The 144,179-nt window shown below is 44.6% G+C and overlaps 2 protein-coding genes across 2 annotated transcripts; one reads left to right on the plus strand and one right to left on the minus strand.

The window, feature by feature from the left end:
* Positions 1-30,550: 30,550 nt before the first annotated feature.
* On the minus strand, positions 30,551-84,121 carry C2H9orf85 (chromosome 2 C9orf85 homolog). Its single transcript, XM_040417081.1, has 4 exons — positions 83,929-84,121; positions 63,373-63,479; positions 46,270-46,383; positions 30,551-31,288 (listed from the first exon to the last, which is right to left on the minus strand). The coding sequence occupies exons 1-4, from the start codon at positions 84,028-84,030 to the stop codon at positions 31,114-31,116; spliced, it is 498 nt and encodes a 165-aa protein (XP_040273015.1). The 5' UTR covers positions 84,031-84,121; the 3' UTR covers positions 30,551-31,113.
* A 293-nt stretch (positions 84,122-84,414) lies between these two features.
* ABHD17B (abhydrolase domain containing 17B, depalmitoylase) lies at positions 84,415-111,013 on the plus strand. The gene is made up of 4 exons (XM_040417080.1): positions 84,415-84,683; positions 97,106-97,580; positions 107,202-107,381; positions 110,390-111,013. The coding sequence occupies exons 2-4, from the start codon at positions 97,114-97,116 to the stop codon at positions 110,607-110,609; spliced, it is 867 nt and encodes a 288-aa protein (XP_040273014.1). The 5' UTR covers positions 84,415-84,683; positions 97,106-97,113; the 3' UTR covers positions 110,610-111,013.
* Positions 111,014-144,179: the final 33,166 nt, after the last annotated feature.

Raw genomic sequence — 144,179 nt, forward strand, 5'->3', positions numbered from 1 at the left:
AAAGTAAGCAATTTTAAGGATATCTCCGGTAAGGGCTCAAAGGGATTGTCTGTTAAGGCAGATAGTACCAGGTTTAAATCCCAAGGGGGGACAGTGGGCCTAACCATGGGTTGTTTTCTTCGGGCCCCTTTCACAAATCTTTTGAGGAGATCCACTTCTGCCAGTTTAATGTCCAGAAAGGTACTTAGGGCAGATATCTGGACTTTAATTGTGCTAACTCTAAGACCCTTTTGTAGACCTGATTGGAGAAACTCCAGAACCTTAGCGATCATAAAGGGGCCCCTGGTATCACCATCTGTAAATTTCAAAAATAACTGCCAGATTCTGTTATAGATCTTTGATGTCACATTTTTGCGGCTATAAAGAATCGTGGAAATTACTGCCTCGGAGAGGCCTTTCTCTCTTAATAATTTCCGTTCAGGTTCCACGCTGCTAGCTGAAGTCTGGTGCCCTGGGATGCCAAACTGGGCCCTGGTGAAGGAGATCCGGAACATCCGGTAGTAGATAAAAGTCCCCTGCTGACATCTTCAGTAGTAGTGGGAACCAAGATCTCCTGGGCCAATAAGGTGCGATCAGAAGCAACCTGTGGCTTCCCAGTAGCACTCTTTGTAGAACCTTGGGGATTAGCACAAATGGAGGAAAGGCATACAGGTTTTTGTCCGGCCATGGTTGGGAGAGGGCGTCGACTATGAATGGGTGATCCGTGTAGGATAGAGAACCAAACTTTTCTGTCTGTCTGTTTAGACGGGTTGCGAAGAGATCTACTTCTGGAAAGAACCACTTTTTCGATATCTGAAGAAAAATTTGCCGGTTCAGGCACCACTCGCCCTCCTTCAAGACATCTCTGCTGAGGAAATCCGCGACCTCGTTGTTCTCTCCACTTATATGAACTGCTGAGACTGATAGTACATTTCTTTCGGCCCACTGGAATATTTCTTTTACAACTTTTGCTAGGGCTGAACTCTTTGTGCCCCCTTGTATGTTCAAGTATGCTACAGTTGTGGTATTGTCTGATAATACTTTTATCTCCTTTCCCCTGAGTTTTGGGTGAAGGGCTTTTAATGCTTCCCAAACTGCAGTTAATTCCCTTAGGTTGGAAGAAGCTAAGCTTAGGTGTTTCTGCCATGTACCTTGCACTATGGACCGATCTGAAAAGGCTCCCCAGTGGCTTCTGCTGGCGTCTGTAGTTATTGTCACAACGTCTGTTTGCTGCCAAGGAACGCCCCTGCTTAAATTTTTTCTGACCAGCCACCAGCTTAAGGAGTCCTTTACATATTGAGGAATTTTCACTTTCATCTCTAGTGAGTCTACCCTCTTGTTCCATGCTCTGAGCATAAATGACTGGAGGGTCCGAGAGTGAGCTTGGGCCCACTTTACTGCTGGGATAGTTGAGGACATCAGACCCAAGATCTTCATTATCAATCGGATTGTCACCTTGTATTTGCTGCGGAACAGGGTTAATTCCTGACTGATCTTCTGGATCTTTTCTTGTGGAAGAAAAGTCTTCATGAGTTCCGAGTCCAACATCATCCCTAAAAATACTTTTTTTCTTTTCTGGACGGAGATCTGACTTCTCTGCATTTATTAACCATCCCAGATTCTGCTTTACCAATTCTATGTGTTCCAGAAGTAGATGTTCTGATTCTGCGGCAATAAGGAAGTCGTCTAAATAAGGGACAACTAATATTCCCTTCAGATGTAGGACCGCTACCGCATCTGCCATAATATTGGAGAAGACCCTTGGTGCTGACGTAAGGCCAAATGGGAGGACCTGGAACTGGAAGTGATGTACTACCGTCTCTGACCGAACTTCAAATCTGAGATATTTTTGGTGATCTCTGCAAATTGGAATGTGGTAATATGCATCAGTGAGATCCAGAGTTGCTAAAAAGAGGTTTCTTTTTAACAGGCTGATTGTGGATTTTATACTCTCCATCTTGAAACGCTTGTAAAGCAGATGATGGTTCAGCCCTTTTAGATTTATAATGGCTCTGTAAGAGTCGTTCGGCTTTTTTACAAGGAATATAGGGGAATAATATCCTGTTCCTTCTTCCCCCGGGGGAACTGGAACTATGGCCTTTTTTTGTAATAGGACCTTCACCTGGTCTAGGATCAAAGATTGGACCGATCTGGTCTTTTCGGCAATCCGAAAAACATCCTGGGGTCGAGAGGAAAATTCTAGCTTTAGGCCTGAAGAAATTACGTCCAGTACCCACAGAGAGCTGGAAATATTTCTCCAAGCCTGGATGAAATCTTTTAACCTTCCTCCTACCTTGCCTCTGGCGTCATTGTTTAGATGATTTTTGGGAAGAATCTGAGGGGTTGAATAAAAACCCTTTTCCTCTTCCCCTCCCCAAACGCCATCGGGAAGAGAAATCTCTTTTTTTCTGATCCTGTCTGCCTCTTGATGCCGCAGGAAAGTTTCGTTTTTGACGAAAATTTCTCGGGTCTGAGGGAAAACCCTTCTTTTTATCCGTGGCCTTTTCTAAAATGTCATCCAGGACTGATCCAAACAATCTATCTCCTTCACAGGGGATGCCGCACAACTTATTTTTAGATGCAGTGTCCCCTGCCCAAGACCTCAGCCACACTGCTCTTCTGGTGGCATTTGAGAGGGCCGCTGATCTTGCTGCCAGTTTAACCGTATCTACTGAGGCATCTGCTAAAAACTATGTCGTCTGCTTAAGCATTGGTAAGGAGGCCACAATATCTTCTCTGGGGGTCCCTGCCACTAGGTGTTTCTCTAACTGGCTTATCCAGATTAACATGGATCTGGCCGTGTAAGTGGAAGCTACACTAGGCCTTAGGGTGGACATAGAAGCTTCCCATGATTTTTTCAGTAACACCTCCCCTTTTATGTCCATAGGGTCTTTCAGCAGACCTAAATCCTCAAAAGGTAGCGCTGATTTTTTATTTTTTTTTGCAACTGGGGCATCTACCTTTGGACACTTATCCCAAAAGGCTATATCTTCCTCCGCAAAAGGGTATTTCCTTTTTAAAACTCTAGAAACCACAGATCTTTTTTCTAGGTCGACCCATTCCTTATTAATTAACTCTGTTATATTGGAGTGAAGGGGAAAAACTCTTTTCCTTTTTTCTCCTATGCCTTTGAACATAAGGTCCTGCACCGTCTTCGGTTGTTTGGATTCTTCTAAGTTTAGGGTAGCTCTAATGGTTTTTAATAATGCGTCGCTGTCCTCTATGGAACAAAGCGGCCTTCCAGACTCCTCCTCTGAGGAATCCGACTCAGACCCGGAGGGGAGTTCACCTTCATCTAATTCATATTCCTGGCCGTCAGTCTCTAAGGAAGCAGACAACTCGGTCATGGAAGTAGAAGGTCTCTGAGACGTGGAAGCTAATTTTTGATCCACTGCACTGCTCACTTCCTCCTTTATAATGTGTCTGATGTTATCCAACAGGGAAGGCGACTGCTCAGAAACAATCTTTTCAAAACACCTTGAACAGAGCGGTTTTTTATATCCAGACGGCAAACCCTTCTTACAGATGGAACATTTTTTGACTCGCTGGGAAGATTCCGCTGATTTCTGAGCCTCCCTGACCTAGGAGATACATAAGGGTGCTTGCTCTTTCAGAAAAGGGGCCGTCCGAATATAATAAGTTAGACCCTCACCCTGGTGCAATAAAAGATTGTTTCTGACCAAAAAGGGGTGCACAGATAAGAAAAGAGAGCAATCGTTTTTAACCTCCCAAGGAGGATGTCTTACCGGGCTGCCAATCTTTGCTGGGTCTGCAGGCCTGCGAATCGTGTCCTCTCCTGGTGCCGACATAGCTGGCTCGTCTGCTGCACCGAGGACGCCAAGCAATCTCCACGCTCGTGTCTAGGGGAAATCGCGTCACAGACTCCGCCTGTATGTGATTCAACGCTCACGTGACTTCGCCGCCCGGGGCCGCCCCCACTGGAGGACTTATGCCTAAAAGTCAGGAAGGGCCGTACTGCGCCCCGCGGCCCTGCTCCCTGCCCAGAGTTCCTCTTGCTTTCTTACAAAGAAAACGACGTTCTCCCAAAGGAGAATCTCCATGTACTCCCAGAGGGACGGGAAACAACTGGAGCAGGCAAGGGGAGGGGACTATTTAAAGATCTCCATGTTGTTTCCTGTCCTAGGGGAGGCGGGGTATCCTCCTGTTACGTGCCGCTGGGGGGGCGTTTGGAAAAAACGACACGGTCGTGTGTATGAGGCCTAATACACCATAAAATAACTTTTTTTTGTGTCACCATATTCTTAACCTAAACTTTTTTATTTTTCTGTCAAGGCAGCTGTATGATGGCTTGTTTATTGGTGGACGTGGTGTAGTTTTTATTGGTACCATTTTGGGGTACATATGGCTTACTGATCGCTTATTTTTTTTGGAGGTGACCAAAAACAGTAATTCTGTTACTGTTAATTACATTTTTTTCTATGGTGTTCACTGTGGGGTAAGTAATGTGATTCTTCTATAAATTAGGTCTTTGTGGATGGGGTGATTCTATTTGCTATTGACCACAGCTTCTAAGTGGTTAAATTGCTTGTATCAGCGCAAGCTCCAATATAAAGCATTGTAGCCGGCCCCCATTGTGAATGGTGTGGGCTCATCTCCTGAGCCTACATCATCCCCATGTAGTACATGTATGGTGCAGTGTGTTAAATACGAGTGCCCGAGTAAGGTACATGTATGTGACAATGCATTGTTTGAGAGAACTGACTTGCTTCTGCCTTGTATCCTATCATAACATGTGCAACGGGCGCCTCTCCCCAGGGCCCTTTTAGAGTACTAATACTTGTTTAGTGACGCCAGTTGCAATGAAGCAACAAGGGCACAGGGCCCCTTTCAGTAATACTGTGGATGGTACCCAGGTGTAGGAATGCCAGAGTGGTGTAGGGTGGCCTAAATGTCCCTTAATTTTGGTGCATGTGTGTCACGGTGCTCCTACCTGGATATGCTGGACCCCAGGCGTTGGCCCCAAAGCAATGAAAGGGGGGTTGTTGATGAAGGGGATGATGAAATAGATTGAGTCCAGACCTTGTGATGAAGTTCAATAACAGCTTTACTTTACATAAAGGTTTCTCCGACAGTTTCAGGCTTTGTCTTGGTTCCCAGCAGGCTTTAGCATTAACTCTGGCAGGCAAACTCAACTTTGCTACATCAGTTGCTCTCTGGCTATACTGTGCTGACAGGCTGACTGAATAACTTTGCTTTAGTTGTCTGCTGCAACTTCTCTCTTTGTAGTCTGACTCTAGCTTAATCCAGGGAACTTTTTCTCCTGGCTTCAGAGGCTCCAAGCTGTGGTCTCCACATCAAGGAGAGGTGAAGGTGCTCTGGCTGGCTTGCTGGGCATGGACACATCCAACGGCGACGTGCCCAGCCCTTGCTTCCTTCCCATAGCAGGGGGTAAGAATGGAAAGAGGGAGAGGGAGAGTTAGAATGGAAAGAAGGGCTCCATTCTCTCTAAGTGTAGCTCTGCCATGCTTGCTGCCACCTTCTGGTGAACCAGGTAAATTACATGAATAATAACAGTTACCAACATTAGAAATGCACAGTGTTTAGGACCTGAAATAAATATACATGATGACACGAGGTTAACTAATAAAGACAGTAGCGGGGTGCAGTAGTGGTAATGCCGCTCTAGGGCGTTACACATGCTACAGGCCTAGAAACTGTATCATAGAAAAAATCTCTGTACTGAAACAATTTGTTCTCATCTTTGCTCCAGACCACTGATGATGAGGCTATTAAACAGGCCCTAGGAGTAGCGGCATGCCAGTGCTCATCACATCAGAAATCACTATTTTTTTTTCTAACTTCAAAGCCACATTTGGATAAGACAAGTGGCACTGAGGAAAAACAAATTAAGAATAAGGCCCCTTTCACACGAACGATACAGATTGTGTCTGGATCTGTTCAGGAAAAAACTGATGGTTTTGCACACAAATTCAATCAGTTATGTCTGCGCTTGCATTCAGTGTTTCAGTTTTTTTTTTCACATGGGTGCAATCAGTTTTGATGCGTTTTTCACGCTCGTGAAAGAAAAAAAACATCTCCTAGCAACCATCGGTGAAAAACGCTTTGCATCTGGATTACACCCGGATGCAATGCGTTTTTCACAGAAGCCCAATTCATTTGTATGGAACCAGGGCTGCGTGAAAAACGCAGAATATAGAACATGCTGCGATTTTCATGTAAACGCAGAGATCAGGGGCGGACACAGACAGCAGAGGGCCCCTGCGCAAAGAATGTAACTGGGCCCCCCACCCAAACCACACTTAGGGTCCATTCACACGTCCGTAAGGGTCTTGCGGATTCGCAAATTGCGGATCCGCAAAACATGGACACCTGCAATGTGCGATCCACAATTTGCGGACCGCACATCACAGACACTATAATGGAAAATGCCTTTTCTGGTCCACAATTGCGGACAATAGGACATGTTCTATTTTTTTCAGGAACGGAATTGCGGATCCCCAAATAACTAATCCTGAAAAAACAGATGCGGATCAAGAAAATGCGGATTCGCATCCGTTCCAGCCCCATTGAAAGTGAATGGGTCTGCAAATTGTGGAACGAATGCGGACCCAAATTACGGACGTGTGAATGAACCCTTACAGATATAAACATATATGTGCAAATAAAAAACATCTTGTTAAAAATTTGGTTTTATTGTATGCAAACACAGGCATTACCATTACACCTAGAGCAGTTTTACAGGGCCAGGTGTGATGACATTTTCACTGCCCGGCACTGTCAAAGTAGACAGGGAACAGAGAATGCAGAGCCTCTAGGAGTAATGGTAACGCCCCCGTTGCTCCTAGAGGCTCATTTGTATATATTAAAACATCATTTTTCTCAGTAATGTGGGCACACATGAACATGAGACCAACACAGATGCCTTCAGCTGCCAAGTGCACATGTAACAGGTCAGCCAGTGTCATAGGTACAAATCTGCTGCAGATGCCCTTTAACCCCTTAAGGACGCAGGGCGTACCGGTACGCCCTATTTCCCGAGTCCTTAAGGACCAAGGCCATCCTCACCACCACTTTTTTTTTTTTTGCGTGCGCTGACTGGCCGGCACTTTTTTGCGTCCGTCCAGTGTTAGCGCATCGCCCGCCCCACCACCCCACCGACCGCTGATCAGCAAGTTTTAACTTTTTTTTTTCCTAACACTTGCCCTTTTTTTTTTGCCTTTTTTAGTACGTGAACACCCGTTGCCCCCACACACACGCACATAGAATAAAGGTTTCCACACACGCACACCTACACGCACACACACCCATGGCCCGCCGGATGTTCTCGGCCGAGGAGGCATACGCCCAGATTGCCTCCGACTCTGAGAGCCCCAGTGAGGATGAGGATGACCCCACATTCCTTTTGTCATCCGCATCCTCCTCATCATCATCGGATGACGATGAGCCACCAAGGCGGCGGAGACGCCGCCAGGCGGAGCCAGGGGCCCCACATGCTAGGGATCCTGTGGCCCACACTAGTACGAGCCGCCCTGGGGTTCGTACTGGTTTCCCGGCCCACCAAATAAGTCCACCGGAGCCCCCTGCCGATGAACTTAGCTGGTGTCCCCCAGTGGACTTTGAGCCTGAGATTCCGGATTTTGCTGGCAATCCTGGAATCCAGATTCCCACAGTGGGGTTTACTGAAATAGACTATTTTAGTTTTTTTTTCAGTAACCCACTGGTGAATTTGATGGTGGAGCAGACGAATCTGTACGCCCAACAGTTCGTCGCTCAAAACCCAGGCTCAGTTTTGGCTAGACCCGGTGGCTGGACGCCGGTCAGTGCAGCCGAGATGAGGACATTTTGGGGCCTCGTGCTGCATATGGGTCTAGTCCAAAAACCCAGTGTCAGGCAATACTGGAGTGGGGACGTCCTATACCAGACCCCACTGTACAGTATGGTCATGACACGTACACGGTTTGAGGCCATCCGGAAATGTCTGCATTATTCCGATAATGCAGCATGTCCACCCCGAGGTGATCCTGCCTATGACCGGCTGTATAAGATACGGCCGGTCATCGATCACTTTGGGGCCAAATTCATGGAGGCCTACGTACCTGGAAGGGAGGTCGCGGTTGATGAGTCTCTCGTTGCGTTCAAGGGGAGACTCAGTTTCCGCCAATACATTCCCACAAAGCGGGCGAGGTATGGCGTGAAGCTATACAAAATTTGTGAGAGTGCCTCAGGGTACACTTACAAATTTCGTGTGTACGAGGGGCGAGATTCCCGTATTCAACCCCCAGAATGTCCCCCCACTCTGGGTGTTAGCGGGAAACTCGTGTGGGACCTTATGTACCCACTGCTGGATAATGGTTACCACTTGTACGTGGATAACTTTTATACCAGCATTCCCTTGTTCAGGTCCCTTGCCGCCAGATCCACGTTCGCTTGTGGGACCGTGCGGAAAAATCAACGCGGCCTCCCTGCCTACCCCCTCCAGGTACCTATCCCCAGGGGTGAGACCCGTGCCCTTACCAGTGGAAACCTGTTGCTGGTCAGGTATAAGGACAAGAGGGATGTCCTTATGCTGTCCACAATCCACGGGAACGGCACCACCCCTGTCCCTGTGCGAGGTACCGCGGCAACGGTCCTCAAGCCCGATTGTATCGTCGACTACAATCGGTATATGGGAGGAGTTGATCTCTCTGATCAAGTCCTCACGCCATATAACGCCATGCGCAAAACCCGGGCATGGTACAAAAAAGTTGCGGTCTACTTGGTACAGGTTGCCATGTACAACTCTTTTGTACTATCCCGAAGCGCTGGCAGCACAGGGACATTCCTCCAGTTCTATGAGGCAGTCCTCAAAGACCTGATCTTTTCGGACCGGGAAAGAGCAGGCCGGAGTACCTCGGGAATTGGAGGCGCCCGGATCGTCCCTGGCCAACACTTTCCAGGTGTGGTCCCCCATACTGGAAAGAAGGGACGAACCCAAAAAAAGTGCAGAGTGTGTCGCAGGAGGGGGATACGGAAGGACACCACTACTCAATGTGACACTTGCCCCGATCATCCGGGCCTCTGCATTATCAATTGCTTCAGGGAGTATCACACTTCCATGGAGTACTAAATTTTTATAATCCTCAACAGTCCACTAGAGAACATAAAACACTATGGCTCTCAGACTTTGGAGACACGGAAACAATTTTTCTTTCCCCAAAAAATATTAGTTTTAGAGCAGGCATCCTCAAACTGCGGCCCTCCAGATGTTGTAAAACTATAACTCCCAGCATGCCCAGACAACCTACAGCCATCAGCAGGGCATGGTGGGAATTGTAGTTTTACAATATCTGGAGGGCCGCAGTTTTAGGATGCCTGCTTAGTGTCTCCAAAGTCTGAGAGCCATACATATTGGGCATCGTCGCGTGCGTAAAAGTCGTCGCTATAAAAATAACTTTTGACCAAACGCCTCGGATGAACGGTGTTAAAAATATAAAATAAAAACTGTGCCAAAACACCAATTTTTGGGCAAAATTTCAATTTGAATCCATTTTGCCGGTAATAAAGCAAGGGTTAACAGCCAAACAAAACTAAATATTTATTGCCCCGATTCTGTAGTTTGCAGAAACACCCCATATGTGGTCGTAAATGGTTATATAGCCGCACGGCAGGGCATAGAACGAAGGGAACTCCATATGGTTTCTGGAAGGCAGATTTTGATGGACAGTTTTTTTTTTGACACCATGTCCCATTAGAAGCCCCCCCTGATGTAGCCTAGACTAGAAACTCCAAAAAAGTGACCCCATCTAAGAAACTACACCCCTCAAGGTATTCAAAAGTTACTTTACAAACTATGTTAACCCTTTAGGTGTTCCACAAAACCAAATAGTGAATGTAGAAACAATTTTAGAATTACATTTTTTTGTTACATTGCCTCAAAAAAGAGTAATATAGAGCAACCAAAAATCAAATTTACCCCAAAAATAGTCCCAAAACAACAACCACCTTATCCCGTAGTTTCCTAGATGGGGTCACTTTTATGGAGTTTCTACTCTAGGGGTGCATCAGGGGGCTTGAAAGGGTACATGGTGTCAATAAACCAGTCCAGCAAAATCTGCCTTCCAAAAATGACGTTCCCCTTCTTCTATGTCCTGCCGTTTAGCCAAATAGTAGTTTACGACCACATATGGGGTGTTTTTGCAAACTACAGAATCAGGGCAACCCATTTTGAGTGTTGTTTGGCAGTTAACCCTTGTTTTACTCCTGGAAAAAATTGATTATATTGGAAAATTTTCCAAAAAATATAAATTTCAAAATTGTTTCTCCATCTGCCATTAACTCTTGTGGAACACCTAAAGGGTTAACAAAGTTTGTAAACCCAGTTTTGAATACCTTGAGGGGTGTACTTTCTTAGATGGAGTCACTTTTTTGAAATTTCTATTCTAGGGGTGCAACAGGGGGCTTCAAATGGGACATGGTATAAACAAAACCAGTCCTGCCAAATCTGCCTTCCAAAACCCATATGGTGTTCCCCTCCTTCTATGTGCTACCGTTCGGCCAAACAGTAGTTTACAACCACATATGGGGTGTTTATGAAAACTACAGAATCAGGGCAACCCATTTTGAGTGTTGTTTGGCAGTTAACCCTTGTTTTACTCCTGGAAAAAATTGATTATATTGGAAAATTTTCCAAAAAATATAAATTTCAAAATTGTTTCTCCATCTGCCATTAACTCTTGTGGAACACCTAAAGGGTTAACAAAGTTTGTAAACCCAGTTTTGAATACCTTGAGGGGTGTACTTTCTTAGATGGAGTCACTTTTTTGAAATTTCTATTCTAGGGGTGCAACAGGGGGCTTCAAATGGGACATGGTATAAACAAAACCAGTCCTACCAAATCTGCCTTCCAAAACCCATATGGTGTTCCCCTCCTTCTATGTGCTACCGTTCGGCCAAACAGTAGTTTACGACCACATATGGGGTGTTTTTGCAAACTACAGAATCAGGGCAACCCATTTTGAGTGTTGTTTGGCAGTTAACCCTTGTTTTACTCCTGGAAAAAATTGATTATATTGGAAAATTTTCCAAAAAATATAAATTTCAAAATTGTTTCTCCATCTGCCATTAACTCTTGTGGAACACCTAAAGGGTTAACAAAGTTTGTAAACCCAGTTTTGAATACCTTGAGGGGTGTACTTTCTTAGATGGAGTCACTTTTTTGAAATTTCTATTCTAGGGGTGCAACAGGGGGCTTCAAATGGGACATGGTATAAACAAAACCAGTCCTACCAAATCTGCCTTCCAAAACCCATATGGTGTTCCCCTCCTTCTATGTGCTACCGTTCGGCCAAACAGTAGTTTACGACCACATATGGGGTGTTTTTGCAAACTACAGAATCAGGGCAACCCATTTTGAGTGTTGTTTGGCAGTTAACCCTTGTTTTACTCCTGGAAAAAATTGATTATATTGGAAAATTTTCCAAAAAATATAAATTTCAAAATTGTTTCTCCATCTGCCATTAACTCTTGTGGAACACCTAAAGGGTTAACAAAGTTTGTAAACCCAGTTTTGAATACCTTGAGGGGTGTACTTTCTTAGATGGAGTCACTTTTTTGAAATTTCTATTCTAGGGGTGCAACAGGGGGCTTCAAATGGGACATGGTATAAACAAAACCAGTCCTACCAAATCTGCCTTCCAAAACCCATATGGTGTTCCCCTCCTTCTATGTGCTACCGTTCGGCCAAACAGTAGTTTACGACCACATATGGGGTGTTTTTGCAAACTACAGAATCAGGGCAAGCCATTTTGAGTGTTGTTTGGCAGTTAACCCTTGTTTTACTCCTGGAAAAAATTGATTATATTGGAAAATTTTCCAAAAAATAGAAATTTCAAAATTGTTTCTCCATCTGCCATTAACTCTTGTGGAACACCTAAAGGGTTAACAAAGTTTGTAAACCCAGTTTTGAATACCTTGAGGGGTGTACTTTCTTAGATGGAGTCACTTTTTTGAAATTTCTATTCTAGGGGTGCAACAGGGGGCTTCAAATGGGACATGGTATAAACAAAACCAGTCCTGCCAAATCTGCCTTCCAAAACCCATATGGTGTTCCCCTCCTTCTATGTGCTACCGTTCGGCCAAACAGTAGTTTACGACCACATATGGGGTGTTTTTGCAAACTACAGAATCAGGGCAACCCATTTTGAGTGTTGTTTGGCAGTTAACCCTTGTTTTACTCCTGGAAAAAATTGATTATATTGGAAAATTTTCCAAAAAATATAAATTTCAAAATTGTTTCTCCATCTGCCATTAACTCTTGTGGAACACCTAAAGGGTTAACAAAGTTTGAAAAAACAGTTTTGAATACCTTGAGGGGTGTAGTTTCTAGAATGGGGTGGGAGGTTTCTATTATCTAAGCCTCACAATATGACTTCAAACCTGAACTGGTCCATAAAAAGTGGGATTTTGAAGATTTCTGAAAATTTCAAAATTTGCTTCTAAACTTCTAAGCCTTGTAACATCCCCAAAAAATAAAATATCATTCCCAAAACAATTCAAGCATGAAGTAGACATATGGGGAATGTAAAGTCATCACAATTTTTGGGGGTATTACTATGTATTACAGAGGTAGAGAAACAGAAAATTTGAAATTTGCTAATTTTTCAAAATTTACGGTAAAAATTGTATTTTTTTATGCAAAAAAATTAACTTTTTTGACCCAATTTTAGCAGTGTCATGAAGTACAATATGTGACGAAAAAACAATCTCAGAACGGCCTGGGTAAGTCAAAGTGTTTTAAAGTTATGAGCACTTAAAGTGACACTGGTCAGATTTGCAAAAAATGGCCTGGTCCTTAAGGTGAAAATGAGCCCGGTCCTTAAGGGGTTAAAAGGGTTGTCTGGGTTCAGAGCTGAACCTGGACATATCCCCTTTTTCCCCCCACTCAGCCCCTCTGACATACGCTCTATTAGCACCTGTGTCACTGCAGAATTAAAACTTCACTTTTATTTATTTATTCAAATAAAATAATATGGAGGTGATGAACGTAAATATTAAAACTCTCAGTAGTGGTACAGATGGTTAATAATTATCTAAAGATGCTGCTGTTTTTGTCTATCCTCTGCAATATAGCGTGGTAACATTTTCACTTGCTGCCGCATCGGTGGCTGCGTGTCTCCACCTGCGCTGCTGCTGCAACAAGGTTGATACTGTCTTTAGTCTATTGCTCCCCTATACATAGTCTTAAATATATAACTTCTCACTGTACCTCTAACTGTGCTAAAAAATGGCGTGCTCAAACTCTGCCCCCAACATGTTTTGACGGAAACCATGCGTCTTCAGGGGATCAGAAATAAATGTAGTACGACCTCTGTCAGTGACAGTGTGTCACCTCACACACCGCCTCCCCGAATACTCCGCTCACTTCTGTTCCACCATTCAGCTTAACACTTAGCGCCACATACCTCTTACATCCAGCGATGTTTCCTCTAATGCAGACATTCATTTCCTCATCTTCTCCATTCAGCCAAGACCGCCATAACCACATCTTTCAGCCACGTCTTGTCTCTGCAGAGTTTGCAACACAGACATCTTAGATTCCTCACTTTCCATCACCTCCTCCTCGGTGCTCTGAAATGTTTATCCAGCTACTACTCCAAAAACTGTGCCCACTGTGCTGCTCAATGCTCACATACACTATACTGCAGAAATAGTAGTGCCATACAGATAACCTCCTCCATAGTATTAGTCCTACCAGATTGCTGTCAATAGTAATAGTGGTCCTCAAAGTCCCACCAATAGTAATTCCGTCCCAAGAGTAGCCTTATTAGTAATAGAGCCCCCTACAGTAGTAGTAATGCCCGCCACCACTGCGCACAGTATTTATAATGTTCCCTGCAGTGCCCTCTGTAATTATAATGCCTCCTGCCGTACCCCCTGGAGTTATTGTCTTCTCTGTAGTGCCCCCATAAATTATAATGCCTGTCGTCTTCATCCAGTCTTCTATACTATGCAGCCCCATGTAAATAACATCACTACTCTCCCTCCAGTCTTCTATACCATGCACTCCCATGTAAATAACAACCATCCTCTCCCTCCAGTTTTCTATAACATACAGTCCCATGTAAATAACTTAAATCCCCTCCTCCAGCCCCCTCCAACACATAGTCCCATGTAAATAACATCACTACACACTTTCCAGTCTTCTATAATATTCAGTCCCATGTAAATAACACCAGTCATCTCCCTCCAATCTTCAATAACATACAGTCCCATGTAAAAAACATCTCTTTCTTAGGCCCCTTTCACACGGGCGAGTTTTCCGCGCGGGTGCAATGCGTGAGGTGAACGCATTGCACCCGCACTGAATCCGGACCCATTCATTTCTATGGGGCTGTGCACACGAGTGGTGATTTTCACACATCACTTGTGCGTTGCGTGAAAATCGCAGCATGCTCTATTTTGTGCGTTGCAAGCAAGCAAGTGCGGATTCGGTGCGATTTTCACGCACGGTTGCTAGGAGACGATCGGGATGGGGACCCGATCATTATTATTTTCCCTTATAACATGGTTATAAGGTAAAATAATAGCATTCTTAATACAGAATGCTTAGTACAATAGGGCTGGAGAGGTTAAAAAAAAAATTATAATAATAATTTAACTCTCCTTAATCCACTTGTTCGCGCAGCCCGGCTTCTCTTCTTTCTTCATCTTTGCTGTGCAGTAGGAAAAGGACCTGTGGTGACATCACTGCGCTCATCACATGGTCTGTCACATGATCCATCACCATGGTAATGGATCATGTAATGGACCATGTGATGAGCGCAGTGACGTCACCACAGGTCCTTTTCCTCACAGAGGAAGACAGAAGAGAAGCCGGGCTGCGCGAACAAGTGGATTAAGGTGAGTTAAATTATTTTTTATTTATTTTTTAACCCCTCCAGCCCTATTGTACTAAGCATTCTGTATTAAGAATGCTATTATTTTCCCTTATAACCATGTTATAAGGGAAAATAATAAAATCTACACAACACCGATCCCAAACCCGAACTTCTGTGAAGAAGTCCGGGTTTGGGTCTGGGTACCAAACATGCCGATTTTTCTCACACGTGTGCAAAACGCATTGCAATGTTTTGCACTCGCGCGGAAAAATCGTGCATGTTCCCGCAACGCCCGTGTGAAAGAGGCCTTACAGTCTTCTACAACATACTGCAAGAAAATTTAGACTAGCACATCCATATTCACAGGTGTACATCCATAAAGCTAGCATGCAGATAGCAAACAATAACATATGGCAGCACGCCATTACACATGCAAACAATAGAACTAAGGATTAGGGATTATTCTGGATTAAAGTAGTACTATACCTACTATACATAAAAAAAATTGAAACTCTTTGTTTTTGTTTGCTGTCTGCATACTAGCTTTATAGATGTGCACCTGTGACTATGGATGTGCTAGTCTAAATTTTCTCGCAGTATGTTTGGAGGATAGCTCCCCCCTTTAGATTGAGAACTCCCTGCCCATCTGCCCAGGGTTTCTAAGCAGAGTATAAATATAGCTGGACATTGTAGGCTTAGGTCAAGCCCAGGAGAGGCAGTTCTGTTAGTGTTAGGTACCTATCTGCAGAAGCCACCTTGACGCCTGGTAGATGGGCCAGACAAACGTTTGATCAAAAATGTGCGCAAAGAGCTTCCATTTTTCATGTATAGTAGGTATAGTACCACTTTAATCCAGAATAATCCCTAATCCTTAGTTCTGTTTGCATGTGTAATTGTGTGCTGCCATACGCTTTTGTTTGCAGTCGTCTATAACATACAGTCCCATGTAAAAAAACATCTTTCTTACAGTCTTCTATAACATACAGTCCCATGTAAATAACATATATCTTTCTTACAGTCTTCTATAACATACAGTCCCATGTAAATATCACATCTCTTTCTTACAGTCTTCTATAACACAGTCCCATGTAAATAACACCCCCCTCCTCTCAGCCGTTCTAACATACATAACATATTTCCCTCCCACTAAGCAGGGAGGAGGCATAAAAGGGGAGAACCACATCTCCCAGCATTTCTCTGGCACTTACATTCATCCCATGGCATCACAGGTCTCCACTGCAGAGCGCTGCCTCATCCTGCACCTCATGACAGGTCCTACCACCACTTCCACTGTTGAAAAGATCACATGACTATAATGTCATTGCAGGTCCTTCCGCTATGGAGTTTAGGCACAATAGGCTCCCCCCCTCTCCAATGGCCAGCCGAGCCCGCCAAGGTGACCAGATTACCCTGTTGCCAGAGGAAGGGAGTGAAGAAAATAATAAAATAAAAACAAAACAAAACACCTTTTCTAGCACTGGGAAGGGGCCCCTCCCTTTCTGGGCCCCAGGCGGTATGTCCGCCCCTGGCAGAGATGATACGTGAAAAACAACGCTCATGTACACAGAACCATGGAAATGAATGGGTCAGGATTCAGTGCGTGTGCAATGCCTTCAATTCACGCATTGCACTCGTATGGAAAACTCGCTTGTGTTAAAAGGGGCCTACAGTGTCATCTTCAAGCGGATCCGTCCCCATTGACTTACATTGTAAGTCTGGACGGATCCGCTCGCCTCCGCACGGCCAGGCGGACACCCGAACACTGCAAGCAGCGGACACCTGAACGCTGCAAGCAGCGTTCAGGTGTCCGCTCACTGAGCGGAGTGGAGGCTGAGCGCTGGCAGACTGATGCATTCTCAGTGGATCCGCCTCCATTGAGAATGCATTAGGGCTGGACAGCTGCGTTCAGGACCGCTCATGAGCCTCTTCAATCGGAGCTCACGAGCGGAGCTCCGAACGCAGGTGGGAAAGTAGCCTGAGTCGGCTCTCAAGTGAACCGAAGGTCAGGAGGGACTCGCTCCTGGCAAACACAGCTCTGCTGCAGTGAATGCCGTGGAGCAGACTGTGATGTAGTGGCTATAGTTATTGCAGGGACTCAGATAATTGTCTGAGAGTTTATTAGTTAAAAGAATGGTGTCACTGAGTCCCTACCAGGCTTCCTGCTCTGCTACACTGCTGCATGCACCCTGTACACACACAGCTCTGCTACATGCTATACTAGCTCTGCTACATGCTACACACAGCTCTGCTACATGCTATACTAGCTCTGCTACATGCTCCCCCCCCCCCCATGGGGGTTCTACAAAAGAGCTATTGTGGGGCAAAATTCATATTCGTGTTTTAAAATGAATGCTTTCGCCTTTTATAAACAAGTAAATAAGGACACAATGCTGTGGGGCTGGTGTGCAACTTTTTCCAGGGCTGGTTTTTATCCCCAGTCCGGCCCTGTCCGCATAGGCCGCCTCGCTGAGGTTGCCTGGCGGCCGCCCCGCAACCCTTTAGTAGGACCGAACCGTGCCGACTGTCAGATGATGACAGGGCCGGCGCGCAAGGAGAAATCTCCCGGGCCGGCCCTTTACAGAACTCACCATGACAGCGACAGCTGACAGATCAGGTCAGGTGACAGGACAGCTGTGCACGCCGCGCTGCGTCGTCACGTCAGACTCCTCCCCTGGGGCCTAGGCCATGCCGTAAAGTGAAAGACCGTGACGGCTGCTGCGCGCGGGAAGTTCAAAATTCTTCCTGCGTGGAGTCAGGGGTGCTGCCAGCGGTGAGTCGCGTTCAGCAGCCTTCCGTGTCCTGCCCAGAAAACAACTCATAGGCGGTAAGTAAATCAGCATTGGCTCACCTCACCTATTATACTGTATAATTTATACATGTCATTCAGGAGCATGGAAAAGCTAAGTGAGAAATAGTCACCTAGCTCTTCAATGCTCCTGAGTGGTATATCTGCTTATAATAGATCAGCTATTATAAACAGATATGCCTATAGGCAGATTTGCCATTCAGGAGCATAGCATGGAAAGGTAAGGTGAGAAATTGTCACCTAGCTTTTCCATGCTCCTGAATGGCAGATCTGCATATAATAGCTTGGCTATTATAAACATGTATGCATATAAGCAGATATGCCATTCAGGAGTATGGAAAAGCTAGGTGACTATTTCTTGCCTACCTATCTTTTCCAAGCTCCTTAATGGCATATCTGCTTATAATAGATTAGCTTTTATAAACACATATGCCATTCAGGAGCATGGAAAAGCTAGACGTGAATAGCTTTTTCATGCTCCTGAATGACATATCCAGCAGCACTAGTTAACTCCTGGGGGGTGGCTATACATAATACAGCCATCTATATAGATGGCTGTATATTTAAACTGTGGCCAGAGATGTACACTTAGGCTAAGTTCACAAAGCAGATTTTTCACACGCAAACCCGTGCGTAAATCTGCTTCAAAATTACGCATGAACTTTAGTCCAATAGACTTGAATGGGATTACGCAGACCCGTTCACACTTCAAACTTTATGCATGCGTATTTTCACATGTGTAATTTTGCGTAAATTCACACTTTATTTGTGCTATAAAAAGTTGCTCTGCGTTGCGTTTTCATTTTCTATAAAAAGGCCCATTAAAATCTTCTGCACCAGGCCCATGATGCTCTTAATCCGGCCCTGCCTCCACCTCCTCGTCCGAACTTTGGGTCAGAGAGCCACTGCTTTCTACAGGTTCATATTCTGACCCGCTAGATTCGTCAGATGAGGGTTCCCATTCCTCATCCGACTGGGTCAGAATCCTGTAGGCCTCTTCAGAAGAATACCCCCTGTTTGACATTTTGGACTACTAAATTTAGGGGTATTCCCTGAGACTACCCAAGAAAAAAAGCAAGCCTGTCTTACAAAGGGGAGGCTAGCGAAGTACCGGAGGCCGCTGCGGTTGATAAAAAATATCAAAACTGATTTTTTTTATCGCCGCAGCGCTTGTAAAGTGAATGTGCAGTGATCAAAAAAAATAAATTTTTTGTCACTGCGGTGGGGCGGGCGTGGGTGACCGATCAGGCCTGATCGGGCAAACACTGCGTTTTGGGTGGAGGGCGAACTAAAGTGACACTAATACTATTATAGATCTGACCGTGATCAGTTTTGATCACTTACAGATACTATAAAAGTACAAATGCTGATTAGCGATACGCTAATCAGCGAATCAGTGACTGCGGTGCGGTGGGCTGGGCGCTAACTGATCGCTAACTACCTAACCAAGGGGCCTAAACTATCCTAAAACCTAATAGCCAATACTAGTGGGGAAAAAAAGGGACAGTTTACACTGATCACTTTTTGTCTTTCACTAAGTGATTGACAGGGGCGATCAAAGGGGCGATCAAAGGGTTAATTGGGGTGCAGGTGGGTGATCTGGGGCTAAAGTGTGGTGTTGGTGCTACTCACTGTGAAGTCTGCTCCTCTGCTGGATCCAACCGACGAAAAGGACCAGCAGAGGAGCAGAGAAGCCATATAACAGATCATATTTACTAATATGATCTGTTATATGGCTTGTGATTCGTTTTTTTGAAAATCGCCAGCCTGCCAGCCAATGATCGTTGCTGGCAGGCTGGTGACGAACTTCTTCTTTAACTTTTGCCGGCCCGCGATGCGCATGCGCGGGCCGGCTTTGAGTGAAATCTCGCGTCTCGCGAGATGATGCGTATATGCGTGACTCTGCGCAGCGCTGCCGCCTCCGGAACGCGATCCTGCGTTAGGCGGTCCGGAGGCGGTTAAAGGGGTTATCCCATGAAAAATATTCTACAATTTTCAAACCAGCTCCTGGGTCTGAATACTTTTGTAATTGCAAGTAATTAAACATTTTGTATAGCCACTGAGTTATCCATCCAATATAATGTATGTGTAAAGCGCCACCTGCTGTTTGTTCTTTTTCTTAGTCCTGAAGAAGGCTGCACATGCTCAGTTCCATCCTTCAACTGCCTCTTGAGCTGTGATAGGGAGACCATGGACACGCCCTCTTAGCTGCAGCAGAAAAGGCACTCCCCTTGAGCTGTCAGCCTGATATAAATCTAGCAGAACAATGAATGGGGAGATCTTTGGATCCATGTGAGGTACAGAGCTGGTTAGAAAGAACTTGTCGTGTACTATATGTTGTCTGATTTTCATCTTTTACATTATTCATGGGTTAACCCCTTAAGGACTCAGCCCTATTTCACCTTAAGGACTTGGCCATTTTTTGCAAAGCTGACCAGTGTCACTTTAAGTGCTGATAACTTTAAAAAGCTTTGACTTATCCAGGCCATTCTGAGATAGTTTTTTTGTCACATATTGTACTTCATGACACTGGTAAAATGAAGTCAAAAAAATTCATTTTTATTTATAAAAAAAATACCAAATTTACAAAAAAAATTAAAAAAATTGCAAATTTCCAAGTTTTAATTTCTCTACTTTTATAATACATAGTAATACCTCCAAAAATAGTTATTACTTTACATTCCCCATATGTCTACTTCATGTTTGGATCATTTTGGGAATGATATTTTATTTTTTGGGGCTGTTACAAGACTTAGAAGTTTAGAAGCAAATCTTGAAATTTTTCAGAAATTTTCAAAAACCCAATTTTTAGGGACCAGTTCAGGTCTGAAGTCACTTTGCGAGGCTTACATAATAGAAACCACCCAAAAACCACTCATAACTGATTTTACAAATGTCGTTAACCCTTTAGGTGTTCCACAAGAATTAATGGAAAATAGAGATACAATTTCAAAATTTCACTTTTTTGGCAGATTTTCAATTTTAATATTTTTTTTTCCCAGTTACAAAGCAAGGGTTAACAGCCAAACCAAACTCAATATTTATGGCCCTGATTCTGTAGTTTACAGAAACACCCCATATGTGGTCGTAAACTGCTGTACGGGCACACGGAAGGGCGCAGAAGGAAAGGAATGCCATACGGTTTTTGGAAGGCAGGTTGTGCTGGACTGTTTTTTTTTTACACCATGTCCCATTTGAAGCCCCCCTGATGCACTCCTAGAGTAGAAACTCCATAAAAGTGACCCATCTAAGAAACTACACCCCTAAAAGGTATTCAAAACAGATTTTACAAACGTCGTTAACCCTTTAGGTGTTCCACAAGAGTTATTGGTAAATGGAGATGAAATTTCAGAATTTAAATTTTTGGGCAAATTTTCCATTTTAATCAATTTTTCCCAGTAACAAAGCAAGGGTTAACAGCCAAACCAAACTCAATATTTATGGCCCTGATTCTGTAGTTTACAGAAACACCCCATATGTGGTCGTAAACCGCTGTACGGGCACACGGCAGGGCGCAGAAGGAAAGGAATGCCATACGGTTTTTGGAAGGCAGATTTTGCTGGACTGTTTTTTTTGACACCATGTCCCATTTGAAGCCCCCCTGATGCACCTCTAGAGTAGAAAATCCAAAAAAGTGATCCCATTTTAGAAACTACAGGGTAGGGTGGCAGTTTTGTTGGTACTAGTTTAGGGTACATATGATTTTTGGTTGCTCTATATTACACTTTTTGTGAGGCAAGGTAACAAGAAATAGCTGTTTTGGCACCGTTTTTATTTTTTGTTATTTACAACATTTATCTGACAGGTTAGATCATGTGATATTTTTATAGACCAGGTTGTCACGGATGCGGCGATACCTAATATGTATACTTTTTATTTATTTATGTAAGTTTTACACAATGATTTCTTTTTTGAAACAAAAAAAATCATGTTTTAGTGTTCCCATAGTCTGAGAGCCATCATTTTTTCAGTTTTTGGGCGATTACCTTGGGTAGAGTATGCTTTTTTCGGGATGAGATGACGGTTTTATTGGCACAATTTTGGGGTTCGTGTGACTTTTTGATCGCTTGCTATTACACTTTTTGTGATGTAAGGTGACAAAAAATTGCTTTTTTTATACCGTTTTATTTTTTTTACTGTATTCACCTGAAGGGTTAGGTCATGTGATATTTTTTATAGAGAAAGTTATTACGGACGCTGCGATACCTAATATGTATACTTTTTTTTATTTATGTAAGTTTTACACAATAATATCATTTTTGAAACAAAAAAAATCACGTTTTAGTGTCTCCATAGTCTGAGAGCCATAGTTTTTTCAGTTTTTAGGCGATTATCTTAGGTAGGGTCTCATCTTTTGCGGAATGAGATGACGGTTTGATTGGCACTATTTTGGGGTGCATATGACTTTTTGATCGCTTGCTATTACACTTTTTGTGATGTAAGGTGACAAAAAATGGTTTATTTAGCACAGTTTTTATTTTTTATGGTGTTTATCTGAGGGGTTAAGTCATGTGATATTTTTATAGAGCCGGTCGATACGGACGCGGCGATACCTAATATGTATACTTTTTTTCATTTATGTAAGTTTTACACAATAATATCATTTTTGAAACAAAAAAATGATGTTTTAGTGTCTCCATATTCTGAGCCATATTTTTTTTATTTTTTGGGCGATTGTCTCAGGTAGGGGCTAATTTTTTGCGGGATGAGGTGACGGTTAGATTGGTACTATTTTGGTGGGCAAACGCCTTTTTGATCGCTTGCTGTTTTTTTTTTTGTGATGTAAGGTGACAAAAAAATGGTTTATTTAGCACAGTTTTTATTTTTTACGGTGTTCATCTGAGGGGTTAGGTCATGTGATATGTTTATAGAGCCGGTCGATACGGACACGGAGATACCTAGTATGTATACTTTTCCCCCCCCCCCTATTTTTTTAACGTTATTCGGGGAAAATGACGTTTTTGTTTATTTTTACTTGAAACTTTAAATTTTTGGGGGTGGAAAACTTTATTTTTTCAACTTTTTTTTAACTTTATTTTTTGTCCCACTTTGGGACTTCAACTTTTGGGGGTCTAATCCCTTTTACAATGCATTCCAATACTTCTGTATTGGAATGCATTGGCTGTATGAGTAATAGTGTGTGTATTACTCATACAGCTTCTGGCCTGTGAGATCCAGGGGGCTGGATCTCACAGGTTCGTCACCGGAAGGCAGCGCCGTGCCTTCCTTAGACATCGCGCTGCCTTCCATGCCATCGGGTACCCCCTACAGCCGCATGGGGACCCGATGTCACCCCCGCCAGCCGGATAAGGTAAAAGCCGCAGGTCTGAATTGACCTGCGGTTTGCGGCGATCGCCGACACGGAGATCCCCTTCCCCGGCGTTGTAACAGGATGCCCGCTGAATGATTTCAGCAGACATCCTGTTGCGATTACACCCCGCAATCGCGATTTAAAGTTAGGACGTACCGGTACGCCCTGAGTCCTTAAAGAGGACCTTTCACCGATTCTTACCCTATGAACTAACTATACAGATATGTAGAGCGGCGCCCGGGGATCTCACTGCACTTACTATTATCCCCGGGCGCTGCTCCGTTCTCCTGATATGCCCTCCGGTATCTCCGCTCACTAAGTTATAGTAGGCGGAGATACCAGTCCCTAAGTTATGGTAGGCGGAGTCTGCCCTAGCGCTGGCCAATCGCAGCGCAGAGCTCACAGCCTGGGAGGTTATTTTCTCCCAGGCTGTGAGCTCTGCAATGCGATTGGCCAGCGCTAGGGCAGACTCCGCCTACCATAACTTAGGGAACGGAGATACCGGAGGACATAGCAGGAGAACGGAGCGGCGCCCGGGGATAATAGTAAGTGCAGTGAGATCCCCGGGCGCCGCTCCACATGTATGTATACTTAGTTCATAGGGTAAGAATCGGTGAAAGGTCCTCTTTAAGGACTCTGGAAACAGGGCGTAAGTCCTTAAGCAGATATATTTGCAGACATATTCTTTCCCTATCTCACAATCCCCTCTCTAAAATCTAATTGGCTATGACAGCGCGTTATAAATGGATCCGATTTGTGTTATTTTTTTGTTCCATTTTCAGTTATTCAGCATCTTCATCACGCCGCGCACAATTTTTACTCCTTTCATGCACAAACAGCAATTCAGGATATGATTAATAGAAATCCTATTCTTTGGCTCATCTAGACAGAAAAGCGCTGGTAATTTGTTTTTGCACTGAGAATCTTTTGTACATCAGAATACATGCAAGACTGCTAATTATATCCCCAGCCTTCAGCCCTGAAGAAACATGCCAAAATGAGACATTTCAAGGATTTAGGGGATTAATTGGTCTTTCATTAACTGCAGTGTATTCGAAAGGAATACACATATGCTGCATGGAGAGGTGGAAGACTAATGCAACAGTGAAATGGAAATGGCCCAGCTGGCTTCCTGTTTCAAGGGCTACTGTACACAGGTAGATCCTGGGTTCACATGAGGACAACATTCAGGCACTGACGTTACCAGCTTCTATATACATCCTGAAAGATCATTGTGTGCATTTCCAGGTCTTCGATGACTGAAGATCTTCCTGTACAAATGGAAAGGATCCAAATGCAATTCATCTGATTAACTAAGCATATACACTGGAAGGAAGTGTTATAATTCACCCATTTTACATCACCTTTGTGTGACAGATTTTCTTGGCATGACCCAAAAGTGACACTTACGTTAGCAGTTTATAGTCAGATTGAGTAATAATGTGGTGGTGTATAAGAAAACGGATAATGATATGAACAATGTGATAATATAGTTGAAACTAGAAGTTTACATACAATATATAAAAAGAAACATACATGTTTTTCTCAATATCCAACATCAAATCAGAAAAAACTTTCCTGTTTTTAGTCAATTAGGATTACCATAATTATTATTACCGTATTTTTCACCCTTTAAGACGCACCTAGGTTTTTGAGGAGGAAAAGAAGAAAAATTTATATTTTTTTAACCAAAATATGTGCTTTTGAACTAATGGTGGTCTGTGGCTGACACTATTATGGGGGCATCTGTGGATGGCACTGTTATGGGGGCATCTGTGGATGGCACGACCCTGCTATGGGGGGGATATGACACATATATAGCATCTTATCTAACGTGTCATCCACAGATCCCCCATAATAGTGTCCCTGTGTAGTGAATGGGGGCCGGCGTCTGGTTTTGTAATGGCAGCAGGGCCCGGTGCAGTCACTGTATTCTACTACACCGGGCCCCACTCACTGAGGTATAATCATATCTAACCTGTAGGTATTGTTAAACGATTCAAATCATCTAAAATCCAGCGCATGTACTACTTACTACTAACTTCGTAGCAGCCAGGAGGCCGGGCAGGCGGCAGAGCAACTCACTACATCACGCACCTGCGCCGCCTGCTTCATTCATAAAGTGGACGGAGCAGGCGCGTGACGTAGTAAGTTACACTGCCGCCCGTCCGGCCTCCTGGCTGCTACAAAGTTAGTAGTAAGTACCACAATTGCTGGATTTCAGATGATTTGAATAGTTTAACAATACCTACAGGTCAGATATGATTATACTACTGTGAGCGGGGCCCGGTGTAGTAGAATACAGTGACTGCACCGGGCCCCGCTACCATTACAGAACCAGATGCCGGCCCCCGGCCCCTCCTCCCTCTTAGCCGATAAACCCGACGGCCGCAGCATTCGCCCCATAAGACACACTGCTATTTTTCCCCTACTTTGTTTTGGGCGAAAAATACAGTATTTGCCAAATGCCAGAATAATGAGACAGAGAATGCTTTAAGGCATTTTTATTACTTTGCAATGTCAAAAGTTAACATACACTAAGATTACTATGCCTTTAAACAATACTGGACTTTCCATGTTATAAACCTAACAGAAGCTTCCAGACTGGCACTACTTTGCATATGCTGCTGTCAATGCTTGGATCTCTAATCCCACATACTCCTTAGGGCTCATGCACACGACCGTATGTATTTTGCGGTCTGTAAAAAATGGATCTGCAAAAAATACGGATGACATCTGTGTGCATTCTGTATTTTGCGGAACGGAACAGTACTATCCTTGTCCGTGGGACAATAATAGGATGTTATTTTTTGCGGACATACGGAAACGGAATGCACGCGAAGTAACTTCCGTTTTTTGCAGACCCATTGAAGTGAATTGTTCCGCATACGGTCCGCAAAAAAAAAAAAAAAAATGGGACACGGAAAAAAAATACGTTCGTGTGCATGAGGCCTTAGTGGTGCTCTGTGTCTTTAAAGAATCCACAAATATTGAGCCATTCTGTCCGAAAGCATTAACTGTTTTTCTAACTGTGTGACTGACACTTTCACTTTGTGCTGGTCATAAACCTTATCTCTAAACTACTAAGAGGTCAAACACTTATTTAAGCCACATTGTATCAGTAAGATAAGAACTGAGTTATGAGTGCAGAGATAAAGAGCCCATCAGCTCCCCACTGACGGAAAAGAGAGAAAATCCAGAGGCTACTACTAGAACATCTCAGCTCTGTACAGAAAAAAAGAACTCCATATTTTTAATGAGGACCAATTGAAAAAATGATATTTTACCTCCAAATGAGTACAATACAATAATAAATAAAATAATTGCCCCTAAAGGTGTACATAGCCTTTAAGCATTCATTTTAGCCATTTCTGTCCGAGATCTGTTATTTTAGGCGGAAAAAAGTAATAAACAAAGTATTGAGATCTGCCTTCCTGAGACCATCCTTTTATTCCTCTAGTTAAAGGGTGCATTCACACGACTATGTATTTTGCAGTCTGCAAAAAGGGGACCCACAAAAAATATGGAGGACGTCTGTATTGCATCCGTTTTTTTGCAGACCATTGTATCAATGCCCATTCTTGTACACAAAACAGACATTAATAGGACATGTTCTTCTTTGTGGACTGCGGAACAGACATACGGGTGCAGAGAAAACACGGTGTCTTGTCTGTTGTTTTTTTTGTGGACCCATAAAAATGAATGGGTCCGTGTGCAATCCACAAGAAATGGATCGGATGCGGACCAAATATATGGTCGCGTGAATGGGGCCTAACACCGGGGAAGCTAAATTTTCCATGTCATCCCATTACCACCTTAGAAATCACGTACAGGAACTCAGATGTTTGGATGTTCTGGTACTAAGGGAGCAATTTAGGTGTATGCAAAGGAATTAAACGTGATGTAAAGAGAAATAAGGCTTATATTGCAAAGAAGCTACTTTATCTAAGAAAGATGGATACAAAGTTTACAAACCCTTGAATAACAAACATCCATCCAGAATTTCCATCTACAGAGTATTAAAGCTCGGTACAATGAAACCAAAGCACTAAAAACATCGTTGTAGAGACCACGGAAAAAGACATTGTAACTGCTAATATCCTGAATGATGAAAGACATGTCACAATAATAAAAGAGGGACCATTCAAAAACAGAGCTGTTTTCCTGTTTGCTGCGTTGGTTAACGTCATGTGTGCACAATGTACAGTCCTGGTAGACATCACAGGATGATAATGGTACTCCATGTCACTAAGTCACCATCTCTGAATCTTTCAGCAAACAGCCTGGGCATAGGCTATCAGGGAACCTCACGGTCGCAGACAGCTCCGTGAGGTCATCTCCTTCCTTTTAATATTTTCATTTGCTGTACAATTTCCTTTTCTCCTTGTGGTACAAGACCTAATCAGCAACTATTGTATATCACGGCCTTCTGTTAGACGTAGTTTCACAGATACTGTTCTCATGGCAGAAGCCAAGTGTTATCGCTCTCCACCCTATGCACAATGAAACAGTGGCTGGCTCTTGACATGTCACTTCCCCGCTATTGGACTGCATGCGCGTGCAGATACAAGTCAATTCACACAAACATTTGTAGAGACTACAATTATGCCTATATTTGGCGTATTTGTGGCGCACATTGAGACGCAAAGGTCCTGCAATCTGAGACTTCCCCCCTCCCCCCTCGGTCACGCCAGATCTAAAAAAAAAAAAGTGGGCGTGGTGTGGACCATTTTCTGTTTTAGGCGTAGAAAATGGTCAAAATGTAAGACAGTTAGGAAACGGTGTTACATTTAGAAGCGGTGGCCCTGTGCTGGTGCCTCTTTATAACTTCGGCGGATCCACCGCCAGCACAGGGCCTTATTAAGACCTAAAAAGTCGGTCTTAATAAATAAAATGTGCCCCACTATGTATATACTGTATGACCACACAATCCATTTACTAGACCTTTCTTGTGTCTACCTAATGTCATGTCCACACGTTCACGATTCGGTCAGGATTTAGGATAAATTTTATTAAAGGATAACTGTCGTATTTTTTTTTTTTTTTTTGGAGTATTGGATTGTGGTGATTAATATCTCCTTGGTGGCCCTATTTCAACTTTTCACTGTGTATTCAATTACCCCTTAAGGGTCCATTCACACGTCCGTTTTTTCTTTCCTGATCTGTTCCGTTTTTTCAGGAACAGATCTGGACCAGATCTGGACCTATTCATTTTCAATGGGTCCTGGAAAAAATCAGACATTGAGCTGTCCGTTTTTTTCCAGGACCCATTGAAAATGAATGGGTCCAGATCTGTTCAGCAAAAAACGGAACAGATCAGGAAAGAAAAAACGGACGTGTGAATAGACCCTTATTCCACATTTTTGTTCCCTGTACTGCCTACTTTTACCTGCAAGTTCAGATTACTGACAGCCAGGGACTGTAAGTAAATGATTAATGCCAGGTCCTCCCCAGCAGCTGATAACAGTGCCTGGGCTGTGTGCACTTCTCCCTGTCCCTGCGCTTGGCAGATGCTCCCTCACTCAGCAGAGCTGGAGAATGCAGAGTTGGAGCAGCGCAGACCAGGGAAGGGAGATCTGCCGTCTGCTCAGTATATAAATGAGAGCAACATGTGGTAAGAGGACCCCTTTGTGCTGCAGGAGATTAACCCTTTAGGGGGGAGGGCTCTGGTTACTGACACTTTTGGGGGGCTATTGTTACTGGCTAGTGAGGGCAGGCGGGATTAGCCTCAGGGTGAGGGCAGTGGCGGCCATCTTAACTGAATAGTGAAATTGCAGTTTTATGCAGACTGGTTGCTAAGGGCTGAATCTTATTAAATATGGGGTAAGTCAGTCTAATAGTAACTGATTCTGGAATATCATGTTATTAGTAACTACATATATGAAAATTGAAATTAGGGTCTAAGTGTGACAGTTATCCTTTAAAAGACAAAAAACCTCATGGCATGTTATTCTTCTCAGCATAAATAACTTATATTTAGAGATGAGCGAACTTCTGTTTTAAGTTTGGCGTCTAAAGTTCGGCTTCCGGAGGATCCCGACATGGATTCCGAATTCCGTTGTGGTCCGTGGTAGCGGAATCAATAATGGCCATTATTGATTCCGCTACCACGGACCACAACGGAATTCGGAATCCATATCGGGATCCTCCGCTAACCGGAAGCTGAACTTTAGACGCCGAACTTAAAACAGAAGTTCGCTCATCTCTACTTATATTCTATCAGTTTGTACAATTAGGGCAAAACCAAATATGTATAGGTTGTTTATGCTCAAATAGTTTTTAAAAATAAAGAAACAACAACAAAAAAAAAAAAGTGATAACTTTTTAAATCTTTTGTGAGATGAGCTGATGTTTTCATTGGTACCATTTTGATATAAAAGGGCTCGTGTGACATTTTTTGCAAGGATAGTCGATGGTGTCGCAATGTGACATGCTGCGATTGCAATGAGACAGTCCCAAAAAAAATAATCCATCCAACTTAAAGTGAGAAATTTTACTTTTGAGAGAAGCCTCTGTAACCACCTCACTGGGCAACTAGAGCCCTATTTGCAATATTTTATATGGGGAGCCATATCTCTGAAACTGGGGGGACCTAAGTGAATGTAATTACATGCCATTCAGTGGAGTGGGGAGATTTCAGGTAAGGGTTTGTTTGCCTTTTGCAAAAGTAGGACAACTATTCCTTTAATCACCAAAGACTTGACTTCCACTGTTTTTAGCGGTAAAGTTATCTGATCTTCTTGGAATATGCTGTATCATTACAAAGCGAAAGAAAGTCACCTTCGTGGTGTCATTGTTGATCTCGTTTGAAGACCTACTAAACTCCACCACAAGAGGTCACTGTACACCAATGTGAAACCATATTCAAACAGACTTGCTACACTCATAAGGCGCACCCTCAGTAGTCATGGAAATGATAAGACTGTGATACTTTTATCAGCACTTTCGTTGTTCATTGTTCTGTAAGCTAGAATGGTTGTCCCTGGCAATATCCTACCAGAACAACCCAAGTATCCCTCTTCAAGTGTTAATTAAAGCAGAAACAAAACAGCCATAACATTTAGGCTATGTTCCCAGTAACGTTATAAAATCTTGCAGGCTGTAATAGCAGAAGAACACCCTATCCAGCATAGCTAGATAATGTTGGATCCCCACTGACTACTATGGGATCCCATGGATACGGTCACAAATACTGCTGCATGCAGTCCGACCAACAGCCAGGATTTATGCCAGAACAGGCCGGCAGATTTCATAACGCTACTGTGAACAACCAATGTGGGTTGGCCAGCATGTCAGCCGCGTGTGGCAGCAGTGGCGTTTTAAACACAGCCTAAGGGCTGATGCAAATTTGCGTTTCGCAACACATAGGCATTGACTGTAGGGCCGCCGTATGCTGAAGCAGGACCCATCCACTTGAATGGGGTCTGCGATCTGCACTACTTTTTTGCGGTGCAGTGGCAGGGACAGAAAACCACAGAAGCACTCCGTAGTGCTTCCATGCCTCTGTTCCGCACCACACCTTCCGAATTGAGGACCCATACAAATGAACGGGTCCGCATCTGTGAGGTGCTGCACAAAACGGCCGGTGTCCATATCAGTTACTAAATCCTCATCCTGAAAAAGGCAGGTGTCAAGTTTTATTTTGTGGAAATCACAAAGAAACACATACAGCAAAACATTGTAGCTTTAAATGCAACTTTGTCATGGATAATGAGCTGGCCGGAACCCAATCTTAGACTTCACTAGCGCTGTGCGCTCCATTATACTCGCAGGTAACATCTATTCGCACTGTGTGGTCTCAGCCTTATTAGACGATTGCCTGCAGTAATAAATTGTTCGGTGTAATCTTGTGAACTTCACATCTTGGGATTAAATGATTTCAAGGCGTCAAATAATTTACTCAGGATGATCACTGCATACTAATTTTTTGCAGGTACAGGAACATATATTACTGGTACTACAGTGACGGTAGTAAATCAAATTGTAAAGGAATTCTCTAAAATATATGAATTGAGTTATTACAGGAAGAAGAATTATAAGCCCCACAGCCTATAGGACATAGAGTTTTCTCTCCTACATTCCACGTGGGCTGTAATGTTAGGAGTCTGAATTGGTAAAGGCCCCTCTCCTGCTGGCATAGAAGATACATGGTTCATTCATTAGAAGGATTTTCTGTAATGTTAGCTGCCGGTCACTGCAGTGTTTTTACACTGTGTCCTGCCCTCAGTAAGTTCACCATCATCACTATCATCTTCTCCAGACTCTAAATCTATACGGAATTCGTCTTCTGCATCACAGGCGCCATCATGATTTTCATTAGGTGCAGATGTGTCCGTCTGTTGGTCCTTTGCTGCTCTAGAATGGAAATAAAAAAAATACTTCAGTCAGTACATTGCATTGGAAAATTGTTATATTCAATAAACCTTAACTGCCATATAGTATGCTTTTACAACAGCTGTTTAGGGGAATTAATGGGAGACCAATCAAGTTGGTCTTTAATAGTGTTGGGCAAGCATGCTCGTCTGAACACCTTTTTCACTCTAGCATCGAGATGCTCGGCACATTGCGGTGTTCAGCCGCACACCGCGTGTGCTCGAGCGCAATGCTAGAGTCTCCTCCTCGCACGTTTGTTGGCTGCTACGCAGCCAATAAACGTGCGGGGCAGTAGTGCCACTCACTGTAATACCGTAGCCATGTTTGGCTGGCCGGAACGTGTCATCAGGTGCTATATAGACTTAGTCAGGGCGAGCTGCAGCAGAAGGGACAGATGTTTTATCTGGCTGCAAAATATATTAGAGCAAAGTGCACTAAATTGCATTCAATTATTTGGCTGCTGGTGACAGCAGCGCCATTACCTGCGCTACATGTCCTGTACAACATTTGCGCATCATAAATATCAGTAACATTCAGTTTAATTTATTTGCGCATACACTTACAAAATCTGCACTACTGTACCTATGACATACTTGCAATCATATATACCATTTAATATGCTCAAGGCGAGCAGAAAGGGCTGGGGAAGTGGCCGTGCTGCTGATGGTGCACGCAGAGGCTGTGCGCGGTGAAACTGTGCCTGCTGCCAGAGCACAAGAAACACACTCATCCACGATACCTAGCTTCATGTCCCAGTTTGCAGGGCGGCGCAGGACACCACTCTCGAAGTCACACCAGTGCGACCAGGTGGTCGGTTGGATTGCAGCAGATAATGCTTCTAGTCGGTTAAGCACCACCCTGTCTTCCACAAAGTCCAGTCTCAGTAGCCAAGAGTCTGCTCAACACAATCCTCACCCTGATCCTCCTTCCTCCCACCATGGAGAGTCTTGGCAAACAAGTGATCCCACACTCGGATATTCCGAGGAGCTCTTTTCATTGCCATTCCTTGATTTGGCCCTCTAACATCCTTAGTCGATTCGCATAAAACTTTGTTCCCTATTGTGACCTCCCCCGCTCACCATGTCTGCGATGCTGCATGCCCTAACCCTGCTGTTCTGTTGAGACTCCACCTGAAGCCTGGCAGGTAACAGCCATATTTTAATGGACCTCTCCTGCACACCAGCTGTACTGTGCATACCAAAAAAATGGACTAAGTGCAAAAAAAAAAAAAAAAAAAGGGGAGGGGTGTAAAGTGGTTGTCCCAAATGGCCATTTATTACATAACCACAGGTTAGATAAGCCTGGGGCTACATGGGGACTTTCGCCCCTTGCAGACGAGCGTTACTCCCGCAGCGAGTCTGCAATACAGCACCCGGCCTGACCTCCCAGCACTGACGGGAATCACATTGAATTCCATTGATTTATGATGCTATGTAACCAGTGGTGTATCTTGGTTTTGTGCTGCCCTAGGAGAGACTAAACTCGGGCACCCCCTAATATAAATTTGACCCACCCCTTCCTGTCACGGCCAAACCGCTTCCTCTGTAAACCCCACCCCTTCCTCTTTTGCATAACGATATTAAGAAATTTATCGCGATAACGATATACAGTACAGACCAAAAGTTTGGACACACCTTCTCATTCAAAGAGTTTTCTTTATTTTCATGACTATGAAAATTGTAGATTCAAACTGAAGGCATCAAAACTATGAATTAACACATGTAGAGTTATATACATAACAAACAAGTGTGAAACAACTGAAAATATGTCATATTCTAGGTTCTTCAAAGTAGCCACCTTTTGCTTTGATTACTGCTTTGCACACTCTTGGCATTCTCTTGATGAGCTTCAAGAGGTAGTCCCCTGAAATGTTTTTCACTTCACAGGTGTGCCCTATCAGGTTTAATAAGTGGGATTTCTTGCCTTATAAATGGGGTTGGGACCATAAGTTGCGTTGAGGAGAAGTCAGGTGGATACACAGCTGATAGTCCTACTGAATAGACTGTTAGAATTTGTATTATGGCAAGAAAAAAGCAGCTAAGTAAAGAAAAACGAGTGGCCATCATTACTTTAAGAAATGAAGGTCAGTCAGTCAGCCGAAAAATTGGGAAAACTTTGAAAGTAAGGGCTATTTGACCATGAAGGAGAGTGATGGGGTGCTGCGCCAGATGACCTGGCCTCCACAGTCACCGGACCTGAACCCAATCGAGATGGTTTGGGGTGAGCTGGACCACAGAGTGAAGGCAAAAGGGCCAACAAGTGCTAAGCATCTCTGGGAACTCCTTCAAGACTGTTGGAAGACCATTTCAGGGGACTACCTCTTGAAGCTCATCAAGAGAATGCCAAGAGTGTGCAAAGCAGTAATCAAAGCAAAAGGTGGCTACTTTGAAGAACCTAGAATATGACATTTTTTTACACTTGTTTGTTATGTATATAATTCCACATGTGTTAATTCATAGTTTTGATGCCTTCATAGTCATGAAAATAAAGAAAACTCTTTGAATGAGAAGGTGTGTCCAAACTTTTGGTCTGTACTGTATATCGCGATAAATACCCGTTAAGAAAAAAAACACAAGGAGACGTTATACTGTATGGGGCAGCCTCAAGGAGACGTTATACTGTATGGGGGCAGCCTCAACGAGACGATATACTGTATGGGGGCGGGGGCAGCCACAAGCAGACATTATACATACTGTATGGGGGCAGACATAAGGAGACGTTATACTGTATGGGGGGCGGGGGCCGCCACAAGGAGACACTAAACTGTATGGGGGCTGCCACAAGCAAATAGTGCACTCTGCACTGTGTCATAAATAAAAGGTGGTATGTGTGTCTGTATGGGGCAGCCTCAAGGAGAGGCCAGGGCCACCATAGACAGTCTGACATACCACCTTTATTTATGAGTCTCACTCTCACAGTGCACTATTTGCTTTTTAACTCTCGTCTCACTCACTACTGTTCCTCTGCCTGGACTGGACCTGGACATTCCTAGCAGGGCAGGCCAGGAGTCAGGCGAAGTGGCCAACTCTGTTCTGTGACTGTGTGAGGAGGGAGGTCTGTAGAGACTTTTCCCGTGGCTGCCGCTTGTGTTGTGAATATTCCGGCCCACTGCGCATGCGCGAAAAAATATGGCTCGGCAGAGGCGCAGTAGGAGCCAAAGGTAGCAGAAAATTCCGGCTTCGTGCATGCGCAGTGGGCCAAAATATTCTTCTACCTTCGGCGCGTTTACGCTACGGGGGAATCCTCTGCGCCTGCGCCGACAAACCCCCGGCAGAGCCAATCAGGAGCCGAGGTGAGAGACACACCTCCCACATCACTACCGGAAGTGACGTGGGTAGCAAAAAATTCCTGGTTGGTGAAAATTCCGGAACACCTGAGGTCGGGAGGAAGTCAGGAGGACTCGGGAGGAAGGTCACTCCTTCACTATGCGGCGCCGGCGATGCCGCTCGCATAGTGAAGGATCGGATTCGGATCGGCAAGCATCGGACAAAGGGGAAAAAAAGTTTGGCACATTTTACCATCACTAGGCAAACAAGGCATTTTGACGCCCCATTGGCAAGTGCCGCCCTAGGCAAATGCCTTGTGTGCCTCGTGATAGAAACGCCTCTGTATGTAACCATTACAGTTCTGGAATGTATTCGATAACACGGATAGCATTATGTCAGTGTTATCCAATACATTCCAGAACTGTAAGGGTTACATAGCATCATAAATCAATATAATGCTATGTGACCCCCGGCAGCGCTGTGGGTCAGGCCGAGAGCTGCGTTGCAGACTCGCTACGTGAGGAACGCTAGTCTGCAAGGGGCCTTTGGCTGTGACAAACATCACATGGCCAGAGATCACAGTGTAGCAATGCAGCATTGCCACTAGTGAGAGGGGTCATTTTGGGACCTGCACATTGTCATGACAGCCCTAATAATTCTCACAACTGTAGGGTTGCAATGCGACCCCAGTCACTGTCACGATTTGAAACCCTGCACTACATTACGATGATTGGTCGTGCTGGCAACAGTGAATTCCTTTCTTATTATTTAGCACACAAAGTGCACCTGTGACAGAATTGCGTAAAACCAGCTATGGAATCAGTTTCATCTGCTAGTGTAAGGAGACATAAAGCCCAGGGTTACTCGGCATTCTGTGTGTGGCTGAGCGCACTGCAGCTGTCCACCATTATTGCCCTCTCTTCTCCACCACTTACCCCTTACATAGGGGGGGGGGGGGGCACAGGGCACCCTCAGCACATGGCGCAGTGTACGCAGAAGAACGCTCACCTCCGTGCGCCGCATGACTAAAAAACTCGTTTACTTTAGCTGCCCCTTGTCTATGGAGCAGTCGGCAGTGAGCGCACTCCCCGTTTTCATAACTGAAAAGCAAGCCGCTGTGTTCAGAGCGGGAGAAGGGTGGTGTGAGAGGAGCAGCCAATGGTACGGCAGCACGCTGATACTGACAAATCAGCAGCCTCCTCACTAATAACAGAGCTCTGTACTGTACGCAGCTCTGTATCTGCTGGATGCAAGACCTTTCTTCCTAATGTTTTAGAGCAGTGGTGCCCAACCATTTTTCGTCTGAGGGCCGCACTAGACTTGGTATAAATTTCGCGGGCCGGAACCAGGTATCTTTGCCAGAAAGAAATGCAAACGCTATGAGGGGGCACATGTGAGCATTACTACTATGAGGAGGGCACATATCAGGGCATAACTACTGTGAGGAGGGCACATATCAGGGCATAACTACTGTGAGGAGGGCACAACTACTGTGAGGAGGGCACATATCAGGGCATAACTACTGTGAGGAGGGCACATATCAGGGCATAACTACTGTGAGGAGGGCACATATCAGGGCATAACTACTGTGAGGAGGGCACATATCAGGGCATAACTACTGTGAGGAGGGCACATATCAGGGCATAACTACTGTGAGGAGGGCACATATCAGGGCATAACTACTGTGAGGAGGGCACATAGCAGGGCATAACTACTGTGAGGAGGGCACATAGCAGGGCATAACTACTGTGAGGAGGGCACATATCAGGGCATAACTACTGTGAGGAGGGCACATATCAGGGCATAACTACTGTGAGGGGGCATGTGTGAGCATTACATCTGTGAAGAGGGCACATATCTTGGCATTATTAGTGTGAGGGGGCACATATCTGGGCATAACTACTGTGAGGTGGCATGTGTGAGCATTAAGTCTGTGAAGAGGGCACATATCTTGGCATTATTAGTGTGAGGGGGCACATATCTGGGCATAACTACTGTGAGGTGGCATGTGTGAGCATTAAGTCTGTGAAGAGGGCACATATCTTGGCATTATTACTGTCATGGGGCATGTATACATGTGTGTAATGTATCTAGTGCAGTATGTGATTATCACACACTGCACTACATACATTACACACATGTATACATCACATACTGCACTGTCACCTTCTTCTGCAGGTCTACCTTGATGTCTGGTCTTTAGGCTTCAGTCAGATCCTCCACCGCCATGCTTGCGCCGTGTGCCCGACACCACCAGGAGCTGGCCCTTCCTCCTTTCATCTCCCGCCGGCTTCTCCTAAAGCAGGGCGCTCTATCGCTTCAGTGCTCGCCCAATCTTAACAATCAGGGGGGTAGCTAGAAATGACTGGGCCCCATAGCAAAAAATAATTCTCCCACCCCTTCCAGAGCTCCCACCCAAACACCCCTCCAGGACCTCCCACCCGTCCCCCTAAGTGTCATCCACAGATCCCCTCCCTTCAGTGTCCTCCACAGATCCCCCCCCCCTTCAGTGTCCTCCACAGATCCCCCCCCCCCTTCAGTGTCCTCCACAGATCCCCCCCCCCCTTCAGTGTCTTCCACAGATCCCCCCCCCTCCCTTCAGTGTCCTCCACAGATCCCCCCCCTCCCTTCAGTGTCCTCCACAGATCCCCCCCCTTCAGTGTCCTCCACAGATCCCCCCCCCTTCAGTGTCCTCCACAGATCCCCCCCCCCCCCCGTGTCCTCCACAGATCCCCCCCCCCTTCAGTGTTCTCCACAGATATCCCCCCCCCCCCCACCCAGAGCCGCTTCCTAGCTAAATTTATTCACTGCACTTGCCTCTGTGAAATTGAAGAGAAGCGCCGTAATCTCGCACAGGCAGAGGCCAGAAAGACTGTGCATGCGCACTTCGATGCCTCTGCCAGTGCGCCACGGCGCTTCTCTTCAATTTCACAGAGGCAAGTGCAGTGAATAAATTAGCTAGGAGGCGGCGCTGGGCGGGGAGGTTGCAGGCACAGGCAGCATCGCTTTGCTGCCTGTGCCGTTCGCAGCGCGCCCTGCGCTGATAAAGTCCGGTCACTGCGCGGGCCGCATGACACGGCTTCGCGGGCCGCATTTGGCCCACGGGCCGTAGGTTGGGCATCACTGTTTTAGAGGGTCACTAGCAAGCCCTCGCCCCTAATGTTTTAGAGGGTCACTAGCAAGCCCTCGCCCCTAATGTTTTAGAGGGTCAGCTCAGCAGCAGACCCTAACCCCTAATGTTTTAGATGGTCAGCTCAGCAGAAGACCCTCACCCCTATTTTTTTTATATGGTTAGATCAGCAGCAGGCCCTTGCCCCTAATGTTTTAAATGGTCAGCTGAGCAGCAGGCCCTCACCCCTAATGTTTTAGAAGGTTAGATCAGCAGCAGACCCTCAGCCCTAATTTTTTTAGATGGTCAGATCAGCAGCAGACCCTCACCCCTATTTTTTTAGATGGTCAGATCAGCAGCAGGCCCTCACCCCCAATGTTTTAGAGGGTCACCAGCAGGCCCTTGCTCCTAATGTTTTTGAGGGTCACCAGCAGGTCATCAATCATAATTTTTCAAGGGTGTGTATGATGCCCTCCTTTATGTGTAATAAAGGGTGTATTGGAGTGCCGGTTCCTTGTAATTGTTGGCAGACCATTCACTTAGTGCATAGGCTTTATGAGTGTAGGAGTCCCACTACATGAACAATTGTACCACAATGTGAATGAGTTCCTTCTTTATGTTATATACAGGTTGTATCGGAGTGCCTCTACCTTGTAATATTTGGCAGCACTTGCTCTTTATATACAAGTAAATATACAGGAAAGAATGTTTCCTAACAATTTTTCCTATAAAATCGATTTAATCTTCGGTTTGGTGCGTATTATTGTCAGTCTGTAAAAGTGGCGTACTACTCGGACAACATAGTTCCCAGCAGCGACCTGGAAGTACAAGATGCCTCCAGACATCCTCCCCATGCTGTTCCCGAACCATTTCAGGGGTGTTTCCATCAATTTCTGACCTTTTCCTGTGAACCAGACACCCTCCCCTCTTCAGAGCAGGGGGTGCCTGGTTTAATGGTGGGGTTCTCCCATTGACTTCCATGGTGCTCAGTAGAGCATCCGAGCATCCCAAAGTTTTCTAAGCGGGCACCCAAGCACTTTGGTGCTCGATCAACACTAGTCTTCAATTAAGTTAACTCCTTAGATGCTGTAGTCAATAGCGACCAGGGCATTTAAGGTGTTTGCAGAGGAAGCGCAACTTGATCATGTGAGACTGATACTGGTTGCCCAGATTTAATAACCTGTCTGCGCTTAAAATCTGTCTAAAAAGTAGTACAAATTGGTGCAACTAGGGTTTCTACAATTGTTTAGCGACTTGTTTGAAAGGGGAATAGCTTATCAGGAAGAGTTTCACAAGAAAGATGGAGGAGCATAAGGTGCACTAGTTTGCGTCAAAATTTAATAAAGTTTCAGAGTAAAAAACTCTTAGCAATGTGCCATCACTTTATAAGATCAGAATACACCTTTAAGTGAATTTCTCTAAAACCAGCCGCTGCGTGTTTGAGCTAGGGAACATGGGCCCCAATTTGTGTAGCGCAATGTGCAAAAGAAAATTAGATGGGGGGGGGGGGGGGGGAGCAGAGCCTGATAGTGCTAGATGGCAGAGGTGTGAGAGCCAAGCTCTCTGTGCTGGACACGAGGAAAAAAAAAAGCTTTCTAATAGCTCTATTGCAAAATGGTCAAGACAAACTACAAAGAGGACAAGAGAACCTGCAGCTACCCCTAAAACTGGGTGCACACAAATCTCTCACCAAGATGGTGGCCAGGCAGGAAGATGCCCAGTCGGGTGATTTTGGAGATTAGTGCACATCCGACTGCATCTGTAACACCGACTCACTTGCCATTGCTAGGGGCTTCTTGAAAAAAAAAGCCCTGATGCCAACTGTCATGGAACTGAAGGAGATCAATCTTCCCATTGGAGACTTGGCTTAAGGTCCCTAAGCCGAAATCTCCAAAGATAAAGAAGGCATTTGCCAGGTCCTCTCACACCTAACCAGTTAAATTGGTATTTCTACGTTTCTATTTCAATACTCTGAACTCCGTTAACATTTGAAATTTGACAACATTCAGTGAAAATCACTTGTAAATGTTGCCCAAAAAATGCAGTCCCTCTACAATGTGGACTTGTCTGCTATTATTATGGAGGCTTTAGAGGTCAAACTGTTCACATGCTTGCTATTATATTTGAGTAAGGCCACGTTCACGTTACCGTTTACATTTCTGATCCATCAGAAGAAGAGGGGGGGGGGGGAAACAAAAAAAAAAAAACAGACCCTTAATTTTGAGCATCCGTTGTGCTCATTTTGCATCTGTTTTTGACAGTTCCGTCACAGATCCGTTATTTTAGACGGGAGAAAAAGTCTCGGATGCTTGCAATATTATACCTGGTGGTCCTTCCTGATCAGGACACACATTGCTACCCTTCCTCTCTCCTCCTCTAGAGGTTTTTATTTAATTTTTTTTTATTATTTATCAGTTACAAAAAAAATTAAAAAAAAATAAAAAAAAAGCATTGATGAACTAAATTATGGTTTAATACCCATTTACCATATTTTCCGCTCCATAAGATACCCTTTTTTTCACCCAAATGGCAGTGCATTTCCAGAGTGAATAAAAATTAGCGCTTTTATTACGGAAGCGCTCATTAGTATCCAAGAGGAGTGGTGATCGTAGGACTGATAGCGCTGACTTGTACTCAACATTCCCTGGTCTTCTTCCGGGCGCCGTGCATGACCTGTCTATACACAGTATCAGGACGTGGTGCACATAGGAGCACACTTTGAATTGATGCTGCATGACGTCAGGTCACGTGCAGCACGAGTCAGAAGAAGACCGGCTAATGTTGAGTACAAGAGAGACCACCATATCTGCAGAGTGTCAGATCCATCCAGGGAAGGAAAGGAAAGTTAATTTCTTGTTTTAGGTCTGATCTGAGATCTGATGAAACTTTGAGTCCGAAGGATCTTGGCGGTCCGATCTGAGGTCATATTTTCCTGCTCTAAATCCTAGGTGCATCATATGGTCAGATGCATCTTATGGAGCAAAAAACAGCACACCACACCACACACACACACACACATTTGCCTTGGGTGGTAAGGAATAAAAAATAAATAAAAAAATACATAAATGAATAAAAAAATAAAAAAAACACAGGGAAAAAGACTACTAACTTACTTAGTTCACTTAATTTATACCATTACACTTACTTTAACAGCTATGGGGACGAACCTCCCTATCATCGCGGGTGATGCTAGGAAGGCTCCCCCCATCGCTTCCAGCTATTGGCTGCTCCCTCCCATCTGCGGATGTTTTGATCCGCGCAGCGGGGAGATGCAGCGGCAGCCTTGCAGAGATCAGGAGTGACGCAGGTGCCGGGGAGCTGGGTAAGTATAACCTATATGAGGGGCCTGGCCATCAGGGGGGTCATTATAGGGGTTGGAAATTTAGCATTAAAGTGAATTGCCATTCATGTAATGCATTTATGGTCTGGGTGCAATAAAGTGCAAGCCAATCTTACAGAGTAGCTCTAGTCAACAGCTGCACCATGCACTAAATAGCAAATAAAATATAATTAATAAAACAGGCAGGGAGCTAAGGTCCACATTGAATGAAGATTTAGAAGCAGCAGCATCGCCCTTCCATTAGGGGGCGCTATTGAGAATTCCAAAGTATTAAGTGGGGGTCCTTATTCCAAAGACAGAGCCGGAACAAACCAGGAGGAGACTTTGTTCTTGGTTCAATAATGGAATAAAACACTTGAACAAAAAAAAAAGTTTCATTTCAGTCTGCCATTGTCCTCTTCACTGTAATGTTTGCACAATCCTATATGCGTGACTGCCAGAGAAATCACATTGTGCCGTACAGCCATGGATACAGGAGACGGGCCAAGTAAAGTCTTACAACACTGCACACAATGCTGGAAAGGTTTTACTTACATGTGAGAGCAAAGCTGTCCTGAACAAATGGAAATGATGCAATCTGAGTTGAATCTGACTTTGTTTCGCTTTTCTATGGATGTGTGGTTATGCTTTAACATGTACAGTCTTATTTTTGTGTGCATGATTGTTACTTTTAGCGCCTCACTGGACAAGAGGTGTGGCTTAAAATGCGACAATGTGAGCCAAAATTTGGGTGCTAAGTAAACTAACCAATAGGTGGTGTAAAGTTAAAGGGGTTCTGCACTTTGTTTTAACTGATGATCTATCAAGTGAACAGAGCTTAGCCCCGCCCACGCTAGTTGATACTAATCGTGACGTCACTGGGCCAGCGGTAAACAGTGAGAAGGCTGCAGCGCTACTGGAGCGCAGCTGCCTTCTCAAACAGCTGATCGGCGGGGGTCCCGGGTGTCGTACCCCCGCCGATCAGAAGCAGAGGATAGATCATCAGTTAAAACAAAGTGCAGAACCCCTTTAATGTAAGGTGTGTAACTTCTAGCACTAAATTTATCAGATGGTGTGAGCCACTGTAATAATTTTCACACAATTTCCAATCACCTTGGGCAAAAAATACCCAACTCCCTAAAACCTAAACCAACAATATTTCATCTATAGTTCTTTCATAAAATAACCGAGTGCCCTTTTATAAATGGACAATTATCAACTATAAATGCTCATATGAATGTTCATTCCCAATCACTGCCCTCCTGTTAGCAGCATTAGCATGCAGGAATGATTGGAGATGTATGGAGGTCTTTTTAGTATCAGTTGATCACTCACACATTTACATGGGCCAATTATCAGGAACGAGAGTTCGTTCATGATAACTGACCCATGTGAAAGGGCTTTAATCCAAAATCAACTAATACGCCAACTAATAAAATAAAAGCAGAGGTAAAATTAAAAGGTACAGACACAGGGGTGGATTTTGCCACACCTTTTACCCTATGTATTGCAAAGGAGGAAATCTGCAGCATGAATCGACATGCTGCAGATTGTTAAGGGCACGCGTACTGACAATGGTTGTGGAACCCAACTGTGTCAAGTGAACGGTTTGACGTTGGGCCAAACCCTAAGGCTGGGTTCACACAAGCGTGTCCGGATTAGTTCCGGATGCGTCCCGGTGTGTTGCGGCAAACCCGCGCGAGTAGGAATGCAATTGCAGTCAGTTTTGACTGCGATTGCGTTCCGATGTTCAGTTTTTATCGCGCGGGTGCAATGTGTTTTGCACGCGCGTGATAAAAAACCGACTGTGGTACCCAGACCCGAACTTCTTCACAGAAGTTCAGGTTTGGGATCGGTGTTCTGTAGATGTTATTATTTTCCCTTATAACATGGTTATAAAAGGGAAAATAATAGCATTCTGAAAACAGAATGCATAGTAAGTGATCAGTTGAGGGTTAAAAAAAATAAAAAAAATTAACTCACCTTCTCCGTTTGTTCGCGTAAGTCCCGGTCTCTTCTTTACTTCTCAAAAGATGAACTATGGGCTAAAGGACCTTTGGTGACGTCAGATCACATGCTCCAATCACATGGTCCATCACCGCGGTGATGGACCCTGTGATTGGAGCATGTGATCTGACGTCACCAAAGGTCCTTTAGCCCATAGTTCATCTTTTTAAAGAACTAAAGACCGGGAGAACTACGCGAACAAGAGGACAAGGTGAGTTAATTTTTTTTATTTTTTAACCCTCAATTGATCACCTACTAAGCATTCTGTATTCAGAATGCTATTATTTTCCCTTATAACCATGTTATAAGGGAAAATAATACAGTGTATAGACAGTCACCTAGCAACCGTGGGTGAAAATCGCACCGCATCCGCACTTGCTTGCGGATGCATGCGATTTTCACGCAACCCCATTCACTTCTATGGGGCCTGCGTTGCGTGAAAAACGCAGAATATAGAGCATGCTGCGATTTTCACGCAACGCATAAGTGATGCGTGAAAATCATCGCTCATCTGAACAGCCCCATTGAAATGAATGGGTCCAGATTCAGTGCGGGTGCAATGCGTTCACCTACCGCATTGCACCCGCGCGGAAATCTCGCCCGTGTGAACGCAGCCTAAGGGTGTTATTCTGGCATCTGCCTAATATTCACTCTTAAACCTTTGTATAGGGATGTGGACTTTGCTGCTGGTTAGCGACCAGACCACTACCTCCTGGGATGGTCTTTGAGAACACACTGGTGAAAACACTAAAAACACAGACATGGCACAAAACACTGAGCACTGGCAGAAGTACAGATCAGGAACCCATGCAGACAGACACAGGAACCCGGTCACACTCAGTAGGTGATGCAGGAACCCGGTCACACTCAGTAAGAGCAGCATACTAGCTAGCAGACAAAGAACGCACAAGAGTCAGACAGAGACTAACGCCTCTTTCACACGGGTGTCCCGGATTTGCTCCGGATGCGTTGTGTATGCATTGCGGGGAAAACCACGAGAGTAGGCACGCAATTGCCATCAGTTTTGACTGCGATTGCGTTCCGATGTTCATTTTTTTCCGTGCGGGTGCAATGCGTTTTGCACGTGCATGAAAAAAATAACTGAATGTGGTACCCAGACCCGAACCCGGACTTCTTCACTGCACCCGTGCGGAAAACTAGCCCGTGTGAAAGAGGCCTAAGGAAAATTTGGACACACACACACACACACACACACACACACACACACTACAGGAACAGACTTACCTAGCAGATACTGGACAACAGTGGTCAAGACATCTTGGCAGAAGGAAGAAGCTCACACTGACGCTACAGGACACAGTACAGACACAGCAGTAGGGGAATATGGACTGAGGCTGGCGCAAACAGACAGCAAGATAAGCCCCATACTGACTGTAGCAGAGCACATACAATCCATGACAAGGTCAAGCAAAGAGAGTACATAGAAAGAAAGACATGACTGCACAACTAGGGCAGGTCATAGCACCCAAGAGACATTCCCCAACTGACACACAACTCAGGACTATATTGCAGACTAAAAGATTAGTGAAACAGATACACACACAGCATGGGAATGATTAACCCTTGCAGTAGAAGACTGAGAAGGAGTACAAGTACATTCAAATTACAACAGGACCAGGAAACATGGAGCAGAGGCAAAATAAACCGCCATTGAACACAGCAGCACAAATTCAAGCACACGACTCTTGCACGGACAGTAAAATGGTCTGAAAATCCATTATAACAGTGTGACATAATAGTGTGACAAAACAGTGCAGATGGTCTGCACACAAAGCTGCAACATTCACACCACATGTAAACGCACCCTAACGCTCCATTCAGACGTCCGCACTTTGGGTCCGGATTCGTTCTGCAATTATGCGAAATGGGTGCAGACCCATTCATTTTCAATGGGGACAGAAAAAATGCGGCCAGCACACAGTGTGCTGTCCGCATCTGCATTTCAGGTCTGCGGCTCAGCAAAAAAATAGAATATGTCCTATTCTTGTCCGCATCTGCATTTCAGGTCTGCGGCTCCGCAAAAAAAATAGAATATGTCCTATTCTTGTCCGCAGCTGCGGACAGCACACAGTGTGCTGTCCGCATCTGCATTTCCGGTCCACGGCTCAGCAAAAAAAAAAAAAATAGAACATGTCCTATTCTTGTCCGCATCTGCATTTCAGGTCTGCGGCTCCGCAAAAAAATAGAATATGTCCTATTCTTGTCCGCATCTGCATTTCAGGTCTGCGGCTCCGCAAAAAAATAGAATATGTCCTATTCTTGTCCGCAGCTGCATTTCAGGTCTGCGGCTCCGCAAAAAAATAGAATATGTCCTATTCTTGTCCGCAGCTGCATTTCAGGTCTGCGGCTCCGCAAAAAAATAGAATATGTCCTATTCTTGTCCGCAGCTGCATTTCAGGTCTGCGGCTCCGCAAAAAAATAGAATATGTCCTATTCTTGTCCGCATCTGCATTTCAGGTCTGCGGCTCCGCAAAAAAATAGAATATGTCCTATTCTTGTCCGCAGCTGCATTTCAGGTCTGCGGCTCCGCAAAAAAATAGAATATGTCCTATTCTTGTCCGCAGCTGCGGACAGCACACAGTGTGCTGTCCGCATCTGCATTTCCGGTCCACGGCTCAGCAAAAAAAAAATAGAACATGTCCCGCAGCTGTGGACAAGAATAGGCATTTCTGTTGGGGTGCCGGCCCGGTGTCTTGCGGATCCGCAAAACACTGCGGACGTGTGAATGGACCCCTAGTGTTAAAATTGCAAACACACTCACATCCCCTATAGGTCATCAAGGTAATAAATTACTGCATCTTTGGACTGTTGTAGGTTTATGCTGTCTAAATAATAAACAGGTTTAGTGCATGTGCACCAATGTGTTAAAGAGCCTCACTCAGGATTAATGACCTTTAACCAGGTCCCGCTCTGTGATGTACTATTATGTCACACAGTGCTGGTTCTCAATAGTACATCAGGAGCTGTACCCATGCCATGGTTTGCGGGTGCTGGCTGTATTATACACCAGGCACCTGGCTCTCAATACTGGAATCAGAGATAACTGATCTTAGCAGTTTAAAACCCTCAAGTCAATACCAACCGCTGCATCTGCAAGAGGGAGCACTTGGCATGACAAGTTCTCTAGTTCTTTCTCCATAAATAAAGTATCAGACAGGAGGGCTAGTTATGTGAGGCCATATTCAGACAGAAGAACACCATGTGCACCAATAATTTCAATTACTTTCTATCCACTACTTACGGAGAGACAAGGTCTTGTTTTTGTCCACACTTGGGGCAAAGTTCGAGCTGTAGGGCACACGGCTTGCATATGATATGGTAAGCATCCTTCACCGTCTTCTGCAGGCACTTCACACTGAACAAACAAAAAACAGTGACTTAGTAATATATAACTCATTATCTCCTTCCCACCTTGTCCCATACTATTACATCGCTGAAAGCCGTCGGTTAAAGATGTTGTCCCATCTCATTCTTTTTTTTCCATGGCGGAGATGGGAATTACCTACAATAAGCTCCAACCCAGGGAGGATGAACTTATGGAAACATCTAAGTGTAGTACAACATAGCTTGCTGGGTTACATTGATTGCGTAGCTCCCATTCATTGCAATGGGAGTTATGGCACCCAAATGATCAGATGTTTCCGTAAGTACGATCACCCCTGGCCACCACTTACTGCGGGTATTCCCATCTAGGCCAAGATAGGTCACCCCCTTTAATGATACGACTAGGGCTGCAACGAGTACTGCAAAATGATACGAATAGGGCTGCAAATGCAAACATTTTTTGCATCGAGGATTTGTTTGGGACACGTGACCACAGAGCGGGAGTGAAGAGCTTGCTATTACTCTCGCTTCGTGGTCACCCGCTGGCCCGCTATACTCACCTTTCCAGCAGGGGGCCTCCGGACACTTCACAGCACATCCATGGTCCCGCGCTGCACTGACCTCCCAACGCGCTGTGTGATGTCAGGCCCAGAGCAGCTCAGAACGATGGAGTGTTGGTGGTGCCGCTGCTGGAAAGGTAAGTTGGTGACAGCGGGGGTGTGGGGGCGCGACAAAGGCCGGGCTCCTGGAGTGCACCGCTTCATAGCAACCAATGACGCTGTGCACTCCGGGTGTCAGGAGGGCAGGCTGCATGGACAGGCACAGCTCTGGGTGCTGGGACAGAAGCTCTGTGGTAGCTGCAGCTCCAGCTTGCAGGTGGCGTGTCCTCGAGATCCCAGGATAATACAAGAAAGGAAGTAAAGGTGCCCATAAATAGTGCCAGCCAGGGTGCTCACAATAAATAAATAAATAAATAAAATAAACTGATGCACTTGGGCTGATCGCACAGGGGGGAACGAAGGGTGTTGGGGACTGATGGCAAGGGGTCTTATGAGTTTTTATAAAAGGAAAACAGTATTAATTTTTTCTTATTAGAGTACTCGATTAATCGTAAAAAAAACAAAAAAAAACAAAACGATAGAATACTCAATTTCTAAAATAATCGTTTACTGCAGCCCTAGATACGACGCTGTTATGGTGCGCGCTGAGGAGCTGTGCCCATGCCATCACTTGCAGGTACCAGCTGGCTTCTAGCTCTCACTGCACTGGGGTTAGAGATAATCCAATGTTGGCAGTTTAACCCCTTAGGTGCCACAGTCTGGCAGGATGAACTCATCTTCTGAAAAATCCTACTTGGCAGACTGCAACTTCCCTTCCTCTTCCAAACCAGACATAACTGCCACCAGAAAAGGACACTTGATGATGTCGCTGTTAATGTACCTGAACACTTTTTAAATAGGTCGCTAATAGATTTGTTAACCTCCATCCTGACCAACTCTTTAACGTTACTTATAAGAGCCTCATCCTCCACCAATTTATCAATACAAGTCTGACAAGTGGTTTACTACATGAAGACGACAATTTCCTCTTGAAAACAGCACAGCATCTCTCTTTAGCTCAAGAGGACCTTTTAGACAATTCTTTAGAAACCTAGAAAAATCATAAGGCTCCATTAATAAGCACAAAGCACTGGAGTAAAAATCCCTCTTATCCCACCCAGGTACCGAAGTCTCAGCGGTGGCTTCAGTGGTCTCGGTATGTTGAACAGGCTTCAATATAGAAGCGGAAAAACGCAGGAGCAGCAGAGGTAGCTGGCTTCCTGGACCTCTGTGTCATCAGGCTACCTTAACACTCAGTTCACACCTGAGCGTTTTACAGCGCGTTCCTACTCCCACTTCTGGCCTACAGCAATGATAGCTTCTAGACTTACTGCCCTGAAACAAAGAGCGAACCGAACACAGAACTCATACACGCGGTCCACCAGGTATGACCTGCAGCGGCCTACAGGCGCCCTGTGACCAGCAGGACAAGTGAATATCCCACCACATGCCAGACCATAGAGGAGGTCTGAAGAAACAGGAAGAGGGAAAGCAAGCACCAGACTCTGGCAATGGCTTCTAAAGGAGACTTAAAGGCCAACACCTTTGGGGTCATTTTTTTATTATTGTATTGAACTAGTTTTGAGCTAAAATATTTTTTATTTTTTAGTTTGTGTTTATTAAAAACATTTTCAGACCCTTTTTCTGTACAGGTTTGAGGGTCTCCATTAGCAGGCTCTTTGTTTAATCTGTCCCGTCACGGAGCTCAGCTCAAAGCTCATGGGGAACTTATCTCTGATCTCCTGAGAGTTCATAAACACTCATTTAAGACACATTCTTATCAGTAAGATGAGAATTGAGCTATAATAAATGTTCATGAGCTACTATTATACTATAATACTGTACTATGAACAGTAAAAAGGTCCTTTATACGGGTCGAGAATCCAGCAGATAAATCGCTATTGAGTGTTCATAAAAACGCCCATTAGCGATTATCGAGAAGGGTACTTTCACACTCGTGTTTGGTGGGGATCTGTCATGGATCTTCAAAAATGCATCCGTTCAGATAATACAACTGCATGCATCCGTTCATATTATCTTTAACATAGCCAAGACGGATCAGTCTTGAACACCACTGAAAGTCAATAGGGGACGGATCAATTTTCTATTGTGCCAGATTGTGTCAGTGAAAACAGATCCGTCCCCATTGACTTACAATGTGTGTCAGGACGGATCTGTTTGGCTAAGTTTTGTCAAATGGACACCAAAACGCTGCAAGCAGCGTTTTGGTGTCCGCCTCCAAAGCAGAATGGAGCCAAACTGATGCATTCTGAGCGGATCCTTATCCATTCAGAATGCATTAAGGGCAAAACTGATCTGCTTTGGACCGCTTGTGAGATCCCTAAACGGATCTCACAAATGGAAACCAAAACGCCAGTGTGAAAGTAGCCTTAACTGATGAATGAGCGAAACACTATTTCAATGGGTAATAAATATATCATTTGTGCAGTCACAAAATGATAATTTGCCGACAGAAGATCGCGCTAAGTAAACAGCATCTGCTCCCAGCAAACAACTAGTCAGTATGTGAAGCGATGGCATTAGCGATTGTTCCTCCCCATACTGTGGAGGAGATCGCTGTATGTAAATGCAATGGTCTCCACCACCAGCGAGCAGGCTGTATCATCCCGTGTAAAGGGATCTTTAATAATCTGGAGATAAGAGTTATCAGATGATGGCCTGAAGTAAAAGTGAAATGCTCACAGCTAGGCTAAAACGTAAACCTTTAAGACAATAAACTGCTAATTTTTAATAAAGACCAATTGAAAAAATGATTTTTAGCCCAAAATCTGTAAAATTAAATCTTAAAAAATGCCCCCCAAAAAGGTGTTCATAGCCATTAAAGGGGATGTCCCACGAAAAAAAAAAAGTACAGTTTTCAAACCAGCTCCTGGATGTGAATACTTTTGTAATTGCATGTATAAAAAAATTTGTATCGGTACTGAGTTATTCAATAAAATGTATCTGTATAGTGCCACTTAATTTCCTATTTCTTTGACCGGCTCATTAATAAGGCCGCACATGCTCAGTTTCATCTTTCAACTGCCTCCTGAGCTGTGATAGGGAGAGCATGGACACGCCCCCTTACCTTCAGCAGAAAAGACACTCCCCTTGAGCTGTCAGCTTGACATAAATCTAGCAGAATAATGAATAGGGAGAGCTTTGGATCCATGTGAGGTACAGGGCTGGTTCTAGCTTTGTTAGAAAGGTATTGTCATGGGCTATATTATCTCTGATTTTAATTGTTTCTATTATTCATGGGATATCCCCTTTAAGCCACCTTAGGGTAACCCTTGAATTTCCTTGTTCCATATGGGCCCCGTTCCATTGATTCTAGTACTCTCCTGTCCTCCTAGGACAGGAAACTGAAATTTAAGAAATATATTGTGAAATATTATATCGTAGTGAAGTGTACTGTAAAGTCGTGGAAGGGGTGTATGTCCCACCCAGGTTCCTCAACTGGGTGAGGTAAGTAAAATCCAGAAAGATGGCGCTGGATTCAGCAAATGTAGTTGCTAGAGCTATTTTTCTTAAAGTTCAAGGGTTGGATTTTATTTGGACTGGGAAGGTAGGTTTGGTAGTAGGACCTCCCAGTCCACCCCCTTCCAGGGCACTCTTTCCTCTAGCCTGAGGGATCCCCAGTTGTAGTCCAGGTGGTATTGTTAGTGGGAAATAAAGCCCATCCCAGGCTGTCAGTCTGAGAGAAGCTATGCCTAGAGAAGCTAACCTGCAAAGTTGGAGCCTGGGTAATAACAGACGATGAGGCCGTGTGAAGTCAGATCTCTCTCCTATTGTGCACTGTAAAGGCGAGCTAGAAACGCTGTGCATTAGCCAGTGCCTAGACTGACAGGTATTTTTTTTGGTCGTTTTGTTATGCTGGTGCTGGAGTCTCGCCTTCCCCATTGACGATATAACTGGGGAAGGTTCACCTGTATATGCTGAAAAACCCTGTCATAAAGCAGTCTTTGGACTTTAACAGAAACTCACTGTGGTCTGTCATCACCGCCCTGCCTGAAAGTGATCCCTTACAAGATAAATATAACCAAGGACAACATCTGCATGGAGTTTGTATGTCCTCCCCGTGTTTGCGCGGGTAGGCTGTCTTCCTCCCACACTCCAAAGACATACAGACAAGGAACTTAGATTGCGAATGTCTGTAAAGCGCTGCGGAATATAGTAGCGCTATATAAGTAAGTGAGTATAATAAATAAATAAATAAATAAATAAAATGTATTCCACTGTTCTGTCTGGTCCTCAGGCAGGCCAGGTTTGCTGTCCTATGAAGGATATAAGGAGACATTATACTGTATGGGGGCTACAACTTGTAGCCCCCATACAGTATAATCTCTCCTTATAGCCTCCTAGCACAGTGCACACAGGGTGCAGGGTCAATGTATACAGGTATATGGGGTACAGCACAGTGTATACATGTATATCGGGTATAGCCTGTACTCCATATACCTGCATACACTGTGCTGTACGACATATACTTATATACACTGACTTGAACATGCAATTGTTGGATTAAATTTTACTATACACGGCAATACTTTAATATTGAGACATCTTCCTATTACGCCCTCTCCCTTTGACTGACCGCGGAGCAGAGCAGTAGTAATATTGTCCATGGCATCTGAGTGGGATATCTCTGATCACGGACCCTGCCAGCAAGTGTTAGCTGGGCAACACTGCAGTCACCCTATGGCTACGACACAGGCTCACCTCTGAAGCTGGCACCATATTTAACCTCCTGACATCCGCCATACATGTACGGCAGGCATTGCTAAGGGGTTAAACTCTATATTGACGAGACATGGGGGAGAGTCACCAAAAGAAAAGAGAAATAGTTGCAGAGTGCAATCAGGTTGCTGATACAAGTTGTGCTGGCCTCCTATAAGATCCCATAGAGATGACCTGAGAGAAGAAGTGCTACCAGCTGTATCTGTACCTAGCTCAGCCATCTTCAATTACATAGCTGCATCCCAATAAGCTTATTAAAGCGTATTCACATAGCGCCATTATAATAAGCATGAGCCACAGCTGGTAACAGCCATATCAGGCTTAGGAGATGAATTATAGGAAGAATCGTCATTGTCCCCCACTGGTAAATCTGTGTAAGATAGGGCTAAAGTAAAAATAGGAGATTCAGAAATAATTGCTCAGTATTAATCTTTAGAGGGCAATACTTTGATTCATAATCTCACAGTGCCAGATGACGGTCTAATTACAGAACACTGGCAAAAGTCAACATGAACATGACCATTGAAAATTAGAGATGGCACTAAAGCTCTAAACAGCATAAAAAAGAAGATATATACTTTTTTTTTTTTTTTTCTAAAAATGGGTTATCAGATTTATTTCTTTTTATTTTTTATTTCATGTCTCCCCCCTCTGGATTAGAGTAAACATTTTTTCATTGGTACTTGCTAAAAGTTGCTTACCAGGCCAGTGATGCACTCAGGATCCAACTATATGCTCCTGGCACTTTTGGGATCACAGGTCGTATGTTGTGAACGTGATCGTAGCCTGGTTACAACCCACAGTGCATGTGTGAAAAGGAATCTCTCAACACAGTGCTAGCGAGAGATTCATTATCACGCATGAGCAATGGGTTGTAAAAACTTTTTAAGACATCTCTGGGTGGTTACAGATGGTGAGTGCCTGTCGTTCCAATAGATTTCTTTATTTTTACTCAACTTTTTGACTGGGTGAGTCAAATACGACAAGAGCACCGTTTCTCTACCTATAGACAGGTGAGCCTCTATTATCACCATTTTAGTCATGTACAAAAGAGTTTACAGATGTAGAGAAAGGTAACCTAGAGAACATGGAATGTATGTCCAACTCAACAGTTTCTAAACCAAAAGATAAAGGTTAGAAAAATATTAACTTTCCTTACTGAACGTGTATGCTGTGTTAGGCTTACTCACCTGAAGTGGTATGAAGACATTAGACCCTGTCAGCACCATGACTCACGGTGACATCACAAACATACCTGTACGGAGACAACGCCCATGAGACGTACAGTCTACTTACACTTTACAGATTCTCTAGATACCGCACCAGCAGAAGCCTCCTCGCCTTCAGGGATATTGTTTTTATAAGGTGTGACTTTTACATTGTTGTGCGTTTCCAGCACTGCTGCTTTTACCACAAAGCAAATAATTGCTCGACATTGACATTGTCAACCTTAGAACAAGTTATCCATCCAGCACATGACCTTAAATAGGCAGCAAGGCCTCCTCTAAAGGCTGGAACAGACACATACCCAAGAAAAGAGCTCGCGTTTTGGCTTTCCGTTTGGGAGATCCGTTCAGGGCTCTCAGAAGCGGTCCAAAATGGATCAGTTTTGCCCTAATGCATTCTGAATGGAGAAGGATCCGCTCAGAATGCATCAGTTTGCCTCCGTTCCATTTTGGAGACGGACACCAAAACGATGCTTGTCCGTCTGATGAAACTGAGCCAAACGGATCCATCCTGGCACATCCCCATTGTAAGTCAATGGGGACGGATCCGTTTTCACCGACTCAATCTGGCAATATGACTTTCAATGGTGTTCAAGACGAATCCGTCCTGGTTATGTTAAAGATAATACAAACTGATCCGTTCTGAACGGATGCAGACTGTTGTATTATCTGAACGGATCCTTCCATGAATGACCCGCACAAAACGCGAGTATGAAAGTAGCCTTAAAAGGGTTTTTCAAGATTTTATAACTGATGACCTATCCTCTGGATAGGTCATCAGTATCTGGTCGGTAGGGTCCAACACCCAAGACCCCCGCTGATCAGCTGTTTGAGAAAAGGCACTGGCGCTATCGTGAGTGCTTCCGCCTTCTTGCAGCTTACCAAGCAGAGCGATGTACATTGTATAACGGCTGTACTTGGTATCAAGCTCAGCCCTATTGACTTAAATGCGATTGTGCTGCTCCTAGGCCACGTGACTGATGAATGTGTCGTCACTGGCCTAGGACAAGCTAAGTGAAGGCCTTAGCGCTACTGTGAATGCCTCGACCTTCTCTAACAGCTGATCGGCGGAGGTCCCAGGTGCCGAACCCCCACCAATCAGATACTGATGGCCTATTCTGAGGATAGTTCAGTTAGAAAGTCTCGGAAAGCCCCTTTAAGTATTGGACAGAGCTGATGGCACATGGACAGTGCATAGTATGTCAGATCAGTTAAGTTTACAATACATATTAGAAATAGAAAAGCATCACAAAAACATGAATTAACCTCCCACTGATCTATTCCATTTCCAACTGGTGCCCCGCTCTGGGGCAGGGTTTATTATTTTGTTCTGCTGCACAAAGGGCAGAGGCTGGCGCCCCAGCCAGAAACAGAACAGTGAAGAGAAGGGTGCATGGTTGAGTTCATGGGACACTGGGACAAGATTTCTTTATATATTTCTCAGTCGTAATTGTAAGAGGAGACAAAAGAAGCAAATGGAAAGAGGAAGTGCTGGCATATTGTTTGTGCATTTATTTACTGTGTTCCTTTAAACAGAAGTCAATCACATTTTTTCCATATGGAATATATGCTCACCCTACCATTTCACATATAGATGTAATCTATCTTGTACCGTATGGAGTTTCAGCATGTTTTACAATTCACAGCTGCATTCATAATTCTGCTGTCTTCAGAGCTGATATCACCCAGCATTCCTTGTTGACTTCTTCTGGTTATGTGCATCACCCAAGGAGTAGTTCAGAAAATAACAAGTAGAAATGTGGACTTATCTCTGGACTATAATACAGGCCGTAACCGCAGACCAATACTGATTAAGTAATGAATGCAATGTATTTACATAGTTAATAAAACATTGATACAGAGTACTGTAAGTAGTTTTATAAATTGGAGATAACGGATCCCCATCATTTAACCCCTTAGATTCCACAGTCAGTAGATGTTTATACACAGATTACATCCTGTCAGAGAACTGAAGTATACAGAAGTATTGCAGTGTATCATTACAAGAAGACTGCATTGTTAATGGTTGTGCAGTATGGTTATTGTATCCTAAAGTTTCCTAGAGAAGCTCATTCCCGATAATTGGCCTGTGTAAAAGGGGCCATTGACCACTCATGTCTTTTGGCCGGTAACTAAAAAAAAAATTGTTTCTGTGTAGCAGACTGGTCTATGCAAACAGGGATCTGCTGACCAGAAACAATGGTTTTCTATAGAGACAAGCATGTAAATTTATCTCTCATCCCTGCTGACAATCAGGTAATTATGGAGAATATTTGGTTCACTGCTGATAATTGCCTAAAACATTGGTCCGTGTAAGAAATAATGCTCCAGGATTGTTATATTATGGGGAATACAATCATTTACTTAAGGTGGAATTTACACATGCAAATATTTAGGGAGATTATTGGGAACTGGAACGAACGTTCCTGCGAATGCTCGTTCCTGTCTAAAGGTGCAGCCGATCACCTGATGAACGAGCATTCATCGGGTGAAACTGTCGTTAGTGCTTGCAAGTAAATGATTATTTCTGCTGCCCAGAAATCATGCAGCTGTACGAGGACAAGCGATCGCAATGCCGATCCCTTCGTCCTCAAACTGTGGAGGTGATCGCTGCATGTAAAGCGCTTCACCCCTACTGAACGAGCAGCCGACTGACAGGAAGGAACGCTTCCTTCCCAATAATTTGACTCAGCAGAGATCACATGCCTCTTCTTCACAGCAAAAATGTGATAACATGAATACAGAATCAACCTAATCAAATTAAGGCTACTTTCACACTGGCGTTTCTGGGTCCGCTTGTGAGATCCGTTTCAGGGATCTCACAAGAGGCCCAAAACGGATCAGTTTAGCCCCAATGCATTCTGAATGGATAAGGATCCGTTCAGAATGCATCAGTTTACCTCCGTTCAGCCTCCATTCCGCTCTGGAGGTGGACACCAAAATGCTGCTTGCAGTGTTTTGATGTTCGTCTGACGAAACTGAGCCAAACGGATCCGTCCTGACTTACAATGCAAGTCAATGGGGACGGATCCATTTTCACTGACACAATATGGTGCAATTGAAAACTGATCCGCCTCCCACTGACTTTCAGTGCAAGTCAAAACGGATCCGTTTGCATTATCATGAACAAAAAAAAAAAAATACAAAATAGTTTATTTATTTTTTGTTCAAGGTAATGCAAGCGGATTTGTTCTGAACAGATACAAGCGTTTGCATTATAGGTGCGGATCCGTCTGTGCAGATACCAGACGGATCCGCACCTAACGCAGGTGTGAAAGTAGCCTTACATGAAAAGTTGTTATTCTAAAAATCTTCATCTACTTGCATATTATAAGTTATACCAGCAAGAATTAGTCTTTATGTAGAAAACTATGATTTAAATCAAGCCTTACTGACTAGTGATTTAAATTAAATCCACCCTGGCTTTTATTGGGTCAAAAAAACGATTTGATACATATGCAAATGAACCTGAGAGGAGTCCTGTCCCTGACTCATCTCACATACAGGACTCATCTCAGGTTAATTTGCATATGTATCAAATCTATTTTTTTACACAATAAAAGCACACAGAGCTATGGGGACTGGGTATTGCGGATGTGCTAGCTGCGATCTAGCAACCCATGTCCTCAGCTCTATACCCAAAATCCAGGTGACAGCTTCACTTTAAAGTGCATCTGTCAGCAGATTTGTACCTATGACACTAGCTGACCTGTTACATGTGCTCTTGGCAGCTGAAGGCATCTGTGTTGGTCCCATGTTCATATGTTCTGTGATGTAAAAAAATGAGACAAAGATAAATCATTTCAGAACTTTTTCCACCTTTAATGTGACCTATAAACTGTACAACTCAATTGAAAAACTGAAATCTTTTAGTTAGAGGGAAGAAAAAAAAATATAAAAATAAAATAATATGGTTGCATAAGTGTGCACACCCTTAAACTAATACTTTGTTGAAGCACCTTTTGATTTTATTACAGCACTCAGTCTTTTTGGGTATGAGTCTATCAGCATGGGACATTTTGACTTGGCAAGATTTGCCCACTCTTCTTGGCAAAAAACACTCCAAATCTGTCAGACTGCGAGGGCATCTCCTGTGCACAGCCCTCTACAGATCACCCCACAGATTTTCAATCGGATTCAGGTCTGGGCTCTGGCTGGGACATTCCAAAACTTTAATCTTCTTCTTGTGAAGCCATTCCTTTGTTGATTTGGATGTATGCTTTGGGTCGTTGTCATGTGAAAGATGAAGTTCCTCTTCACGTTCAGCTTTCTAGCAGAAGCCTGAAGGTTTTGTGCCAATATTGAGTGGTATTTTGAACTGTTCATAATTCCCTCTAGCTTAACTAAGGCCCCAGTTCAGCTAAAGAAAAACAGCCCCTTGGCATGATGCTGCCACCACCATGCTTCACTGTGGGTATGGTGTTCTTTTGGTGATGTGCAGTGCTGTTTTTGCGCCAAACATATCTTTTGGAATTATGGCCAAAAAGTTCAACCTTGGCTTCATCAGACCATAACACCTTTTCCAACATGCTTTTGGGAGACTTCAGATGTGTTTTCGCAAAATGTAGCCTGGCTTGGATGTTTCTCTTCGTAAGAAAAGGCTTTCGTCTTGCCACTCTACGCCATAGCCCAGACATATGAAGAATACGGAAGATTGTTGTCACATGTACCACACAGCCAGTACTTGCCAGATATTCCTGCAGCTCCTTTAAAGGTTGCCGTAGGCCTCTTGGTAGTCTCCTAGACCAGTTTTCTTCTCGTCTTTTCATCAATTTTGGAGGGACGTCCAGTTCTTGGTAATGTCACTGTTGTGCCATATTTTCTCCACTTGATGATGACCGTCTTCACTGTGTTCCATGGTATATCTAATGCCTTGGAAATTCTTTTGTACCCTTCTCCTGACTGATACCTTTTAACAAGGAGATCCCTCTGATGCTTTGGAAGCTCTCTGTGGACCATGGCTTTTGCTGTGGGATGCGACTAAGAAAATTTCAGGAAAGACCAACTAGAGCAGCTGAACTTTATTTGGGGTTAATCAGAGGCACTTTAAATGATGGCAGGTGTATGCTGACTCCTATTTAACATTATTTTGAATGTGATTGCTTAATTCTGAACACAGCTACAGCCCCAGTTATAAGAGGGTGTGCACACTTATGCAACCACATTATTTTAGTTTTTTTGTTTTCTTCCCTCCACCTAAAAGATTTCAGTTTGTTTTTCAATTGAGTTGTACAGTTTATAGGTCACATTAAAAGGTGGAAAAAGTTCTGAAATTATTTATCTTTGTCATTTTAACAGGGGTGTGTAGACTTTTTATATTAAATATAATTTTTATAATGTGAGATATAGATGTTGGACCCCTTTTGCCTTCAGAACTGCCTTAATTCTACGTGGCATTGATTCAACAAGGTGCTGATAGCATTCTTTAGAAATGTTTGCCCATATTGATAGGATAGCATCTTGCAGTTGATGGAGATTTGAGGGATGCACATCCAGGGCACGAAGCTCCCGTTCCACCACATCCCAAAGATGCTCTATTGGGTTGAGATCTGGTGACTGTGGGGGCCATTTTAGTACAGTGAACTCATTGTCATGCTCAAGAAACTAATTTGAAATGATTCGAGCTTTGTGACATGGTGCATTATCCTGCTGGAAGTAGCCATCAGAGGATGGATACATGTTCTCATTCTGTTTACGCCAAATTCGGACTCTACCATTTGAATGTCTCAACAGAAATCAAGACTCATCAGACCAGGCAACATTTTTCCAGTCTTCAACAGTCCAATTTTGGTGAGCTTGTGCAAATTGTAGCCTCTTTTTCCTATTTGTAGTGGAGATGAGTGGTACCCGGTGGGGTCTTCTGCTGTTGTAGCCCATCCGCCTCAAGGTTGTGCATGTTGTGGCTTCACAAATGCTTTGCTGCATACCTCGGTTGTAACGAGTGGTTATTTCAGTCAACGTTGCTCTTCTATCAGCTTGAATCAGTCGGCCCATTCTCCTCTGACCTCTAGCATCCACAAGGCATTTTCGCCCACAGGACTGCCGCATACTGGATGTTTTTCCCTTTTCACACCATTCTTTGTAAACCCTAGAAATGGTTGTGAGTGAAAATCCCAGTAACTGAGCAGATTGTGAAATACTCAGACCGGCCCGTCTGGCGCCAACAACCATGCCACGCTCAAAATTGCTTAAATCACCTTTCTTTCCCATTCTGACATTCAGTTTGGAGTTCAGGAGATTGTCTTGACCAGGACCACCCCCCTAAATGCATTGAAGCAACTGCCATGTGATTGGTTGACTAGATAATTGCATTAATGAGAAATAGAACTGGTGTTCCTAATAATTCTTTTGGGGAGTGTATATACATACATACATACATACATACATACATACACACACACACACACACACAGTACAGACCAAAAGTTTGGACACACCTCATTCAAAGAGTTTTCTTTATTTTCATGACTATGAAAATTGTAGATTCACACTGAAGGCATCAAAACTATGAATTAACACATGTGGAATTATATACATAACAAACAAGTGTGAAACAACTGAAAATATGTCATATTCTAGGTTCTTCAAAGTAGCCACCTTTTGCTTTGATTACTGCTTTGCACACTCTTGGCATTCTCTTGATGAGCTTCAAGAGGTAGTCCCCTGAAATGGTTTTCACTTCACAGGTGTGCCCCGTCAGGTTTAATAAGTGGGATTTCTTGCCTTATAAATGGGGTTGGGACCATCAGTTGCGTTGAGGAGAAGTCAGGTGGATACACAGCTGATAGTCCTACTGAATAGACTGTTAGAATTTGTATTATGGCAAGAAAAAAGCGGCTAAGTAAAGAAAAACGAGTGGCCATCATTACTTTAAGAAATTAAGGTCAGTCAGTCGGCCGAAAAAATGGGAAAACTTTTAAAGTAAGGGCTATTTGACCATGAAGGAGAGTGATGGGGTGCTGCGCCAGATGACCTGGCCTCCACAGTCACCGGACCTGAACCCAATCGAGATGGTTTGGGGTGAGCTGGACCGCAGAGTGAAGGCAAAAGGGCCAACAAGTGCTAAGCATCTCTGGGAACTCATTCAAGACTGTTGGAAGACCATTTCAGGGGACTACCTCTTGAAGCTCATCAAGAGAATGCCAAGAGTGTGCAAAGCAGTAATCAAAGCAAAAGGTGGCTACTTTGAAGAACCTAGAATATGACATATTTTCAGTTGTTTCACACTTGTTTGTTATGTATATAATTCCACATGTGTTAATTCATAGTTTTGATGCCTTCATAGTCATAAAAATAAAGAAAACTCTTTGAATGAGAAGGTGTGTCCAAACTTTTGGTCTGTACTGTAATATATATATATATATATATATATATATTATATGATACATACAAATGGGCCTCTGAGGGCAAATGGGGCATTACCATTATACCTAGAGGCTCTGCTCTCTCTGCAACTGCTGTTCTCTCTGCACTTTGACAGGGCCAGACGTGATGATGTTTACAATGTCTGGCCCTGTCCATCAAAGTGGAGAGGGTGCGGCAGTTGCAGAGAGAGCAGAGCATCTAGGTGTAACAGCAACGCCCCCATTGCTCCTAGAGACTCATTTGCATACATTTAAAACATGATTTTTCTCAGCAATGTGGGCACATATGAACATGGGACCAACACAGATGCCTTCAGCTAGTTTTATAGGCACAAGTCTGCTGACAGATGCCCATTAATGTGTTAACAAGGGTAAAATCATTAACGGTCAATGACGAGGCCAGGCTTACACAATATGGCTGCAGTGCCGTCTTTGCTGTGCCGTTTTTTGCAATTACGGCAGATCCACAACATTTTGGAAAATATGGCCGCAACATGTAAACCCGACCCAATTCTATTTGCCAATCTGATGAGCTGTGAACTAGAACACTATGGTCATGAACATTTAGTGGAGCACCAAGCGTAATCTCCTGTGGTCTGAGCAAACTTAGTGTCAAACCATTTATCATTTAATCAAAAATCCCCATATCCACGACCAGCTTCAGAAAGATTATCCAAAGTCAGATGAAGATCTAAAAATTCCCCAACCACATCCCAATCTCAGATTCATGGTCTGTTGTACTAGACATTAATAGAGATAAAGCATGTCTTCTCCGTGAGCTTTGTGTCTGGAAAATCATTTCCTGTAACGTAACTCCCCCTGGATTGATCGTTCCAAGAAGCTGATCATATGACACACAGAATGTTATTAAAGTAACCTTGAAGGGAACTGTAAGAATTACGGCAGCCTGTGTGTACTAGAGACAAATCCTGCACGGACAGCCTATATCCATAGAGGGTGGTAGTACCAACTTCATAAGAGAATTAAAGGGGTTGTCCAGGATTCTGATGGCCTATCCTTAAGTCGAAGCCAAAGCTACACAACTGATCAGGGGGGAAGGAGGGGTTGTTGAACCCCCAGCTGATCTGATATTTATGGCCTATCCTAAGCATAAGCAATCAGTATCAAAATTCTGGCCAATCCTTTTAAAGGGGTTCTCTGGGACTGTATTGATGACTTATCTCCTTAGGATACAGGGATCCAACTCCAAGCCATCAGCTGTCTGCAGGAGCTCTGGTGTCGGAAACATACATAGTAGATGCAGTAACCGGCTTTGGCCACTACACAGTGGACTGCGCTGTGTGGTTCTGGTGCCCATTTTTAGCGCCAGAGCTCCTGCTAACAGACGATTGGCAGGGGATAAGTCATCAATACTTTAGTCCCAAAGAACACCTTTAAAAAAACCTGCATGGATATAGGCCCTCTCTGAGGGTGGCACAATAAAAGAATACCCAATACCACTGGGGAATAGACACAACTGAAGACTACAGAAGCCTCACATGCCCAACCTGCAAAGGTAAGCAGTTCAGCTGTTATTCTCGACGGTCAAATTACCTTTTGATTATGACTTTTTCTTGCGATTCCTTTACATTATACATAGGATGTGTGACAAAGCGCATGCAAAATGTGGAGTGGTTGTTCATAAAAACCATTCAGGCTCCAACTTTTAATTTCACAGGGAAAGTTAGATACTTAAAGAATAAGTCCAGTTCCATATGAGCTCCATGTGGGAGCAGAAGTTCCCGTACCGAAGCCTGCTCCTCTGAAGTGAACTCACAGCATCAGAAAGATTTATGAAGCTGAACTGTACTCACATAATGCCATGACTACAGTTCAGTAGATCCAGAGTGGGATGGGAATTCACAGCATCATTAATCGTTATGATGCTGTAAGTTCACTTTAGAGGAACAGTGTTCAGTCTGCCAAATACTGCTCCCACACGGAGTGTATTTCCCAGACTGAATATGCTCACCTGAAACTGGCGCAGGTCATTCAACTGGCTGCTTAGGAATGACCTGGTCAGTAAACAGAGGTTGGTGTGGCAATCAGCTGATCACCACAGGTCCAGATTCTCTAACACTCTGGCAGTGGCTTGTTCTAACACTAACTGTATCCAAAAAGGGAAAGTACGTATGAAAGGTCATCATAATGAAGCTGCCCATAAGACAGTGGTCTTCCATAAACATGCATGCTCAGCCCAGCCGGCATGTTTATGGAATATGGGAGAAAGAAACTATCCACCGGCCACGACTTATCTCCAGGGAAAACACAGAATTGTGCTTACTCAAATCCAACACGCCGATGGTTATTTTCTCTGACAACAACCACTGGGGAGCAGTGCTGATGCTTGAATACTTGTCAGATTACTGCCAAGGACTCATGTGACAAGTGTAGATGGGGTCTATATTTCCAAAGATTTACTGCTTTTTCTCTATAAAAGCAACCAGCGAGTAAGATGAATGCGCATTCCTGACAAATGTCAAGTAAAAGGTGCCACCGATCACACATCGAATGTACAAACACCCGTTTGTTGGGTGACCATATCTTTCATGCACTGCCTTCTCTTCAAAATTCCCTGCACCTCGTCTCCTTTGTAGAGGTAGCGCAGTGTAATTACAATATTCACTTGAATGGGACGAGAAGTTGTAATTGTCTCGCCTCTACAAAGAAGACAAGGCTCAGGTAAATTCGAAGAGAAAGCAGCGCTCGCACAAGTGCCGCTACCTCTTCAAACATAAACGCCTAATAAAATACACGCAAGTTTGTGGGTGTAACGTGAAATTTTTTGGGGAAAAGTTCAAGGGATATGAATACTTTTTCAAGGCACTGTAAATGGTAAAGCTATGCAGGTGTATTTCCCTTTTTAGGTTATGTTGTTAGTTAAGCCTTTCTTAATGATGGATCCCTTTCAAGAACAATTTATATACAATGCTAATGTACCAGCCACGCGCTCTATGGAAGAAGTCTCAGATTTCAGATAAAAGCTTTATTGTTTCCCCAACTCACTCAGATCTTCCCCAAAGGAATTAACAGGAAGCTTGCGGAGACTGTAAATTCCCTGGCTGTGGAGCAGCCGATCACTGCCACTTACCACTTCTTAGGCTGAGACAACGGCTTGTACTTGCTGAATTTTACCCGCCATTCCAGCACATCCTTGCAGCGCTGGCACACTCCATCATGTTGTTTGGAGTTTATCTTCTAAAAGGCAAGAACGAGAAAGTTAATAAAATATATGAAGAAAACCAAACACTTCTCTAAAAACACAGGACCTTTCAGCAGCAATCATATGTAATCAGGTGAAAGGCTGGCACAGGCGCTGTGTACTGACCCAGACACGCAAATATTAGACATAGTACGGCATGCAAGTGACAAATAATACAAAAGAAAGGGCAAGAGCCACCATTCGGTAAGGGAATGGGTCACTAGATAGTGATAGAAACTCTTAACGGTTTTCTGATTGCAGATTTTTTTAAATCTATTTCCTGAATATGATTATGGGGGCTGCCATCTTTCCTGAGCAGCTGTTAACAGAATTTACCATTAAAGGCTGTGGACACCTTTGGGGCATTTTTGCATGTTACTCATTTTGGATTAAAAAAAAAAAAATCATTCTTTTTCAATTGGTCTTTATCAAAAATGTTCAGCCATTTTTGGGCTACAGGGGTTTAAAATCAGTCTGTTTACAGAGAGTTTCACTTCTCAGTACCATCATTTGAAGGCTCATGTAAAGCCTTATTTCTGATCTCCTGACCTCAAACACTCATGATTGCTAAAGCCTTATTAAACTGATAAGAATATGGTTTAAATGAGTGTTTATAAGGCTTCACATGAGCCTTCAGATGACGGTACTGAGAAGCGATACTCTGCAAACAGACTGATTTTAAACCCCTATAGCCCAAAAATGTTTTTGATAAAGATAGTGTTCCTTTCCTGTGCTGGCATCAGCATCAGGGAATGAACTGCGCATGCGCTAGTTCGTGCATCGCTCTAGCTTTGTGACGTCGGGGAGCAAGAAGGAGATTCGGAGGATGCGGGGCAGTCCTGGGCTTCTTCACAGTGGGCATGGCTGGGCTCAGAGTCAGAGAACGCTGGACTCATCTCTCAAGCATGGAGGAGACAGGACTCATCTAAGATTAATTTACATATCTATAAAATCGTATTTTTGACACAATAAAAGCACAGAGAGCCATGGGGAATGTATATTGCAGACGTGCTAGCGGCAATCTAGCAGCCCATATCCTCCGTTCTATACCCAAAATCCAGGTCACAGGTTCCCTTTAAACAAAGTCATTTTCTGGTGTCGCATTCCCTTTAAAATAATTTTTCATCAGTTATTCACTCCCAGATCATCCTAAATAAATAAAATTTGTCATTTTCAATTCTGCTTCACTAGCAGTATAATAATGTTCTGCTACTAAAACCTAAGTACAAAAAAAAAAATCCAGTAAATACATCTGGTACTGAGTGGAATTGTGATTTTGTAGTCATCACAGCGACGTGGTGTTGCCCAGCCCTGTGTTACCGCATAAGAAATGGATGAAGATGCAACCATAAGAACCTTCTTGGCATGTGACTGGCAGAAAGGTCTTAATCTAAAGCATGATTATGGCATCCACATGCAGATGGAGACACACTTTAAGGCTGGGTTCACACCTGAGCATATTCGATAAGCGCTGTTTACAGCCGTTTTTCAGGCGTATTTTGGGGCGTTTTTGTATTTTGGAAACGCGCGTCGTACGTGCATTCTTGCTATTGACCACATAGGAACGCGCTGTGAAACGCTCAGGTGTGAACCTAGCCTAAAGGTGGCTCTTTTGAAGCAGGTATACTGTGTGGCATTACCTAGTTAAGGATGAATTAATATGGGCATTATACAGTGGTGTTTGAAAGTTTGCAAAAACTTCTGAATTTTCTATATTTCTGCATAAATTTGACCTAAAACTATACCAGATTTTCACAGAACTCCCAAAAGTAGGATAGCTAAATCAACCAAATTTGTCAAAAATATTACAATAGACTAAGGGTACTTTCACACTAGCGTTTCTCTTTTCCGGTATAGAGTTCCGTCCTAGGGGCTCAACACCGGAAAAAAACTGATCAGTTTTATCCTAATGCATTCTGAATGGAGAGCAATCCGTTCAGATGCATCAGTTCAGTCCCTCTTACGTTTTTTGGCCGGAGAAAATACCGCAGCATGCTGCAGTTTTCTCTCCGGCCAAAAATCCTGAACACTTGCCTGAATGCCGGATCCGGCATTAAATTTCCATTGAAATGTAGTAGTGCCGGATCCGGCATTAAAATTGCCGCATTGACGGATCAGTTCTTCCGGTCCGAGCTCGAGCAGACCTTTAAATCTGTGAAAAAATAAATACCGGATCCGTTTTTCCGACTGACAACCCCAAAGACGGATCCGGCATTGCAACGCATTTGTCAGACGGATCCGTCTCACAAATGCATCCGTTTGCGTCCAGATTGCCGGATACGGCAGGCAGTTTCGGCGACGGAACTGCCTGCCAGAATCCTCTGCCGCAAGTGTGAAAGTAGCCTTAGTCTCGTGTTTAAGTGGCAAAAGTATGTGAACCTTTGCTTTCAGTATCTCGTGTGACTGCCTTGTGCAGCAATAACTGCAACTAATCATTTCAGGTAATTGTTGATTAGGAAGGAAGTTTGGAAGTTTAACTCATTCCTCCATAGAAAATAGCTTCAACTCTGTTATGTTGGTAGGTTTCTTCCCGAGAACTGCTCGCTTCAGGTCCTTTCACATTTCTATTGGATTAAGGTCAGGACTTTGACTTGGTCATTCCAAAACTTTAACTTTATTCTTTAACCTATTTTTGGTAGAACGACTCGTATGCTTAGGGCCGTTGTCTTGCTGCATGAGCCACGTTCCATCCATGATGGCAAGCTGTCCTGACAGATGCAGCAAAACAGGTCCAAACCATGAGACTACCATGATCACAGATGGGATGAGGTTTCTTTATGCTGGAATACATTGTTTTCCCTTCTCCAAACATACTTCTCATTTAGGCCAGTTTCAGATGGACATATTCAGTCCGGGAAACAGTGTTTCTCTGATGTGAGCTCCCAGCATCATAATGATTTACAATGCTATGAATTCCCATCACCATGGATATACTGAACCGTAGTCACAGCATTATGTACGAGGTACAGTTCAGTAGACCAACGGTCAACAAGCAACAGCATAAATCAATATGATGCTGCAAGTTCAATTCAGAGAAGCAGTGCCAGTGCTCCAAAATAAAAAAAATCAATACCACGCAAAAAAAAAAAAAAAGCCGGGTGCATTTCGCATTTTATGAAACGTTCGGCCCATAATAGAACAGTCCTATCCTATTTTTTGGGGTGACAAGGTAACTAAAAAATGGCGAATCGCATGGTTTTTATTTATTTATTTCTGTTACGGCGCTCACCGCATAGGAGATATTTTTTTTATTATTTAATAGTTTGGACTTTTCGGACGCAGCGCTATGTAATAGGTTTATTTATTTATTGTTTATATATTTTATATGTAAAATTGGGAAAGGGGGGGGGGGTGTAAACTTAATACTTTAGGGTACTTTCACACTAGCGTTTTTCTTTTCCGGCACTGAGTTCCGTCACAGGGGCTCTATATCGGAAAATAACTAATCAGGTATATCCCCATGCATTCTGAATGGAGAGTAATCTGTTCAGGATGTCTTCAGTTCAATCATTTTGACTGATCAGACAAAAGATAAAACCGTAGCAGGCTATGGTTTTATCTCCGGCGAAAAAAACTGAAGACTTGCCTGAATGCCGGATCCGGCATTTTTCCCCATAGGAATTTATTAGTGCCAGATCCAGCATTCAAAATACCGGATCCGTTCTTCCGGTCTGCGCAAATGTGTAAAAAGATACAAGACGGATCCGTCTGTCCGCATGACAAGCGAAGAGATGGATTCGTTCTTGCAATGCAATTGTGAGATGGATCCGCATCCGGATGCGTCTCATAAATGCTTTGTCACATCCAGATCGGCGGATCCGTCAGGCAGTTCTGACGACTGAACTGCCCGCTGGATCACACTGCCGCAAGTGTGAAAGTAGCCTTAGTGTTTGTGTGTTTTTTTTTTTGTTTGTTTTTTTTTTTACTTACTATTAGCCCCCTTAGGGGCTGGAACCCTTGTCCTATTCACCCTTAGGCTTTCACATGGGTGAGATTTCTGCGCGGGTGCAATGCGTGAGGTGAACGCATTGCACCCGCACTGTATCCGGACCCATTCACTTCTATGGGGCTGAGCACATGAGCGGTGATTTTCAAGCATCACTTGTGCGTTGCGTGAAAATCGCAGCATGCTCTATGTTGTGCGTTTTTCACGCAACGCAGGCCCCATAGAAGATAATGGGGTGGGGCTGCGTGAAAAATCGCAAGCAAGTGCGGATGCGGTGCGATTTTCACGCATGGTTGCTAGGATGAAAGTCTATTCACTGTGTTATTTTCCCTTATATAACATGGTTATAAGGGAAAATAATAGCATTCTTTAATACAGAATGTTTAGTAGAAGGTCAATTGAGGGTTAAAAAATAAAATATAAATTAACTAACCTCCTCCAATTTATCCCGTAGCTGCCGGTCTCCTGTTCTTTCTTCAGGACCTGTCAAAGGACCTGTGGTGACATCACTGTGCTCATCACATGGTACATCACATGATCCATAACCATGGTAATGGACCATGTGATGAGCTCAGTGACATCACCACAGGTCCTTTGACAGGTCCTGAAGAAAGAACAGGAGACTGGCAGCTACGGGATCATTTGGAGGAGGTGAGTTAATTTTATTTATTTATTTTAACCCTTATTGGCACTGCGCCACCATTGTTTATTATACTGGGGTGTTGGGGGCACACTGTGCCACCAATGAAGATAACTGACCTGTTAATACAAATACAGGAAGCGGGTGCCGGAATCAAATAGCCGGCACCCGACCTCTATGACAGGGAGCTGCGATCCGCTGCATTTAACCCCTCAGGTACCGCACCTGAAGGGTTAACTGCAGCTGATCGCAGCTCCGTCATAGAGGTCAGGTGCCGGCAATTTGATTCCGGCACCCGCCTCCTGTATTTGTATTAACAGGTCAGTTATCTTCATTGGTGGCGCAGTGGCCACAGCCCCTCCCGTCCCTCTTCTTATTGGCGGCGGCAGCAGCAGCACAGGGGGGAGGTAGAGACTCTTTCACTGCGCTGCTGAGAAGAACATCGGCGGCGGGACAGAGATCTATCAGCTCCTGTGCCCCGCCGCTGTATTCAACTGCAGAGCTGCAGGTCTAGTCGCAATTGGCCACAAGACTAAAAAGTCTTGTCGCCATTTGTAAATTCTAAGTCGCATTGGCGACCATTTTGGTCACCATCTGGAGCCCTGAGTGGTCAGTCAGAGAAATATACGGTCACAGGTAATGGGGGGGGGGGGGGGGGGGAGAAATAACACACAGAAGGAATAGACTGGAGTCTAGGCCTCAAAGCTAAGGGAGAGGGACGGTGACCTCCTAGAAATCCCTAGACCTCTCCCTGACTCCTGCCAGTACGAGTAGACCCTCAAGGTGGAAATACTCGTACACCAGAGCCCTTGAGACCCTGGAAGGCCGTAGGAGTGGTGGCAGGGGATGAGACTACTGGTTCCTCCCCAGATGAAGGAACTAGCGTCTCCCTGAGGCCTAAAAAAACAACAAAACACAAGCGAACAAAATGCAAAACAAAATGCAATTAGCTTAAAGAAGAATGGAGGAGCAGGAGATCCAAAGGAACAACACACCAGCTCAACCAACTCCAGCAGGAAATATCAACCGCATGGTAAGCAGTGCGAGTCGGAACTAAAAATAGTGCCTCAGTAATGACCACAAGCTGCACCTGACAAGGTGTGGTCATTACAAAACAACAACACTGCAAAGGAGAAAATAGAGAGACTGTCAGATACCCTCACGTGCCGCCAGTCTCTCAGATCTTCTCACCTCTGTCATGGGAGGGACCGTGACTGTATTCCCCCCCCCCCCCCTTCTACGGCTGACCTCCAGATACCCAGGTCCGACTTTATCAGGATGCGCCCTGTGAAAGGCCTTCACAAGGCGACTGGCATTAACGTCGGTCGCAGGAACCCACATTCTTTCCTCTGGACCGCAACCTTTCCAGTGCACGAGATACTGAAGAGATCGACAGAGAATTCATGGAGTTAACTATCCTGGCAATCTGAAATTAAAGATTACCGTCCACCAAGACAGGAGCAGGAGGTAAGGAGAATAGTTCAGCAGGTTCGAAATATCTTTTTAGTAATGATTTGTGAAAAAAAAATTTTTTTAAGCCTGAGGAAGTTCAAGACGAAAAGCAACCAAATTTATAATGGCAGAGATTTTATATGGCTCAATAAACCTTGGCCCCAACTTCCAAGAAGGTACCTTCAACTTAATGCTTCTTGTGGACAGCCACAGAGTCACCCACTCTCAGGTCTGGACCACTCATACGTCTTGTCAGCTATACATTTCTACTTTTTGGCCATTTTATTTTTTCGCCAAATAGATGACAACGAAGAGGAAAATCTTTCCTCTTCTGGTATACCAGAAGTCTCAGTACCAGAAAATGTGCCAAACTGCGGATGGAACCCATATGCTCCGAAAAACGGCGACTTATCAATGGACTCCTGCCTATGGTTATTTATGGCAAACTCAACCAATGACAAAAATGAAGACCACTCCTCCATATCTCCATATTGCCCGAGACAAAACATCTCAAATAAGTCTCCAGATTCTGGTTAGTGCACTCTGTTTGTCCGTTCGACTGCGGATGAAAAGCCGAAGAGAAGGACAACTGCACCCCCAGGTGAGTACAGAACGCCTTACAGAATCTGGAAACAAACTGAGTCCCCCTATCAGACACCACTTTAGAGGGGATACCGTGTAGCTTCACGATGTTATCGACAAACACTTGTGCGAGAGTTTTAGCATTAGGTAGAGTTGATAATGCTATGAAGTGCGACATCTTGCTGAAGCGATCAACCACCACCAGTCACAGTTTTCCCTGAGGAATTAGGCAAATCTGTGATAAAGTCGGTCAAGACGGGATAGAAAAGGGAAGTAGAGATCCTGAAGGCGGCGTATGTGTCACCTTGGCACGCTCACAAGTCTCACAAGTTGACACATAGCCCTCAAAACATTTACGCAATCCTGGCCACTAGAATCTCCGGGAAATGAGATCAACCGTGAATCTGCTGCAAGGGTGTCCCGTGAGAACAGTACAGTCATGTTCTTGAAACAACCACCAGAGTCACAGTTTTCCCTGAGGAATTAGGCAAATCTGTGATAAAGTCCATGGACAAATAAGTCCACGGTCGGGACGGGATAGAAAAGGGAAGTAGAGAACCTGAAGGCTGAGTATGTCGACCGGGAATCTGCTGCCAGGGTGTCCCGTAAGAACAGTACAGTCATGTTCTTGAAACACCTTGTGCAGTAGTTCCGAAGGAACAAACAAACTTCCCTGGAGGACAAGAATCAGGTGTATCTCCCTGGGCCTCCAACACCTCTGCCTCAAGTTCAGGATAAAGAGCGGATACAACCACCCCATCAGCTAATATTGGACCAGGATCCTCCGAATCACCCCCACGCCCCCCAGGAAAGTTATGTGACAAAGCATCCGCTTTGACGTTCTTAACCTCAGGGCGATAGGTGGCAACGAAAATAAATCTGGTAAAAAACAATGACCATCTGGCCTGCCTTGGGTTCAGACGTTTAGCCGACTCCAGATAAGCCAGATTTTTGTGATCAGTAATTACCCTAATGGGATGAATTGCTCCTTCCAACCAATGACACCATTCCTCAAAAGCAAACTTAATGGCCAGCAACTCTCTATTACCTACATCATAATTTCCTTCAGCAGTAGAGAGTTTTTTTAGAGACAAAAGCACATGGGCGCTGTAACGGATCTCCTGGCACCCCGACCGGGTACCTCCATCGATGGATGCTCCTAGTGCTTCCCGAGGACTCCAAGCACTCCACTTGACACCGTAAGCACTGCAGACCCCACGAACCGCCAAAGCTTGGTTGAGGTCTCACCGTCTCCTACCCACCCTGGACCTACGACAAGGCTCCAGGCTCCAGTGGGTGAACCTCTCCTAAATCCAGAGAGCAGGAACAGCTCTTAGGCTGGGTTCACACGAGCGTGTCCGGATTAGTTCCGGATGCGTCCCGGTGTGTTGCGGCAAACCCGCGCGAGTAGGAATGCAATTGCAGTCAGTTTTGACTGCGATTGCGTTCCGTTGTTCAGTTTTTATCGTGCGTGTGCAATGTGTTTTGCACGCGCGTGATAAAAAACCGACTGTGGTACCCAGACCCGAACTTCTTCACAGAAGTTCAGGTTTGGGTTCGGTGTTGTGTAGATGTTATTATTTTCCCTTATAACATGGTTATAAGGGAAAATAATAGCATTCTGAAAACAGAATGCATAGTAAGTGATCAGTTGAGGGTTAAAAAAAATAAAAAAAATTAACTCACCTTCTCCGTTTGTTCGCGTAAGTCCCGGTCTCTTCTTTACTTCTCAAAAGATGAACTATGGGCTAAAGGACCTTTGATGACGTAAGATCACATGCTCCAATCACATGGTCCATCACCGCGGTGATGGACCATGTGATTGGAGCATGTGATCTTACGTCAAAGGTCCTTTAGCCCATAGTTCATCTTTTTAAAGAACTAAAGACCGGGAGAACTACGCGAACAAGAGGACAAGGTGAGTTAATTTTTTTTATTTTTTAACCCTCAATTGACCTTCTACTAAGCATTCTGTATTCAGAATGCTATTATTTTCCCTTATAACCATGTTATAAGGGAAAATAATACAGTGTATAGACAGTCACCTAGCAACCGTGCGTGAAAATCGCACCGCATCCGCACTTGCTTGCGGATGCATGCGATTTTCACGCAACCCCATTCACTTCTATGGGGCCTGCGTTGCGTGAAAAACGCAGAATATAGAGCATGCTGCGATTTTCACGCAACGCATAAGTGATGCGTGAAAATCATCGCTCATCTGAACAGCCCCATTGAAATGAATGGGTCCAGATTCAGTGCGGGTGCAATGCGTTCACCTACCGCATTGCACCCGCGCGGAAATCTCGCCCGTGTGAACGCAGCCTTACAAGAGCTAGGAGTTGTAGCCAGGGGAGTATACAGCGTATAGCAATCCCCATACACATGAATGTAAAACAGGAACTCTTTATTGAACACACAAGCATTGACTTATATACACATTTTCCAACAAGGGTACCACCCCCGTGGACCTGGTTGGGAACTGAGGACATGACATAGCAGCCAATCCTTTACAGTTTAAACACAAAGACTAACCCTATTCAACAAACACAATGGCATTGTCTGTGACGCAATTAACAAACACAACATGCAAACAGACATCTTCACCCCCTCCATAATGAATGAATAGGGACAGTGGAGACACATGTGATGGGATTATCTTCTGAGTGTATAATATGGTGATCTACTCATCTAGGAGTCGGCTGCTATTATAATCAACTATAAATTACACACATAAATCAGGGCTCATAGTTCCTTGTAACACCAAAAGGTCTTAGGGGGTCTCTAAAGTTCTCGGTCCATAGTCTGTAGGAAGGAGGCTGGCCCTCAGGCTTCTCCAGTAGCCCCAGTGACTGTTCAGTCCGTCACAGGTGCTATTTGCTAGGAGAAGAAACCTGCGACAAGACTGCTCCAACCCCTACCTCAGATGCATCGACTTCTACAATAAATGGCTGTGACACATCCGGTTGCACCAGTATAAGAGCAGAAGCAAAACACTCCTTCACCGCTGAAAAGGTATTTAATGTCTCATCACACCAGACTGAGAAATCTGCACCTTTCTTAGGCTACTTTCACACTAGCGTTCGGAGCAGATCCGTCTGATGTTTCATCAGACGGATCCGCTCCTATAATGCAGATGTTCGCATCCGTTCAGAACGGATCCGTCTGCATTAATACTTAGAAAATTTTCTAAGTCTGAAAGTAGCCTGAGCGGATCCGTTCAGACTTTACATTGAAAGTCAATGGGGGACAGATCCGCTTGAAGATTGAGCCATATGGTGTCATCTTCAAGCGGATCCATCCCCATTGTAAGTCTGGACGGATCCGCTCGCCTCCGCACGGCCAGGCGGACACCCGAACGCTGCAAGCAGCGTTCAGGTGTCCGCTCACTGAGCGGAGCGGAGGCTGAGCGCTGGCAGGCGGATGCATTCTCAGTGGATCCGCCTCCACTGAGAATGCATTGGGGCCGGACGGCTGCGTTCAGGACCGCTCGTGAGCCCCTTCAAACGGAGCTCACGAGCGGACACCTGAACGCAGGTGTGAAAGTAGCCTTAGTCATATCTGTTAACGGTTTAACAACAGTCGAGCAATTAAAAATACATTTATGGTAGTAGTTGGTGAACCCCAAAAATCGCATGAGCGCTTTCAGATTTTCGGGTCGATCCCAGAACAGACTTTTTCCGTATCCGTACGAAAACCTGTAGATGAGAGTAGGTAACCCAGAAATTGCACTTCCAGGACTGTAAATACACACTTCTCATCTTAGCATACAATTTATTCTCTCTTAGGATCTGTAAGACCTGTCTCACGTGACCCTGATGCTTCTCAATGTTGGGGGAATAAATTAAAATATCATCCAGATACAAACCTGCCCACCAGATGATGAAACATGTCATTGATGAAATGTTGAAAAACAGCAGTATTGGTCAACCCAAAAGGCATGACCAAATTCTCAAAATTACCTTCAGGGGTATTAAAGGCCGTCTTCCATTCGTCCCCCTCCTTGATCCTTACCAGATTATATGCCCCCCTCAAATCCAACTTAGAGAACACCTTGGCACCAACAATCTCATCACGGACAGTAATGCGATTAAGCTCACCTAAGTCCAAACATGGCCTAAGGGTTCCTTTTTTTTTTTTCTTTTACAAAGAAGAACCCTGCAGCCACTAGTGATTTGGATGGTCTAATATGACCTTTAGCCAAGCTCTTAGTGATGTATTCTCGCATGGCTACTCTTTCGGGTTCAGAAACATTATACAACCGAGACTTGGGCAATCTAGCTCCGGGAATAAGGTTGACGGGGCAATCATACTCCCGATGTGGAGGTAACTCCTGGTCTCCACTTTTAGAGAATACATCAGAAAGATCCGAAATAAAAAAAAAGGTACTATTTTAGTGGTTACAACAGAAAGCGACGTGCTAAGACAGTTGTCTATGCAAAAATCACTCCAATCAAGAATCTGTCTCGCTTGCCAATCGATGGTAGGGTTATGTTTGGATAACAAAAGGTAAACCTAGCACCAGAGGAGCAGACAGACCCTCCAGCACAAAACATGAAATGGATTCTTGATGAGAATCTCCCACCTTTAGGCAAATGTCCTGCACCACTTGTGACAAATATTTTTTGAGAGAGTGGAGCGGAATCAATCGCAAACACCGAAATATTTTTGTCCAATGCGTTTATTATCAAACCATGCATACGGACGAATTGGCCACATACTAGGTTAACCCCTGCCCCACTGTCAATAAATACTTCAAATCCCACAGTTTTGGAGTCTAGCGCCACCTTGGCAGGTAGTAGAAATCGGGTACTACTGGTAAATGACAAAAGTACATTCTCAGATTCCCCACCCACACTACCAAGAGCGAGAAGAGGACTATTCGTTTTCTCTCTTTTTCCGCTTGACGTTTACCACGAGGACATACGTTAACAAAATGTCCCGCTTCCCCACAGAAAAAGAAGAGTCTTTTCTTAACCCTAACGTTTTTATCACCAGGTCCAGGAGTGACTTCACCCAACTGCATTGGCTCATCATCAGATATGAGCTCAAGTGCCTCCCTACCCAAAGTGTTGGAAGAGGCCGCTTCCCCATATGATAGTGCGTCCCGAGTGAGAGGAACTTTAGATCTCTCCCTCAGGAGTCTATCAATACGTATAGCCAGAGACATGGCTGCCTCCAAGGACTGAATATTCGTGAAATGCCAAGGCATCCTTCAGGTTCTCGGATAACCCTTTACAGAATTGACTACGGAGGACTGGGTCATTACACTCAGTATCAGTTGCCCATCTCCTAAATTCAGAGCAACAGGACTCCGAGGAAACGCTCTCCGTGCCGTAAGCCACACAACTTAGTCTCGACCAAGGAGACCCAATCTGGGTAATTGTAGATAAGCCCCAGAGCTCTGAAAAATTCATCTACCGATCGGAGGGATTGGTCGGCAAGGAAAAAGCCCAAGAATGAGCGTCACCTTTCAGTAACAAAATAATAGTCCCCACTCTTTGATTCTCGTCCCGAGAAGAGTTAGGACGTAGTCTAAAATATAGTTTGCACGACTCCCTGAACCGAATAAAGTTGTCACTTCCCCCGGAAAACCTATCCGGGAGAGCAACCTTAGGTTCAGGGCATGCCTGGTTCCCGCTTCTGGAAGCTGCCGCCTGTGGTCTCTGAAACTGCGAGACGGCCGTGCGGAGGTCAGCCACCTCCAAAGACAGTCCCTGCATATGATTGACCAGTGCAGAAACAGTATCCATCACTGCACTGACACAAACAAAATGACGGTTTTAGGGCGGTTGATAATGTCACAGGTAATGGGGAGGGGATAATACCAGATAACACACAGAAGGAATAGACCGGAGTCTAGGACTCAAAGCTAAGGGAGAGGGATGGTGATCTCCTAGGATTCCCTAGACCTCTCCCGGACTCCTGCCAGTATGAGTAGACCCTGAAGGTGGAAATACTCGTGCACCAGAACCTAAGCCCTGGAAGGCCCTAGGAGTGGTGGCAGGGAATGAGACTACTGGTTCCTCCCCAGATGAAGGAACTAGCGTCTCCCTGAGGCCTAGAAAACAACAAACACAAGCGAACAACAAAATGCAATTAGCTTAAAGGGTTTCTGTCACCCCAATAAACCGTTTTTTTTTTTTTCTTTACTAATAATCCCTATAGTGCGATCTCATGATACATAAGCAAATTAATCATTTTGGTTCAGTAGAATTTGCTAAAAATCGATTTTTAAAATATGCTAATTACCTTGCTACCAGCAAGTAGGGCGGCTACTTGCTGGTAGCAGCCGCATCCTCCGATGGTAATGACGCCCCCTCTGCATGCTGATTGACAGGGCCAGGGAAGGGAATCGTTCTCTGCTGGCGCTGTTAGAATTTGAAATCTCGCGCCTGCGCCGTACCTGTCTTCAATCGGCGCAGGCGCACTGAGAGGCGGCCGCTCGCTCGACCGCTCCATCCTCAATGCGCCTGCGTCGATGACGTCATCAAGTACACCCGGAAGAGAAGACGCCGGCATCGCTGGAAGGAGGCGGAGAGTCTGGTGACGTCGCTGGATGCTCGAATCAGGTAAGTATGTACATAATAAGCATGCTGCCACAAAAACCACCAACGAAATGGGAATAAATAATTTTATAAAAATACCACCAACGATTATTGATAATAAATCTCTTCCGGGTGTACTTGATGACGTCATCGACGCAGGCGCATTGAGGATGGAGCGGTCGAGAGAGCGGCCGCCTCTCAGTGCGCCTGCGCCGATTGAAGACAGGTACGGCGCAGGCGCGAGATTTCAAATTCTAACAGCGCCAGCAGAGAACGATTCCCTTCCCTGGCCCTGTCAATCAGCATGCAGAGGGGGCGTCATTACCATCGGAGGATGCGGCTGCTACCAGCAAGTAGCCGCCCTACTTGCTGGTAGCAAGGTAATTAGCATATTTTAAAAATCGATTTTTAGCAAATTCTACTGAACCAAAATGATTAATTTGCTTATGTATCATGAGATCGCACTATAGGGATTATTAGTAAAGAAAAAAAAAAAAAACGGTTTAATGGGGTGACAGAAACCCTTTAAAGAAGAATGGAGGAGCAGGAGATCCAAAGGAACAACACACCAGCTCAACCAACTCCAGCAGGAAATATCAACCGCATGGTAAGCAGTGCGAGTTAGAACTAAAAATAGTGCCACAGTAATGACCACAAGCTGCACCTGAAAGGTGTGGTCATTACAAAACAACAACACTGCAAGGAGAAAATAGAGAGACTGTCAGATACCCTTACGGCACACCAGTCTCAGATCTTCTCACCTCTGTCATGGGAGGTAACAAATACTGCTCCTACATGGAGCGCATTACCCGGACTGAGTACTCTCACGTGAAACTGGCTTTAAAACAAATATTTTTAATTTGGTCTCATCTATCCATAAAGCGTTGTTACAATAGCTTTCTGGCTTGTCCAGACCTTTAGCAAACTGCAGATGGGCAGCAATGTCTTTTTGGACAGCAACGGCTTCCTCCTTGCAATCCTGCCATGCACACCCTTGTTGTTCAGTGTTCTTCTGATGGACTTGTGAACACTAACATTAGCTAATGTGAGAAAGGCCTTTATTTCTTTAGAGGTTACCTTGGGTTCCTTTGTGTTCTCGCTGACCTTTACACTCCTTGTTCTTGGTGTCATCTTCGTTAGTTGACCACTCTTGGGCGGCGTAATCATGGTCTTAAATTCGCTCCATTTGTACACAATCTGTCTGGTAGAGTCTAAACTCTTTTCCTGCTAATGAGCCCTTTGGTGCCACAAGGGTGTTGCCATTGCACTCAGAGGCTCCGCTTTTTTTCCCTGCTGGCTGCTCCCCCACCATTTTGACAGGGCCAGGCAGTGTAGATGTAATTGCGCGTGGCCCCGAAATCACACAGTAGTGTGTTCGGTGCACGCCCAGTACAGAATTCTGCCCGCCATTCTCAACAGCATTGGGCTTTGAGCAGGCACAAAGGTCAGATTATGTTTACATAAGAAATAATGGAGGACAGTTATCTTCCCCATAAACCAGAAAAATGGCATAAAATAGTCACAAATCCTGGGGTTTAAACGGCACTTTGGCAAAAATGTTTGCACAAGTGGTGTTTCTACGCCACCCTTGTAGAAAACGTTGGTCTTGATAAGTATTCAGTCCATGGTTTTGCTGTTTGTGCGCGGGTGCAATGCGTTTTGATGCGTTTTTCACGCGCATGATAAAAAACGAAAGGTTTACAAACAACATCTCTTAGCAACCATCAATGAAATACGCATTGCATCTGCACTTTCTTGCGGATGCAATGTGTTTTTCACTGAAGCCCCATTCACTTCTATGGGGCCAGGGCTGCGTGAAAAATGCAGAATATAGAACATGCTGCGTTTTTCACGCAACGCAGAAATGATGCATGAAAACAAACTCATGTACACAGACCCATTGAAATGAATGGGTCCAGATTCAGTGCGGGTGCAATGCGTTCACGTCACGCATTGCACCCGCGTGGAAAACTCGCTCATGTGAAAAGGGCCTAAGGGTGCCCGCAAACGGTCCGGATTATGCATGTTTTTTCAGTGTGGATTTCGTGCAGAAAAACTGCAGCGTAATACAGTACCAGCAAAGTGTATGCCATGTGGAATTTGAAACTGCAGCATGTTGATTGTTGTTGCTTTTTTCTTGTGTGGATTTCACCCCTTTTGAATGGAAGGGCGAGATCTGCTGCAACGCGGCATCCAATCTGCGATAAACAGTGCAGTTTTATGTGTGTACTTTCTTGTGATTTTGGTGCAGATTTCATGCACAAAATTCTGCCTTGTGTGTAGCCACCCTAAAGCTCTATCCACTTTTCCTGCAGACTTCCCTATTCGGGCCATCAAAAATATCGGAAAGCCCGATGGGACCCTGTAGCCCAAACGTAAGGACGCCTTATCTTCCATTTATATGAATGAAATGTGAAACAAATGTACGTTGGAATATTACAGGATTACTGCGCCATTCTCATAAATATATTTGTTGGCAGCAATAAGACATACATAGTGTATCTTGCCAGGGGAACCTGATGTACACGTCATTTTGGATCAGCAATCTGGTAGGGGAGGAAGATAAGTTCAGTAAGGACTCCGCGGATCCGCAAAAAAATGGAAGCCCCCCGTGTGCCTTCCGCAATTTGCGGAATGGAACAGGCGGACCATTGTAGACATGCCTATTCTTGTCCGCAAAACAGACAAGAATAGGACATGTTATATTTTTTTTGCGGGGCCACGGAACGGAGCAACGGATGCGGACAGCACATGGAGTGCTGTCCGCATCTTTTGCGGCCCCATTGAAGTGAATGGGTCCGCATCTGAGCTGCAAAAACTGCAACTCGGATGCGGACCAGAACAACGGTCGTGTGCATGAGGCCCAAGTGACAGAAAGCCATTACGCAGGCGTTGTCCCCATTGTCTTATTCACTGATACCATTATGTAAGGAGCGTTCAGCGGGATAGGAAGAGGGTGGACGGCGGATCAAAAGGGTCACACACAACTGTTACAATACTATGTAGCTAATATGTATCTTTTTAGAGAGTATTTACTCCACACAGGGTAATCTGTAGGGTGGGGCCTATCGTATTCCACAGATGCTCATTCAGACTGAGATCTGGGAAATCTCGAGGCCAAATCAAGAACATGAACTATTATGTAGCTCAAACCATTCCTGAACAAAATGTTACTGTATGGCAGGGTGCGTTAGGTTTCATTCACACAACAGCGCTAGGAAAAACATGGTCGGTGTGTCGGTCGCATCTTCTGCACTGACTGCGGCTCACCTGACCCAAACTGACTGCATCATAGTACTCTATGATACGGTCAGATACGCGATCTGATAGGACACCTCTGACACTGGCTTATCTCCTGGGAGAACAGAAGGATCAGGGGTTGAAGTTTGAAGCACCTGATCCTTGTTGGGAGACCCCTATACGTATTAGGGCTCTTTTACATGTGTGCCCCTTGGGAGAATCCCGCTCCTTGTAAGGGAGGGATCCTGCATTCTGGACTTACAGAAGCGCAGGGCATAATCATGATGTGCGATGGCTGTCCAAATACCGTGCCAAGAAGGACATGTCCCTTCTTGGCATGGTTGTGGCTTTAAAGGCTATTTACACCTTTGGGGGCAATTTTTGTATTATTGCATTGTACTCATTTTGAGCTAAAAATAATTTTTTAAACTGGGCTTTTTTAAAAATGTTGAGGCCTTTTCTCTATACAGCCTTGAGATCTTCTAGTAGCCTGATGTCTGTTTTCACTCTGTTCCATCAGGCAGCTGAGCTGACGGCTCCTTTTCTCTGATCTCCTAAACAATCATTATAGCTAAATTCTTATGTTACTGATAAGAACGTGGCTTAAATAAGTGTTTATGAGCTCTCAGTAGTTTAGAAATAAGGTTTATTAGATGACCGGCACAAAGTAAAAGTAGGATGTACACAACTAGACAAACAGTTAACCCTTTGTGACAGAACAGCTAAATATTTTGAATAAAGACTAACTGAATTAAATATTTTTTCACCCAAAAAGGGTCAAACGCAATCATAAAAATTTTTCCCCCTGAAGGTGTACATAGCCTTTAAATGTCCAGACCATGATCTACAGCACTGTCTCTCATTGTACACTATGGGAGACAGACACCATGGGGCCACCTGCAGATCAGAAGATTTCTGGAATCCTCTTCTGTCATATCGTATCACTGCTCAGACCGCCTGATATATACTGGGAATTTGGTAGTCCAAGTCACTTCTTGATACCCTTGGATTGGCCAGGACTGCTCATGTGAAGAGTGCTGGCCAATTCAAAGGCAGAAATGGACAACTACTAAGTGTCTTGGGTTACAGATGTACAGTGTGAGAAGAAGTGCAACCGAATGGATGGCAGCAGAGAAGCCCAGGATTTAGCAGGTCTGCAACAGGAGGGCACTTACTGCTGCATACTGGAGATGCTCTCACCCTCTCATGGAGCCATCACAATTCTGTCCTTGTCACGCAGATCCTCACACTTGCCAGTTTTTTCTCCTTGCAAAACGTCAACCTTGAGAACCAACTGTTTGGCTGCCTATAAACGCAATAGATTTTGCTGCAGGAACTTCTGCAACTGAAAATGAGTTCCATTCATCTGAATGGGGTTGTATAGATTTCTGCAAGTTTCATTCAGGTGACTACAACCGATTTTCAGGTGCAGATTATTCTGTTATTCTGGAAACAGACTACTTTTGGTACTTGCTGGGATGTTTAGGGTGTTAAAAGGGTTTTCTGAGGTTTTCATACTGATGACCTGCCCTCAGGATAGGTCATCAACAGCAGATCGGCAGGGGTCTGACTCCTGGCACCCCCATCAATATTTGATATAATTCTTATGGGATGGATTAGAATACTTTCCACTATATTCCGGACCTACAGTGAAAGTGCTGCAGGCGATATGTCAACTGTAATCTGGCATTAAATGGGTTAAAATGGGCAAATATCTAGGGCAGGGATGGGCAAACTGCAGCTCTTCAGCTGTTGTAAAACTACAAATCCCATCATGCCCTGCTGTAGGCAGACTGGGCATACTGGGAGTTGTAGTTTTACAACAGCTGGAGAGCCGCAGTTTGCCCATCCCTGATCTAGGGAGTTTTCCAGGCCTTGCCTTAGAAAAGGATATCAATATCAGATCAGTGGGGGTCCGGCGTCCCGCACCCCCACTGATCTGCTGCTTTCACTAGCTGCAGCACCGGAACTACATAGCTCCATACACGGCGGTGGCCAGGACTGGATATTGTAGCACTGCTTCCATTCAAGTGACGATCAGGATGAGGATAGGTCATCAATAGGTAGGCCCTGGAAAGCCTCTTCAGCTCTAATGGGCCCTTAACATAGGTCGAGAATCCACCAGATCATCGCTAACGCTCCTTAGTGATTATCTAGCGGAGTAAAAGTGCCGCCGATTGGGAGGACACAAAAATGGTTGCTTGCCGGCAGCAGATGGTGCTGTGTAAACAAGCTGGGAGAAATGCTGTCCGATTCCTAAACAAGGGATCTAACCATGTTGGCTGCAATGCTCCAAATCCTTAAATTTAGTCTAGGGTAAGAATGAGAAGATAGGACTGGTGTTGAGCGAACTTATGTTTTAAGTTCGGCGTCCAAAGTTTGGGTTATCTAAAAACTCCGTTATGGATTCCGCTACCACGGACCATAACTTATGGTCCGGAATTCTTAGATAACCCAAACTTTGGACGCCGAACTTAAAGGGAACCTGTCATCAACTTTATGCTGCCCCATACTAGAAGAGTCCTGGTTATTCATGGATTCCTGCCCACCTGCTGATGACTGACAGTCTTCTACCTAGTTTTCTCCCTTTCTCTCTAGGAGAGAACTGCCAATCATCAGCAGGTGGGCGAGGAGAGCAGGAGATTATGGATAACCATGACTCTTCTCAGGTAGATCTGACTCTTTTCCAGGCCTGGGCTGCAATGATTATGATGCTGATTCTCAGCAACCACTTACTTTTAGCTGATGTGTGACACACCGCTGAAATCAGCATTTCTGTCCCTACTTTATGCTGCCCTCAGTACGGTCAGCATAAAGTTGATGACAGGTTCCCTTTAAATACACAAGTTCACTCAACATTAAACATGATTCATTGCGGTATTCGAGTCTTCCTCTACCTCTCTGATGCCCAACCTGTGGCCCTCCAGCTGGTACCAAACTACGACTCCCAGCAGGCCTGGACAGCCTACAGCTATCAGCAGGGAGTTGTAGTTTTACAACAGCAGGTTGGGCATCCCTGCTCTATCTCTTCAAACTGCAAACAGCAGAAGACCCTCTATTAGCAAAGCCCTGTGTGTCACCCTTACAATCTACAAATGAGCCAATAGGATGTGAGGTGGTTGACCAACGAGTGATGTCCATATCCTCACAGCATGCATCTGGACACAATTAGGATACATGGTGCCCCCGCTGTAGCCACCTACCTTTAACATACCTCAACCCAGGCATGTCCAAGATTTAATTATACTTAAACAATCCTACTATATGACCGGCAAACAAGTCTGTATGAGGACATCGATGCCATCAGCGATCGCTCCTCCCCATACTGTATGTCATAACAGTGGTCTCCTCCACTAACGAGCAGACGATTGCCGGGAAGAAACGCTTCTCTTCTGACAATAGCCTGCTAAATTAAACACTCACCATGATGTAACTGTATGTCGTTAAGTATATGGAGAGGGCTCACATGCTCAGCTCGCTCAGTGCTAGCTGTGTAACACAACCGGCACCCGGCTGCAATAACCAGGATTGGAGATAACGCCAATCTCAGTCACTGAACCTCTCAGATGCTGCAGTCATTAGCGACCGCCGCATCTGAGCAGTTCGATGTCCTTTGATTGGAGTGAAATAGCAGAGCTATGACAGCCTGGGGCTAGGTGAAGTCTGTCAGAATACCATAGGCTCTTTTTTTACTGTCATTTTTAGTCCTGTTCGGGGATTTGTACATGTGATCTTCTGAGAGAAAGTATAAACAGGCTGTGTCCTGAAAGGGTTAAACCTGCCCCTAGCCACACAGAGAGGAGCTAGGCCCAGTGCATTCCCATAGAGATGAATGGAGCCACGGGAGGGAGGGCCCCGGTTCTGGTGATCAGTGGGGCCCCAGCACTTGGACCCCCCCACCGTTCTGTGGATAGGGGCTACGTGTAAAACCTGGGACAACCCATGTGAAATGTGCCCGATAGTGCTCCTGGGGCATGTTCTGGACGTCCTGTCAGTAGCCCCATGGCTGGCCACCACAGCTTCAGCCTAGCCTGTCTCACCTTGGTTTTTGTGCTGTTGTCATACTTGTCATTCTTAAAAACGGCGGCATTCCGGTGTTTCTGAGGCCGGGTGCGTTGCACGTTTCCCCTCTGAGAACTCATGCTGGAGAAGTTTGATCCACTGAAGCTTCCGTCCTCACAGTTCCCACGCTAAACCCAGCTTCAGGTCAGGCGCTTATTCGTGAGCACCACGCTATTGGACTAAGTACCTGCCCGTCAAGCTCACTACAGAGCCCGCCCCTCGATATACAAACTTAGTTTAGCGAAGAGTCACAGGAACGGCGTTACGTGATTGGATAGCACGGCAGAACGCTTAGCATTCCATTGGTCGAACTCTCATCACCCCGCCTTTGAATTCCTACTCTGACGTAGCGCATTGTCTCACGTTCTAATTGGCTGTGGCAGGCGCTAGTGCCCCTCCCACTAATAATAGCAGAAGAAGCAGCAGCGTCTGGGGACTCCTCCCCCCGGGTCACTCGGTGGTGAGTCCTGTGTGCTACACTGCGGCAGCGGCTGACTGTGCGGGATAACGGCGAGGAGGGGGTCGCTCCGGAACGGTTCGTGCCTTGTTGACCCGTGGTGCCGGCGGGACGCTTTGACGATTGGATGTCACCCACAACGCAGCTTTCAATGGTATGACGCATAGCGACGGACAAGAAGGGAGACAGCAGTGACGTCATTGAGTGTGAGCGGAGTGACGTCACGGAGCGTCCTACAGGCCCAGCAGTCCTGATCTTCTCAGCCGCAGTCAGCAGGTCAGTATGGTGGTGTGTGCTGGTGCTAGGCAGGAGCACGGTCATGTGACTGAGCTGTAAACTTTGTCCCCAGCATTTTTTTACTTCCCAGTGGCTCCCCCTGCAGGGCACTCTATTGCTCCCTGTTATCAGCCATCTCCACTGGCCTAGAGGATGTCAGCAGCTGGGTTCTGTCAGTGCTAATCAGGTGCCTGCCTATTGGCACTGTATGTGGAGTGGTGGAATATAGGGATATGGCTACGGTCCTGCCAGACACAATGGGAAGTACTGGACTGCCTTGTTTCCAGCCATCAGCCTGTGCTTGGATACCAGTAGTCCCGCTTTGCTCCTTTGTATTCACCCCTCCCCCTCCACTTCTAATCCTGGGAAGGCTCGGTAGAGACCGGTCTCACCAGAGTGGGCTTTGTCATGTAAAGTCTCATTCACTTCCTTGGCGTTGCGGTATAGACCCAGCACTTACACTGAGGAATGTCATAGGACGTGCCTGAAAATTGGGTTACGTCCATGTGACCGGTGGCATCTGGCCAACTGAGGTTTCTTCAGGTCGGGCCAACTTCTGCCCTACAAATTGCTGGCATCCTGTCATTACACAATAAGCCCCCCTCCCCCGTGCCAGCGCTGGAGTAGTGTGAGATTACATGAAACAATATATGGATTAGCACAGATTAAACTCCCTTGCTTTCTTCCCAGCGCCCTGCATTGGGATGAGGGGGCGGATGTGGTGTAGGTGGTAGGCACGTCTTGTAGGACGGTGTCTGGCATTCCTCGGGTCACGTGGCTGCTGAACATGTGAAGCCATCTACATAGGGCAGGCCTTCCGTTCTAATCATAGGGCATGAAGATCACTAATGACTTATTAAACACTTATAGCATGTGACCGCCCATATGTAGAAGAATGCTAATGATCCGTATGGCAGGGTTCCCTCCTCATAAAGGGGCGCAGTGGGTTGGGATCACCCCAGCCCCATTCTAATACTGGTTATGGTGGCACCGCAAATCTTTGGCATGACGTTCCATACAGTACAAATGTAGCATGCAGCTGGTGCCACTCCTTTCATTGTGGTGATGCCAGCCTAGGTCTCTAACTTCTCATCTATCAGATCTCTGACGTAAATGCTCCTGATGCCGGTATTTCCCCTCAGGACAACAGGTGCAGCCGTCCATATCTACAGCACCTCTACTTACCTGTCGTGTGAGAGAGATGGCTCCTCACTAGCGGTATAAACATGCAGCCTCTGCGGTAAGGGTGGGTACGTGTATCTGGAGGCCAGAAGAAAGGTGTTTGGTCTGTCAGGCTGGTGTACATCAAACTTTTTTCTATTCCATACAGGGGTGTGCAATGGGGAGCCTAAGGGCGGTGGGTGCCATTGTATGCTAATCAAGGGGTGTGCCTCGGATAAATGCGGTGTAAAGGTGCCAGATGAGACCATGTGACTCCAGAACATGCTGCTGGCGAATATCAGGTGCCATAAGTCTTACCTCATGGTACATACTGGTTGGGCTTCTTTACCGTCACTGTTCACAGCCTATTCCCGTCTCCGCAAGGGTTCACAATCTAAATCCCTTATTTCAAGGTAACCTAGAAGATTGATGGCAGATAAAGACCACCTGGTCTTCTGCCTTTTATAGTACTTATCTTGGAGTAGACATGTTTAAATTCACCTGCTGTAGATTTGCCAACCACATCTGCTGGAAGTTCCTTCCAAGGTAGCTTTTTTTTCTACAGGGATCAAAGCATCTAGTTTCCCCATGGGGGAGATAGAACCACATACACATTAGATAGTTGGCTCCTCACATAGCAATCGGAGGGTTCAGCTGACTTGTTTCGACTACCTGTGGGCTCTCTTACACTTTAGGCCCAGTTTCACAGGAAATCTAATTGGGATGAAGAAGGTACCAGCGATCTTACAAACCCCATGAAGATGGAGTTATGAATCCATGTACCAGAATACCTTTCTTTGTAAAGACTTGACTATTGTAGTGGTCTCCAGCTGTGTAGCCATCTCCAATATCTTCTGGCCTCGGACCTTCTGAGGAGCTGGTGGTTCATAGTGAGGATGGTAGACTACAGTAGTAGGGCTGGAGAAGTCCTAGGCAGAAATCTGTAGTTGGCCCCTAACTTTATTGATGTCTTGAATTTTCTTCTTGCAATGCCTCTTACAAAATACAATTTGTGGTGTAACTGGCTCCTTTAGTCTAGTATTCTGCCCATCTGTGGTATGCACTCATTCATTGCCTTACTTCCACATTCTTGAACTCCTGCCGTGGTGCATTCTGGTTTTAGTTCCCCCTTCCCCCCCCCACAGACAATAGTGTCTGATATAATTCAGTAGGGGAATACTGCGGAAACACTACATGGCTTCTATAAAAGTGGCACCAGGCTGATTTTGTCTTCTCGGGCTTTACCTCTACCTCTGGACATAAGAGGGGGCATGTATGGCTGATCAGCTGTTTGAAGAGAAGGGAGTGCTCTAGGGCTGCAGTAATCGAGTATTCTATAGATTTTATTTTTTACAAGTAATCTAATAAGAAAAACCTTCTTAAAATAACGTATTGCTTTATAAAAAAAATATTTTTATTTATTACATCTGATTTTCATCAGAACACAAATCATCAGATCAAATCAGACTATCACAGATCTCAGCCACAGATAAGCCCCCCCCCCCCCCCCCCCCCCCAAGTCAGTCAGCCTTGCCCGCCATCAGACACCCATGCCATCACGATCGCACCCTCCCTTGCTGCAGTGCAAACAGAGCCAGACATCCATGCCATCCACAGCCATGTCCCCCACTCCCCCAGTGCCATCAGATCAGCAGCCCCTCCGTGCCATGTCCCCCAGTGCCCCCATGATGGCATTGCCATCAGCCCCTCCATGCCATCCAAATTGCCATGATGTCTCCCCCACTCCCCTAGATCAGCCCCTCCATGCCAAATCACAGGTGCCCCAATTAACCCCTCTCCAAACCAATAACTTTATACATGCCGAATCACAGGTGCCCCCAATTGCAAGCACAGCCACCGCTGCTGGATTGCAGGCTGGTCATGTAACCCCTGGATATAAGCAACATATAGTGTGGTGGAAAAATACTCATCTGGACTCGGCTCATTGCACTGCCTGTGCAAGATTTGACCAGCGGCTACTAGATGTGAGCCTTGCACAGTCTGATCTGCGCTTTTACATAGGGCTGCTGGTACTTATTCTGCCTCCGTCAAGCCCCTGGTTGAAGTGCAGTCAGCTGAATGCGAGATTTCATTTAGTGGCTTGATGGCATCAGGAGGCAGAGAGATGGTGCTAGGAGGAGTAGGCTCGATGCAGGTGGCAGTGCCTTGGCCTCTTTTTAGCTAATTTTGCATATACATTTAGACTTTTTTTTTTTCAGGCACTTGGAATATCATAAAACTGACAAAGGTACGTTCGGGATACTGTGCATGTCAACGGCAGGGCACCATGAACCATTTAAGTTGTGAATTGCAGTGACAGGCCCCTTTAAATAGGGAAGCTGGGCATCATACCAATGAGGTCACTCGGTTCTCACATACCTGTGGTTGGCGTTCCAAGTTTCTGAATGGCTTGCACCATAGTAAATGGGGATTATTGTGTATCCAGCACATAAACACTTGACCATGGTATTCTGAGTGAGGGATTATTTCAGATTGGCTAATCTGCAGTGGAGCGTCCGGAGCATGGCTGATGCGTAACTGGGTCAGGGCTTGGATTTCATTTGCACCTGGTCCAGCAGACTCCGGTATGATGCAGAAGTCATTTTGAGGAGGTTGTTGGGAGTAGTAGCTAAGAAGTAACACTGGTCATGCTGCGTCCTGTATACCGGGCAGTGGTACTTGTCCTCATCCGATCCAGTGAGGCAGTAAATGGCTGCAGGAGCGTCACTGAGCCCCCGTCTTGGCATTTGAGAAGCCTAGCACAGTGCAGACTTGGCATTCATTGATCTGCCTGTAATGCACGCTGCGCTCCGGAGGGAGGGATCGCCTATACAAGAACACTGTACTTTTTATTTGCACAGGGTATTGTTCAGTGTTTGCCATTTTGTGACTTGGGTGCGCACCTACCCTGCAGTCGGCAGAGATTTATTAGTAGTTTACAGCCTTGAAGTCTTTGATCATGGCTTTGGACGCCTTTTGAAGCTTCTTAGCTAATGTCTTACCCTCACAAGCAAAAAAAAAAAGAGGTAGAGCCATAACCATGGTAAGGGTTGTCCAGCTCTCTGTACACCATTGAGGGCTTCTGCAATTTTTCTTGCAGTGTTTTTTTTTTTTTGACTATTCAACTTCAGGGATATGTGTGAATGAGGGCCAAGAGGACTGAAGTGATATTTTATAGCTCATGGCAATAGTTATGTTGATGGACCTTGAAGGGAACCTGTCATCAACTTTATGCTGATCTCACTGGGGGCAGCATAAATTAGTGACAGAAATGCTGATTTCAGAGGTGTGTCTCTCATGAGCTAAAAGTAAGTGGTTGCTGAGAATCATCATCATAACCATTACAGCACAGGCCTGGAAAAGAGTCAGATCTACCTGAGAAGAGTCATGGTTATTCCTAATCTCCTGCCCCTCTGCTGATGATTGGCAGTTCTCTCCTAGAGAGAAAGGGAGAAAACTAGGTAGAAGACTGTCAGTCATCAGCAGGAGATCATGAATAACCAGGACTCTTCTCAGGAGGCCGGGACTCTTTTCCAGGCCTAGTCTGCAATCATTGTGATGTTGGTTCTCGGCAACCACTTCTCTTCTTTATACTGCCGTTAGTATGGGCAGCATAACGTTAAAGACTGGTTCCCTTTAATCACTTGGGCATTTCCTTGTAAGCCTGTTGTATTGCAGCATATTACTTCCAATGTCCCACCAGGGATATAAGATCGGATTCTTGCATGAGGATGCTGTATATGGCAGAGGAGTGTGCACAGAGCCTGTATGGTGGAACACCAACTTTCTGCTAAGAGGAACGTCGGAGGTTGTGTGGACATGCCCTTGAAGCCTATACACATTAGACATAGTTCAATACTTGTGCAACATTTTCATTTGTTTAAGATATATTCCCATCTGGGATGCTGATCGCATATCACTAGGGTATGCCTTTAGTGTCACATAGGTGTGGGACCTGCTTCTGTCTCCAGAACGGGACCCCCAAAGTGAACAAAGCAGCCTCTGGGCAGCCTTCATCACTATTGCAGTTTCAGAAATGGCTAAATGCTGGCTCTATTTCTGCCAGCCCCATAGTAGTGAATTGAGAGGTGACTGCACAAGCTCGGGTGCCGTCCGTTCCCCTCTGTGACTTCCACAAATGGCTTGCTCAACTATTTCCAGTATTCCTATAACAATGCTTGGGGAGCATGCTGCGCATGCACGGAGTACTTGTTTCGCTTCAGGGGCACTATCTCTGCACAGGTGCAGGTCCCACCCCCGGGGCTTGCTCCTGACATAGATGGCATATGCCATCAGTGTCCCCTTAGTATTTGGTGCAGGCATAGTGAAGGAAGGATGCTCACTGGCTGCCGACTTCCTTACTGCGCCTGCGCTGAATACTGCACGGCGCAAGCGTGAGATTTACCATGCACTCGGGGCCGGCAGAAGGATGCGAACACTGCCTGGCCCTGTCAATCAAGACTTGGTGGGAGAACAGAGCCTCTAGGAGCAACTAGCCCCCCCCCCCCCCCCCCCCCCAATTTGCATATGATAATTTAGATTTCTGGCGTAACAGGGGCATAGATAAAAGTAGGAATAGGCTAATTAGGTTTAGCTGACATTAGCAATCGCTAATGTCAGCCAGTTTAATTTAGGTATTTCTGGTGACAAACACTTTAAATCTGACCTATACCTCATTAGCATAGCTGAACATAACCCACTGTTTGAAACTGGAGAGTCCCGTAAAAATCACAAAGTTGCATATTTTTGTAAGTAAAGTCGAAAGGTCCAAAAAAATAACTTGGAACTGTGACTGTTCCACTATTATGTAGTGGCATGCGTCAGGACCTTCCAACCACGATAAGCCAGGAAGTATTCCCGACATATACCTGAGGGTAGGCTCTAGCATGGTGTGAACAGGGCCTTGGATAATTTATTATATATGTTTGCTTCTTCCAAGACGTCAGAAGGTTCTGCAATCGCCAAAGTCCGGTCAGTCGATAAGCTGGTGACGGTGCCAGTAATTCCTGCTTGTTGTCATGTAAAACCAGACCCTATTGACTGAAAACATGACACGCCTGAAATATGTTTTCATACCCGGGTCTTTGTGGTGTTCGACTGCAGACAGTTGTTTTACGCCACTCTTCATAGCGTTAGCATGTCACGCCAGTTAACATTTCACTATAGAACTGGCTCTGTAAGAGTTAAAAATAGCATGGATTGCTATACACCCCCCAACCCCCGTAAGGCATCATGCACACGACCGTATCATTTCTGTGATCCACAGATCTCGGATCCACTGAACATGGATCCTGGCCATGTGCAGGTCCTCATCACTTTTTATTTTTCTTCTAACTCTAGAATTGTCTGATCCTTTCCCGCCAAATAGACAAGAATAGGACATGTTCTGGCTTTTTTTTTTTTTTTTTTTTTGTAAGGCCGCGTAACAGACACATGTGGACAGCACACAGTGTGCTGTCCGTATGTTTTGCGGCCACTTTGAAATGATTGGGTCCACATCTGATTGGACTGATCATATGGTTGTGTCCATGAAATGAAGGGCTCATGCACACGGCCGTTGATCAGCCGTTCCGTGCGCGGGCAACATTTGTACGGATTCCACAGATGGATCCAGACCCATTCAACTTGAATGGGTCCGTAATCTGTCCACACCAGACCTTCCGAGTTGCAGGCTGCAATATCGGCACAGCTGGGCAATGGCCATGTGCATGAGCCCTAAAAGGGATTTCCAGGCTGGGATATTGATCTATTTTCCCATCGCCCACCGTTTAGTGGCCATTTTGAGTTAATGCGGCTGTGCTCCCGTTCACTTGAATGGGTGTTTCCTTAGTCGGCCGCTCATCCACATTACACAGGGCGATGTGCTGCATAAACGGTATGATCGCCCAACAAATACGCGTTTGTTCTGTGATCAGGGGACCAAGCATCATTCCTCCTCAGCCGAACGTGCTAGCTATTCCAATAGAGCGGATAAGGGGCTGCCAGGCATTTTCTGGGATTGAGGTCTCCGTCACACAACCGTATTTTTGGTCTGCAGTTTTTGGCAGATTGCACGCAGACACATTCCTTTCTATGCTGTCTGTATTTTAGTGGCCCCACACCTAATTCATCTGTTTGCATCCGTGCGGTAACTTATAGAATATGACCTATTGTCTGTTCAATGGGGCCTGTGAAAAATGTGGAATGCACGTAACCGTATTTTGCAGAAGTATTGGACAGGAGTAATCCTTTTCATTTTTCCCCCACCAGCTGAGGATTTATCAAACCGCTTTAGTACATGTAGGTCTGCAACTATCTATTTTAGTAATTAAGTATTCTATTGATTAATCCAATGAGTAATCTGATTAAAAAACAAAGAACGTTTTACTTTTATAAAAACTCATCAGACCCCCCCCCCCCGTGCCAACAGTACTATGCCATCACCTCCCTATGCCATCAGTACCCTGTGCAATTACCCCCCCCCCCCCCCCCCCCCCCCATGCCTGCAGTCCGGCTGTGCCATCACCTCCCTATGCCATTAGTACTCTGTGCCATCACCCCCCCAGTGCGGGACGGCGGGTGACCACGGAGCATAATGGCAAGCGGTTCACTCGTGCTCTGTGGTCACATGACACAAACATTTTTTTTTTTTTTTGTCGCGTTACTCGATTTAATCGAGTAATAGTATCTAGACTAGGGCTGCAGCAGTCGTTGGATGTGTCCAGGGTGAGCTTGCATTCTGCTGCCGCCTCCATTAGACTTCAGATCTGTAGCTTTTCCCAAGGCTTCCCCCGAGCACCGGGAAGAATGCTGCCTTTAAGGCGTCTTTGTTAGCCAGCCAAGAGATTTTGTACTTTTACTTGTGTCCTGTGGTCTTTGGTCTGTGCAATGTATAAAATACAAATAATACCAGCCGAATCCTCCGTGGCCATGGTAACCGGTCGTCTGCTGAGTCAGGCCCACCCCTCATATTAACCATGGCTGAGAACAAAGCTGGATTCATAGGTTTCTTCCTTATTAATTCCCCATTGCTCAGAGGCCACACGGTAATGCCAAATAGAACATTCTGTAAATGTAAAACCAAGCGGTTATTTGCATTAGGTTGTAAACTTAACAAAGCATGGCCTACAGCGGATAAACCTAAAAAAGGGCTTCTTAAAGGGTGCCTCATCTATCTGCCTCGCACATCTCTGCTGGGCCCCCCCTAAGGGCTTATGCACACGACGGACAAGAATAGGACATGCCACATAATTTTTGCGGGGCAATGGATGCGGACAGGACAAAGTGAATGAACTGTTCCGTATACGGAATCAAAATACGGCCTGTATACGGAACACACAAAAAAAAGTGTGTGCATGAGCCCTAACCAATACCATGCACAGCCCATCTCCAGAAGGTCAAGGTTTTTATAACCCATTTAATGGCATGATCCATTATTTCTATTTATTTTCAAAGATACTACATTAAAGAATAAAAATGGCTTGCATTGTATGGTGGCCTCTGTTGTTTCAGATAGTTAAAGGGGTTGTCCGGGTTTTTTATAATGATGACCTCTCCTCAGGATAGGTCGCCGGGGGTATGACACCCGGCACTCCAGCCGATCAGCTGTAAGAGGAGAGTACGCACGTGCAGTCTGTCCGCTGCTGCGGTCCCAGGAAGGGAGATGGCAGTGCATGCGCAGTCTCCTCATACAGCTAATCGGTGGGGGTGCTGGGTGTCGGACCCCTGCCGATCTGATATTGATGACCTTTCCTAAGGATAGGTCCTCCAATATCAAAATCTTGGATATTATGTCTGACAAAGGAGCGATGGGCTAACCAGTAAGTTGAGAGGGTACGGCTGGGGTGACACGTGACTGATGAGCTGTGGGTGAGCATTTCTGAGTTCTCACCCACACACGGCATACAGAAATGGTGCAGCATTGTGGAGTTGAAAACTGCAGCGTGTCTATTTATACAGCAGATTTCAACCTTTCCAATGAGAGGGGGAAATGATGGCTTTTCCATGGTAAAAACCGCATGGAATACGGTTTTGTTCACAAAGGCAGCAAAATCCACAGTGGATTTTGTCACTTAACAGTTAATTTGGATGATGTTTTGAGGCAGATCGGCCAACCAGAAAAAGTCAGAAGTGCATTCAAAAGGAATCTGTAAGGCTACTTTCACACTAGTGTTGGCAGGGGACAGCCTGCCGGATCTGTACTAACACTAGCCCACCAGTGCCGGCCCCATTCACTTTAATGGGGACGGGTCGGAGATGTGAGGGTTCACTGGTCACCACTTGACTCCTGCAGATCACCATTGTGATTGCCTGCATTGGTCATATTTTAAGCCTGGTAAACAAAGATGGGTGGGCGATTATGGCCGAACTGTATTGTGGTCGGTACTATGTGGGAAAAATACGGTGAAGCCGAAGGCGAGCATCATTACGGCCTCTAGCAGGTTTTTCATGAAGAATAAGGACTGTGTCCAACAGGAAAACCATTGATTTTGTTATCTACCCGGTTATTCTTTATCCTTATTGCTGTAGCTTTTCCCATTATACGAGCACAAGGTTTCTAGCGGGAATAATAGAGCAATGACAAAGCATAAAGTCAGAAGAATAGATGCCATGGAATTATTACATGGGGGGATGCTAGTGGGTACTGAAGAAAGTCAGGTGAGCCTAGTTTTATTCTAGTCCATCAGATTAGCAGTGTGTGGTACGTGCCAAGAAAATCCAATTTCTGCTGGTATGAGCTAGTGAAGCCACCGCAACTTCATTCCTGATCGCATCATCTGCTGGCATATCCCCAAGTAAACAAGGGTGTGCTGCCAACAGTGATGAAATGACCGGCCTGCATGGGCGATTGTGAGCAGTGAACCATTATCCAAGTCTTCAATGGAAAGTCTAACCTGTAGTTTATATGTTGCTGATAGAGACGAGTGAATCAATTCGTAGAGAAAATCTGCAAAGTTTACAGCAGCAGTGCAGGGGATCAGATAAAAAAACCCTGATCCACACACTGCAGAAAGTGTCCGTACCGAAATCCACATTAAAGGGGTGACCTGTTCTTAATGTCATGTGTGCTCCATACTAGCATGTATGACTGGAGCTCCCCTCCACAGGTCTGTACCCTATGTATACAGCTGGATCCTGCAGCCAGGCCATGCCCACCTGTAGGCGCTGATGGCTGTGTGCTTTCACTGCAAAGTCACACGACCGTAGAGTGTACACATGCCCTAAGTTCCTTAAATTGGTGATTACAAGGTGAAAGCCCTCTCCGGTGACATGTGGAGGAAACTTTGTGGTCACAATCTCTTGAGGGTCTAACTTCCCTCAGGAAACGGCCTCCTCATGTTTCGGCTTCGACACTAGAATGGTATGAAAAGCAGTCTCCTTCTTTCATGTGAACAATGACTTAACTGCTGTCTACTTTCTACATGGGTTCACCTTGAGAACTTAAAATGGTTACATTGTGAGCAGGAGCCCCTCCGTTCCAGTCCCCCACCCCCTCCAATTGTGTGTGATATGCTCTAATGGGGATAAAATGTAGGCCATCCATTCATTATACAGCCTGGCGCCTCTTGGCTTTCCCTTTTCTACACTGCCTTAATTACTATAAATTGGTTTTATGGCTTTGGTATTGAGATTTATTTCCATGTTTATGAAGCGGACTTGCCGTGTGGCAGAGCTTCTTTTTTCTTTATATATTTTTTATATATATATTATTTTTTATATTATTTTTTTCTGATTTTCACCCATGCTACATTCATCTACATGGTGTTGTTTCTGAAGATGAATGTGGCGCTCGGGGACAAGATCCTGGCACATGGATCAGCCAGTATTTGTGTTTATTTCTAATTAAATGGTACATCTGGCCTACAGCATGAAGTGGGATCCTCATTAGTCCTGAGAAAGAGGTCCCAGTCCCCATAGGTTCAGCAATGGTCCCACTTGCCTTCTCTAGAGTCTCCTAGAGTTTCCCAGGATTACTGTGGGGTTTTTTTTTTTCTCAGAGATTTGGACTCCTGACCTGTTTTTATCATGGATCACTCTGGTTATTACATCCTGTATGCAGCACTTCCTGTTGCTGTATCCAACCGAACCCATGATGCACTTCTCCTTTCTCAGCCACAGCTCCAGCACCGCCCCTAACAGCCCACAGCTAGTTTATAGCTCCTCCCACAAAGCTAATATCACAGGAAATAACGGTCATGTGATCGCAGCCCAGAATGGAAAATAGGAGCAGTAAAAGTAATACATTACAAAATTTACAGCTACCTTCATAAATGATTACTTTTAAAGGATATAGATTCAAACTGGAGACCCCCTTTTAAATGTATATGTGGTGTCTGCTGCCAATCCTTTTTGTTTAAAAAATTATAAAAAAATCATGGCTGTATTACCAGATTTCACCTTCTACCGTGTGATAATTGACATGCTGTGCATTTAAAATCTGCACCGTATGTCTAGAAATGTGAAATGGTTCTGCAGCATTTTTATTCTGCTGCTGTGTCAGTACTCCAGCAATCAGCTGAAATGTGGTGGCAAACATGGGTGTTGCGCTAATCTGCAGCGCCACCATAGGTGAAGTTAAAGGGGTTGTGTCGCTTCAGTAAATGGCATTTATCATGTAGAGAAAACTAATACAAGCCACTTACTAATGTATTGTGATTGTCCATATTGTTTCCATTGCCGGCTGGATTAATTCTTCCATTACATTATACACTGCTTCTTTATGGGTCTTATGACCACAATTGCAGCACAGATACAAGGTGGTCGTGCTTGCACACTATAGTGTGCAAGCACAACCACCACTGATGGATTGTAGGGTGGTCTGTAACCATGGAAACAAGCGGTGTATATTGTGATGAAAGAATGAATCCAGCCAGCAAAGGAAGCAATATGGACAATCACCATACATTAGTAAGTGCCTTGTATTAACTTTATCTACATAATAAATGCCATTGCTGAAGTGGGACAACTCCTTTAAGCTTTACACCAGGGATGATGAACCTGCGGCCCTCAAGCTGTTGTAAAACTACAACTCCCACAATGCCCTGCTGTAGGCTGTCCAAGCATGCTGGGAGTTGTAGTTTTGCAACAGCTGGAAGGCCGCAGATTGAGCATCCCTGCTTTACACCGTTCCCATTCAAATCAGTAGGTTGCCTGTAATACAGGTCAGAGATGCTTGTTGCATCCTCTCTCCACTCTGGCCAAGAGATGGGGGGGGGGGGGGGTAAGACACTGGTCTAAATCGGTAATGTTGAAATAAAATGCATTCTCTTTATTTTCTTCAGAGATCAAGATGAATAATCTCTCGTTCAGTGAGCTGTGCTGCCTCTTCTGCTGCCCTCCATGTCCGGGGAAGATTGCCTCCAAGCTTGCCTTTTTACCCCCTGATCCAACGTACACCCTTATATGTGACGAGAGTGGGAGTCGCTGGACTCTTCATCTATCAGAACGAGCGGACTGGCAATATTCTGCAAGGGAGAAGGATGCCATAGAGTGCTTCATGACTAGAACCAGCCGGGGGAACCGCATTGCCTGCATGTTTGTCCGTTGCTCGCCCAGCGCCAAGTACACCCTACTGTTTTCTCATGGAAATGCTGTGGATCTTGGCCAGATGAGCAGCTTTTACATAGGACTGGGCTCTCGGATCAATTGTAACATATTTTCTTATGATTATTCTGGGTATGGGTCAAGCTCTGGGAAACCAACAGAGAAGAATTTATATGCTGACATTGATGCTGCTTGGATTGCTCTTAGAACGAGGTAAGTGCTCATGGGTAGGTTGTGTTAAAGATGCTTGACTTTTCTAGCTCAATGCTTGGCTCTAATCTAGTAATGGTAAGTTCAGTTTATGGTTAAACTAGTCGCAGTTGCTTGATCTAGTTGACTTTTTTTTTTGCGCAAAAATCATTTTTGCTATTGGTCTTTAAAAATGTTCAGCAGCTTTTGAAATAGAGGTTGAGTCCTGTCAGCTGACTGCTCATGTAGAGCTCTTTCTGATATGACCTCAAACACTCATTTAAGCCTGAATTGTATGAGCTTGATAAGAATTTAGCTATGAGAGTTTGAGTTCAGGCCATCCAAATAAAGAGCTCTACATGAGCCGTCAGCTGATGGGACTTGGAGTAAACAATTTAACATCTGTATCACAAAAGATGTTGCAAAAAAAATTTTGGGCCCAAAATGAGTAGAATGCAATAATAAAAAATAAATAAAAAAATTGCCCCCAAAGGTATTCATAGCCTTTCCTTGGGGTATCAGGTTTTTGTAAACTGTCTAAAGTAAAGAAAAATATTTGTTGCTCATGGAAGCCAGTGCACTATGAACAAGGAAAGCTGTTCTGTAATTGGTTGCTATGGGCAGCAGACACTCCTCTAGACTGTTCCATAAGGATACTGCTGTATTTTGTAGCTTGTGTCCTGCAGTAGAGCTGATACTTTATTACATGTGGTTACTTAGTAAGGCTGAAAAAAACACCCATATTGAGGCTACATGCACACGACGTGCCGTTTTTTTGCGGAAGCCGCCCATGTGCCTTCCACAATTTACGGAACAGGCGGCCCATTGTAGAAATGCCTATTCTTGTCCGCAAAACGGAGAAGAATAGGACATGTGTTTTTTTTTTTTTTTGCGGAATGGAGCAACGGATGCGGACAACACACAGAGTGCTGTCCGCATCTTTTGCGGCCCCATTGAAGTGAATGGGTCCGCATCCGAGCCGCCAAAATGGCGGCTCTGATGCGGACCCAAACAACGGCTGTGTGCATGAGGCCTAAGAGACATTTCATTCCTGACTCTTGTATTTCAGAGTAAATATCTGTATTTGGCGTTGCATCTTCGGAAATCTAGTACCCATAACCTGAAATATTTTTACATTCATTAGACATCCAGACCAGTCTTCAAAGGGTTTTTCTGAGATTTTGATACTGATGACTTATCCTCTGGATCAGTATCTGATCTGTGGGTGTCTGACACCCGGGACCCCGGCGATCAGCTTTTTGAGAACGCATCGGTGCTCCTGTGAGCGCCGCGGCCTTCCTCGTGCTCACTAAGCACAGCACTGTACATGGCATAGTGGCTGTGCTTGGTATCGCGCTAAGGCCTATTCACTTCAGTGGGGCTGTGGAGGTCATGTGACCGATGAGTCTGCCTATGGAAAGCAGCAAGAAGGCTGCAGCAGCGCTGTGAGGGTTCCTGGGTGTTGGACCCCAACTGATCAGAGACTGATGACCTATCCAGAGGATAGCTAATCAGTATTAAAGGGGTTGTCTCGCCTCCATAATCCACTTTATATCCATTCCTTGGCCGCCATTAAACATTTCTTCAATATACTTTCACTTTCAAAACCGGATGTAACTCCTGTAAATCTCATTTATACCACCAAATTGGATGCTCGTTTCTAGGGGTTAGGGCCACCACTATAACGTTAGGAGCGGTGGCCGCACAAGCGCACTTATCTACTCTGCGCCTGCAGAGGTGGCTGGTTTTTACTGGAGTGAGCGCACAAGCACTCGCGCATGCGCATTTACTCCCTGCCACCTTGCAGGGATCGTTATCACAGTTACAAGGCATGCTCTACAGCCCTGTAACTGATACAGTCCTGATCAAAAGTTTAAGACCACTTGAAAAATGGCAAAAAATCATATTTTGCATGGCTGGATCTTAACAAGGTTCCAAGTAGAGCTTCAACAGGCAACAAGAAGAAATGAGAGTGAGACAAAACATTTTTTTTTGAGCATTTAATTAATGAAAACAACGAATAAACTGAAACAGGCTGTTTTTCAGCTGATCAAAAGTTTAGGACCACACCTCCAAAAAAAAAACTAAACCCCACCAAAAAAGAAATCCAACTTCCAAACATGAACTCAGTAATGAGTAGCTCTGCCGTTATTGTTTATCACTTCCAAAATTCGTTTCAGCATGCTTGATGCAAGCGTTTCCATGAGGTGAGTGGGAACATTTCTCCAAGTGGTGAAGACGGCCGCACGAAGGCCATCTACTGTCTGGAACTGTTGTCCATTTTTGTAAACTTCCCTTGCCATCCATCCCCAAAGGTTCTCAATTGGATTTAGATCAGGGGAACATGCAGGATGGGCCAAAAGAGTGATGTTATTCTCCTGGAAGAAGTCCCTTGTCCTGCGGGCATTGTGTACTGTAGCGTTGTCCTGTTGAAAAACCCAGTCGTTACCACACATACGAGGGCCCTCAGTCATGAGGAATGCTCTCTGCAACATCTGGACATAGCCAGCGGCCGTTTGACGCCCCTGCACTTCCTGAAGCTCCATTGTTCAACTGAAGGAAAAAGCACCCAGACCATTATGGCGCCCCCTCCACTGTGGCGCGTAGAAAACATCTCAGGTGGGATCTGCTTGTCATGCCAGTAACGTTGAAAACCATCAGGACCATCAAGGTTAAATTTTTTTTTCTCAGAGAATAAAACTTTCTTCCACCTTTGAATGTCCCATGTTTGGTGCTCTCTTGCAAAGTCCAAACGAGCAGTTCTGTGGCGTTCAAGGAGACGAGGTCTTTGAAGACGTTTTTGAAGCCCTTCAGTCTAAGATGCCCTCTGATGGTTATGGGGCTGCAGTCAGCACCAGTAAGGGCCTTAATTTGGGGCGAGGATCATCCAGTGTCTTGACGGACAGCCAATTGGATCCTCCGGCTCAGTGCTGATGACCTTTTTTTGGGTCTTCCACTTGACTTTTTGGTTCCATAACCCTCAGGATCATTTAAGAAATTCCAAATGACTGTCTTACTGCGTCCCACCTCAGCAGCGATGGCGCGCTGTGAGAGACCCTGCTTATGCAGTTCAACAACCCGACCACGTTCAAAAAGGGAGTTTTTTTGCCTTTGCCATCACAACGTGTGACTACCTGACAGAAAATGACAATGAATCCACATCTTTCCACAGATTTGGCCTTTTAAAGGCATGTGGTCCTAAAATTTGGATCAGCTGAAAAACAGCCTGTTTCAGTTTAATAGTTATTTTCATTAAATTGAATGCTCAAAAAATGTTTTGTCTTACTCCCATTTCTTCGTTGCATGTTGAAGCTCTACTTGGAACCTTAAGATCTAGCCATGCTAAATATGATTTTTTGCCATTTTTCAAGTGGTCTTCAACTTTTGATCAGGACTGTATATAAAGATACAGACCCGATCAGTGGGGGAGGGGGCAGCGCATTATGATTTGAATAATGGAGGTGGATGGCAGAGAATTGTACAGACATGATCAGTGGGGGGGGAATAATGGAGGAGGATGGGAGCATTATCAGTAGGGGGGGGGGGGAGAGCATAATACGAATAGGAATAATGGGGGAGCATTATACAGACATGATCAGTGGGGGAGGGGCAGAGCATAATGGGGGAGCATTATCAGTAGGGGGGGGGGGCACAATAATAGGAATAATGGAGGGTGGGGAGAACATTATTCCTATCAGTATTCTGCACTCCGCCTACTGATGTTCTCCCGCCCTCCATTATGCCTATTGTGCTTCCCTGCTCCCCCATTATTCCTATTATGCTCTACCCATCCCCCACTGATCATGTCTGTATAATGCTCCCCCATCCTCCTCCATTATTCCTATTAGTATTATGCTCTCCCCCTACTGATAATGGAGGAGGGGGCTAATACATCTGAGAAGAAATGACATACCTAAAACTACATTGCAGGGAGGCAGTGACAGGCAAGATGGTTTGCAGCCATTACTGGGCAGAGTAAACTGTGCTGATGACAGGAGGGGGAACCTTACACAGAACAGATGGTGACAAGCAACTTACCATTGGATGTCACCATCTGCTCTGCCCTCCCAGAGGCTGACACAGCCTCAGCAGTGAGCACGCACAGACAAGGGGCGGGGTTACTTCCTCCCTGCCAGGCTTGCTGTGCTGTGTATCTCAGAGTTCAGCTCCGCCCCCAGCAAGCAGGGAAGAGAGGCCCTGAGAGCAGTGAGACAACCCCTTTAACTTCTTGGAAAACCCCTTTAAACATGTTTAACCTCCTCTGGCAGATGGTTCCGTAGTAAAGAATCCCCGTCTACATTTGTGGTGAAACTTCCCTTCAGATGTAGAGAAGTGCTTTAAAGGACCAAATCAGATTTTATTTTTGTGCCGCACAATATAAGAATCTGAGTGTATTTGTAGCTTGAACACATCACTGATGACCACAGACAACATGCAAAACTCTAGCCCGTCTCACTGACTGGCTGTGAGCAGACCGCATGGCGTGACTACATCCACTTTTTCAGAAAATGGTAATAGTCTAGTGTTTCGCAACTCCAGTCCTTCTGACCCCCCCCCTTCACAGCAGGTCCTATTTTCAGGATTTCCTTAGAATTGAGCAGGTGATATAATTTGTGTCAGTGTATCAGGACTTCCCACGGGTATTCATTCTGTAGGATCTTCTCAGATCAGGAACAGCAGCAGGTAGGTCCCGGGAACTGGAGTGGAGAAGAACTGATGTAGTCTTGGCTACTGTTTTGCATCCTGCATGCACCCTCTGCTGCTGGTCAGGACATCAGATTGTCTGGTGCAGTCACACATTTACATTTTAGGCTACTTTCACACACTCTTTTTGTGCGGATCTGTCATGGACTGATCCGTTCAGATAATACGTCAGTTCAGAACGGATCCGTTTTGTATTATCTTTAACATAGCCAAGGCGGATCTGTCTTGAACACTATTGAAAGTCAATGGAGGGCGGATCAGTTTTCTATTGCGTCATAGAAAACGGATCCGTCCAGAATGACTTGCATTGTGTGCCAGGGCGGATCCGTTTGGCTCAGTTTCGTCAGACGGCCACCAAAACACTGCCGGCAGCGTTTTGGTGTCCGCCTCAAACCGTAATGGAGACGGAACGGAGGCAAACTGATGCATTCTGAGCGGATCCTTTTCCATTCAGAATGCATTAGGACAAAACTGTTCCGTTTTAAACCGCTTCTGAGAGCCCTGAACGGATCTCGTAAACGGAAAGCCAAAACGCCAGTGTGAAAGTAGCCTTGGGCCATCGCACAGTGTATTAGCTGTAACATGTTTGATAAATGGAGCAATTAAGTCTAATAAAAATCTGGCATGGTTTAACTGCTCTCCACCCTCCACCGTAATACTACTTTGTGGACAGCAGCTAGTCTGCCAGGAGCTGTGCCTGCTGCTGTATTATACTCATGGCACCCTGTTCTTGCTGCCAGAATCGCAGAGAACTCTGATCCTGGTGGTTTAATTTCTTAGATGCTGCAGTAAATGCTGACTAAGGCATCTTGGGCTACTTTTACACTCGCGTTTTGGGCGGATCCGTCATGGGTCTGCAAAAAAACGGATCCGTTACAATAATACAACTATCTGCATCCGTCATGAACGGATCCGTTTGTATTATCTGTAACATAGCCAAGACGGATCCATCATGAACTCTATTAAAAGTCAATGGGAGACGGATCCGTTTTCTATTGTCTGTAAAAACGGATCTGTCCCCATTGACCTATAATTTTTTGGCTCAGTTTCGTCAAGCAGGCAGCGTTTTGGTGTCCACATCCAGAGCGGAATGGTGACTGAACGGAGGCAAACTGATGCATTCTGAGCGGATCCTTATCCATTCAGAATGCATTAGGGCAAAACTGATCCATTTTGGACCGCTTCTGAGAGCCCTGAACGGATCTCCCAAACGGAAAGCCAAAACTCTAGTGTGAAAGTAGCCTAAGTGGTGAAAAGGAAAGGGGCTCTCTCATCCCATTGGTCTCCCACACTACAACTGAGCTGTTGCCATGGCAGCCAGAGGCCTAACAATGGCCAGTGGACTGCAGAGTATGAATGCCTATTACCGTAAGCCCTGCCTTTGGAAGGTTAAAAACGCTGTGTAAGGTCTTGTGCATCTAAATTCATCATCCCTTATTACTCATAGCCATCATGCATATAAAGTGGCTATTAACATGACTTCTGGCTTCGTCTCCATTTCCCGGCTGTGCTTGATATGTCAGGTAACACATGTCTTGGCTTGGCCGTTTGAAATGAATAGAACAATAGGTAGGTGAGGCATTTCCGTTGGGATGGCAATCCAACCAGACGAGTCATATAGAAGTGGAATGGTTGGCAATCCTAAAACAATCACGGATAATGAGGTGGCTTCATCATGCTGCGCTCCCCATTGTTTTCTGCAGTAAATAATTTCTTACGGTCTTCCTTATGAGATCATGATTTCTAGAATCTAGGTCAGGTCACATACAAGAGTACCTTAGCGTCAACTCCACGACTATTGTTGGTGATTATTTCTTGGTGTAGATTCCCCCCCCCCCCCCATCTATAATAAATATTGAGTAAATTTAGAAAATGTCTTGCTCATAGGCAATCTAAAACTATCAAAACTAGGTCATGATATAATGTGGTCTATTAACTGATTGTTACATCAGTGGGAGATGGGGACATCCTTGGGTGCCTGGTGCTTAACTGCTTTGTCTCTGCTCCTTGACTAAAGGTCCTTTTTACATGGGCAGAAGATCGAGGCACTTCTTGGGGATGAGCATTTGTAGAAACTCTTACTATACTTGCCCCATGTAGATGTGCCACAGGTCGGCAGCCCCCTCTACTACACTTGTAGTGCTAGATTCTGGACATCCAGGACCTGTGGGTGCGGTGTATTTCAGTGGAGAAGCCTGAAGGACCTGTCTGGTCATCTGCCCCTTCAAATGCGGCCACAGTATGGCTGGGAGCTTTGTCCACACTGGACAGGATGATTGTCGCACGAGGGAGCATGGCATCTGTAACAAAGAGAATGGAGTAAAACTTCATGAAAGTACCGTATCTATTACATTGCATAGTGTTAAATGGAATCTGTCACCAGTTTTTTGCTACCCTATAACTGGTGAGAGACCCTGATGAAAGTGATGGGTTGAAATGACTGACTTGTTTTGCCAAAATCGGTACTGAGCAGCTCCACCATGGGCTCAATGCAGGAGTCCACCCAATCCAGTGCATGTGCTCGAGAGTCCTCATATTCATGAGCTGGCAGCATATCTCACCATAGCAAGTTCTTTGCCGTTTTTGCTGTAGATTTGACACAGCGCCTTATTTATAAAGTTGTGAACATGTAACGGTTAGCATGTTTCTACATGATTTAGCCAAGCCAAAATATTCTGGGGTTCTCTGCCTCCTGATCATGAGGCATCTGAGGTGGAACCAGAGCAGGCAGACCATGGTTGTTGTCAGATGATGATTTACATTCTACCCCCTTAACATGCTACCACATATCAGAGGCTGGGATGAGTCTACCAGAATCTTTTACAATGATATATATTTGTGGTATGGTAATTCTATGAAGGCCATCATTTACACAGCCAGTAAACCACAGGCAGCACATGCAAAGTATGCAAATCCATCCCGAGCAGCCGCAGAAGATGGAAACTGATGCGTGCAGATTGCAGGGTTTGGCAGGGCTAGTTAGTGAGTTCATGAGAAGGGTCTGGAAGTCCCTGTACTGGGAAAGTGTGTGTGCCAGTACTAAATGGATATCTGCTCCCGAGAACACTTGTGCAGGACCTTCAGATGAGCATTTATTACTGCAGCCTTATAACGGGAGAAGACCTGCTCCTCTTAGGCCTATTGCCTACAACTGTAGGTGTCCCGTTGCCGTATTGCGGACTGCATATGTGGATCCGCAATACACGGGCACCGTTCCGTGTGCATTCCGCATCACGGATGCGGACCCATTGACTTGAGTGGGTCCACAAATCCTGATGGGATGGGACATATTTTATCTTTTTGCGGAACGGGCGAATTGCGGACCCGTTAAAGTGAATAGGTCCGCGATCTGCTGCGGCTGCCCCACGGTCGGTGTTTGTGCATTGTGGCCCACAGCACGGCCACGGGACTCAGGAGGCCTTAAAGGAATGCATCCCAGAGATGGAGAAAGGATAAATCTTTACACCCCACACCCATGTTCTTCTAGCAGGAATAATATGGGTTAACGAAGATGCAGTAGTAATGACACTGATGGGGGTTAACGTGTTTTTTTTTTTTTTTTGGGGTAACTCCTTTTAAAGGGATTGTTCGTCCTACAGCGATATGTCATCACTACCATATTGGTGGTGGTCAGACTGTTTGCACCCCCAGACTGTTTCCTATGAACAGTTGTAATTACACTGCACCGCCACTACAGTGGAGACCGCATGCAGGTAAACATTGAAGAGGACACTGCTTGCATGAGTGCAGCAACCCCTTCAGATGGCTAATTGGCAGGGGGGCCAGGCGTTGTACCTCTGCCGATCTGATATTGATCGCCTATCCTGAGGAGTCTGTAGCTCGGACAACCCCTTTAAAGCTCTGTTCTCTTGAACAGAGCTTAGCACCGCCCAGGCAATTGATACTAGTCGTGACGTCACTGGGCCAGCGGTAAACAGTGAGAAGGCCTCGGCGCCGCTGCCTTCCCAAACAGATGATCGGGCACTTGCAGCTGTAGACGTCTGTGTTGGTCCCATGTTCATATGTGCCTGCATTACTGAGACAAATTGTTTAATATATGCAAATTAGTCTTTAGGGGCAATGGGGGAGTTACTGTTGCACCTAGAGGCTTTGCTCTCGGCAGCTGTGGCGTCCTCTCTGCTTTGACAGGACCAGGCAGTGTAAACTTGATCATACTTGGTCCTGGTGGAGGCGGTTGCAGAGAGAACAGAGCCTCTAGGTGTAATGGTAACGCCCTAGGTGCTAATTTGCTCCTATTAAAACATAATTTTCCTCAGTAATGTGGGCACATATGAACATGGGACCAACACAGATGCCTTCAGCTGCCAAGTGTACATGTAACCGGTCAGCCAGTGTCATAGGTACAAGTCTGCAGACCCTTTTTTATAATTATTTTTGCTGTAGTAAAATTTGGACTGGCTAAGAGGTTTAGTGGATTTTAATTTAATTTTCACCAGGTGGTGAATTAAAAAAATTAAATAAAAATCCACTGCCAATTACATGGTCCCCTTCAGTCTCTGTATAGTTCCATGCTGTGCCTACAGACCTCATGAGACCACAGAGGCTGCAGCGGTCATCTGGTTAGACAGCGTATACAGTGATCTATGGGGGCCATCAGATCTGCAGTGCTGGAGCAGTGGCACTAAACGGGTGGGAATTTACCTTGTACTTGTAAATCACCATGTTAATCTAGAAAAATCATATGTGGTATTTTAACTAGACCTCTGTGTAGGAAAAGATAATGAACGTGCCAGCTTTGTACAGAATAACAAGGGGGGGGGGGGGGTCGGTAATGGCACAAACACTGGCATATACTGTTTTTGGATTTTTTTATTTTTTATTCTAGTCTGGCTTTCTTCATAGCTTAGGAGTGTTCATGGTACTGAAAGCCACCACTGAAGTATGAATATTACTGACTTCTTCTTATTTTCTAATTCTAAGGTACGGCATACGTCCTGAACATGTCATTATCTATGGCCAGAGTATAGGAACTGTCCCATCCGTGGATCTTGCTGCTCGATATGAAAGTGCTGCTGTCATTCTTCACTCTCCATTGACCTCTGGGATGAGGGTAGCCTTTCCAGATACAAAGAAAACCTATTGTTTCGATGCATTCCCTAAGTAAGTCATTTAATTTTTTCTGGTAGTGAATATAAATTCCATTTGCATTTACCTTACTGATGGTTTCTGTGTGAGCAGTCATTACCAGAAAGAATGGTTGGTTTGTAGGTGCCGCAGGAAGTGGGAAGCGCCCAATAACGTTTTACACTGAACAGCACCCCAGGTTGCCAAGCTCTTGTTTTTTATTAGTATTTTTACTGAATATTGCAGAAACACCTTCAGGGCAGTTTTTTATGCATTTTACTAATTTTAGGCTAAAATACATTTCAGTTGGTCTTTATTAAAAATGGTAAGCTGTTCCTGAGATGCAGGGAGATGAGGGCTAAACATGAGCTGTCAGATGATGGGATTCAAAGAAAGCAGACTGTAACAGCTTGCAGATTGAATTAACTCTTGTATCTCAAACGTCTGAGCATGTTTAATAGACCAATTCTAAAAACTATTTTTTTAGCCCAATTTGAGTCAAATGCAATCATTAAAAAAATGTCCACAAAATATCTACATAGCCTTTAAGGGACTGTTCACATGTTGCAGGTCTGTTCCAGATTTTCCACAGTGGAATTGTGGGCTGACAATCCTGTTATGAATCCACATGTGGATTTTGTCATAGAATCACAGTGGAAATTCCACTGTGGAAAATAAACCCTGTCCTGCTCTACTCATTGGCCACTTTCACATGGTCCATATTTTCCAACAGTATTTATAAGCCAAAACCGCAATTGAATACTACAGAGGACTCCTATAGGAAGATTCATACCTGTTCTGTGTTTTTGGACCCACTCCTAGTTTTGGATACTGATAAACACTGACCTGTGGCCTTAAAGGGGCACTTTAGGTTTTGTTTAATTACACCCACGCTCACCTGCTTCCCAACACACTGTGGTTCCTGGGCAGTCTTCACTAAACACATGTACACAAGTAAATATATCTTAAAGGGCTTCTGTGACCCCCCCATTGTGCAATTTTCATTAGCCGACATTAGCTATTTGCCAATGTCAGCTGAGTGCAATCATACATGTCCTACCTTTTTGTCTGTGGCTTATTTCTTGTAAAAATCATACTTTTATCATATGCAAATTTCTTCACTACTAGAAAGTTGGGCGTGTACTTGCTGGTAGCTGCCGCATCTGCCGCTTCTAGACACGCCCCATCTCCCCTTGATAGACAGGGCCAGCGAGAGCTCTCCTCCTCCCGCTGGCCCCGTCTGCTGCTGAATTAACGCGCCTGCACCGTAACTATCCTCGATCGGTGCAGGCGTATTGAGTGAAGGACGCGCGCTTGCCAGCTCCTTCGTCAGTGCGCCTGCACCAATTAATCCACACTACACCCAGGAGAGATGACTGCCGATTATCGCTGATGCCGGCAGTCTTTTCTTCGGGTGTAGTGTGACGTAATCTGCGCAGGCGCACTGAGGAAGGAGCTGGCAAGAGCGTGTCCTTCACTCAATACGCCTGCGCCGATCGAGGAACGTTACGGCGCAGGCGGGGCCAGAGGGAGGAGGAGAGTGCTCGCTGGCCCTGTATCAAGAGGAGATGGGGCGTGTCTAGAAGCGGCAGATGCGGTGGCTTCCAGCAAGTACACGCCCAACTTGCTGGTAGTGAAGAAATTTGCATATGATAAAAGTATGATTTTTACAAGAAATAAGCCACAGACAAAAAGGTAGGACATGTATGATTGCACTCAGCTGACATTGGCAAATAGCTAATGTCGGCTAATGAAAATTGCACAATGGGGGGTGACAGAAGCCCTTTAAGTGTCCCAGGAGGTCACCCATGTCCCCTCCTTCTCCTCCAAACCGTCACTTGACTGGCTGTAAGACAACTGGCTAAAACATGATCCTCCATGCTGTGTTCTGCCTGCAGTAAGACCATATAATTGGTAAACTCCAGTCACCCACCCGGCCTAGATGGAAATGATCAGCAGGAGATTAGGGATATGTTCTCTGCAGGATTTCTACAGGACGTTGGCAGTCTTCAGCATCTTCTGCATGTTCCTAAAACAAATGTTTTGGGAAACTAGATTGGTTCTTTTACTTTTAGCATTCATTTCTAGCTTTAGTGTTCCTGTTAATGTTTTACATAGCAGTCATCCCATCCTTGTCCATTATCATACTTTTTTTTAGGGTGTGAGACCACTTGATGTTGGTCACTTTTCAAGGAGTCTCCACAGTGTAGATGTCTTGGATGGCATGTGACAGGGATTATCTCCAGCAAGCAACTTCATGAATAAGCGGATTATCCCAATTTTATATATATATTTTTTTTTTTTTTTTTCCTCAAAGCATAATCATATCTTGTATTTTTATTGCCAAGTTCTTGTATTTAAATGGCTTGTCCAGGAGTTAGACATTGATGTTCTAGCCTCAGGGATGCAACACCCCTCACCCCGCTGATCAACTGTTTTAGTTGTAGTGCCGGTGATAGAAGTCGGCGGTGGAACTACAAAGCTCCGTCAATTATGTAGTCGAAGGAGCAGTTAACTGCAGCTCTCCTGCCATTGAATGAGTGAGCATCTTGCTCCAAGGCCAGTAAAGGATTTGGCCGTATAGTAATTACCCCTCAGTACATGTCAGTGCAATTGTGCCCCTCCTCCAGGGGTAAAAATGTAGAACTGCCAGTTAGAAATGAGACGTATACCTGAGGTAACATTACATCTTCTTTTTATCAAGCCCCATTATCCACTGTGTCCTGCAGGAGAGTAGTCATCATTGTAACATTATGTGATGCCTTCTACGTATATCTTATACTGACTATGAAGTGGCTCAGGACAGCACTGCTGTTATGGGAGCTCAGGCTTCAATTGTGGCCTACTAGGGGGTAGCAGAGGATCTCTGTAATGGCACTATCCAGGTAAATAAAATGTTTGAAGAATGTGTATAGCTTTATGACTTTGGCCAGAAGATTCACTGAGTTTTTCCCTGGAGTGACCCTTTTAAGGTTTTGGTCATTCTGCATCTTGTCATGTTCATTTTGTGTTCCTAAACATCTAACTTTTTTTCTTTCTTGCAGTATTGACAAAATTTCCAAAATCACGTCCCCAGTACTGATAATCCATGGCACAGAAGATGAAGTCATTGACTTTTCACATGGCCTAGCCCTGTTTGAGCGTTGCCAAAGGCCGGTGGAACCACTATGGGTGGAAGGAGCTGGACACAATGATGTGGAACTTTATGGACAATACCTTGAGCGGTTAAAACAGTTTGTCACGCAGGAGATTGTAAATTTGTAAACTACTACTTTGTAAGAGCATTTTCTCCCTGCGGTAATGGAAGGTTTGCATAAAGTTTCATGAAGATGCTGTGCAACTCTCCCAGGCCACCAAAGGGTTTAACCGACCATGTTTCTTTTTTTTTTTTTTTCTTTTGCTGGACTGTGAGCCATAGAATATTTTTTTTGTTTTTTAACCTGATGGTCTGTTTGCAAATTATATTGGTTGCCTTAACAGATGTACAGGTAATGTGATCAAGAGGGTGTCCCTTGGCATTTTCTGCAATGTTATAACTCCCCCTGCTTCAGATCAGGTGCTCCCATTTCATAGAAGCCTTTTCTTTACCCCTATCCACAGGTTGGTGGTGGTTTTCTTACAGCAGTGGTCCCATTGACCATAGTGGATACAAGAATGGGCTAGTAGAAGAAAAGTCCTCTTGACATAATCATTGTGGTGACTAGCCCTGACTGGGCATTCCCCCTTAACGGCCGTGAAGAATGGGCCACTAGAAGAAAAGTCCTTTCGACATAATCATTGTGGTGAATAGCCCTGACTGGGCATTCCCCCTTAACGGCTGTAATGAAGGTTTTTATACCAGTATTAGAATATGTAATGTGCAGCCAAGCTTCTTTACCAGGCCATTTTACATGTACAAATTCATATTGCTGTCTTATCCACCTCACCCAAGAGTTCCTAGAAGAATCAGTTCATTTTAATAAAATGGCGCATCTGTATGTACTGTATCTGGACTGATCATTCATGCTTGAATTAACCTCTATCATGGTCAGATTGACATTTATTGGCCATTTATTCCTATCCTGTATGCTGATGAAATTCTGAGCATATCACGGCAGGTAACCTTCTCTTGCCTCTGGTTTCTGCTGGTCGGTTCAGCTCTGATGTACTTTTAAGAGGTCTCCGAAAGCTAGGAAGAACTTGTCTTGAGTCTTGACTACACAGGTCATTAAACACTTCATGCATGGAATTCTTTACCACTACTACAAAGCCTGGATTTACCTGAGGAGACAAGACAGTTTTATGGGGAGCATCCATGTACAATGGCTGCTTTTTAAACGTCCTGTACAGATTACGAAGTAACCCAGAGCATGTACTCTTCATTACATTGACTATACTGCTAGTTTTTCTACATGTCTTAATGAGATGTGGTCATATTTGAGATGGTCCCTTCAAGGATGGAATACTGCTGGATACAGTGGTGGAGTCCTAACAAAGGGGTATCGAATCTTCGTCTCCTCCTCTGTTGCTGAGCAACAGGCTCTTGAAATGTAGGCGAAGCTCACTTGGCCACCATCTCTCAACAAAGTCAGTGCTGGTTTTTAGACCTTCTCTTTGGACACACTGGGCTGGAATCCACAAACTCCAAAGTGGGCCTCTTTCCTTTTCATCAGTTACATTATATCTGCCATATATTTTTTTTTTTTTTTCATTAAAATAATTGGAAATGTGTTTTTTTTTGTGTGTGTAACAGTGATGTGATGACAAATGTCACAGCCTCTTCTGCTCCCACTGACAATTAGCCAGACGGTGCACTTGCTGGAATACGTTCAGGTAGATCATCCAAGCCCAAGGCAACATTTTGTAGGCTTTGCTGACAACTCTAACCAGATTTTGTAATGGCGATTGAATTATTTTGACAACTGGGGGTTCTTTAATATCCACTTAAGATGCAATGTTTTATTCTTTTATATCGACTGATTGATAAAAAAAAAATCTCCTTTTTTCCTCAAGTCCTTTCCTTCAGTTTTGAGTTTGCTTAAAGTGTCAAAGATAAATGCAACTACAGTACAATGTAATGATATCTAGTACAGTTTGTGAATGGATAATACACTGTGGATACATATAAAGGCCTTATTTAGTGTAGTAATTGTTGTGGCTGTCTGGGATTGTATACAGTTTAATCATGTATTATACAGAATTGCATTGGTTTAGATGTTACCCAGTAAAATCTATAACGACTGTTTCCCTTGTATTTCTAAGTGTTTCGGAGTATCCAGATGTGCCATCTGTTGTATCATGCAGATCAGGCATTTGAGTATGCTAAGGCTGCACTCACTTGGCTCTGTATGGATATCCCTGTTTCCGTGTTTTTTTTTTTTCTTTATTATTTTAATAAATCTGATAAGATTCCATGTGCAGTAAGATGAGGCTTTCCCAGAGTAAAGGTTTTCCTTGCGTTAAACTGGGGCAGCACACAGCTTTTTGACCCAAAGCCAAAAGTGGATTCAGCAGGAAGAAGTATAAATCCTTCCTATTTCCCTTCCAAGGCACTTCTGGCTATTACTAAGAAAAAAAACTGCCATGGCATATTAAGGCCTCATGCACACGGCCATTGTTTTGGTCTGCATCCGAACTGCAGTTTTAACGGCTCGGATGTGACCCATTAGCTTTAATGGGGCCGCAAAAGATGTGGACAGCACTCTGTGTGCTGTCAGCATCTGTTGCTCTATTCTGTGGTCCGCAATAAATTCTATATATCCTGTCCTATTGTCTGCGCTTTGCGGACAAGAATAGGCAGTTAAAGGAAAGGCTGTCCATGCCGCTCCACAAAATTGCGGAACGCACAAGGACGCCATCCATGTTTTGTGGACTGCAAAATACACAACTGTCGTGTGCATGAGGCCTAATCAGTATCATGTTTTTAAAGGGGTTGGCCAGCTTTTTTTTTTTGAGATAGAGATCCACACCAGTGGAGGGAAGAATACTTACCTGCTACCTTCTACTCTGTCTTGGCTGATCTGGGCCACAGCTGAGTCCCAGTCCCTGCATGTAAACATCTATCACAGACAGGGGTCCCGGTGATAAGCCCACCCCCCTCTGCATGTGTCCCAATGATGTGCTTGCTGCTTGGGGGGCACATCACTGTTGTGCCCACATTGAAAGCTTACAAGCAGAGACTGGAGAGCAGCAAGGCGGCCGAAACCAAGCAGCGGGGAGCAGGTAAGTATGAGTCCCTCCACAGGTATGGAAGGACTGGAGGGACAAAAATAAAGGGGGGGGGGGGGGTGTGTATCAAAACTGGGTTAAAGGAAAACCTACTTAGTTGCTCATAGCAAACCATCAGATTTCATTTTTCAGAGCTCCTTTGGAAAATGAAAGGTGGAAGCTGGTTGCTATGAGCAACTAAGCCAATTGTCCTTTACACTAGTTTTAATAAGTCTCCCACAAAGTGTTAAAGCTGGACAACTGGTCAAGGCTGTGAGAACACACATGGTATTGTGGATTCAGCAACAAGTACAATTTTGGTGTGTTTCCAATATCCCAATCTGAATCCAGCCTCAGGGTCTATCTTTTGTGAATATCTTACTGTGGTAATGGACACTTTATATTGGCTTTTTAGGCTAGCGTTTACTTCCTCGCCTTAGGCTATATTCCACAGATTTGATTTAGAAAATTCTGCAGTGAAATCATCCGTACATGAGAACTGGGCTGTTTCTACAGCAAACACGGATTACTGCAGTCTTGGTTCGATGAATAGTATATTTCCAGAAAGCTCTGCTCTGGATGTAGGCTTTGCATATGTGGTCCATTGTTCAGAAGAAGGCGGCAGGGTCCTTCAGCAAAGCAGTACAGTCCACCACTAACACTACATCCTAAACATGGTCACACTGGTGCTCCTTGGCACAGCAAGAGTAGAATTGGCAAGACAACCAGCTATAAAAGCATCACATTTTACCACCCGTAAGTGATTATATATGGGAAAGACATTGAAAACATTTAGGTGGTCATTTATTAAGACGGGTGTTTTAGACACTGGTCTTTATAAGCCCCTGTGTTAGCGGTGGATCCGCTGGAGTTGTGTAGAGGTGCCGGCCTCTACATAAATTAGGCTAATCCACGCTGGTCTGAATGTGAGACGGCTTCCTTGCTGGCCTAAGTTTAGACCATTTTGTATACCTAAAACAGGCGTAGAAAGTGATGAATAAGAGGGGCCTGCCAGCCTATCCTCTTCGCGGCCCACTTTTTAAACCTGGCCTAAATAGGGATAAGTCGCAGTGTGCCTAACCTTTTGCCCTGCAATGTGTGCCAGAAATATACCGAATATAGGCTTTATTTATGATCATAAATGACACCCTTAATTACTCACTACCAGTCGTATACTGTACCAGCCCATTAACCCAGTAGCACATAAGGCCATATTCCTATAAAAGTGGACTTACTGCCCACAGCAGCTGTAATTTTTGCAGTTATGTTTAATACTTTTCTTTTCACACTGTAAAGAAAGTTGAGATTTTAAGTGTTCCCTGTTAAAAAAAAAAAAAAGTGTAAGTAACCATCCTTTGGATGTGAAAAATGGTTAAGGAGTTGATTTAGAGTACAAGTTTAGGGTCCATTCACACGTCCGGAAGTTGCGGATCTGTAAAACACAGACACCGGCTATGTGCGTTCCACATTTGGCCTGCCCTGTGATAGAAATGCCTATTCTTGTCCATGGCAGAGGACAAGAATAGGACATGCAGTATATTTTTCAGAGGCCGTGGAACGAAACTATGGATGCGGGAACACACGGTGTGCTGTTCGCGTCTTTTGCGGCCCCATTGAAATTAATTGGTCCGCACCCGTTTATATGGATGTCTGAATGGACCCTAACACCAGGTTAGTGAAGAAATATGTGCCAGACTGTGCAGGAACACGCTCGTTCATTGGGCAATACAGATCTTTCAGCATGCTGTCTAATTACGATTGGCCGCTGGCAAACCATTGTACAGAACGGGGACTAGCAAAACATAACCATTGCTCCTCCCCATGTCGCAGAGGAGATGGCTGCATGTAATAGTAGCCGTCTCCTCCGCTAGGGAGCAGGTGATTGCCAGGAAGGAATGCTTCCCTCCTGACAATCGTCTGCCTGATCGGTGTGTCTAATACAGCCTTTAGGCCTCTTTTTCACACGGACGTGTCCGGATGCGTCCCGGTGCATTGCGGCAAACCCACGCGAGTAGGAACGCAATTGCAGTCAGTTTTGACTGCGATTGCGTTTCGATGTTCAGTTTTTATCGCGCGGGTGCAATGTGTTTTGCACGCGCGTGATAAAAAACCTACTGTGGCACCCAGTTTGGGTTAGTTGTAGTGTAGATTGTATTATTTCCCCTTATAACATGGTTATAAGGGGAAAATAATAGCATTCTGAATACAGAATGCATAGTACAATAGGGCTGGAGGGGTTAAAAAAAAATAACATGGTTATAAGGGAAAATAATAGCATTCTAGTAAAATAGGGCTGGAGGGGTTAAAAAAAATTATTTAACTCACCTTAATCCACTTGTTCACGCAGCCCACATCTCTTATGTCTTCATCTGTGAGCAATAGGACCTTTGGTGACGTCACTGCGTTCATCACATGATCCATCACCATGGTGATGGATCATGTGATGAGCGTAGTGACGTCATCAAAGGTCCTATTGCTCACAGATGAAGACAGAAGAGATGCTGGCTGCGCAAACAAGTGGATTAAGGTGAGTTAAATTTATTTTTTTATTTTTTTTAACCCCTCCAGCCCTATTTTACTAGAATGCTATTATTTTCCCTTTATAACCATGTTATAAGGGGAAATAATAATGATCGGGTCCCCATCCCGATCGTCACCTAGCAACCGTGCGTGAAAATCGCACCGCATCCGCACTTGCTTGCGGATGCTTGCGATTTTCACGCAACCCCATTCATTTCTATGGGGCCTGCGTTAAGTGAAAAACGCACAAAGAGGAGCATGCTGCGATTTTCATGCAACGCACAAGTGATGCGTGAAAATCACTGCTCGTGTGCACAGCCCCATACAAATGAAAGGGTCAGGATTCAGTGCGGGTGCAATGCGTTCAACTCGCGCATCGCATCCGCGCGGAATACTCGCCCGTGTGAAAGGGGCCTTACACAGAGAATGCTATCAATCTCTAAAACCTCCCCCGTGTACAGATATCAGTGACTGACCGCTATCTATGTATACACACTTACACAGAGAATGGTATCCAGCAGTGATTGTCCACATAGCTACTGAGCTCAGAAAGAACAGGTATTTAAATGTATAAATTCCAGGTTTTACTGAATCTGTTCTTACAAACCTATATATCACTCTGCTCAGCTTCTCCTCCTTTATAACATGCTGCCTTCAGATTGCCCTGCAATATGTGGTGATGGGTCCTCTTTAACCTGTTGGGGACACGACGTACCGGTACGTCATGATGCCCTGGTACTTTAGGACACATGACGCACCGGTACGTCATGTGTATTTACGATCAGCGGTGATCGGAACAGAGTGCCTGCTGAAATCATTCAGCAGGCATTCTGTGACAATGCCGAGGGGGTCATGTTACTTTCCTCGCACGGTGAACACCATAAAAAAAAATAAAAACTATGATGAAATTGAAATTTTGCCTACCTTCCCAAAAAAAGGTAATAAAAGTGATCAAAAAAGTTGTATGTACGCCAAAATGGTACCAATCAAATCGGCACCTCATCCCCCAAAAAACGAGCCCCTACATGAGACAATATCCCAAAAAGTAAATAAAATATGGCTCTCAGACTATGGAGACACTAAAACATGATTTATTTATTTTTTCTAAAATGCTGTTATTGTGTTAAAGTAAAATAAATAAAAAATAACTATGCATATTAGGTATCGCCGTGTCCGTAAGAACCTGCTCTATAAAAATATCACATGACCTAACCCCTCCGGTGAATACCATAAAAAATAAAAACTGTGTAAAAAAAAAAAGCCATTTTTTGTCACCTTACATCACAAAAAGTGTAATAGCAAGCGATCAAAAAGTCATACACACCCCAAAATAGTGCCAATCAAACCGTCATCTCATCCCGAAAAAAAATGAGCCCCTACACAAGACAGTCGCCAAAAAAATAAATCAAACTGGCTGCTAGGATGAAAGTCTATTCACTGTATTATTTTCCCTTATAACATGGTTATAAGGGAAAATAATAGAATTCTTTAATACAGAATGCTTAGTAAAAGGTCAATTCAGGGTTAAAAAATATAAATAATTCTCCTCCTCCAATTGATCGTGTAGCTGCCGGTCTCCTGTTCTTTCTTCAGGACCTGTGGTGATGTCACTGTGCTCATCACATGGTCCATCACTATGGTGATGGATCACCACAGGTCCTGAAGAAAGAGCTACGCGATTAATTGGAGGAGGTGAATTATTTATTTCTTTTTTAACCCTGAATTGACCTTTTACTAAGCATTCTGCATTAAAGAATTCTATTATTTTCCCTCATAACCATGTTTTAAGGGAAAATAATACAGTTAATAGACTTTCATCCTAGCAACCATGCGTGAAAATCGCATCCGCACTTGTGGATGCTTGCGATTTTCACGCAGCCCCATTCAGTTCTATGGCGGCCTGCGTTGCGTGAAAAACGCACAATATAGAGCATGCTGCGATTTTCACGCAACGCACAAGTGATGCATGAAAATCACAGCTCATGTGCACAGCCCCATTGATGGGGTCCGGATTCAGTGCGGGTGCAATGCATTCACCTCACGCATTGTACCCGCGCGGAAAACTCGCCCATGTGAAAGGGGCCTATCGTTCCCAAAAAATAAAATGGCATTCATAAAATGATCCAAAAATGAAGTAGACATATGAGGAATGTAAATAACTGGTAATAACTATTTTTGGAGGTATTACTATGTATTCTAGAAGTAGAGACGTTGACATTTGGAAATTAGCTAATTTTTAAAAAATTTTGGTAAATTTTTAATATTTTTATAAATAAATATTATCATTTTTTACTCCATTTTACTAGTGTCATGAAGTACAATATGTGCCAAAAAAAAAACTGTCTCAGAATGGCCTGGATAAGTAAAAGTGTTTTAAAGTTATTCACACATAAAGTGACACTGGTCAGATTTGCAAAAAATGGCCTGGTCCTTAACCACCTCCGGACCGCCGAACGCAGCGACGCGTCCTGGAGGTGGTTGATTGATTCCGAGTGGATGCGCCGGCGCGTCCTCTCGCGAGACGCGAGATTTCCTGTGAACGCGCGCACACAGGAACGGAAGGTAAGCGAGTGGATCTCCAGCCTGCCAGCGGCGATCGTTCGCTGGCAGGCTGGAGATGTGATTTTTTTTTAACCCCTAACAGGTATATTAGACGCTGTTTTGATAACGGCGTCTAATATACCTGGTCCTCTGGTGGTCCCCTTTGTTTGGATCGACCACCAGAGGACACAGGTAGCTCAGTAATATGTTGCACCACTACACTACACCCCCCCCCCCTGTCACTTATTAGCCCCTTATTCACCCTTGATCACCCCTGATCACCCCATATAGACTCCCTGATCACCCCCCTGTCATTGATCACGCCCCTGTAAAGCTCCATTCAGACGTCCGCATGATTTTTACGGATCTACTGATAGATGGATCGGATCCGCCAAACGCATACGGACGTCTGAATGGAGCCTTACAGGGGCGTGATCAATGACTGTGGTGATCACCCCATATAGACTCCCTGATCACCCCCCTGTCATTGATCACCCCCCTGTAAAGCTCCATTCAGACGTCCGCATGATTTTTACGGATCCACTGATAGATGGATCGGATCCGCAAAACACATACAGGCGTCTGAATGGAGCCTTACAGGGGGGTGATCACCCCATATAGACTCCCTGATCACCCCCCTGTCATTGATCACCCCCCTGTAAGGCTCCATTCAGACATTTTTTTGGCCCAAGTTATTTTTTTTCTTACAAAGTCTCATATTCCACTAACTTGTGTCAAAAAATAAAATCTCACATGAACTCACCATACCCCTCACGGAATCCAAATGCGTAAAAATTTTTTGACATTTATATTCCAGACTTCTCACGCTTTAGGGCCCCTAGAATGCCAGGGCAGTATAAATACCCCACATGTGACCCCATTTCGGAAAGAAGACACCCCCAGGTATTCCGTGAGGGGCATATTGAGTACATGAAAGATTGAAATTTTTGTCCCAAGTTAGCGGAAAGGGAGACTTTGTGAGAAAAAAAAAAAAATATCAATTTCTGCTAACTTGTGCCAAAAAAAAAAAAATTCTATGAACTCGCCATGCCCCTCATTGAATACCTTGGGGTGTCTTCTTTCCAAAATGGGGTCACATGTGGGGTATTTATACTGCCCTGGCATTCTAGGGACCCTAAAGCGTAAGAAGAAGTCTGGGATCCAAATGTCTAAAAATGCCCTCATAAAAGGAATGTGGGCCCCTTTGCGCATCTAGGCTGCAAAAAAGTGTCACACATCTGGTATCGCCGTACTCAGGAGAAGTTGGGCAATGTGTTTTGGGGTGTCATTTTACATATACCCATGCTGGGTGAGATAAATATCTTGGTCAAATGCCAACTTTGTATAAAAAAATGGGAAACGTTGTCTTTTGCCGAGATATTTCTCTCACCCAGCATGAGTATATGTAAAAAGACACCCAAAAACAGATTGCCCAACTTCTCCTGAATACGGTGATACCACATGTGTGACACTTTTTTGTAGCCTAGGTGGGCAAAGGGGCCCACATTCCAAAGAGCACCTTTCGGATTTCACCGGCCATTTTTTACAGAATTTGATTTCAAACTCCTTACCACACATTTGGGCCCCTAGAATGCCAGGGCAGTATAACTACCCCACAAGTTACCCCATTTTGGAAAGAAGACACCCAAAGGTATTCGCTGATGTGCATAGTGAGTTCATAGGACTTTTTATTTTTTGTCACAAGTTAGTGGAATATGAGACTTTGTAAGAAAAAAAAATAATAAAAAATCATCATTTTCTGCTACTTTGTGACCAAAAATTAAATGTTCTATGAACTCACTATGCCCATCAGCGAATACCTTAGGGTGTGTACTTTCTGAAATGGGGTCATTTGTGGGGTGTTTGTACTGTCTGGCCATTGTAGAACCTCAGGAAACATGACAGGTGCTCAGAAAGTCAGAGCTCCTTCAAAAAGCAGAAATTCACATTTTTGTACCATAGTTTGTAAACGCTATAACTTTTACCCAAACCATTTTTTTTTTTTTTACCCAAACATTTTTTTTTTATCAAAGACATGTAGAACAATAAATTTAGAGCAAAATTTATATATGGATGTCGTTTTTTTTGCAAAATTTTACAACTGAAAGTGAAAGTCATTTTTTTTGCAAAAAAAATCGTTAAATTTCGATTAATAACAAAAAAAGTTAAAATGTCAGCAGCAATGAAATACCACCAAATGAAAGCTCTATTAGTGAGAAGAAAAGGAGGTAAAATTCATTTGGGTGGTAAGTTGCATGACCGAGCAATAAACCGTGAAAGTAGTGTAGGTCAGAAGTGTAAAAAGTGGCCTGGTCTTTAAGGGTGTTTAAGCCATAGGGGCTGAGGTGGTTAAGGTGAAATATCGCCGTGTCCTTAAGGGGTTAAAGGCATGTCAGCCATAGGGCTGTTTCACACGAGCGAGTCCATTGCGGGAATCACGCTCCATGTGTGAGTGTGATCCTCCGCTCTGGACTTTCAGGAGCGCACGGCATTATCATGATTTATAATGCTATGTGCCTCTGCTTGACCTTATTTCTACAGAATCATACTGACAGCTTTATGTCACTAGGATTCTGTAGAAAAAAGGCCATGCAGAGACACATAGCATTATAAATCATGATAATGCCATGCGCTCCTGCAAGTCCAGAGCGGAGGATCACACTCGCACACGGAGCGTGATTCCCGCAATGGACTCGCTTGTGTGAAACAGCCCTTACTTGTGGAGGGAAAAATACTTACCTACTCCCTGCCCCTAGGTTTTGGCTTCTTCGGTCCAGCACCACCAGTCATTGGCTGCAACAGCATATCTGATCACCATGCAACTGAAAGGTTTACGAGCGGGAACTGAAGCAGGTCAGAGGGGCAGCGGGGGACCAACAGAGCCGGAACTCAGCAGTAGGTAAGTATGCTTCACTCCATAGGTCTGGAGAGGTGGTTCTCCTGAATCTACTGAAGCTAGTGGTATAATAGTGTGGGAAATGTTTATTTACATGCCATAAGGGGACTTGGTATTGTTAGGTATAATGCACTATGGCATGCTGTATTGGTATTAAAATATTTAACTCAAAGTAAAAAAAATTCCTTTCAATCTAGTCCATTATACAGCATGGATCTGCTCTGAATGTACATTAGGCCTCTTTCACACTTGCGTTGTTGGGATCCGGCATGCACTTCCGTTGCCGGAGGTGCCTGCCGGATCCGTAACAACGCAAGTGTACTGAAAGCATTTGAAGACGGAACCGTCTTCCAAATGCTTTCAGTGTTACTATGGCACCCAGGACGCTATTAAAGTCCTGGTTGCCATAGTAGGAGCGGGGAGCGGGGGAGCGGTATACTTACAGTCCGTGCGGCTCCCCGGGCGCTCCAGAATGACGTCAGAGCGCCCCATGCGCATGGATGACGTGATCCATGCGCTTGGGGCGCCCTGACGTCACTCTGGAGCGCCCGGGGAGCCGCACGGACGGTAAGTACACTGCTGCCCCGCTCCCCGCTACACTTACCATGGCTGTCAGGACTTTAGCGTCCCGGCAGCCATGGTAACCACTCTGAAAAAGCTAAATGTCGGGTCCGGCAATGCGCCGAAACGACATTTAGCTTAAGGCCGGGTCCGGATCAATGCCTTTCAATGGGCATTGATCCCGGATCCGGCCTTGCGGCAAGTCTTCAGGATTTTTGGCCGGAGCAAAAAGCGCAGCATGCTGCGGTATTTTCTCCGGCCAAAAAACGTTCCGTACCGGAACTGAAGACATCCTGATGCATCCTGAACGGATTTCTCTCCATTCAGAATGCATTAGGATAATCCTGATCAGGATTCTTCCGGCATAGAGTCCCGACGACGGAACTCTATGCCGGAAGACAATAACGCAGGTGTGAAAGAGCCCTTAGTCACATTTTCTGGCACATACACTGAACTTGATGTGGACATGGCCTTAAGTGGCATTGTACTTTGGGGAAAAGTTTGATGTCGGTGACATATCAAAAGGTTTTATTGGTGGGGATGCTAGGGCTGAGACCCCTGCTAATGACTAGAACAAGGAGAGAGAAGAGCTCAATGCTCTCAATCAACTTCTGGGCCAATTCCTGACTGATAGCAACCCATTCTTTCATAATCACTTCTTGGAGTTTGTCAGAATTAGTGGGTTTTTGTTTGTCCATCCGCCTCTTGAGGATTGACCACAAGTTCTCAATGGGATTAAGATCTGGGGAGTTTCCAGGCCATGGACCCAAAATGTCAACGTTTTGGTCCCCGAGCCACTTAGTTATCACTTTTGCCTTATGGCACGGTGCTCCATCGTGCTGGAAAATGCATTGTTCTTCACCAAACTGTTGTTGGATTGTTGGAAGAAGTTGCTGTTGGAGGGTGTTTTGGTACCATTCTTTATTCATGGCTGTGTTTTTGGGCTAAATTGTGAGTGAGCCTACTCCCTTGGATGAGAAGCAACCCCACACATGAATTGTCTCAGGATGCTTTACTGTTGGCATGACACAGGACTGATGGTAGCCCTCACCTTTTCTTCTCTGGACAATCCTTTTTCCAGATGCCCCAAACAATCGGAAAGAGGCTTCATCGGAGAATATGACTTTGCCCCAGTCCTCAGAAGTCCATTCACCATGCTTTCTGCAGAAGATCAATCTGTCCCTGATGTTTTTTTTTGGAGAGAAGTGTCTTCTTTGCTCCTCTTCTTGACACCAGGCCATCTTCCAAAAGTCCTCGCCTCACTGTGCGTGGAGATGCGCTCACACCTGCCTGCTGCCATTCCTGAGCAAGCTCTGCACTGGTGGCACTCCGATCCTGCAGCTGAATCCTCTTTAGGAGACGATCCTATCGCTTGCTGGACTTTCTTGGACACCCTGAAGCCTTCTTAACAAGAATTGAACCTCTTTCCTTGAAGTTCTTGATGATCCTATAAATTGTTGATTGAGGTGCAATCTTAGTAGCCACAATATCCTTGCCTGTGAAGCCATTTTTATGCAACGCAATGATGGCTGCACGCGTTTCTTTGCAGGTCACCATGGTTAACAATGGAAGAACAATGATTTCAAGCATCACCCTCCTTTTAACATGTCAAGTCTGCCATTTTAACCCAATCAGTCTGACATAATGATCTCCAGCCTTGTGCTCGTCAACATTCTCACCTGAGTTAACAAGACGATTACTGAAATGATCTCAGCAGGTCCTTTAATGACAGCAATGAAATGCAGTGGAAAGTTTTTTTTGGGATTAAGTTAATTTTCATGGCAAAGAAGGACTATGCAATTCATCTGATCACTCTTCATAACATTCTGGAGTATATGCAAATTACTATTATAAAAACTTAAGCAGCAACTTTTCCAATCTCCAATATTTATGTAATTCTCAAAACTTTTGGCCACGACTGTACATCTATCTAAGCTATATCACAGGTATATGTATCTAAGCTATATGACACTGTAAGGATTTGCTCTGGTAGGCAGGGTAAGGCTACTTTCACACCTGCGCTAGGTGCGGATCTGTCTGGTATCTGCACAGACAGATCTGCACCTATAAATGCAAACGATAGTATCCGTTCAGTGCGGATCCGTCTGCATAACAGCTTTTTCAGATCTGAGTTTTCACTATCGTGAAAACTCAGATCCGACAGTATATTCTAACACAGAGGCGTTTCCATGGTACTAAGAGCTGTGTACATAACTGCCCCCTGCTGTTAAAAGCATTGGTGGCCAGTGCGGCTTCTGTGGCTTCTTTTCACTCCCAGGAATGTTCTCAGTTCCCAATCACACAGAGACTGACAGCACTCCACTGTCAGAGAGGAAAAAACCACCCCAGCTGAGCTGCTGGTTGGGTTTTTAAACCCCAGCCCAAAACCTGGCCTGGACATGGGAAACAGCCACCCACCCTGCTCTTTGGCTGCTCCCAATAAGAACCGGCCCGGATCGGCTTTACAGCCACACTAAGTAAAACAGTGTCAGCGAGCACTAGCTGCCGCTGACACACAAAATTACTGGTTCCTATCTCACCGAGGCCAGGAACCTCGGTGACACGTACCTTCTGTCAATGACGGACCCTTGCGCTTTCCTAAGCTATATGACACCTACAGTCAGGTCCATCAATATTGGGACATCAACACAATATTAACATTTTTGGCTCAATACACCACCACAATGGATTTGAAATAAAACGAACAAGATGTGCTTTAACTGCAGACTGTCAGCTTTAATTTGAGGGTATTTACATCCAAATCAGGTGAACGGTGTAGAAATAACAACAGTTTGCCTATGTGCCTCCCACTTGTTAAGGGACCAAAAGTAATGGGACAGTTGGCTTCTCAGCTGTTCCATGACCAGGTGTGTGTTATTCCCTCATTATCCCAATTATAATGAGCAGATAAAAGGTCCAGAGTTCATTCCAAGTGTGCTATTTGCATTTGGAATCTGTTGCTGTCAACTCTCAAGATGAGATCCAAATTGCTGTCACTATCAGTGAAGCAAGCCAGCATTAGGCTGAAAAAACAAAACAAACCCATCAGAGAGATAGCAAAAACATTAGGTGTGGCCAAAACAACTGTTTGGAACATTCTTAAAAAGAAGGAACGCACCGGTGAGCTCAGCAACAACAAAAGACCCGGAAGACCACGGAAAACAACTGTGGTGGATGACCAAAGAATTCTTTCCCTGGTGAAGAAAACACCCTTCACAACAGTTGGCCAGATCAAGAACACTCTCCAGGAGGTAGGTGTATGTGTGTCAAAGTCAACAATCAAGAGAAGACTTCATCAGAATGAATACAGAGGGTTCTGCACAAGATGTAAACCATTGGTGAGCCTCAAAAACAGGAAGGCTAGATTAGAGTTTGCTAAACGACATCTAAAAAAGCCTTCACAGTTCTGGAACAACATCCTATGGACAGATGAGACCAAGATCAACTTGTACCAGAGTGATGGGAAGAGAAGAGTATGGAAAAGGAAAGGAACTGCTCATGATCCTAAGCATACCACCTCATCAGTGAAGCATGGTGGTGGTAGTGTCATGGCGTGGGCATGTATGGCTGCCAATGCAACTGGTTCTCTTGTATTTATTGATGATGTGACTGCTGACAAAAGCAGCAGGATGAATTCTAAAGTGTTTCGGGCAATATTATCTGATCATATTCAGCCAAATGTTTCAGAACTCATTGGACGGCGCTTCTCAGTGCAGATGGACAATGACCCAAAGCATACTGCAAAAGCAACTAAAGAGTTTTTTAAGGGAAAGAAGTGGAATGTTATGCAATGGCCAAGTCAATCACCTGACCTGAATCCGATTGAGCATGCATTTCACTTGCTGAAGACAAAACTGAAGGGAAAATGCCCCAAGAACAAGCAGGAACTGAAGACCGTTGCAGTAGAGGCCTGGCAGAGCATCACCAGGGATGAAACCCAGCGTCTGGTGATGTCTATGCGTTCCAGACTTCAGGCTGTAATTGATTGCAAAGGATTTGCAACCAAGTATTAAAAAGTGAAAGTTTGATTTATGATTATTATTTTGTCCCATTACTTTTGGTTCCTTAACAAGTGGGAGGCACATATGCAAACTGTTGTAATTCCTGCACCGTTCACCTGATTTGGATGTAAATACCCTCAAATTAAAGCTGACAGTCTGCAGTTAAAGCACATCTTGTTCGTTTCATTTCAAAAATGTTAGAATTGTGTTGATGTCCCAATATTTATGGACCTGACTGTACATCTATCTAAGCTATATGACACCTACATCTATCTAAGCTATATGACACCTACATCTATATAAGCTATATGACACCCATATCTATATGAGGGACAATGATTTAGGCTACATGCACATGAACATTGTTTGTTTCCGTGTCCATTCCGTTTTTTTTGCGGATAGGATGCGGACCCATTGATTTCAATGGGTCCGCAAAAAATGCGGACAGCACATTGTGTGCTGTCCGCATCAGTATGTCCGTTCCGTAGCCCCGCAAAAACAATAGAACATGTCCTTGTCACGGCGGACGTGCACTCAGTATAAAAGATAACACACCAACCAGGCTCTGGACGAGAGACAGGGGAAGGGTCACCTCCTAGTTTATCCCTGACCACTTTCCCTGCACTGCTCAGCCCACAGGCAGACCTTGAAGGTAGGTGTGCTGTGTCCTCCAGCCTGGACTGACAAAACCCTGAACTCCCTGAGATGGTGAAGTGGGGAGATAGGAGCAGCCTGCTCGCACAGAACCTGGATGGGCTAGATGACACAAACAACCAAACAAGAAATGACACTTATCTCTGAGAGCAGAAACTGACAGCCAACCTTCCCTCCAAGCTTCCTAGACCAAAATGATCAGTATAATCCGCTCAGAGCACTTAGCTGGAGACCATTTAAACTAATGACTCCACCCAGTGCACCTGATGAGAGGCGGATCCAGCACGACACCAAAACAAATACTAAACTCGTGCTGCTATCCTGGCCGACCTCCGCACATCGTCAGAGTGGGGCATGACAGTCCTATTCTTGTCCATTTTAGGCATTGTTACAATGATCCGCAAAAAAACTGATGTCATCTGTTTGGTTTTTTTGCGGACCGCAGAACACATACGGTCGTGTGCATGTAGCCTTACTTTGTGATGTTCCTGGGGGTGTTTTTTTTAATTTTTTTTTATTTTTTTTATGGCCAGTGGAGTAGGGCAATGGTAACTTGCTGAGGCTGCCAGATCGCCAGAGGCAGGGGAACGGGCACACTGGTGGATCACAGGGAGGGAGTGGGCACAACATTGAATCTTTCTGCCCTGCTGCCGGCATTGGTAAGGATCGCGCATGCGCGATCCCTCACAGGATCCGCGGCAGCCAGAGGAGAGAGAGGGGGCGGGTACACAAGGCTCTGACGTTTCGTGTACAGTGCCGGGCTACTCCCTAAGGCAGGGAGAATCCTGTACACGAGATGTCACCACCGGAGCTTGGTGGATGACGTCAGGGGTCACGTGACCCGCATCGGCCGCTCAGAAACCCTGCAGAATAAATAATGTGATTAAATTACAAATGTATTTTTAATAATGTTATAAGCCACCATAACAAATATAGATATAACTCGGACAACCCCTTTAAGTTTATTGTATCGTTGCTAGGGAAACAAGGACTTTGTAAAGTGGCCAGTTTTCACACGAGCCAGATTCACTACAGCAATCTGCTCTATACACTTGAATTAGGTATTTATAGCAGGGCTGAGGATTTTTACAATCCACTTTAAAATGCATGGGATAGAGTTTAACCCAGCTCTCATTCACTGTACTGTATTTTGGTGTAAAATAAAAAAAATCCTCCTCCACATCACTGTGCACTAATGTCGCCATGTTCAGGACCTTTTAAAGGGACATTTATGTCAGAAAGGGGTATTTTTTAAACTTAAATGGAGTCTGTCACCTCCATATGGCCATATACAGTGCTTACATTGCCCTATAGCACACCTAGACATGAATGTTATGGTACCTTTGTCTTTGTCTTTACATTTGCAGAAGCTGGAAAAACGAACTTTGATTGATATGCAAATGAGCACTGGCAAGTGCCCAGGGGCGGCGTTCACTGTGTTGGTGCCCAGGCCTCCTTGCCTTTTTTCATTGTTCCCCCACACCAGCCTCTGCATATGCCCGCCCTCCTATTCCCTTGCGTCATCCTAAGGTCCGGCCGAGATCCCGCGACTGTGCACTGCCTCGCCGGGCCGGAGCATGCGCACTGCGATGCCCATTGTGGGCATTGCATCGCTTTAACTACTGCTCATGCGCCGGAAAATGCCACATTGCCGCTGGTCCTCGCGCATGAACTTAGCTCTGGTGGTTTTCTTTTATCAGTAAGAGATTAAAATCCAGAATAAGTGTGGGGGTTTTTCAGGTGTGTTTTACTAATAGTGTTGTACTTTGCACTGTCTAAGAATACAAAAAGACAGCCTGAATTTCTGGTGCATGGACTGTAAATCCTGTGCCAAATTTATGCCAGAATTTTGCCCTTCCGCCCAAAAATTGTCTAATTTAACTTTACAATGTTTGTGTAGTTTTACTTAAAAAATGCGCCAAAATTTTGGTGCACGGAAGCTCATTTAGGCCATGCTCTTTCCATTGAAGCCACACCACCTTCCCAGGAAGCCACATCCCTTGTTGGATGAGGCATAAAAAGATAAGAAAACTGTCTAAAACAAGGCATGCACGCCAGTTATTTTTTTTTGGTGCATTTTCAATAGTAAATCTGCCCCAGTATGTTTTACAGCTGCTGTTTTCTTCATGGTGTTTTCCCCCTATAGTGAAGGTAATGGCCTGAAAATGCTAAGAGCTTCAGCATGCAGTGTTTTTGAAGAGAAACCAGAAATACAAAAAAACGCCAACTGATTAAGGCCTCAAGCACACCAATATAAATGCCTATTCTTGTCCGCAAAGCGCAGACAAGAATAGGACATGTTATTTTAGCGGGGCCACGGAACAGAGCAACGGATGCGGACAGCACACAGAGTGCTGTCCGCATCTTTTGCGGCCCCATTGAAGTGAACGGGTCCGCATCCGACCGGCCAAAACGGCGGTTCGGATGCGGACCCAAACAACGGCCGTGTGCATGAGGCCTAAGAAAAGTGTAATCCCTTATGTGGTCTGCACTTCATATTTTCTTATACACTTTCAATGAACAGCTGGTGTTTTTACAGGGAAAAAAATTTGTCTAAAAAAAAACCCATTAAAGTAGAGAAAAATGTTACTAATAACCTCTGTGTGAAAGCACTGTAAGTCAGTACCTACACGGGCCAGTTACCTGATATTTACCTTCCTCACATCTTGCTCCTTGTATGCTTTTTAGTGCAGCTCTACTGGGGCATAACGGTCATCTACAGTGTATTCAGGGAGTCTGTGATAGTCTGAGGCCTGCCTTCGGTTTCATCGTTGGTTCATGCCGCTGCTCACTCTCTTTCCTTAGTTTGGCTGTTATGTATGAATACAAATCTATCACAAGCTCACCAGGAAGTCATTGCACAAAGAGATGGTTTCCATTACAATACAAACAAGATGATTATAAAGTACAGTCTACTAAACCATCAATGAGAGAGAAAAAGTGAATATCACGTAACTACTACACATATAGGAGGAGTAACTAAAAGGTTTATGCCACTAATGTTTTCTGGCGTTAAAAAAGTTGAAAATATGCTGCGCGCCATAATTTGTGACTTTTTCAGTTTCTCGACACTTTTCTAAAGTGGTGAGACTTAGCAGGTGTGGCGGAGCCTATTGTAGCCTGCCATATTCACTATAACTTGCTTCACAAACTGGTGTAAGTTAGGCCTCTTTCACACGAGCGAGTTTTCCGCGCGAGTGCAATGCGTGAGGTGAATGCATTGCACCCGCACTGAATCCGGACCTATTCATTTCTATGGGGCTGTGCACATGACCGGTGATTTTCATGCATCACTTGTGCGTTGCCTGAAAATCGCAGCATGCTCTATATTGAGCGTTTTTCACACAACGCAGGCCCTATAGAAGTGAATGGGGTTGCGTGAAAATCGCAAGCATCCGCAAGCAAGTGCGGATGCGGTGCGATTTTCACGCATGGTTGCTAGGTGACGATCTGAATGGGGACCCAATCTTTATTATTTTTCCTTATAACATGGTTATAAGGGAAAATAATAGCATTATTAATACAGAATGCTTAGTAAAATAGGGATGGAGGGGTTAAAATTTTTTAATTAAATTAAACTCACCTCATCCACCTGTTCGCGCAGCCCGGCTTCTCTTCTTTCTTCTTCTTTGAGGACCTGGGAGGAAAAGGACCTTTGGTGACGTCACTGCGCTCATCACATGGTCCATCACCATGGTGATGGACCATGTGATGAGCGCAGTGACGTCATCAAAGGTCCTTTTGCCAGGTCCTGAAGAAAGAAGAGGAGATCCGCTACGCAACCAAGTAGATGGGGTGAGTTAAATTTGTTTATTATTTTTAACCCCTCAATGGACTTTTTACTAAGCATTCTGTATTAAGAATGCTATTATTTTCCCTTATAACCATGTTATAAGGGAAAATAATAAAATCCACAGAACACCTAACCCAAACCCGAACTTCTGTGAAGAAGTCCGGATTCGGGTCTGGATACCAAACATGTAGATTTTTCTCACACGCATGCAAAACGCATTAAAACGCTTTGCACTCGCAGGGAAAAAAATCGGGCACTTTACCGCAACTAACCTGCATCTTTTCCCGCACGTCACCCGCAACGCCTGTGTGAACCCAGCCTTATAGCTTAACTTTACACCAGCCCTAGCTGGTGTTGATTTGAGTTTCTAGTCACTACAACTACGGTGAACAGCCCTAGCAGATTAAAGAATTCAAATTGCCGATTTGCCATTTTTCCGTCGCTCCACCTCCCAAAAAAATCGAATAAAGTGATAAAAAAATCTTTCACAACCCAAAATGGTATCAAAACAATAGATTGTCCTGCAAAAAAATGAACCTTCTTACAGCTCCGTAGACTTAACTATAAAAAAAAAAAAAAAAGTTATGGGGATCAGATTTTTATTTATTTTTTAAAGTATTAAATCACAAGAAAAACAATATAAATGTGGTATCACTATAATCATATTGACCCAGAAAATTAAGGTAACAGGCCAGTTTTATCGCATAGCGAGCACCGTAAAATCAAACCCCATAAAACTTCACGTTTGGAAACTTTCCCACTACATTGTATGCAATATTAAATGGTGCCATTAGAAAGTACCTATCCCACAAAAAAGCCCTCATATGTCTGTGAACTGAAAAATAAATAAGAAAAGTTATGGCTCCAGAAACACAAAATCGCTAGGTCGGGAAGAGGTTAAACCATTGGCGACATTAGTGGGGTTTTAAACATGACACTTACTCAGAAGCTAAGCAGGCACAATAACTGGCTTGTGCCTGCTATATTAGACAGCAAACACCCGCCAGTAGTGTCAATGATCAGGGATAACTCCAATCACTGACATGTAACCACGGCATCTGAGGGGTGATTTACAAGGAAATCTGCTATGGCAGCCAAAAACCTGGTGAATGCTCCCATGCCTGCTGTAGCAAAGGTCCTATTGAGCTCTGTCTGTGCCAGGGCTTAAAGGTCATCAGTATCTGATCAGTGGGGGGTCTGACACCCGAGACCCCTGCCAATCAGTTGTTTATGAAGGCATCAGTGCTCCTGTGAGCGCCACGGCATTCTTTCACCTTTTCCTAGGCCATCGGGCATGTGGCCTAGGTGCAACTCAGCCCCATAGAAGTGAACAGCTAATTGGCGGGTGTCCTGTGTGTCGGACCCACATTGATCAGATACTGATGAACTATCCTGAGGATAGGTCATCAGTAGTAAAATCTCGTAAAATCCCTTTAATAGTAATACAGCAAGTTTACCCTAGACTGCAATCCAATGCAGTCTATGGTATAAGCCAGTGGATCTCAACCTTTTCCCACCAAGTACCCCCAAGGAAGCAAACAGTTATAAATGTTAACAAAATAAGGCTATTATCACACCTTCAACTGTATTGCCATCCTAAAGCAACTGGAGTAGGAGGACAGCATGTGGCAGCTGGCACTAGCCACCACAGAATGGGAGGTATTTTGTGCTCTTTATTTGGCTCTGCTGGGGTGGTATAAAGGTTCACCATATGGTATTGCTGGCTCTGCCTACTTGTGTTGACTTAGGCTCCACTACAAAATAGGGTCACTTTTAGTTTTTTCCAGGGCCAGTTTAACTTCCCAGTCCACCCCTGATATATATGTTTGGCCGAGCTGAACGTATATGGGGAAGCCAGGAGGGAGTGGGGAGAGATAGCTATCAGTCAAACGATTGTTTGGTCAGCAGCTATTGAGTGTGTCAGCCGATATGGTCTAAAATGTGTATGGTACTATCTGCAAACAGATCGTCACCAGACAATTTTTTGTTCAAGTGATGTTCAACCATCAACCAACTTCTATCTAATGTGTATGGCCACCTTTACATGCAGATTTTGTGGCAGATTTGTATGTAGCATGAAATTAAGCCAAGTGTGAATCTACACTAGATCATTGTGGTTGCATCCAAGTTAAACAAGTTGGATGCTATTTTAGAATCAATGAAGGAAAAGGATAACCTGATAAACATAACCTTTCCGTTCAACCTCATACAGAGGACAGTCTATTTCCTGTGAGTAGAAGTGGAACATCCTTGCTTTGTCATATAATTAGTTTAAGCAATTTAGAGCAGGCTGCCTAAAGCCAGATGCAGAGTAGTATCAATAAGCCTGAAAAGAACGAAACAGGCTTGTTGATGCAGTTTTAAAGCTAAAACCAAGAATGTACAATAAAAGAAGAGAAAGTGTAAAGGATTTTTTTTAGTCCATTCCAGGTCTTGTTTTCAAAAACGATGTTAAGAAAAACTGCACGTATAGGGGCACACTAAGGGCACGTTCATATAGCTGATTTTCCTCCATGATGAATGCGGCAGATCCACCTACAGCTTTAGCACCATTCCATGGAACTAATCTGAGAGAGGACACTCGCCAGCAGTGTCTGCGTGAAAACCGCAAAGTGTTCTGGAGAACCACTTGGAAATAGATCGACATGAACTCCCATTTAAACCAATAGAAGGTGGTGTACGAACAGTTTTCAGCATAGAAGTCCACTGACAAAATCCGTTGTGTGAACGAGGCATAATAGGTTGGCTGTAGAAGTAGCAGAAGCAACAATTTAAGAAAAGATATGTATTATTTGGTAACATTTAAAATTTTTCAACCAAACTATTAATTTCCATTTTCTTCAGGAGCTAAATATATTCTTCACATAGTAAAGTATAATAACTGATCTGTAGGACAGAGTGTTTTCCCATATAGCTACAAAAGCAAAGGCGTCCTGGCCTGAGAGGGTGGAGAAGGTCATTGCCCCAATTGCAGCCATCTTACAATTCAATTGCAGCAAAATTGTAAAAGAACTTTTATAAGGTTCTGACTAATGTCTTGTAAAGTCTGCATGAATAGGGATGTGACATAGTACAGCATGACCAAGTAAATGTACCCTCAAAATATTAGGAATCCATTGCATCCATGACTCATGTACTCTGCCCCTGTGTCCTCTATGTCCTCAAGTTGTGATACATGTAAAGGCAGGAGAATACAACGGGGGCCACAGAGGGTGAACGGAGCAGCGCCCAGGAAAACTAGTAAGTGCAGTTAGATCCCTGCACTATGCCCTACGTATCCTGATACTGAGTGTATAATGTCTGGACCCATGAAAGGTCCTCTTTAATATTGTGAAAGTCTCTTCAAACACTAAGCATGTGCATATACTGTATACACAAACCTATGCAATCTGCACACCTCCCTACATTCCCATATTACACACCTGTGTACACACTCAAGACACCGTGCACACCTACATACACAAACTGCACATGTTGGCTCACCGTCACCGTGCATAACACATGTACATACTATCAAGCCAACTCTTAAGCTACCTGTACACAAGGTAAAAGTTGGCTAATTTTGGCCACCATTGTTTGCACATTTTACGTGATAGCTGACAGCAGCTTTCTGCTGAAAATGTCATGTGCCAGTTTGGAAAATGTTGTCCGGTTGGCATTATCGATCACATTTGTGCAAGCCCAGGGAGTGATTTTTTTTTAAGGTTAGTCTTTTATGTTGTTTGTATAAACATACAGTCAGGTCCATAAATATTGGGACATCGACACAATTCTAACTTTTTAGGCGCTATACACCACCACAATGGATTTGAAATGAAACTAACTAGATGTGCTTTAACTGCAGACTGTCAGCTTTAATTTGAGGCTATTTACATCCAAATCAGGTGAACGGTGCAGGAATTACAACAGTTTGCATATGTGCTTCCACTTGTTAAGGGACCAAAAGTAATGGGACAATTGGCTTCTCAGCTGTTCCATGGCCAGGTGTGTGTTATTCCCTCATTATCCCAATTACAATGAGCAGATAAAAGGTCCAGAGTTAATTTCAAATGTGCTATTTGTATTTGGAATCTGTTGCGGTCAACTCTCAAGATGAGATCCAAAGAGCTGTCACTATCAGTGAAGCAAGCCATCATTAGGCTGAAAAAAACACAACAAACCCATCAGAGAGATAGCAAAAACATTAGGCGTGGCCAAAACAACTGTTTGGAACATTCTTAAAAATAAGGAACGCACCGGTGAGCTCAGCAACACCGGAAGACCGCGGAAAACAGCTGTGGTGGATGACCAAAGAATTCTTTCCCTGGTGAAGAAAACACCCTTCACAACTGTTGGCCAGATCAAGAACCCTCTCCAGGAGGTAGGTGTATGTGTGTCAAAGTCAACAATCAAGAGAAGACTTCACCAGGGTGAATACAGAGGGTTCACCACAAGATGTAAACCATTGGTGAGCCTCAAAAACAGGAAGGCCACATTAGAGTTTGCCAAACGACATCTAAAAAAGCCTTTACAGTTCTGGAACAAGATCCTATGGACAGATGAGACCAAGATCAACTTGTACCAGAGTGATGGGAAGAGAAGAGTATGGAGAAGGAAAGGAACTGCTCATGATCCTAAGCATACCACCTCATCAGTGAAGCATGGTGGTGGTAATGTCATGGCGTGGGCATGTATGGCTGCCAATGGAACTGGTTCTCTTGTATTTATTGATGATGTGACTGCTGACAAAAGCAGCAGAATGAATTCTGAAGTGTTTCAGGCAATATTATCTGCTCATATTCAGCCAAATGCTCCAGAACTCATTGGACGGCGCTTAACAGTGCAGATGGACAATGACCCAAAGCATACTGCAAAAGCAACCAAAGAGTTTTTTAAGGGAAAGAAGTGGAATGTTACTCAATGGCCAAGTCAATCACCTGACCTGAATCCGATTGAGCATGCATTTCACTTGCTGAAGACAAAACTGAAGGGAAAATGCCCCAAGAACAAGCAGGAACTGAAGAAAGTTGCAGTAGAGGCCTGGCAGAGCATCACCAGGGATGAAACCCAGCGTCTGGTGATGTCTATGCGTTCCAGACTTCAGGCTGTAATTGACTGCAAATGATTTGCAACCAAGTATTAAAAAGTGAAAGTTTGATTTATGATTATTATTCTGTCCCATTACTTTTGGTCCCTTAACAAGTGGGAGTCACATGTGCAAACTGTTGTAATTCCTACACTGTTCACCTGATTTGGATGAAAATACCCTCAAATTAAAGCTGACAGTCTGCAGTTAAAGCACATCTTGTTCGTTTCATTTCAAATCCATTGTGGTTGTGTATAGAGCCAAAAATGTTAGAATTGTGTCGATGTCCCAATATTTATGGACCTGACTGTATTTATGACTGATTGTTCACATTCTGTATGGGCTGCTTTACACTGTCCTGGTCTACGTGAGGGCACTATACCACAAAGTCAACAGCTGTAAGGGAGGAAGAGGAGGGTAATTGATGAGGAGAGGCAACAGTCAAACTCTATATGCCGTAATGGAGCTGTTTAGGAGTTAGGACATGGCATTTATAAGCTTGTGGTGGTTGCGAGGTACAACATTTTTCTCCTATTCAGCTAGTGCCTAGTAGTAATTCTATGCCACTGATTGGATTTGGCTTGGATTAGGCTACTCCTAAGGCCAGACTCAGAGGTGTGTGTCCAGTGCAGAAAACATGCTTCGTGTGGGGTATAATTTCCCGTTATGGACACTGCTCCTGTGACAGGATTGTTGTGTGTCCGTGCGAGACCTGGAATCTATTGAATTGTTCTGACATAATGCTGTCAGTAGATGCAAGGTCCGGCAGAGATACACAGCATTATAAATCATTATTAGGGTCCATTCACACGTCCGTTTTTTCTTTCCTGATCTGTTCCGTTTTTTCAGGAACAGATCTGGACCAGATCTGGACCCATTCATTTTCAATGGGTCCTGGAAAAAATCAGACATTGAGCTGTCCGTTTTTTTCCAGGACCCATTGAAAATGAATGGGTCCAGATCTGGTCCAGATCTGTTCCTGAAAAAACGGAACAGATCAGGAAAGAAAAAACGGACGTGTGAATAGACCCTAATGCTGTGCTATCCTGTCAGAGAAGCAGAGGTCAGAATGAGAAATCATGCAGCGTTTCTTGCATTGAACTCGCTTGTCTGGCCTAGGGGTGTTATCACCCCTATACAGGGATCTGTTCTCCACTGCTGGAGAATTACCAGGCCGCTACCTTTTGTAGTCTCTGTGATAACAGACCCAGTCAAGTCAAGGTGCTTGGCACCAAAGGGGACAGGCAGAATAACAGACAGAAGACAACCAAGGTCAGGGAAGCAGAGGGTCAGTATGATAAATAGGTAGAGATCAGGGCAAGTGGAACAGGCACAATATGGTAAACAGGCAGAGATCAGAAACAGAAGGTAAAACAAAACCGAGACACCTTAGCAAAGACTAGCAAGCTAGGAACCTTTTTGCTCAGACACCATCCCATTGGAGAAGACACCTTATAAAACCCAGGGACAGCAGCCACTGGCTGTGGACAGCCTGGGCTGGGAGCACATGCACCCTCGGAACAGCAGGCAGAGGATGAAGTGGCCTAACAGGAAGAAGTCTGAGCATTCGAGCCGCTGTGCCAACCTGGGGAGAGTGCCACTGCCATGCTGGAATTGCTTTGGTCAGTTATTTCCATCAGTTATTGTGAGCCAAAACCAGTAGTGAAGCCTACTCCTTCTGTATTTTTTACCCGCACCTGGTTTTGGCTCACAATAAGGGTCCATTCACACGTACGCAACTGTTTTGCGGTCCGCAAATTGCAGATCCTCAAAACACGGACACTGGCCATGTGCATTCTGCATTTTGCGGACCGCACTTGGCCGGCACTATAATAGAAATGCCTTTTCTTGTCCATGGCTGCGGACAACAATAGGACATGTTCTATTTTTTTGCAGGGCCGCGGAACGGAACTGCAGATGCGGACAGCACACGGTGTGCTGTCCGCATCTTTTGCGGCCCCATTGAAAAAGAATGGGTCTGCACCCGTTCCACAAAATTGCAGAACGGATGCAGACCCTTTTTGCGGACGTATGAATGGACCCTTACTGATTCAAATAACTGAAGTGTGGACTCAGCCTTACGCTGGCCATGCCCATCGGGACATATAACAGTACAGATGTTCTTGGTAGACTTCCAATATCTTATTTCAGGAACAAATCCTTCGCAATCTATCAGATAAAAAGTTTTCTTCCCCATCTTCCTGACATCCAAAATGCTGTTAATTTTGAACTCCTAATTTCTAACAGACATAATCTGTTTCAAAACATCTAAGGGATCCAACAATTGAAATGCAGATTTGTAGGAGGTAACCTTCAACTAGATGTTTCTGGAAGACAACCAGACTTTGTTCCCAGGAGTGAAGTGTGGTTGTGAGCGGTGTCCCCTGTCCACAGATCTCTTCATGCAAGCAGTCACCTTAACCAGGAAATCTTCAGTCTCCTGCCACACCTGGAGAAAACTCTTGAGAGAGGCATCAGCAGCAGGTACTTTAGAGAAAACAGAAGTGGGAAGTGGAATCCGTAGATTCTGTCCATACATGATATAAAAAGGAGACTTGGTGATTGACTCACCTGAGCGATTGTGAATTCGGCCTGGGAAAGTAGATAGATACCCAGTTGTGTTGGTTAGAAAAAATGAAATGCTGCAAGTAACTTTCTAGATCCTGATTAAAGGGGTTGTATGGTTTTTGATATTGATGAGCTATCCTAGGATAGGCGTGGCCAACTCCTGGCACTCCTGTTTACCTGCTTTCCGTTGGCATTGCAGCGGCGAGCAGGTTTAATTCCAGCTCCTCCATCCCATACACTTAAATGGGACCTACAACTGCTCCTTCACATGAATGGGATGGAAGAGCTGTAATTACACGTGCTCACTGCTGCAGTGCTGACGGTGAGCAGGTAAACAGTGAAGAGAACACAGTGCTCGCAGGAAAGGCCTGTTTAGTGAACCGGATGTCACCACATGGCAGGATCACATGGATCATTAGTTTTGGATAGAGGTCATCTTCACCTAGGGTCGTCTCTCCTATCAACAAAAATGGAGGAAACAGAGTTTCCTGGCTTAAGAGAACAGTTCTTCACATAATGACATTTGCCACTAAAGTAAAGACATATGTTGTTGCTGTGTCTGTGCCTCTGCTTCTCCTTGGACAGCTTGACTCTGCCCTGTTGCATAGGCTTTACTGGAGAATTGGATAAACAAGGATCTCTGTAAAGAAGGTGCTAGTCATGGTGTTCTCTCCCTAAAGCAGAGATCTATGCATGTGGCCACTGTAATAAGTTTGTCCAGGGTAGCTGGTAAATCCCAACCTGCCAGTTTGTCTTTGATATGGCCCTCCACAAAAAGTGCCAGCAAAGCCTCACTGTTCCATGACAACTCAGAACACAAGGTCCCAAATTAGATGACATAGAATAGATGATACAGCCCAACCGTCAAATTGCCCTGGCAGAGGTGTAGCAAAGATGATAATGTGGAGGCCATCCAACCAGGTTCCTCAAAGACCTTAAAGAGGCCCTTTCACCGATTATTACACTATGAACTAACTATACAGACATGTAGAGCGGCGCCCGGGGATCTCACTGCACTTACTATTATCCCTGGGCGCCGCTCCGTTCTCCCGCAATGCCCTCCGGTATCTCCGCTCACTAAGTTATGGTAGGCGGAGATTTCAGTCACTAAGTTATGGTAGGCGGAGTCTGCCCTTGTTCTGCTCTAGCGCTGGCCAATCGCAGCGCAGAGCTCACAGCCTGGGAGGTTATTTTCTCCCAGGCTGTGAGCTCTGCAATGCGATTGGCCAGCACTACAGCAGAACAAGGGCAGACTCCGCCTACCATAACTTAAAGGGGTTATCCGAGTTATGAAAAAAAATAATATAGCACTGAATATCTGATATATAACTGAGCTAAGCAAGTTTTATGCAAAAAATATATATATATTTCCTCATTTCCCTGGTTCTTTTCTGGCCCTTTGTTTACATGCAATAAAAACAATCTCTGCCCCTCCCCCTGCACTTCAAAGGGAGTGGCTACAAGAGCTGCCCTGAGTGACATGTCTGCCTGCTGGGAGACTCAGCAGCATGTTGTATGTGTAGGACTACAAGTCCCAGCTGTATAATGACACTGCTAAGGGAGTGAATACAAGAGCTGCCCTGAGTGACATGTCTGCCTGCTGGGAGACTCTGCAGCATGTTGTATGTGTAGGAATACAAGTCCCAGCTGTATAATGACACTGCTAAGGGAGTGAATATAAGAGCTGCCCTGAGTGACATGTCTGCCTGCTGGGAGACTCTGCAGCTTGTTGTATGTGTAGGACTACAAGTCCCAGCTGTATAATGACACTGCTAAGGGAGTGGATACAAGAGCTGCCCTGAGTGACATGTCTGCCTGCTGGGAGACTCTGCAGCATGTTGTAAGTGTAGGACTACAAGTCCCAGCTGTATAATGACACTGCTAAGGGAGTGGATACAAGAGCTGCCCTGAGTGACATGTCTGCCTGCTGGGAGACTCTGCAGCTTGTTGTATGTGTAGGACAACAAGTCCCAGCTGTATAATGACACTGCTAAGGGAGTGAATACAAGAGCTGCCCTGAGTGACACGTCTGCCTGCTGGGAGACTCTGCAGCATGTTGTAAGTGTAGGACTACAAGTCCCAGCTGTATAATGACACTGCTAAGGGAGTGGATACAAGAGCTGCCCTGAGTGACATGTCTGCCTGCTGGGAGACTCTGCAGCATGTTGTAAGTGTAGGACTACAAGTCCCAGCTGTATAATGACACTGCTAAGGGAGTGGATACAAGAGCTGCCCTGAGTGACATGTCTGCCTGCTGGGAGACTCTGCAGCATGTTGTAAGTGTAGGACTACAAGTCCCAGCTGTATAATGACACTGCTAAGGGAGTGGATACAAGTGCTTCCCTGAGTGACATGTCTGCCTGCTGGGAGACTCTGCAGCATGTTGTAAGTGTAGGACTACAAGTCCCAGCTGTATAATGACACTGCTAAGGGAGTGAATACAAGTGCTGCCCTGAGTGACATGTCTGCCTGCTGGGAGACTCTGCAGCATGTTGTATATGTAGGACTACAAGTCCCAGCTGTATAATGACACTGCTAAGGGAGTGGATACAAGTGCTTCCCTGAGTGACATGTCTGCCTGCTGGGAGACTCTGCAGCATGTTGTAAGTGTAGGACTACAAGTCCCAGCTGTATAATGACACTGCTAAGGGAGTGGATACAAGAGCTGCCCTGAGTGACATGTCTGCCTGCTGGGAGACTCTGCAGCATGTTGTAAGTGTAGGACTACAAGTCCCAGCTGTATAATGACACTGCTAAGGGAGTGGATACAAGTGCTTCCCTGAGTGACATGTCTGCCTGCTGGGAGACTCTGCAGCATGTTGTAAGTGTAGGACTACAAGTCCCAGCTGTATAATGACACTGCTAAGGGAGTGAATACAAGAGCTGCCCTGAGTGACATGTCTGCCTGCTGGGAGACTCTGCAGCATGTTGTAAGTGTAGGACTACAAGTCCCAGCTGTATAATGACACTGCTAAGGGAGTGAATACAAGAGCTGCCCTGAGTGACATGTCTGCCTGCTGGGAGACTCTGCAGCATGTTGTATGTGTAGGACTACAAGTCCTAGCTGTATAATGACACTGCTAAGGGAGTGAATACAAGAGCTGCCCTGAGTGACATGTCTGCCTGCTGGGAGAAAACAGCAACTTGTAAGTGTAGAACTACAAGTTCCACTTATATAATGACACTGCTAATACACACAGGATCTTCCCCCTACCTGTAATGCTTTGCAGAACTTCTCTGTCAGCTCCTGTGCCCAGCATTTGTCTCCTCAATGCCTGCAGCTACACAGTAAACACTTCAGCCCTGAGTCTGTGCAGCTGAAGGGGTTAAGAATCCTAGCAGAGAGCAGAGTGAAGGGGGCGTGGCCAGCACAGTGACGTTTAGTTTACAGGCTTGTAAACGACCTTTATCAAATCAGGGAGAGAAGCTGACATCACAGGTCATGTGACCCTCAGTGAAATCTGAGAAACCAGCCACTGGAGATAAAGTGAGTGAATTGGAAAGCTGTTACATTTGCCCAGTTAGGAACATAGAAAGAACAAAAAAATAACTTGGATAACCCCTTTAATGAACGGAGATACCGGAGGGCATGGCAGGAGAACGGAGCGGCGCCCGGGGATAATAGTAAGTGCAGTGAGATCCCCGGGCGCCGCTCTACATGTGCAGTAAGCCGGTTTGGGACAGATGCACGCTTGCGCAAAATTAATGGTTTTTAGTTTGTGACGCCAGTTGCAGCTTGTGCAGGTACTGTAGCAGGGCCCTTTAAGATGTTATAGCTCACATACTAGGTGAGGAATGCCAGAGGGGGAGATTGTCTCTGTATTGTGTCAACGGTGTCTCCTACCTGTAGTACGGCTGGACTCCTGTATCCTGGCTCACATGCAACAAAATTGAGAGTGCTGTAAATAGGAATGATGGAATTCCACACAGATAATAGGGTCCAACTTGTCTTTACTTGATGTTATAAGAGGCAGCTTTAGTTCCATACAATTCTACAGCAATAGTCTAGGGTCCCAGCAGGTATTGGCAATATGAGGCAGGAATTATATCTATATATTCTGCATCTGAACATACGCCTATAAATCTGGCAGGTATCTGTCTTCTGCTCTGTCTTGGGTTCTGCTTTGTTTGGGCCTGACTAGCTATGGAGGTACTTATCTTCTCCTTGTATTTTGGAATCTGTACTTACAGGACTGCTCGCAGGGTATGGTGGTTTCGTCCTGGAGATCTAGAAGTTCTGCAGTTGCTGCTTTCTTTGTCATCCAGCTGAGGTAAGGAACTCAGGCTGGGAAGGTTGCTTTAGGCCTCAGGTTAGGCCTGAATCCTTGGTTGGGATCCCTGTTTCTGGGAGCTCCTATTCACACAGCCTACCCCAACAGGGGGTGGCTGGAACACTCTCTAGAACTTTCTGTCCTCCCTCTGAAGTAAGAGTGGGAACATTCCACTCCTCCTCAGATGGGGGAAGCTAGCCTGGAATGGTCTATTCCAGTCTAGGTATACTAACTTTCCTACAGACTATCTGCTACATACTGCTGCCACCTGCTGGTGTACATGGAAATTACAGCAAATATATAAAATACAGACATAGAGATGGCAATGCACAGTGAGATTACATCAGATATTAACACATTCACATCTTAACATAATGAAGCTGGGTGACAGAGTTTAGTGACATACTCTGGGATGTTACACATGTCTGTATACTTAGTTCATAGTGTAATAATCGGTGAAAGGTCCTCTTTAAGGAAACCGGACAAAAACTCTTAGGTTAAATTGCAGGTTAAATAAATTCCAAAAGGGCTGGAATTGGAAAAAAACGCAAATGTGCCATAGCTTTATGGGTTTCGTTTTTATGGTGTTCCCTATGTGGTAAAACTGACCTGTTACCTTCATTCTGTGGGTCAGTACAATTTCAACAGTACCACATTTATATAGTTTTTCTTGTGTTTTAATACACACGAAAAAATAAAAGCTTTGCATCACCATATTCTGACCCCCATAACATTTTTATAGTTATGTCTACGGAGCTGTGTGAGGGATTTTTTGTGGGGTGATCTGTTTTTATTGATATAATTTTAGAGTGTGTATAACTTTTTGATCTCTTTTTATTAATTTTTTTGGGGAGATGAAGTGATGAAAATTGATTGCTTTTCCCCTAGACTGCAATGAATTACCATTTCAGCCTATGGGAGTTCCACTGTAGTCTCAGATCCTTCAGAGGGACTGAGGCTACCACAACAAATAATTGGCTCCCCCGATTGCCACGTGGGGTGCCACCTGGGGCCCCAAACCACATCAGATGTTGTGGTTGCGATTGACCAAGGCATCTGATGTGTTAAATGTCAATGATTGGTATTATCGCCAATCACAGCCATGGAACAGAATCCATCTTTAAAGAGACAACATGTGCCAGACAGAAAAAAAAAATTGTTATTAAAACACAAGGTGATTCAAAAAGAATAGTGTATAATTATTGCCTCAGTATTCAAAACTGAGAGAACGTAATACAAATGTATTAAAATGAAAAGACACACCATCTATCCAAGTTTCATCTATACCAGGGATCAGCAACCTTCGGCACTCCAGCTGTTGTGAAACTACGACTCCCAGCATGCACACCTCCTTGGCTGTTCTCAGAACTCCCAAAAGAGTGAATGGAGCATGCTGGGAGTTGTAGTTTCACAACAGCTGGAGTGCCGGAGGTTGCTGATCCCTGATCTATACACTACAAGTGTTCCATGTGAGCTCTATTGGTGACATGGCAGATGTTAGCCATTAGTCTAGTTCTGTCCAGATGCGTGCCAGCATATCCAAACTTTTCCCATGACATAAACAGCCAGTGGTTTTGAATTTCTTCACTAAATGTGAAATACAGTTTATATGCGGACACATTTAACAAATTTTTTTTCTGAAAACCTTGCGGTACTGTTACAACAGGCCCGGTTCTTGCAAATTCCAACACGCAAAACATTTGTTCTTGCTGCAATGTTTCCATCTTAAATATGCCCCTTTATGTACAGATTTAAACTAACTTGTACATAAAGGGGGC

Source organism: Bufo bufo, chromosome 2 (genome assembly GCF_905171765.1).
Source record: "Bufo bufo chromosome 2, aBufBuf1.1, whole genome shotgun sequence".
NCBI lineage: Eukaryota > Metazoa > Chordata > Amphibia > Anura > Bufonidae > Bufo > Bufo bufo.

Excerpts from the sequence above, each read along its gene's own strand:
- C2H9orf85 (XM_040417081.1), bottom strand. The coding sequence starts at position 84,030 with ATGAGTTCTCAGAGGGGAAACGTGCAACGCACCCGGCCTCAGAAACAC. Across the intron at positions 63,480-83,928 it reads ACAACAGCACAAAAACCAAG|AAGATAAACTCCAAACAACA; the intron begins GTGAGACAGGCT and ends CTTGCCTTTTAG. Across the intron at positions 31,289-46,269 it reads AAACAAGACCTTGTCTCTCC|AGCAGCAAAGGACCAACAGA; the intron begins GTAAGTAGTGGA and ends TTTCCATTCTAG.
- ABHD17B (XM_040417080.1), top strand. The coding sequence starts at position 97,114 with ATGAATAATCTCTCGTTCAGTGAGCTGTGCTGCCTCTTCTGCTGCCCT. Across the intron at positions 97,581-107,201 it reads TGGATTGCTCTTAGAACGAG|GTACGGCATACGTCCTGAAC; the intron begins GTAAGTGCTCAT and ends TCTAATTCTAAG. Across the intron at positions 107,382-110,389 it reads TGTTTCGATGCATTCCCTAA|TATTGACAAAATTTCCAAAA; the intron begins GTAAGTCATTTA and ends TCTTTCTTGCAG.